This window comes from Fundulus heteroclitus, chromosome 2 (genome assembly GCF_011125445.2).
Source record: "Fundulus heteroclitus isolate FHET01 chromosome 2, MU-UCD_Fhet_4.1, whole genome shotgun sequence".
Taxonomy (NCBI): domain Eukaryota; kingdom Metazoa; phylum Chordata; class Actinopteri; order Cyprinodontiformes; family Fundulidae; genus Fundulus; species Fundulus heteroclitus.
The window spans coordinates 1,686,945-1,819,657 of record NC_046362.1 but is presented as its reverse complement, the minus strand read 5'-3'; the positions used below and the strand labels follow the sequence as shown (position 1 = coordinate 1,819,657).

Here is a 132,713-nt window from a genome sequence, read left to right as displayed (position 1 = left end):
TCAACTTTGCTCTCTGGCCAGTGTGGGTGAAGTTTGTGGATCTGTTCCTTGGACTTTTTGCGGTAAATGTCTTTGGAACCCCAATTCCGTACCCACTGAGGCCTCCAGTTCTCCCAGTCAATGACACCTAGGCCACGAAAATCCTTGTGTGGTATTAGCTTGTCAATGTCTACTCTGGCCTTGTTCAGATGCTTGGAGATGCTCTGGTTTTGTGGCAGGCCACCATTGATAGCAACCCCTGAGCTGGAGTAGTATGGGTAGTATCCTAGATGACTATGGTAGAATATTGTGACATTTGGTCCACTCAATGTCTCATTAAGGTTCGCTACAATATCAAAAACGCTGAGGTCCAAGTCTACTTTAAATCTTAGGCGACATGACTCTGTAGGGGCGTTCCAGACCACAACAAAAGGCCGGTGAGGGATCAAAGGTGCTCCAACTGGTTTTGTTTGGTGGCCTCGAACTTGGAGCTTTTCCTCCATGCCAAGCCACAGCACCAGCAGCAGGAGGTGGAGGCCTATTGGCACCATGGCCGATGATTCTCAATAAAGCAATTAGTGGTCCTACAAAGGGAGTAAAAAGAAACATTTTGTTTAGAAAAAAAACAGATAATATGAGCTTCACTGAACAAAGATAATCAGCCAGGCTTTTGAAACATCACAAGCAATGGTCGCTGAAGTGAGTGTTCCAACAAAACACAAAGCTACCCTGTTCTCAAAAAGAACAAGACTGTTCTGGAAAAATTGTTGGAAATGCTAATGGGCAGAGACTACTCTCCCCGCCTCACTGTTTTACCATCAACTTTCTCTTTTTACCAATGAGTGAAGATTTTTTTTATGAAGAAAAAAAAAACATAAATAAATTGATTAATTTTTAATTAGTTAATTTGACACATAAAGTCCACCAACGATTTCTTACAGGAATTTGACATTTCTAGAAAAATAGTTCCTTTCTGTGCATTTAATTAGATCTCTGAAGTCACTACCAACACAAACTTCACAGACGAACAAAATGTGTACTTCTTTTGTGCCCTTTAGATCTTTGATGTGATTGTGTGATTCAAAGTTAAGAGTGTGGATAAATAAAAATTTAAAAGATTACTAAATGTCCATATGGTGCTGTGATTGGCCAAGGAGAAAAGAATAAGGTTTTCTCCAAGGAAGTCCAGGAAAAACTGAAGAGTGACAACATTAATATTCTAGACCACCATGAACGAAGTGGGTAAAACTGATATTTTTTTTTTTTTTTTTTTTTTTTTTTTTACTATTTACAAACCATGAACTACAGCCAAAGGAAACCAAAGAGAAGCAAAAGGACACTTGGCGAATTTGCCAAGGCTTTCTCTCATTTTAGTTGGTTCAAAAACTTCTTGATGACCGGTGATCAAGCCTCTGTGTGCGGGAGCTCCCCTGCTGTTCTCAGAAAGCTGAGCGCAGCAGAGGAAGCTGCCCGCTCCTCTGCCACAAGAACACTGAATCAGCACAGTGCAGATTTTTAATATCCAACCTATAAAATAATTTCACTACAGTCAAAAGTCGGCTGTTTGGTGCTCTGAAGTCTGATTGTCATTTCCGCCACAGCTGAGGCAAAAATCTCTTCATGAAGCCCTAAATTTGAACTCTGTAAGGCAAACTTTAAAACTTCAGAATATTGGGAAAAAGTTAAATACTGGAAACTTGTGGTGTCACACCCTAGTGTAAACGGGCTCTTACTCTGGGTCAGTAGGCGTCGGCATCATGGGGATGCCGCTTACTGGACATATGTCCAGAAGACGGTCATTGACACCCTTCAAAGGGGGGTGAGCCACAAAAGGCTACTGCTAAAGAAGCAGGTTGTTCACAGGGGGCTGCATGGAAGCATATTTATGGAAAGCGTAGTGGAAGAAAAATGTTTTGTGGGAAAAGGTGTGCCAGCAACAGGGATATTTGCAGCCTTTGAAAGGATTGTCAGGTAAAACCCCTTCAAGACATTGTGGGAGCTTCACAAGTTTTGGACTGAGGCTGGAATCAGCTCATCAAGAGTTACTACACACAAACAAATCCTACACACAGGCTACAAATGTTGCATTGCTCATGTCAAGCTACTCCTTAACCAGAGGCATAATTCGTGTTATATCTGGGCTAAGGAGAAAATAAACTGGACTGTAGCTCCATGTCAGATAATCTGTATATATGTGCATCACATTTTCTTTTCATGGAACAATTGCAGTAAATTGTTTCTATATATTCTCATTAATGGATGCAATTTATCAGCAAACACATGTTTTCCTGAATCCATATTTTCTCTGTCATCTCTGCATTTCTCCAGTGTTTTGTATGGGACCCAACCTCCCACCCACCCCACCATCGCCACCACAAACTTCATCGTCTAATTGGTCCTGGCGCTACCTCATATGCAAGTAATTCATATCTCAGCTTTTCCAAAGATGCAGAGAAAAAAACATTGTGACCTAGCTCTCAAGAAACATAGCCACAGAGGTTCCCTCCAAGAATGTGATGGAAAATCTCCCACCGTTTCTTTTCCAGCACTGTTACCAGAGCAGGGGAGGAGGAAACCACTGGTGGGCTGAGGGTTCTCAGTGTTTCATAGATTTGAGGAAGTACAAGCATGAAGCTGAGGTCATCTAATCAGTTTAATAGGAAAAGATCTTAGGGATCATAGAAAGCTTCAATGTGGATCAGTGAGTAAGTAAACAAAAAAAGATGTTTGAAGGAGAACGTTCAAAGTTTGTTACTAATAATATAATTAAATGTTTCCTTCAAACTCAGTCCTACTGTGACTTTTTCTCAACTTTGTCTTGGTTTCTGACATCAGGCTGGCTGCAGGCTTTGAGTTTCTCACCAGTTTCATAGATCTTCCCAGCTGAATGGTTTTCATGGCAATGCAAATCCAAAACAAGCAGAGTGTGGTGAAGCCACTCTGGCGTTCCACAAAACCACAGAAAAAAAAGGAGCCTCTGGAAATATCATGAGTCCAGACCACAAGACAGACCCCCCAAACGCAAAGTCTCAGCATAGGAGACTTGTTTCAATGATTTGTCTCGCATAAACACAACTGAACAGCATAAAGCAGTCGAAGTGGACTGATTGGAACCAGATGAACCTGAAGTAAAGTGTCGGTCTGAGAAAAAAAAACGTTTTTGACGTAGTGACATCTACCTACAGAGACAAGCCATTGTCCCATAATGGTAATCTCAAGCTTCCATAAACTTTATTTCAGTAAAAAGGCTCAAACAATAGAGCAAGTTCTAAGGACAGTGTAAGATGCCTGAAAAGCCTGTAAAATAGAAAAAGGAGAAACTACAGTGAAAGTATTGAAACTGCAGCCCATTCATCAAACAACAACGATGAACACACCATCACACTTAAGGGCAACATATAATGACAGATTTATTTGCCATCTATGTTTTTGGACTCCAGGAGAGGTTTATAGGAAGGTTCTAGAACAGCATCCAAAGCTTTGAACATCTCCCAGCGCTCTGGACGCCCACCTAAACTGGCAGGCATTGATGAGAGAAGCAGAATTAGACAAGCATCGCTCAACAGATATTAAAATCATGAATGAAATTTCCTCGTTTTGCATTTATATTTTAATGAAAATTAAATCTTTTTTTAACCCATCTAAATAATCAATAGAAATTTTTTTTACTGGCATCACAATTTTGAAACCCCTGTTAGAGGAAGAAAGGCTTGCTTGCCATTATCCTAATCTTTAGCTTCCCTCATAGATTCTGCTTTGGATTCAGTCAGCACTCTGGCAGTAAGTACATTCTAATTTACTTCTAGTCAGAGGAAACCTGTTTGTCAAATCAAAAGGTCACTTAAACCCACAGGTGCTAGGGGTATGAATAATTTAGGGATTAGCTGCACTTATCTTTGTCAGGATTCCCAGGGTGTGATCATTTATAGCTCCCTGGGGATCCTGCAGTCTGCCTTTCACACCCCCTTCCTGTTCATCCCTTGATCCTTATGTTATCAGTTGTTTGGTTTTCTGTTCTACATTTGTTTATCATATATTTGGGTATTTGTTAGTTTCCTGCATAGTTAGTTATGATTTGTTATCTTTAATACTGTATTGACCTCAATATAGGGCAAGTTTTTTTAAATTATAAATAATGTCAAAATGTCGGGTCACTTTATAATCAGTGTTTTACAATTAACACATGCTGATAGCTGTCTGGGGTCGCTACACAACCGTAACAGCAGGGGGCCCAACATTCTGTGAAGCCTGTGACATTTTTTTTGGCGGGGATCTTCTTTTAATCACAGCAAGGAAACATTGACAGGAAATGAAAATGGAGCGAACGTTAACAGAAGACTAAGGCAGAGTTATGATGCTAATTTTAATATGATAGTGGTTAATTTGGGAGAGGTGTCAAACAACTGTCAGGCTGCCAACAAATATGGAGTTACAGAGAGTAATGTGAGGAGATGGTGAGTCCAAATACACCGTCTGAAAAATGTTAACAGTAAAAGAAAAGCTTTTCGCAGTCCTTAAAGCGGCCGCTTTCAAGATATTGATCGAAGAGTTTGGAAGTTTGTTACTGAGAAACGCAATGAGGGCATGCCTATTACCAGAGCAATCATCCGAATGAAAGCCTTGGACGTTGCCAAGGAGTTAAACATACCCGTCACAGAGCTGGTTCAGCTGGTGCAGAAGGATGATGCACCGTTGCATTACGACGCAAAACCAGCCATGCCCAGCACCGAGACTTTGGAGAGAAGCTGCTGTCCTTTCAGAGGCATGTGATTGGTTTGAGGAAAAAAACACTCATAGCCACTTGATCAGATTGGAAATGCTGACCAAATCCCTGTGTTTTTGACATAACTACACCTGTGACCGTGCACAAAAAAGGTGAGTGAGAAGTCTGACATTGTAAAAACATTGTAAAAACAAAGAGGGGGCTCGACTTACAATCAGAGTTGCCCTATAGTCGGGTCAATACGGTCAAGCCTACATTATTGTAAGCTCTTTAATTTAATAAATCATCTTCAACTCATCATGCACCTCCCAAGCTTTTTTTCTGCCCGTCGGTCTAGCTCCTGAAAACCTGACAGTTGTGTGTTTTAAAGACTCTGTATTTGTCTTGTATTTGATGACTGCTATCAATACTATTATAATTGTTGTTTTCATCTCCTTTTCATTTGATTGTATTCCCACCCTATATCAAATAAATTGAACTGGTTTGCAATGTATTATACACTGTTGGACCCTTCAAGGCCATAAATACACTGCAACAACAGATAAATTGTTATTTAACTAGAGACCACAACAACAGAAACAAAGTTCTTTCTGGCCAGGAAATTTTGTTCTTCACAAGAACTCAAGTGCTGAATTCCTTGGGAGTTTTCAAAGGCCTTGCACACTGCAGCGCACAGCCTTCATATTTCTATCACACTAAACAAGAAAAAGGTTCTGACCACAATATCCATCTAGAACCAGCTACAAAAGCAGAATGATGAAATGATGAAAGAAGAATTTCATCCAAATTGGCCTTTACTGTGAAGCTTGGACATTTTAAACTGTAGACTATTGTGGGTCTGTGGTGAGGTTAATAAAAGAAAGGCTGACTGGAACAGATATAAAATGTTGCAATATCCAAACTAAGGTTAAGGATGCAAAAACTTAGACGGATTTTCTTGTCATTCAACTCCACATTCTCAATGCACATTCCAGCAAAGTTTTGTTGCAAGGCTTCATGCAAAAACACTGAAACATTGTAAATGTAAGTATGTGGAATATAAAATAATTAAAAGTATGAAACAGAAACTAATACAAAATATTCTGACATTTGTTAGGAATGTAGCAAACCAAAAAAGATTTTTTTAGATGTACAGAAAAGTTATGTGTAACACAATATGAATAGTGTAAGTTTTTATAGCAGAAGGATGTATTGCAACAAGTAACATATGATAATGCAGCTAGTGCAGTTACTTAGTGCTATAGAGTTCACAGTGACCTTGTAGAGTGACAGAGTGACTAGTTTGTGTGTATGAGAGGGGGCTTTAGTGGGAGTTTAGCAATCTGATGACGTGTGCAATGAAGCTGAATTTTACTCATTTCAAGCTGCTGAACCTTTTGCTAGAGGGCAACAGTGAGAACACTCTATGATGTGGGGGGAGGGGTCTTGTATAACCCCCCCCCCCTCCCCCCACATCATAAAGTAAATGAGAAGTAAATGATAATCTCTTGTTTTGTTGACATTGTCTCAGAGCCGAGCACAGAGCAGGCGGAGAACTGAAAGTAGAGTAGACATGCATTGACTCTTCTCAGCGTTCTCCAGACACTTCAAACCAACTCAAGTATGTATTGAGTGCATTGAGAAAGTTTGTGCTGTCCTCACAGAGTAAATGATCAGCTTTGTAGTCTGTGATGGTCTGGTTGCCATGCCACATGCATCTGCTGTTTGTTGGGTTGTGGAAAAATCCTTGGATTTTCTGACCATTGGCACACTTTGTTGTTCTTATGGCACGTTTCAGGTTGGTTCTGGCCATAGCTCTCAACTCTCACGCATTGACCGTGTGACACACGCATTTCATCAATTGCACACGCTCACACGCATTACTTTGAAAATCTCAATCTTACAATGAAAATCTCACTCTTGAAACGCACGCTTACGGACGCTTCGCGTCATGGCGGAACCAATTTGCGGTACAATGGTTTCCGCACGTCCAGTAGTAGAGGGAACACAGCTGCAAGGACCGCCGCCGCGCAAACAAGTTTCCCTCATCCAAAGTGAAGCACTTGTACGGTCCGTGTTGTGTGCGAATGAAATGGTAAGTCGTCATGTGTTATTACAAACTGTAACATGAAAGCAAAGTCCGTCTAAAATAGTGACCGTCTTGAATCGAACAACAGCACCCCCCCCCCGTTGGACAGTGTTGAATCGAACAAAGTCCCCCCCCACCCCCCCGTTGGACAGTGTTGAATCGAACAACAGCCCCCCCCAACCCCCCCCCCCCCCCCCCCGTTGGACAGTGTTGAAATCGAACAATGTTCTGGCTGATATGAGTGTCTGCCTGTCCCCACACTTGAATGTATTATTTTGTGTCCTCGGCATTGTGACTACCTCAACCAGTGTTTCTGATTTCCCCATATCTGTATGTACCTGTCTCGCCGGAAAGTTGTTAGCCACTCCATGGTAATGACATCATCAGAAATGGTGGTATTTAGCTATGGCTCAGTTAGAGTAATGGCACATCAGTCTCAACATCACAATTTCTTTTTAAATCCGGCTTCAAGTAATCCACTTTGTTCTCCGGGGAGTGTTGGTGTGCAAGACAGATGGAAGCGCCGTTCTGCAAGGGTTAGCCTTTAGCTTAGCTGTTAGCCCTCCCTGGCTGTTCCGCTTCCGTGTCCTATCACACCACTTCATCCAGGAGATGAAAGTGGTGTGATATGGCAAGATTTGGTGGTTTACACTCACCAGCAAGTCAGTGGTCACTCTTTCAGAGATGAAGATGTTCTCATCCTGGATTGGGAGGACCATTGGTTTGAGAGAGGAGTAAAGGTGAGCTTTTTTTTTTTTTTTTTTTTTTTTTTTTTTGTAAATAACATGTTGATGTTTAAAAAACAGTGAACTTCTCTAGAGCTTTAATTGCTACTCAACAAACTAATAATTTGAAGCGGCCCAAGCCTTCTCTTACTGTGTTCTGTTCAGTTCCAGGCTTCTGTCGCGCCTGAGGCGTTATGCAGGCAGCAGTCTGCAGAGGCAGTTTCCACATGTGATTTTACAGATTTATTAATACCAGCTGTCAGACACATCTCAAGCTGGATTTTACACTTTAATATTATCATCTAACTGTCAGTCATTCTTGTTGTTCTTTTCATATGTGAAGCATACTGACTCTCCAATGTGGCTGTTTAGTTGGTGGGATGAAAATGTGTTTGAAAATTTACATTATTATAATAATATTTGCATATTGTCATCTTGGCACAGTTAGTAGTAAGAACAATGTCACATTTTACCTTGATGGGAAGCTCAGTCACTTTGATGCTGGAACTAAAGGTTCATTATACATGTACTGCTGAAGCAGTCATTGTCATTAAAGTAGTCACTGCCATGCCACGGTAAAGTTACAGCTATACAGATTTAATTTGTCTCTAAATCAGCCGTTTCAATCAGCTCCATTTCTAAGGGCCGTCTTTGGTTTCCTTTATTTTATTTTTTGGAAAGAAGAAGTTGTACCGTTAACTATTAACGTTGATTAATGCTGGCTTCCACTACAGTCTACAGTTAATTTAATCGTCTTTAAGAAATGACTGGAAAAATGACTGGCTGCTGTAGACTAGATTGAAAAACCAGCATCATCAGACCACTGAGTTGCTTAGTGTGATTTTTTTTTAAGGAGAAAGTATAAGCTATCAGGATTGATGTGCTTCAACATGCCCACCAAACTAAATTGGATTCACCCTGACACAACACAGCCTCTCAGTTCAAACCTTTCTGCAAAGATTTCCTCTCCAAAACCACAATTACCTTGTGATGGTAAGCAATTATTATTGTGATCAAGTCCTATTAAGAACAAATTAGCCTTTTATTGATTGTATTTAAAATGGTGCTAACTCTTAACTCTTAAATGATGTACCTACAATTCTGTATGTACAGCAGGTTAAAATTATCTGCCCAGTCTCCTCCTGGCCAATGTTAGCTCACTCGCCAACAAACTGGATGACATCCAACTGAGGATCGCCTCTTGTAAGATGCACAGCTGTGTAGCAATCTTCACAGAGACGTTGCTGGACAAGAACATATCCGACACTGCAATGGAGCTAGCAGGCCACTCTTTGTTTTGAGCTGACAGGACGACAGCTGCAGGGAAAAGCAAAGGTGGGGGCTTGCTCTGTACATTCATAACATTGTGATGATGCAGAGCTACAAAATCAAACGGAAACTTCTGCTCCCCCAATCTAGAATATCTGGTAGTCGGGTGTGGACCATTTAAACTACAGAGTTCAGCTCTGTGATTATGAATGTAGTTAACATAAAGCCAAGAGCTAACGGCAAATTAGCTCTGGAGGGGTTCTGTTGTTTCATCAGCAATAAACAGTAATCCAGAGGCAGCTGTGATTGTACCTGGAGACTTTAATTATGTTGAAAAAAAGCTCCGTTCCCCAAATTCCACAATTTATTCATAAAGATTCAAAGAAGGTTCATTAGCATATTAGACCAAGTCTACTGCAACATCCCAGGACTATGTAAGGCTGCAGCAGCTCCTCACCTTGGATTGTCTGATCACATCTCTGGGGACCTGATCCCTGTCTACAAACCCCTGATCTGTAGAACCAGGCCTGTCATCAGATTTTGACTAAAGAGACCTGCACAGCCTTACAGTATTGTTTTGAACACACACTGGAAGTGTTTAAAGAGGATACTGATGTGGAGGACCACACATCTTCTGCGCTGTTCTATATTCACTCATGTGCTGATGCTGCCCTGCCCACAAAGGCAATCAGAATGTTTCCTTACTAGAAACCATGGGTAGACAACACAGTGAGGATCCAGCATTAAGATGAGGAGAAGACTGGCCTGCAGCAGGGCTAGGAATGAGTTGAAAAAGGGCATCTAGAAGGCAAAGAACAGATACAAACGGCACATCAAGGAGCACTTCAACAACAACAATCCATGTGACATGGGGAGAGGCATTGGGACAATCACAGGCTATAAGCACGGTGACCAGCAGTTCAGCAATAACCAAGCTTTTCTCAATACCTTAAAAGCTTCTTTGCACACGTTGACTCTCCAAGCAGCAGAGAGTCTGAACATCTTCATCAGTCAGAGGTGCAGCATCAGCCTTTTGTCAAGCAACTGCACCAAGTGACCCCAGCTTAAGGAAGATCAACACCAACAAGGCAGTAGAGCCAGACATGGTGTCAGGTTAGGTGGTAAAACCAGGTGCTGACCAACTAGCAGGGTTTTTCTGGACATCTTCAACCTCTCCCTGTGGCTCTCCATGGTCCCCACCAGCCTAAAATCCTCCATAATTGTGCCTGTGCCTAAAAAACATCCATCACCTGCATCAATGACTACCGTCCTGTTGCTCTGACCCCCATCATAATGAGGTGCTGTTCCATCCAACAGATACCAGTGTTAGTTTCTTAATGTCCATTAGTCAGCAGGTCGATGTGAGACTTTTAGATGCTCTGAAAACATCTTTCTGATTAAAAGCTGGTAAACATCTATAGCGATTAGTACCTGCAATTCATTTTACCATATAATATTAGCTTTCCATGTTCTATTTGGAAAATAAATCACTATGAAACACATCCTGCCAATAAAGATTCTTGATATTAAAGATGGCATACCTGTTCTCCTCTCCTGGCTGTGTTTCAGATTGTTTCCCGTCTCTTTGGAGATTTAGTTTGATTGATTTGGTATTATAATGTCAAAATGCGTGAACGCTGATGAGCAGCCGAACCATGTCTCTGTCAATGTCCCCTGCTTCTCTGGCCCCCTGAGTGTTTTCAGGGCAGAGATTCTCCACTATTGTTGCACTGGCCCCTCCTCCCTGCAAATCAGTACTCATTTACTGGGCCAAACATGAACAGAAGATGAGAAATTGTGTTCATTGTTAGCTATATTATCCCAGTAAATGTTTCTATTGTGAAAATCAATCTAAACAATAAGCGAATACTTAATAGATGTCTAGGATTTATTTGGTAGATGATGTGTTTGAATGTGAAAGGGGTCAATGAACTCATTGATCTGCATCCTGATAATCTACATCCAGAGCATCTTAAAGGTAACATTTTTGAATAACTGCGCAGGCAAGACCATTTCACCAGCTCTTCTGCTCCTGAGGAGGATCACTTGAAAAAAATCTCCCGAATCCACTCTGGTCTTATCTCTTTCTACTGAGGCCTTTTTCTTCTTCTTCTTCTTCTTCTTCTCATAAACTTGTGCACACTTTGCTTCTTGCGACCATAGACAATATATACATAGACACCCCATTGGACGCTGCCGGCCGCTAGGCCAACGTGCCTACAGGGCGGCCATCTTGGGTCAGACCACAGATCAGACAGCTGCTGTCAGAATGAATAGGAGGCAGCTCAGATCTCATTTTAATTATGAGATGTTCACAGACAGATTACACATATGTATTTAGAAGCAAAACTATTTAAACTGAAGTCAAACCGGATGAAAAATGTAATTGCACTTACATTTTTTGCAGTTACATATTAATCTAATAAACACACAAATTATACACACATAAATCTCTCTCTCTCTCAATATATATAAATATATATATATATATATATATATATATATATATATATATATATATATATATATATATATATATATATATATAGATAAATTACACATACATACATATATGATATAATATATATAACACATACATATATATATATATACACACACATAATTATTATATATATACACACACATATATATAAATATAGATATATATATTATATACATACATATATATTATATATAATATATATATATATATATATATATATATACCACACACCACACACACACCATACATACATCATACATACTCATATTAGTATATATATATATATATTATATATACATACATATATATATTATATATCTATATATAATATATATATATATATCACACAGCACCCACACAAATCCATCATACAATACCTATATCTATATATATATATATATTATATATATATATATATATATATATATATATACACTATATATATACACATACCATCCCTGCTACCCATTAGCACAAATTGTGTTGATGCCGGACAAATTTTAACTGTAAAGCATTAAGGATTATCTATCATGAAATCTTACTTATGGAAGGTAAATCCCCAGGATCTGGTTCGTAGTGTCCTTTTCTTTGCGCACCCATAAGCGGAGTAAGAGTCGGCTTTCCTGGGACGTAGCTCTGGAAGTTTACTAACTTTCAATACAACATCAAAATTATTTAAGATAGGCAATCATTTAATTCAATCAATTGGTCCCATGTAGCCCCAAAAGGGGTGACATTTTCAGTCAGTTGATTTTTCTGGAAATCGGGTGAGAATTCACCGGATTCAGAGTGTCTGAAAACATAATGTTCCACTTTCCTGAACCTAAGATGGCCGCTCTGTCGGCATGCACCTCACCCAACGACGCGGCATCTACGTATACATGTCTGTGCTTGCGACTCTCAGCCATGTTCAAAGTGTACAGTGAGAGCAGCAGAGCTACAATTAACAGCTAACAGCAAATTATTGGCATGTGGGGCAACTAATAAATAAGATAATATCCCCAGATTGAGGCTCAGAGGGGTGTGTGGGAAGGACGAGTCATGAAGGCATCTGATTGGTTCGTTCCATTCGGACCAAATAGCAGGATTGGTCAGAGTTTTTACAGCCTGCAGCTCTCACAGAGATGAAAATTTTTAACCTCCTTTTTCTGAATACATAATGGATTGACTACCGTCAGGATTGAAGGACCATTTCACCCAGTATGACAAAAAATGTTTCTGAACAACATTGCCAACTGTTGCTTTAAATCAGTATCACTGTCAGAGTTTTATTCCTCACTAAAAGAGAAAATCTTTCTACACTTAAGAACACATCAGAAGATGTTGATTGGTTCTCTATGGATCTGCCAACATCTGTGAACAAATGTTCTTAGTAATGAAGTCAAACAAATCCAGACACAGATCCACTCTCAGTGATGATCACTGCTTTGCTGTTCACTGTATATCCACTTCAAACATTCAACCTGACTTCAGTGCAACGTCAAACCAGTGATGCTCCACAATTGCCTGCCTTGATTCTTCCCCCGGGCGGTTAGTGTTTTGGTGATTACTCTCACCTGCTTTTATTGTAGCTGAATCCTCCCCATAGTATTTAAGTTCCTGGTTTCTGTTTCTCCATTCTCCTGTTTGTCACCATGTTGCTTTCTCCCTGTCTCCTGAATTCACTCATGTTTCGTTATTCATTAAAAACATTCTTCATTTTGGCTCTATACGTCGCTCCTGCCCCACATTATATTTTTTATTTTTTTTTATTGAACCATTATTTAAACAGGTAAAAAGCCATTGAGATCAAGACCTCTTTCACAGGGGTGACCTGGCCAGCACATGTCAAGGTCAAGCTTATATTTATTTATAGAGCACATTTTTCTCTGCTCTAGCTGCACAAAGTGCTTTACAAGCAAAACAGCTCAATGTTAAAGAACTGTGTCAGAGTAAAAATGCAGAAGAAGAAAAAGCAAAAAAAAACGAAAAAGAAAACGACTATGTATGTTATCGTGGACAAAAACAAACATACAGAAAAAACATGAAAAACATAAAGCGGGAATCATTTGACAACTTAATATGCAGGAGTTAATACAGTAACATTAAATGTAATAATTTAGGATCTGAAACACAGGCACTGTTTCATAGGAGCAAATAGCATAAGTCTTATTCTGAGACAAAAGTCTTATTTGTCTTGTTTGATGAAAACCCCTAAAACATCATGAATGTCACTTTCCAGAGGAAACTGAACAATGTGATCATGACAAGTTGTTTCCCTGTGGAAGGTTTATTAGGAGGAGCTCCTTAAAACCAAAGATCCTCAAACCGACAGAACATTTGCAGTTTATTTTAGAAAAGACTTCAACACTCAGACTGCAGGTCTGCTGGTGGTTCCTAGAGTCTCTAAAAGTAGAATGGGAGGCAGATCCTTTAGCTATCAGGCTCCTCTCTTGTGGAACCAACTCCCAGTTTTGGTCCGTGAGGCAGACACCCTGTCTACTTTTAAGATTAATCTTAAAACGTTCCTTTTTGACAAAGCTTATAACTAGAGTGGCTCATGTTACTCTGAGCTACCTTTATAGTTTTACTGCTATAGGCTTAGGCTACTGGAGGACATCAGGATCTAATTTTCTCACTCTATAGAGTTCTACTGTTCTTCAATTATGCATTATGTGTTGTCATTTCTGCTTTAACTTTCTGTTCTCTCTCTTTTATCTTCATAGTAGGTACACCTGGTCTGACGTTCTGTTAACTGTGACATCATCCAGAGAAGACGGCTCACCCGCTATTACCAGGACTCTATCCCCCATTCTCTTTATAAGGTCTGGCTTTTAATCTTTTCACATTGTCATGTTAGAACCACAAACTTGTGATTTTTGGCACATAATTTTTGCCACTTTCAGGTGGGACAGCTCTGGCATTTGGGTTCCAAGGTGCAACCCTGTTAAGAAATTAATTACAATAAATAAAATCACTTTGTTACCTTTTTTAGTCATCGTTGACGGAACATCCAAGAATATTTTAATAATACAACTATTTTAGTAATTTATTGTTGTAACATAGATTTCCCTACCAAGCCCATGTCTTTGATGAAGTTCAGCTGCAGATATCACTGTGGCTGATCCTGATGGCCTGTAAACCAGGGCGTAGCCTGGAAGCCCGGGAACAGATGTATTTTCTGCTGTTTCATCATTTGGTGGTGACAGTGTGCAAAGGGTATCCAACACAGCAATCCTCTTCACCATTCATTTTTCAGTACTGACACCATTTTTATGACCAATAACTTAAGTACAACTAAAATATCAAGACTTAGCTTCAAACACCTTCAGGACCTAGTATATGAAATGTACAGAAAATGTACCTACCAAAGTCCTTGATCCTCTGGTTGTATCGCTCAAAGCGGTTGCAGTCACCAATCATAGGGTGGCCCAGGCCAGCATATCAATTTGCTTCCCAATGCGTAGTACGTATAAACTTATAAATGTAATTATGAAATTATCAACTTACGAATGTGCCTCAGTGATAAATTCAGGAAGTTGAACACAGAAATGTAGCAAAATGTGAACTCTGCTAACCTCCAACTGTTGTACTAACTGAAAACAAACCTGAGATTTGAAATGTTAGTAAAAAGTGCCCTTCAAAATAAGAGCTCCTTCAAAACAAAGGTCCATTCAGATTTATGCCTGAAAGGCAACACAACCCATGATGCCCATATTTTCCCTTTTTGCCACCCACATTTTATAATCATAAAACTCCTGTAAAAACAAGATAGCTTGGTCATGCCTTTGAGACAGGCTGCAAAGGGTGTCTTAAGCCATCTTAAGATTTGAATGTTTAAGACAAAAAAAGATGTCTTAAGATATCTAAAGACACTCAATGTCTTCAAGACACAAAATACTGTCTGAGAGCATCCCATTTCCTGCAATCGCATGTCTTAAGACATGGGTGCATGTCTTCAGATTTTTGTCTTAAGATGTCCTAAGAAGTCTTGATGTGCAAAAATGTCTTGAGACGTCTTGATTCTTCTTATTCAGACATCTTGAGACGTCTTGAGACACTGTGATGGCTGGGTATGTAGTGACTGGTCTCGTTATATAGTCAGGGTGCAGGTGGATCAGGTGAAGGCTGATGAGAACGGGCTGGAGCTGCACAGGTGTGTCGATGAGAATCAGATCAGCACTAGTGCCAAGATCATGACATTTATTATTTTTCATATTTTTCATTTGTTCAAAGAAGTTTAGTGTTGCTTTTGTGAAAAACTGCACGTCAAATTATGCTTTGCTACTTTTTGATCACAATACTTAAAATAAATTATTTTTGTAAGGTGATTTCAACATTGCTGTTGCCAATCTATTTTTCGTTTATCGACTCATGACTTTGTTAAAATACCACCTGTAGCCTAGGTGCCTTTTTTACTACTCAATCACATATTGGACTCATGGAGGGGGGCACAACAGGAGAGACTGGAGAGATTTCCATCTTTTTCTTGAGCAAATACTGCTCATGTATAATAACATGCTTTAAACATTTGTATTCTAAGTGTCATAATTATGATTACTATAACTATGGTTTTACTCTGACTGGAATCTGTTTTTTTCTGCCTTGCTTGTAAACTTCCTGGAGCTGACAGCTTTGTTTCACAGCATTTAGAGACTGCGTAAAAGGCAGCGCGGTTTTCCATTGTTTACAACAGACCAACCATGCTGTCCATCATCATGGGGAATGTGCCATGCCTTCACAAAAAAGATTACTGCCCCTCAATATGGTTTTCAGGAATCTCACAGTTTTTTTCCAGTCTTTTCAGACTGAGATGCGTTGCTCTGCTGTCATATTTTAGCCTGTTTCATATTGTCAGAATGTTGTATTTAAGCACTTTTTTGATTCTACAGCTCTGGCAGTAATCAGACCTGAGTATGACAAGTAAAAAAAAAGCTTGAATACAGGTACTTTGTGATTTAAAGGAGCAATAAGCAGAATTTCATCACTAGGTGCGCTGTTGAACACTGTCTGTAGACCAAAACAAGATGTGTGGCAAGCCACGCCTCTCTCTACCAACATCTAAGCAGCCGACCAGTTATCCATTTAAATTTAAAATTTTTTGTCAGACAATAAAATTCCCTGAATGTACGAGAGGATCAGGGTGGGCAGCTCACCAGCCCGCCAGGCTGCATTGAACAATGCTAACTGTGTTAGCTGGGCAATCAGCTACTCGCCTCACACAATAGTAACGTCTGGCCCATTGCTGGTCAAACTCTAACAACTAATCCACATGCCACAACTGTAGCATTACATTGAATCGAATCAACATAGCAACACAAGTCTAACAAGACTGTAACACTAACAAAAAACAGCATTTGAATTCATGTTTTCACTCACCATTCCGATGGAGAAAAGCTAGCGCCGAGTCAAACTGGAGCTGCTTCTGCTCTTGAAATACTCTCCACCTTGGAGACGTGAGACTAAAATTAATTATTATTTTGTTTCCTTACTTATGTGACAACTTCTTTACCAAGGACCATTGTTTTTTTTTGTTTTTTTTTTTGTTTTTTGTGGTAATAACATCACCTGATAGTCTTCAGGTGAACGGCCGGTGACATTTTATGGGTCGTAAGGGGCTAAACCAGGGGTGTCAAACATACGGCCCATGGGGCGGTTCCGGCCCGCCAAACAATTTAGTCCGGCCCGGTGGCTAAATGCATTATCATTATTCATGCGGGGATTATCTCAAATGATATGGACACTACAATGGGAAAGTAGGAGAGGAAAGGAAGAACAAGAAGAAGAAAAGAAAAGAAAAGGTGAAAGCTGTGTTCTAATTAGCAGATGGTAGCACTGAGCTTCAGATGTAGAATATTGATTTTAAATCATTTCTTAATTTTTATCTGTTTGATGTATTTTGTCATCCAGGACAGTGTTTTTAAATTCAAAAAAAATGTGATTAAATGTTTTTCAACATTGTACAATCACTGTGATCAGTTCTTATGCATAATGCACAAGTAAATGTTTAACTGATTAAAAGTATTGTTGAAATTGCACATACTTTTCTTAAAAACGCTGAGGTTATTCATAATATATTGTGTAAAAGGGAAATTGATTTAATATAAAAATCAACAACAAGTTCACTTTTATTAGTTCTATATAATCTTGCAATGAGTTTACTCGTGTGGCCGTCTTGAGATCAGATTAAGCTGTATGCGGCCCCTAAACCAAAATGAGTTTGACACCCCTGGGCTAAACCCTGAGGGGCAGCTGTTCACATGGACATACATGCGTAAACGTGCACGCGTGGCCCGGTCCGGCTATGCTAACAAAAGACTGGTGAGCAACAAAGAGAGATGGTTTGTGACATCAAAACATATTCTAAAAATATACCTTTAGTTCTTCACAAAACTATTTTTTAGTTCTTTCTATCTAAAAAAAAATTATTCAGATTGGTTTGGATTAGGGTTTTTTTTCCCTTAATAAATTACCTTGCCATTTGAAAACTGCTTGTTGTGTTCATGCTTTTTATCTTTGTCTAATATTAACACGTCTTTGATATTCTGAAACTTTTACAGCTAAAAGGGTGAATACTGTTTTGTGATGCTGTAACTACGGTTACATGAGAGGGATCCAAAAACATGTTGGAGGTTTAATAACTCAGCGTTACATCTCATGTAACTGTGCATCAGCGTAATATCTGGTATGTATGTTTACCTGTTGGGACTTTACTCCACATTTAATTACTTTGTTAATATTCAAACAAGATATTTCATTTCTCCAACTTTGCTTGCCTGTCAACCTGTGCTGACTGTTATCTCAAGAGCAATTGGGAGGGTTTGAAGGTGGAAATACTGTGGGGTTGTGGAACTGGATGTGAGGACCGGAAACATCATAGACAGACAGGATGACGCCCTTCATGCTTAAATGTCTAGATTAGATTACACAGAAAATCTGAGTGAAAAGTGCTCAGATCTGAGTTTCACACTCCTTGCTTTATGGTCCATTTCCACTGACGCAGGAGTGAGTTTTGTTTTTATCGCAAATGAAAATGTTTCATGGCATCGTTGCATAACAGGCAGCTGGTGTAGAACCCGTTAATGAGGTTTGCCGTTTTGCTTGACAGCATTTAAATCTCATTTCCTTCTGCTGATTTCTTTCAGGTTGCTCCCAAATATTGACTCTTGTTTCTGTCCATTGGTCTTTCGTTCTTTTTGGTAGCATTGTTGTATTGCTCACATGTGTGTTGCTTCAAGTTGTTGTTTCCATTCTGTTTGAACTGGCTCCACATTTTAGAGCCAGGACAGGAAACCAGGTGAGCCGGGCCCCGGGACAACACTGTCTGTTTGGATTCAGGCTGATTCAACTTTGCTGTGGTTTATAAACGCCAACTCTTTTCTGTTTTATACCAGTTCGACAACTAATAAGAGGCTCACTTTCATCGTGTTTCTAATACAGAACAAAACATTTTACATTTGTAGGCTGTATTTTATGAGATAAAAAACAACTGAATGTTCCAGGTCTATTTGTTTACATGATGCGCCTCCCCCCCTCACTTTCTCTCTCTCTCATCACCTTGGTCATCATCAAGTATTGATATTCAATAATCATGTAGATGAAATAAAAGAAAACCCTGACATGGCACGATCGTCAACACAATCGGTAGTAAAGATTTGCTGCCATCTTGTGGCACCCATATAATGTTGCACGTCAAGTGTTAGAGGTGGCCAGGCGCATTTAAAAAATACATCTGGGGAAATCTCTGTACTTGAGTGAAAATTGCCATTCATCCATCCATTTTCTGACCCGCTTAATCCCTCATGGGTGCTGGTGCCTTTCTCCAGCGTTCACTGGGCGAGAGGCAGGGTTCACCCTGGACAGGTCACCAGTCTGTCACAGGGCAACACAGAGACAGACAGGACAAACAACCATTCTCGCACACGCTCACACCTAAGGAGAATTTAGAGAAGCCAAGGCAACAGCACTACCCACTGCGCCACAGTGCAGCCCTGAGTGCAAATGCATTAACGTGTAATTCTACAGATACAGTTAATAATAATACATTCATAATACATGGCCTCCTCACACATCACAGTGAACACTTAAAATGACCACTAACTCTCCAGTTGCTGAGCCGGACTGACATGTCCTGGGTATGTACTGCACCCGTTTTTTGAGCCTAAGTCCAGTTCAGAAGCGTGACACTGAAGATATCAGTGATGCTGAGGATCAATGATATCCACCGTCCCAAGAAAAACTAAAAACAATTTATATGCCAAAGCAGCTGGTAAGATCAGAAAAACATCTCTTAAAATAAGCTGCAAATCCCTCATTCCAAGACTACAAAGCAAACATTTTATGTAAACTATCATCTCATTCTTTTTATACATTTTTTTTCTAAACATCAAAAACAGAAGTACTTAATAAGACAAAGCTTATAGTTAGAGTGGCTCATGTTACCCTGAGCTATCTCTATAGTTGTGCTGTTATAGGCCTAGGCTGCTGGAGGACATCAGGGTCTAATTTCTCTCACTCTACTGATTTCTACTGTTCTTCAGTCTACTGTTCTCCAGTTTTGCATTGCATTACATTGAAATGACTGTTGTCATTTCAGCTTTTAACTTTTTGTTCTCTCTCTTTTTTCTTCATAGTAGGTACACCTGGTCTGGCGTTCTGTTAACTGTGACATCATCCAGAGAAGACGGTTCACCCGCTACTACCATCTAATGTAGAACAGATTACTAGATCAATGTGTGCTTCTGTGCTTTTTTGTCTCTCTTGTTGTGTCTCTGCTCTGTCTTCTGTAACCCCAGTCAGTCGAGGCAGATGACCGTTCATACTGAGCCTGGTTCTGCTGGAGGTTTTTCCTTCCCGTTAATGGGGAGTTTTCCTTTCCACTGTCACTTCATGCTTGCTCAGTATGAGGGATTGCTGCAAAGCCATGTACAATGCAGACAACTCTCCCTGTGGCTCTACGGTTCCCCAGGAGTGAATGCTGCTTGTCGGGACTTTGATGCAATCAACTGGTTTCCTTATATAGGAAATTTTTGACCAATCTGTATAATCTGACCCAATCTGTATAATATGATTGAATTTGATTTTGTAAAGTGCGTTGAGATGACATATTTAATGAATTGGCACTAAATAAATAAAATTTAATTTAATTGAATTGAATATGTTTTTTTTTTCATCATGAGTTTTCTGTTGTTAAATCAGCAGGTTGGATAATTAATCCAATTTACATTTAAAGTCAACATGATCAGCATTATTTTTAACCAATTATTTTACCAGCCAAACAAAAAGATTCTAAATAAGAAAGAGGAAGAATGGGGGATGGCTGTGAGAGGAGTACACCTGTGGGTGTTTGCACTTTCACAAACACCCACAGGTGCTGCTGGGTTCCAGGTTCTAAGTGTTCACTTATATACAGAAAGCCCGTAATTTATTTATCTATTTATTTTTCACTTTCTTTTCTCAGGTATCACTTTACACATGTCAGCTTAAATAATAATACATAATAAAACATATGATTTATCAAGGTGTTACTCTATTGTATTTGTTACACTATGTCTGTTAGTTGTGCTGTTCTTTTTACATCTCTCTTTTCAGGTGATGAAGCAGACGAAAAATGTTTTATGATTCTTTCCCTTTTATCTCTTCTTTCTTTCACCTCTTCTCTTTCTTTTTTTTCTATTTTTGTTCTTCCTTTACTCTCCTACTTTCCCATTGTAGTGTCCACATAATTTGAAATTCTCCCCGCAGGAATCACAATAAAACTATGAATCAAGCAGAGCACTATGGTGAAAGCTGATTGCTCCACTTGTGAAAGTAAAATCTGTCGAGCTCTATTTGGCATTAAGACATCAATTCTTATTGCCACATTGCTAGACAGGACACTGGGGGGGGGGGGGGGGGGGGGGGGTGATACAACACTGGTATTAATATGACCAATACTAATATTATTAATAGGGCCAATAATAATATTTGCCATGCATGTAGAAGCAAGAGGTGGCACTGAAAGAACATTTTCAGGGCTGAACTAAAGGCTAGTCCATTTCTGCCCAGAGTCCAATGTCCAGAATTTGATTGCACATCAGATGAAATCTATTTTTTGTAAAGATTTAAACTACTGTTATGTGTGAATTAGATTTACTTATAAACAATTAACATTGGATATAAGTTAGAAATAACATAGAAGTAGTAGGCAAGTAGTAGCCTATTGGTTAGAGCAGCGTATCTGCGTTCTGAGAAGGCTACAAGAACCTGGTTCAATCCCTGCAAACTTCCACCCTGGGTCCCTGAGAAAGACCCTTAGCCCCAGGGAGCTCAGTGTGGCATCCCACTGCCCCCTTAAATATACACACTGTAAAACTAAATGCATTACAAGCTTTTGCTTAGACTAATTAGCAAAAGGAAAAGCAATGTAGTAAAATAAATCATGTGATGCCATTTCTTTGCTCTGAAGTGTTGGTTTTACATCAATATTACTTTTGCAATAGAATTCGTCTCAGGCTGGATAAACTCAATGTTTTCTGTTTTACTGCATGGTGTTTCCCAGCGCTGTGTTGCAGGCTGTTTATTTCCCCATTACCATTTTGTTTATGCCCACAACCCACATATGTCTTGGTAGTTGACGCATGTCAAGAAGAGAGTTTATCGCCTCGTGCCTATGTTATTACAACAGCATATCCATTTATTTCCTGCCTTCACCTGAAGTCCTCGTATGCATCAATCAATATCTTGATCTATAGCGTTCCTCCTAGACTGCTCTGGTATTAGCTTGACTGCAAAGGTTGCATGTTGTAAATTCTTAATCTGTAACTTAATCTGTAACTGTCGACTGGGGTCCAGTAGAGCAGGGGTTCCCAAAGTGGGGGTTAGGACCCTCCGGGGGGGTCGTGAGATGATCTAGATGAATTTCTGAGTTTACAATGTCAGAGATATAGTTGTCTTATTGTAGAAAGTTTTTCTATTCAGTCATGGAAAATAGTTTTTTTTTCTCTCAAAGATTTATGATTGTCTGGCATCAGAGAGCCTCCACCTTTTTTCTAGCTAATATGTTACATTCACTTCAGTTTTTTGTTTTTTGTTTTTTTTGGTGAAAATATGCTGATGAGAAGTCATTTATTTTTTTCCTTTTACTTCTTTTCTTCTTGTCTCTTAGAAGTAGACAACGCATAAACCAGTGGTGAAAACTGTGGAAGATGATAGTCCAGCTGAGCTGAAAGGTCCAAGTGAGTGTGCGTACCAGGATATGAGGAGGTGGGTCAAACCATTCTAGATGACAGCAGGACACGGGATGCAGAGCAAGGTCAAGAAGAAGAAAGAGAAGAAGGAAATTTCAGCCATCTCTTCTATTGATTATTATGGGAAATGTGAGATCTTTGGGATACAAAGGAGGAGTATAAATATCCCAGTGTTCACCTGGACAACAGACTGGACTGGAGACGCAACTGTGAAGCTGTCTAAAAGGAGGGACAGAGCAGTCTGTACTTCCTGAGGAAGTTTAGGACCTTCAGGGTTTGCAGCAAGATGCTGCAGATCTTATATAAGTCTGTTGTGGAGAGTGTCATCTCCTCTGTCGTCATATGTTGGGGTAGCAGCATCGGAGCAACTGACTCAAAGAAGCTCAATGAGCCGATAAAGAAGCTTAATCAGACTGTTGTTCAACAACATCATGTCTTCAGTCAGAGACTGGAGATCCTTCCTGGCGCCTTCAGCATCTACAACAACTCAGTGAAGAAACCCCTGTGAGTTACACCAGCATTTAATTTCCCTTTGGAATTAATAAAGTATTTTTGAATTGAATTTCTGTTGAGGTGACTGGTTGATGACTCAAAAAGACAAATAATTCGATCTCAGAGAGACACCACGTGAACACAGTCTTTGAAGGCTTCTGATCCTAAACTTGTCAGGCACATCTGTGTTCAGCTCTAAACCTGACAACTTTGAGGAGGTGGTCAGTGAGATGATGCTGGCAAGCCTACAGTGAATCATGAATAACAACTCTCACACATCCCGAAAGACAACTCACAATCTCAAAAGTAGATGTTTTTGTGAATGATCCTGCTCTCTACCACCATTCTGCTGCTTCAGGAGTCACCACAGCAAGTCATTACAACTTGCACACAGACTTAGTAGAGGTTTACACCAGAGGCAATCACTGGCACAACCAGGATTCAAAGCCAGGTCCCCTGTAGCAAAGGCACAGACTTAGCCCACTGCACTACACATGGACACACTGGGCCACTGTCACCAGGGCTGCTTTAGGCTGCAGCCACTGATCTAAATGAACTGAGCTGTGACATCATAGGTTGTTTTTTTGTGAGGACGTGTGTGCAGACCAAGACCTTCTGCACAAACAATAATAAAAAACCATGGGTCGCTTCACATCTGAGGAAGTTAAAAAGGAACAAGTCTGAGGCCTACGGCAGTGGGGACCGGGCCCCATATAAACAGTTCAGATTAAACTGACAGTGAAATGCTAAATAAACAGAACGTTGCCTAACATAATTTTAGAATGGGCAAAAAAACATTCCCTAGACTCTCATCTTTTGTGAGATTATTAGTATTATTATTTTAGTAATTAGGAACTGTATACATAAAATTGTATGTATGTTTTGCTTTGAGTAAAATCATATCTTTGTTTAATTAGTTTAGTTTATATAATACATACTAGCCTACATGTATTATGCCTTTCTCCTGCGGTCTCTGGGTGAGAGGCAGGGTACACCCTGGACAGATCGTCAGTCTATACCAGGGCAACATAGAGACAGACAGGACAAACAACCACACACACATACTCACACCTATTATAATCACATACATTCATAATTAATCAATCATATATTTATAGAACACTTTAGATACCCAGGAAGTGCTGGACAGGTCTGTAAATGTACTAGAAGACAAACAGACACACAACAGTTGACCAATGACAAAAGCTAAATCCAGTAAGTTAAGGAAGTGAGACTTAAAATAAGTTTAAAATTTTGGCTCAACTGGAATAAAAAGCCTAATTTAAAAATGCAAAAAAAATAAAAATAAATAAAATGGGACCTAAAACCATTGAAGGTGTTAGATTTCCTTATTATCGGTAGAAGATCGTTCCAGAATCTGGTAGTAACAGCAGAAAAGCTCAGTCTCCGTGGGTCACTAAACAATCCAGAGAACATCTAGAAGCAATAGCAATACAGGAGCTGCCCCTCATGTAATGTTCTTGCCCCTCTCTTGCCGGCCCCCTTAAATACTTCTTTTTAGATCCGGCCCTGCTCTTGCAGTCATAAAACGTGAATGTTTGTCTAACTGGTCTGTTTAGGTGCGCTCGGCCCGGCTGTGAGCACATGGCTGGTTGGTGTCTCTGTGTTGCCCTGTGACAGCCCTCTGACCTGGTCAAGGTGAACCCCGCCTCTCGCCCAAAGACCGCAGAAGATAAGCAGACCACAAACTGCGCATCCAAAAAAATGGATGAACGATTTTAATAAAAGGAAATAATCTACGAATTTTGCCCTCTTTTTATTTGTGCAATACAACTGTAAAAGTATGTGGCATAACTGTGCGATTAGCATCAAACTTCTTGACCCCGCTTTGTGTATTGTGTACAAAACGTGAAGCGCGTCACATGCGCCAAGCTATCCTAACCGAACAACGTCACACTCTCCTCTCCTCTCCTCCGCAGAGCCGCATTCCTCCTCCTGCCTCAGCGGACTGTACCATTTGGTGGGAACAAACAGCCTCGCTTAGTTACAGCTAAAAAAAAGAAACATTCGTACGCGAGTTGGTTTTAAGATTTACGTAAAGATTGTCACTGTTCCGATAACATTTCCCCTTAAAGTGTATGAGAACGGAGGCTGAGGGAGGTTGTTGGAAGCAGTACTCCCTCCCCCCGCTCCCTGTTTAAAGTGGTCCCCTCCCTCCCGCTGCCATGTTGGATTCATCCACAGCTCCTCAGGCTGCTGGACTTCCCGAATCAAAGTTGCGTGTTTGTCCAACTCCGGACATTTACGAAGTACGCAGCTCTACATTTTACACCAAGCGGAGTATATAACGACCTTTCTCCAGCTGAAAGCAACCTGGAGCCTAACCCCCGCCTCCCTCCCCCTGCTCGGTCCTCCTGGCCGCAGCGGGACTGAGCGGAGATGGTTGCAGGCCACGGCGACCGGAGCCCGCATGGAAATTCTGTCCCGAGGAGAGAAGGTTAAGGCCAGTCCCAGCAGAAGCTCGCCGCACCCGGGGTATCCAAGCCAGCTCGGAGCCATGAACAGCCACCCTCCGCCCCGCAGGGCCGCGAACGTGGGCTCGCTGCTCCTCACCCCGCAGGAGAACGACTGCCTGTTCGGCTACCTGGGCAGGAAATGCGCGGTGAGTTGACCCCCGTGCAGGCTGCAGCAGGTGCACCCGGCGCCAGGCAGCGCAGGCAGCGAGCCCTGCTCTGTTAGCTAGCATAACGCGGCATATGACGCTGGAGAACAGAAGACTTAGCATTAGTATTAGGGCTGAACTGCACATTACAAAATGACCCTTGTTGCAGCGTCACTGTGCGCAGGATTTCTAAATGGATTATAGTAAATGGCAACTGATTATTTCAGTAATGCGCGTTCATGCAGTGTTAACCAAAACAAAAATAAAACGTGTTGCTGCGTTTTGCTGTAAGGAGCACACGCATGTTTTGGAGCAGAGGGCCCCCCGGAGCCCGGTCCTCGGAGCCACCGTCCTGCAGCCTTTAGAAGCATCCCTGCTCCAGCACACCGGGATCAGATGGCCGAGTTCCCTGAGCAGCAGCAGCAGCAGCAGCCCGCCCAGCTCTGCAGAGGCCATTCCTCTGATCCAGGAGCCATGCGTCTAAAAGCTGCAGGATGGACCGGACTTGGGGGCCCCTCTCTGTTATCAGGAGGTAAAGAACCAACTAACAGCAGATGCTCACGTCGTTCAGTCTGAACTGGTTGTTGGGATGAAAAATAATGCCAGACTTCTTCATTGAGCATCAAGCCACAGCAGAAAGAGATTAACATGACACAAGCTGTGGTTATTCTAGCATCCCTGATTTTCCTAATACCGTTTGATTGAAGGTATTTATTAAACAAATCATCAGTATCAGCCATTTCTTTACATTCAAGTGTTTTTTTTTTGTTTTTGTTTTGTTTTTTGTAAAGCAAATATTTGCACATGAATTTGCGCCATGGTCATCTTCAGCATTAACGCTCAGCTCTCTCTGATTGTGTTGCTTCTCAAATTTTAGCTTTTAATTTTTTTGGTTAGCGAAAAAAATGCAGATTTTTTTCAATAACAGGTTTACATTCAAGTTCCATGTAAACTAATGAGAGCGCATCCGTCATTGCACTTAGCGATGCCAGCAGCTCAAAGGGGTCCACAGTTGGTGGGCTTTACTATTTAAGGTGCCAGCTGCATTGGCTGTCCTTCCACAGAGCTGATGCAGAGCGTTGGAACCAACAACCTAAAGTTCAAGGAGAGAGGTGGGCTCGTTTTGATGAAGGAACCGGAAGAAATATGGATAAACTGCTAAAAAAAAAAAAAAAAATCACCATATTTACTAATAATAATGCTAATGCTCCTGTTTTGGTAGGTGTGCTTTTCATTACAAACTGAATGAACGTGTTGCTATTATGACACCTTTTCCACTCGTGATCGTCTTAAATGTGCTGAAGGTCCAGAATCCGGTCGGACCTCGGTCTCGCGGGCGCCGCAGAACAACTTGAAGGTGGCACGTCCTCCGGCCTGAAGGGCTTCAGGGTTATTTGTTGGGGAAAACGGTGACGGAGCGACAAAAGTTTGCAGTCAGCGGTATTCCCTTTCGCTGCCTTTGAAGGTCATCATCATGTGTTTCCTCCACATGTGGAGGAAGCTGTGTTTCCTGACTCCTAAAGGGCGTCAGGGAAGTGTGAGGCTGTGGACGTAACGCGGCACAAAGTGTGCGTTAGAAGTAGCAGTGGGGTTGTTAGAGAAGACGACAACAGCACGGCTAAAATCAACTCCAGAGTCAGCTCTGCAGCACAGCTTCCGGGCGAAGGAAGTTAGAAAAGCAGGGCTTTTCTAACTTCACTGCACTATTGTTTTAAAACTGAGGCGAAGACACGTGCCAGGTGTGTTTTTATTTTTTCTTCTAGTTATGTTTTAAACGACTAAATAGAGACGGAGCTTTCGGTGACGTGGTCCGAAACGTCCCTTAGGTTTTCAGATCAGGGAGCACGCCCTGCTTGGCGGTGGCAGTGTCATGCTGTGAGGAGGGACTGGAAAGCTGCTCCAATCACAGGAAGCAAAGCTGCTGGAGGCTGCAGCGGACCTGAGACTGGGGTCAAGGTTCACCTTCCAGCAGGACAACCACCCTGAACATGCAGCCAGAGAGGAGGTTCTGCCAGATGGTTCAGATCAGGGCGGATTCATGTGCCAGAAGGGCCTAGTTAAAGTCCAGACCTTAATCCTGTTAAGGATTCTGTATGAAGGTTGAACATCTATGGTCAGAGATGCTCTCTCCATCCAGTCGGACTGAGCCTGGGCTGATTTGGGCAGCAGATCCTGTCTGTAGATATCTATTAGGTAGAGAGCCAGGGGAGCTGAACACCAATGCACATGTGTCCTTTACCCCTCTTCAGTGTTACGAAGCCTCATGTCGGTCCACCAAAGAAAATCTCCCCATAATTCACTGAAGTGGTTGTGATTTAAAGGGAATGGATACTTTTGTAGAAGGCTTTAAGATGATCTGGGGACAATGCATGGCATGCATGGTTGTATTGTTTTCATGAGCTGAAATGAAGTCGCTTCAGAGCCGTCCACGCTCTATGCTGACGCTTCGCTGCTCTTTTCCTACGGAAGCCCAGAGCAGACCAAGCCATCTGAACTGTTTCTGTCGGTGATGTCTCATGTCAAGGCTGCGGTTTGTTTGCGATGAGCCGGTTCAGCCGTTTGAACTGTAGAGGTAAAAATGCTCCAGATCTGCCAGGAAAGGTTGGAGTCGGTTTTGTGTTGACTGCTGCGTGGGTTCCCCCCCCCCCCCCCTCAGCGAGAACCTGCAGATTCTGCTATCGCTCCGTCTGGCGACCTCGCGTGTGTAACGCTGAGCGGTGATTTAACAGTGGAACGGGCTTCCTGGAGTGGCTCTGACCTGAGGAGGAAGTAGTCCTTGGCATTTCCTCCTGCGATGGCCAGAGTGGCTCAGAGCCGCCAGGAGAGAAGGCCTGGCGGGGCAATGAACGCGACGCAAGCTCTGCAGAAACCTCCAGAACCACAAATGAAGACAGCCCATTGGCTCTCCCTCACGCCCAGAACAACATTCTTCAGATGACAAACTTTATTTAGCGCCGTCTCTTCGTTGTTTCCCATCTCGGCGTTCTGCTATAAAGTCAGGAGTGAAATGTTCCTGTAGAGAGATTTGCATGTGACCTGTGGTGTGATTCTCAAAGATACAGCTTCCTGCCGGACCTCACTAGGCCCGCTGTCCCGACCTTTGTCTCGCTCTGGTATCAAGCAGCGTTCTGCTCCCCCCCATGGGGCTGCCTCAATCAGCTGTAGCTCCTTGAAGGCGCGCAGCGGCTCCTGTTCACCACGGGACCTCCCTCTGTGTGTGCAGACCCTGTGTTCGGCGGTGGTGCAGGTGTACAGGGCCGAGCGGAGCGGCGGCTGGGCCAAAAGGTGCTGCGGCGTGGCTTGTTTGGTCAAAGACAATCCTCAGAGGTCCTACTTCATCAGGGTGTTCGACATCAAGGTAAGGCTTGCTTCACTTTCTTCCACAGAACGTTTAGCAGGTGCAACACAGGCAGGTTTTCTGCCACTGTGACTTTATGCAGTAACAGTGGAGAGCACAAGTAGACGGAGATGGAGCATAACGTCCTAAAGCCTAACGGCAGACGTGCTTAGTGGGGACATTAGGCGCTTTCAGCATCAGCTGCTCTGGTCGGTGGCCATTTGGATGGAAACTCTAAATTCTGATCTTTGTCCTTACAGTGAACACACCACGTCTAAGTAGGACTGGAACTACTATCTTAGTAATCGAGTAATCTGTAGAATAATTCCCTGGATGATTGTATAAATGGTAACGATGGAGCACATCATTACAGCTTTTCTTACTGGACTCCCCGGTGGTTCAGGATCCTCCTCCGGCCCGTAGCTCCAGGAACAGATCGATCAGGTCCGCGGGTAAAGCCGTTTCAGAGGCTTCTGGCCTGAATCCATTCATTCCTATCTCTGCTCCGCGCAGCAGTGCAGCACAGCTCCCGCCTCGGGACGGAGGTCCGAGCCGCTCCATGAGCCCAGGCTGCGCTCAGCTCAAAGATAAAATTGGTTGAACTTTGACCCCGGTGTGCTGTGATGGACCAGTAGAGACGAGGTGACGATCAAGGCGTTCAGCCAATCAGAGCTCCTTCAGAAGCCTCACTCTGCTCTCTGAACCATCGGTGAAGTGGTTGACCTTATGCTCTTATGCTAAGCTAACTCAGTCTGCAGTAGAGGAAGTTTGCTTCTTTCTTTTTTTGAATTGGAGACATAAACTTAGGGATCGTCAACTTTAGTCGTAGAGGGCCGGTGTCCTGCTACCTTTATGTGTCACTGGTCCAGCACATCTGGATCAAATAATCAGGTCATTGGCAGGACTCAGGAGAACCTGACTGCATATTGAGGAGGTGATTCAGGCATGTTGGACCAAGAACACGTCTCACCAGACCTTGAGGACTGGGGTTGACGATCCCTGGTTTAGGGTCTTTCCCTAACTGCTAATACGGGAGATCAAAGGATGCTCAAAATCTAACTTCTGCTATAAGTCTGTCTTTGTTTTAGAGATGCAAGATGTTAAAAAGTGACTCCCCTCTCTGACAGAAGCTGTGATGTCACGTCTGCCGGCCGCTCTCTGGAGGAAAGATAGGAGGGGGGCCACGATAAAACTGTTGTTGTTAAAGGGAAATCTGACTCTGCTCCAATCTGGTATCAGCCAAGTTTTACAAAAACCAGAGAACCTAAACCCATCAGAAACTCTGTGCTCCATCTCCACTTTGTATCTTCTGGACAGAAATGACTCATTAGCTGCCTTTAGGTCATCGTCCTGCTATGAACAGGTCACCACCAGCGTGGATCACTCTGTCCGTTCATATCATACCGTTGCAATGGCAGGATGTGCGCGCTTTCAACAGGACCAAAGGGTCATGGTTAGCAGGTGGCAGCATTCACCTGAGTAAGAACATGTTAGGGGGATTCGCCGTGAGGGAAAAGCCCCTGCACAGCTGATCTTCTTTTTAACTAAACCAAAGGATGTGCCGTCCTTTACCGGTTCAGGAAGAATCCTCTCCCCACTGTTTGCTTTGTGGTTTCACAGGAAGGGAAAACCATGTTCGAACAAGAACTCTACCACAACTTCTCCATCAGCAGCCCCAGGCCGTACTTCATCACCTTCGCAGGAGACGTAAGTGTTTCTGGTTGCTGTCGGAGCAGTTTGAGCCCAGACGTGTGTTCTGTGATTTAATGACAGCGGCTCCTCCTCCTCTCAGAGCTGTCAGATCGGTTTGAACTTCGCCAGCGAAGAAGAAGCCAAGCGGTTCAGGGTGGCGGTCAGCGACCTGCTCAACAGGAGGCAACGCAAAACGGGTGAGTGCCGCCGCTCGCCCTGGTCTTGTCCTGCGCTCTCAGCCGCCGTCACCACTCTGCTTCTAACTTCTAAAAGCTGCCCCCTGCGCCCTGCTCTGATGTAACAGAAACCTGGTGCTGGTTGTTGTTGGGCAAACTGTTTTCAGCTAAACAGAACCCGCGGAACGATGTATTCACCCAAAGTAAGGGAGCAGATTCCTGAGCTGTTTGTTTTGTACACTTCCAGAGCATCACATGCAGCTGTAAGCGGTCTGCCAGCTGACCACCTGCCCTGGAGGCGGGAGGGTTTACCTGCTGTGACACTAAGGGCTCCCATGGCAGCTCTTTGATGCTGCTGGCCCGTAAGACTTCTGGTTCTGACTCAGTTCAGGCTAGAAACGGCGTCTGGGCGCCAAGGTTTTCACGCCCTTTGAACATTTTCACATTAAATCTGCAAACTCTAACGTGTTTCACTGAGATTTAAGGTGATGGACCATGGCCAGTTGTGACGTAACCTGGTTACGTAAGCCCCTTTTACCGAATCAAACCCAGCAGAACCGCCTCAGCATGACTGGAACGGTTCTGTTTCTGGCCTCCGATGTTTGCTAGAGAACAATCCGCATTAAGGAACCCAACAGCCGAGTCAGGGAGATGGTTCTGGTTCTGTTTAAAGCACGGTTAGGTTCTAAAACAATCCAAGGCTTGTCCCAGAGCTCTGGTCAACCCATCACCTGGACATGGAGAGTGTGTGTGTGTGTGTGTGTGTGTGTGTGTGTGTGTGTGTGTGTGTGTGTGTGAGTGTGTGTGCCAGCTGCCGGGTTTGGGTCAGGTTTCTTCTCTGCTCCTGGAAGCTTCTGTTCTCATGTTCCTGTTTCTTGTCGTCACGGTTTCCCTCTTTGCATGTGAGCTCTGTGGTGACGTTAACAGAATCTGCAGGAGGTTCTGGACTGAAGTCCAGACACACGGTCCATTCCGCTTTCCTGCTGCTCCTCAGTGACCCATTGGGACCAGAGTTGTTCTGAACCGGCCCGAGCCTGCAGAACACTGAGCTGTTTCTAAAATCTCCAGCAAGCTTTCCGTCTTCCTGCTTTTTAAGCCCTCCCGTTAACACCAGCCGCCCTCTGCCTCAGCCCGGCCCTTCAGTAACCATGATTTTGTTAATTTGTCTCTTGCAGAGAAAAGAGGTGACCTGAAACATGGTATGTCAAACTCTTTTAGTCTCAGTTCTTCCGTCCTCTCAGCATATTGCCTTCTTTCATTTCTGTCTCTCCGCCTCTTAAGGAGTCTACAGCAGGAAGCATTTAGGCCACCTCGGTGGCATTGCTGCAGCTCCGTTGTTACCTGATTTGCATGTTCAGGCATGGCCAAACGATTTCCCCAACGACACGAATGTTTTCTGCAGCCGTTGTCAGTTGCCTCTCAGAAGGCACTGAAATATCGGACCAGTGCTCAAGCAACCGCTTCCTAACCCCGCTGGCTGCCCTTCAGCAGTTTTATGAGACCAGGAGGATGAACAGGAGCTCCAAGCCTCAATTAGATGAGCATGGGGGTCCATTGGGGGGCATCTGGTCCAGAGGTTAATGTTATGCGTGAGGAATTACGGATTTCACCTGTAATTATCAATTCTTCCAATAAATACATTAGATTTGTTTACTAATGCTTATAACATTTTTAGTTGTAAATTTCTTTATGGAAATAAAAAAAAAAAAAATCAGAACAGATATTTGGAAACAGGTGGTATTCAAGTATTTTTAGACGGCATATATTCTGTCACCGGCTTTATTTTAATAATAGGTTTCCTGTTAAATTAGAGCCAGACTGAACCGTGGCAAAGCGCTCTGCAGCATGTGTCTGAACCCATCACTCTCTCTGGTTGGGAGTTTAATGAGCTCCTCCTGAGAGTCCCAGTCCCCCACCTGTAAAACGGGACCCGCTCCGTACGTGTTGAGTCAAGGAACCAGATGGCTTCTGTCTGCGTTTTACTTTCAGTCAGGTTAGAGACTAATGATTGTTGGCCAGAAGGACCCCAGCTGATGGCTGGTCATCAGTTTCACTAGCAGCCCAGAACTTTAGCCTTTCCTCTGAACTTAGCTTTTCCCACAGCGGCCATGTTGTGCTCTGGGTTAATAGATGAGGACTAGAAACTGCCTTTATCCAAGGAGAAGAAACTGGAGAAACACTCCAGAAAGCCTGCACAGCGACAGAACCCTTAGTCTAAAATGGTGGCTGAAGACTTTTGGACTGTACCATATTTACACAAACACAGTGGAGGGAGCAAATGTTCATTTGTGCGTTGATGTGTAACCCGTCCACCCGGGAGCAGAACCTGGGCTCACAGACGCTCGGCTCCAGCACGCCTGTGAGGTGTTTAACGGAGCCGAGCGTCTGGTCAGTCTGACGTGGCCTGTGACGGTGACGGATGGCAGCAGACTGCAGAGCGGTGTTCTTCCACACCGACTCCCGGTGGAGTCCGCCCTGCTGCAGGTTTATCTGGTCAGCAGGAACCCCGACCGGGCCATATGTACAGCACCCGCTCGCTGCTGTTGTCCACTTTAAGCCCTCGTGTGATACACTTTAGGCCTAATCTGTAATCCCCCTCAGCCACTGCAACTTGCTGCTGGTTTAAACTTCATGCCATCGTTTATCAACCGTTTTCTTTCCTTCAAATAAAAGTAAAGACCACTCGTCTTTAGATTCGACGTCTCAGCGATGAGGCATATTAAGAGTTTGATCCAGTGACAGAGTATTTGTGTTTTAGAGAGCATAGGTTTGGCTTTTTAGAGGGTTGGATTCAAAGATGCACCGCTCAGAGGTTTAAGGGCAGCTTCTGGTTTTTCTATTGTTTGTTCTTTTTTCTTTTGTGGAGCTTTGAAATGTTTGACGCTGTGTTAGCCAGGTCTGATTTCTCTTTTGAACCTACAACGTTCAAAGATAGAAGACCAACAGGAAAAGTATTTATTTCTTTTCTAGCCTTCCTACTTTGCCAGTCATTGATTATTTATATTGTGTGTGTATATTGCTGTGAAACATGGTTTTAGATATATTTTAGAACAAAGACAAAATTATTATGGAGTCGGCGTTTTAAACTGTCCTTTGCATCCTTGACCTTGACACCTAGTTAAAAGTATGAGTTTATTACCGTTGTCATTAATAGGAGCTGACCTTTGCAGCTGTTCAGGATGAATAAATGTGAACGTGCCCACCCCACAGTGTCCGTGGGCAGACCGTGTAGACCTGGTACCCCAGTGCCTGCTGGGAAAAGAAAGAAAACCTAATGATTTTTAGCTTTCTGTCAGGTCTGGATGCTTGTGTCCGTCTCATTCCCACCAGTCCAGTGTTGAGTTTGAGTCCAGCCAGAACTGCATAGCAGCTGTAACCAAAGTTTCCATGTCATAATCTCCCCCAAATAGCGCCGACTTGGCAGAAAAAGAGGTTGGTCAGGGTTTCCTCTGACTGACCTGCAGTTATCTCTTGCACATCTTTTTCACTGGAAACCGGACACGTTTACCAGCACAGCAGGAACTATTCCATTGCTTCTGAACTTAGTGTGTTAACATCTTGGATCAAAGAAGGGTGCAGTGTATCCCCCTCTCTTTAATCTACAGCAGGGGTCACCAGGTAGCCCTCCAGGACCACATGTGGTGCCATCAAGCCTGTTAAAAAATAGCACAACCCTCCAGTGAGCTGCATCTAAGATGTTATTTAATTTAGATGCTCTTCCTTTTTAATCATACTTGTACTTACATAGTTAAGATGATAAATGCATTAAAAACATGCTTATATTCCATAAAGTTAAGGTGAGCTCTGACTCGTCTAGTTGAAAGGTTAGTACAGGTAGGCCTTCGTATGACAGTAACAATGAAGTAGCTCTCAAATTCTAAAAGGTTGGTGACTCCTGATCTACAGAGACCCCTGTTATTATGTTTGGGAACAGTCATTCCTCTGTGGTCCTGCTCTCATTCTCTTTGAACAAAAAAAATATCGCCATGTTGTTGATAAAAGATTCTAATGTACTTCTGGAAACATATTTCTTCCTAGCACTGACTCAAACATTGGAACATGACAAACTGATCTCATTTATATTTGTGTCTATACCATCTATTCACTCCCAGTCCTTACATTTCTGTCCAGCTCAGTCTAGTACAGTTGGGTTCAGATTTAACCTGCCTGAACCCTTCAATAGGAGTGTTTAGAATAGGTTAACAACATGTAGACCTGTTGGAGATCTCTGTAGGTGGCAGACTGAAGCAAAGCCTCTTGGTCTAGTAGTAGACCCCTGGCATTCTTGGGGGGGAAGGGGGTGACCAAGGATTTAGACTGGGATTAGTCATGGATTAGTGTTTATGTCAGATGTTGCTGTGTTTTATTCAGATTATAAGGAATTCAAGGACTGAACAGCTCCCACTAACTGCAGGGCCGGAAGGAATGGTCGGCATTTGCTCCGGACTTTCCACAGATGGATAAAATGTGCTGTAGCAGGAATAAATCGCCTAGGGAATCATTAATGGCCTGTAGGGCACACTCAGTCAGTCTTTAATGTTCTAGATCCTGCTAGTATGTATTCTAACCAAGTAAATAAACTAAATTAACCACTACAAAGGTTAGTGCACTTTAGTCTCTTTTTTTCCCCTCCACATCTACCTGTAAACAAACTATTCAGAACCCTTATGGCCTCCTAAAAACCATTACTTATTTATCTTAATAGTTTACCCCGAACCATAAAGTTGTCATAAAAATACTAAAATCCTCTAAACCTGAAAATTATTGCACACATTTTCTATGTATTTGGACCTGATCTCTGATCTTGTCCTGATATTTGGAAGAGACTTCCTGTTGATGTGCATACCTTCTTTTGTTCATAGAGCTGTTTCCTCCACTGAAATTACTTGAACTCCTTAGTTGTCAAAAAGAATCCGTACAAGACGTCTGTCTGTTGGGTATGAAATGACCAGAAGTACAGCTGGGGATAGGCAAGTGCCGACAACACAAAGGAAATGCTTCAACTGCTTTCTACTCAAATCAAGGCCGTAAGCGTCAGTGTCTGACTCTGATAAACCACCTTTCCAATCCTGACAGCTTTTCACAAGTGGTCTGAAAATGTAAACCACGCTGTATTAACAATGGTTTGAAAATCTGTCCGTCCATTCTCATTAATATCTTCTCTTAAACATGTCAGGTCCAGCTCTGCCCATGGCCACAGTGGACATCAAGAACCCAGAGATCAACAACCTGCGGTTCCACAACTCCCACAGCCACCATCAGCCTTACCACCTCAACAACATGCTGAGCCACAGCGGCCTGGTCCGCAGGGACAAGAAGAGCAAAAGCAAAAAGAAGAAGCTGACCAAGGCTGACATCGGCACGCCCAGCAACTTCCAGTGAGTCTCACCGTCACACAGTAGCAGCGTTGAGAGCTGCTTTTGTAGTGTGTCCTGTGTGCGCCCGTCACTCAGCGTGTAGACAGAGCCTTTACCTTCTGTCATATCTGAGTAGTTCAACCTGGACCTGTCTACAAGGTTCTAAAGGTTGGTTAACCTCCAGGAAAAATGTCCCTTCATCAACACAAGTATTTAAAAACGATCTGAAAAAAAATGCATTTCATCCTAAAGAGCATGACAGCAATAAAATTATTTGTTATATTGATTTAAAGACACTCCCTGTGTTTTGGGGTCTTTTTTATATCACTGTCTGTACCTAAGACCCCTTTGAGACCAAACATGTTCTTTATGCCCCAACTGGACGGTCCACAATGGGAGATATTAGCTGACCCACCAATATCCTTGCTGGGAGGTTGTCAGAAACCTGGATCCACTGTGACGTGTAAGGATGGTAGAAGGTCGTAGAACGGCCGTGACGGACTGAAGTGACACCAAACATCAAGGCGGTCGCAGGGGGAGTCCATGGGTGCAGAGAGAGCAGAGACTCTAGATGACTTCACTGGTCTTCTGATTTAAAAAAATGCATTTCCATCAACATCTTAGTTTGGAGCTAAAGCACCGAACGCCACCCTGCACGAGGATCACGGAGTTCATGGGAAACATGGGGCAATCCTGCAGTTAAACCTGTGAAGGCAAACGCTCACGCCCCCTTTTGGGTCCACCTTCTCAACTTAAGAACACACACAGCCCTTGATCTCAGTGCATCGACTTGTATGATTCGAGCACCCACAGTTACCCATAACGAGGCTGCTTGTGGTTGCGTGTTTAATGCGGAGGTTTAGTTTGAAAGGGGGTTTTTGTTTTTGACAATCGCAGATTTATACAAACCGCTACAGGGGTTTGTCTCGGAAGCTTGGGAAGAGTTAAGTAGTCTTAACTTTTAATCAAAAGGCTGAATTGGTTCCTCAGAGTCCTACCAACGACCTGATTTTGGACTCAGGTGTTTCGGACCAGGACGCATATAAAAGCTGCAGGACACCGGCCATTGAGGACCAAAGTTAGGCGCCCCTGTGCTCCAGCGTTTCCAGGTCATGGTACTGCAGAGCAACCTGTTCAGCACCAGGACTTGCACTGGTTTGTCATCTTTTATTTTACCTGAACCAGAGTCACATTGCCCCACATATTGAACTAAAAATGTCTTTCAACAGTCCAAGGCCCATACCAAACACAACTTATTGATGTTCTAGGTGTTTTAAAGGGCTTCTTGCTATTCAATTCAATTTTATGTATATAGCGCCAAATCATGAAACATGTCATCTCAAGGCACTTTACAAAGTCAAGTTTAATCATATTATACAGATTAGGTCAGATAATACAGATTGGTCAAAAATGTCCTATATAAGGATCATCCTAAAGGAATTCTCTGTCATCTAATTGCTACATCTTTACTTTGAAGACTCACATAAGCCTTTCTAGAGATGAAGCTCCTGGATAGGGGTGGGTAAAAGCATGTATTCAAACGCACTGCAATTAATTACTTTTTATTTTCCCCAATTCAATATCTATTGAGAAAATCCTCTGGACCGATTAGTTCCCCTGACCACTGGGTTCATGAGCGACAGCTTCAAGTGATTCATGTGGTCTGGCTTCAGGTGTTATTGTTCAAAAATGATGACTTATCCCAGTTTCTAGGAGGAAAGAAGAATAATTTAGGTTTACATGCACTTTACTTAAATGTTAGTACATTACTGCCATGTTTTCACTGTTGTACTCTATATTGACTTTTAATAATATATGCACTGGTATGGACAAAAATCAATATCTAAAATGTATTGACATGTGCCCTAAAATCTAACATCTACCTATTACACAATACATCAATACTGAACTGAATTCTGACCCAAAGAATGAAAATGGAATCGCATTGTGAGGATCTTAACACCCAGCCCTACTCCCAGACTGGCAGCCCATGTTGTCACCTCTTATTATGCTGATGGGACGAAGCAGTTTAGGAGTTCAAAATCCTGTTGTATTTTTCTACAGTAGAGGCCTTGACGGCAGCAGTAAACATATTACGTTGCAGACCGGCCGCTGCCAGTGAGCACGCAGTCAGATTGGATCTCTTTGTCGCGTATGCTAAACCACTGACTTGAATTTGCATGTGAACACGTCTGCGATCTCACCACATATCTCTTCCATCTTCCTCAGGCACATCGGCCACGTGGGCTGGGATCCAAATACAGGTTTTGATGTGAGTACCACCCTTTCCACAGTGGCACAATAGTGACCTGTCTGATGGCTGCATGATGTAATCACACAATAGCTTCTTGTCCTGGCTGTTTTCCTCTGCAAAGGCTCCGAATGTCCCAGACAGCAGCAGTGCCTGGTGAGGTCACTGTTACCATGTTTCAGGCAACAAGAAGTCCGCCTCTTGCACCGTCTGACATGCCAGACAGAAATGACACAAACGTATAAGAGCCCGCGTTTTTTTTTTTGTAGGCCAACATATTTCCCACGTCAGGCATTCCAACATGCATTCAGTCAGGTGGATGAACTCTCACTGCCTCTAATGGTCACGCCTGATGTGATGCAGAGCTTGGTGACCAAGATGCAAACGCTCAGGTGGAGTGATGTAGACGTTCTGGTCATGGCGTGAAGAACATGCAGGTCAATCCCAGTCTATACCATGATTGCAAAATTGTTTTGATCCGCTATCCTGCAGCCATAGTTTAAGATGGAATGGCATAATCCAGATACAGCAGTCGGTGGTGGTCCCTCCAGCCAAACATTATCCTAAAGTTTTGATCGATTTAAGGGGTTTAATAAAAAGCTCAGTTTAGACTTGGAGCTAGGATCTATCGTGGGCACCAGTGTTGTCTTCAGGTGTGTGTGTGTGTGTGTGTGTACATGCAGCCTATTGATGACATATTTTTCATATTTTACCACTTTGATGTAAAGTGAGGACATTTTTTTTGGGTCCTCACTTTTTTCTGGCTCAGTGGTTAGGTTTAGGATTAAAGTTTTAGCTTTGGGTTAGGGTTAGGTATGTACCGGTAAAGGTTAGGGTTTAGGGTCAGGGTTAGGCCTTAGAAAGTAGAGCTGTACAATTACACAAAAATCAAAATTGCTATTTCATTTTGACTTTTCTCTGGATTAACCACAAGCTACAAAAATGGCCTGTAGATAAAGATGTTTGTAAACGAGGACTATTTAAAACTAGACATTTGACTGTTTTTATCAGTCAGAATGTTATCTTTCAAGAGAACAGCTTTGTGAGTTGGACATCAATCCTTGTTGAACATGAAATGAAACCAATAAACAAGTCTATGTATTAAACAGTTTGACCAGTTCTTAATGCTATGGTGAGATTCTTAAAAGTTTCTGATAAAATCAGTACGATTATATAGCAAATAATAAAATGACATTATCTGACTGCTGCAACTTTCTTCCCCTCCATGTGGACCAAACCCACTATAAGCATATTAGCGACACCTAAAGGACGCATCTTATCCATTAATTCTTACATAGCCAAAAATTGCAGAACTCGAGATTTGGAAATTGCTTTTTTTACAATTGCGACTATATTGCAAATGCGATTAATTGTGTGGGCCTAATAGAAAGGGCTGAAAACAAATGTAAGTCAAGGCTCAGTCCTCGGTAAGTATTAAAAACAAGGGTGTGTGCATGCATGCATGCAGTCAAAGTAGACTGAGCTTAGTTATTGTTCGTTTTGTTTTCAGCTTCAACTTTTCCTGGAACTCCATGAATTATTACCAGATGCCCAGATGTGTGCAAACACACTTAGCTGTGCGCTGGACGTGTTGACCCTGTTGTTTAGCAGCTGCTTCTACCGGCTGTGGTCAACATGTTGCTGTGCTCCATGGCATCTGGAGAATCAGTAATTGTGACGGTGGTGCTAATTAGGAGCACATTTCTCAGACTTTTATCGATGTTGCCACCGCTCTCAGAGAGCACTCATATGTTAGACGCTGCAAAAATACATTAGATTGTGGAATTCAGAGCATTTACAATCCATCCAATTGATATGCACCGTGAATACTGCATGACCCTTGAAATACAATTGCCTACTAAACATTATGTCTAAAGTGTCTTTTGTGACTGGGATAATTTACACACCGGTATTTTGTTTACACTAATTTGCAGCTCCGTCATGCTGTGCTACGTTCCATGTCCGTCTGAAAAGGTCCATTTGATTTTATTCCAGCTTCTCAACATGTCTCATCACAATATAGACATGTAATCACACGGGGCAGCTTGGTTTCAGTATTTGGGAAGATATTTTTACGTTACCTGAAGAGAAATGGGGGATGCAGGGAGGAATAATGTAGAGAAAATAAACATGCCTGTGCACATTCTCAGTTATCCAGGTCATCGCAACAGCAAACGGCTCTAAAATGAGTTCTCCTTTATTTACCGCAGTTGCCTCTATAGGCTGGATCAGTCAGTTCATGAGTGATTCGGGTCGAATCCTATGGGCGTGGTTGTGGGGTGGACACGCTGCGTGCTCTCGTTCCCCTGACTACTTTGAGTCATTAGAGAGTCTAACTTCAATATTTATAACTATCTTACTTCAGAAGACATTAGGCCCGTTTACACTACACTTTTTTAACCGAGCTGAGACCAGTCCGAGCTTTGTAACCGAGATAACTCTTGTGTGTAAACGGTCAGCAGACTGAACCAGACCGCGCTAACGATAACCGGACTGCGCTAACTGCAGACCAGTTCATCAGCAGGTCTCGGACTGGTTTTTTTTGGCCCGGTTCCCTGATAACGAGGAGCGCATGAGCAGACCGTGTCATGCCCTTACAGTCAGCTGACTGTCAGCGATTCACACTCCATTCAGACAAATTTCAGACATTCATAATAATACTAGCTTCCTTACCGTGCCACACGGTTTCCAGTGATGACTCTGCTTATGAACCTCAGCGTCTGTTGTTGTTTCCTGCGTCTGTAAACCCTTATTAGACGTTCATTTGTCTTATCCACGTCCCAAAAGCCGACTCTGTCTAACAATAACATCCTGAATATTACGGGTGCCGCCATTTTGATTTGCTCGGTCCCGCTGTAGGTACCAGATTGACTCGGGCTGCCAGATTGGCTCGGGTGCTACCCGATGACGTCTATATATGGCAACTCAACTCAAACAAACTAGATTATGCGCCTGCGGTCTCCATTTGTTACAAATCAATTTGATTTTGTTAATTTACGGTTATTTTCCTGTAAATTAGTCGAGGCATGAAAACTTTTAACATCATTTTGGAATACTTGTGTGGTAGTCTGACAATTCAATCGGTAATTTTGCAGGATCAAAGAAGTTACAACCTTAGAGAAATTTAATTCCTCCAATTTTTTTTTAAGTTGTGAAGGGAAACTAAACCATAAACTCATTTCATTTTTAATAAAAGTCAGCAGCCACATTTAATTTTATCACGGCATTCATCACTGTAAAATCAATAACGTTCATTCCTCCTTTTTGTACTGATGTTGTTCTTTCTGATCACATGTTTTTTTATTATTCCAGATGAAATTGTGATGAATTTGATTATTTTTTTATTGTGGTATTTGGTACATTTAAGATATATGCTGGATAAATTAGTCTGGCTAGCCCTTCCATTTTTGTTAACAATATTCTTCCAAACATTGAGCCAATTGTCAAATATTTGTTTGTTTTTTTTATTTATTTGTAAAATGGTTTGAATATTTGTTCAAGCTTTTGAGAAAAAAGAAACCGCTAAATTAACTTAATAAAATTGATTCGTTACAAATGCAGACCGCGGGCTCTATGTAGTTTGTTTGAGTGGTGTTGCCATAAGGTGACGTCATCGGGAGGCGCAAGGCCCACGGAGAATCTGGTGACGTCATCGGGAGGCGCAGGGACCATGGCCATTGTCTTCGTAAAATTGTCCGTTTACAAGCCGCAATCCCGCTCTTGAATAAAACCTACACCCCGCTATAATTACTTTAGTAAGTTGTCCAGACCAATTACAATATTTTGCGCAATTGAGCAAACGTTAAACCAACAATGTATAGTGACGTCATCAGAAGACGCAGGACCCGAGTCAATCTGGTACCTACACCGCCTTCAACCCCAGAGAGCGGTAGTACCGCAGATCGCCACTAGGAGGCGAGGAGCAACCAAGGAACCGGGATAACCGAGATAACTCTTGTGTGTAAACGGCTGCATTTATCTCAGTTAACTGGACCAAGCTCGGACCGGTCTCGGCATGGCTTGGTTTTTAGGTGTAGTGTAAACGGGCCTATTGTGTCAAACAAAAAACCTGTGCAGTGCACCACACTGGTGTCATTTCAACTTGTTGCCAGTGGGGGCAAAGTTCTGCAAAAACTCTTTATGCGCTACGCCGCATTACAGTTTAAAGCTGGGAAAAAGAATAAAGCTACTTCAAAACTTAATGCACAAGGTATTAAATAACAAATCAGAATCAAATGACAACCCTCCTTATAAATAGAGTAACATGTAAATCTGAAAAAGAAATGGGATATTTTCAAACATTTCAATATTTTATCACTAATTTCATAAAGTGAAACACATTACATTATCATTACACATTGCGTGAAATATGTTAAAACTTTATTGTAATGTTGGCTTACAGAAGGTGAAAACATAAAGTGTCATAAAATTCAAATATTCATAAGATCAATAAAAAGAATATAGTTTAACCATCAATTCTTCTGAAAAGTATGTTCCGTTCTATACCCCCAATGCCCAGTTGGGGCTCCTTTTGCATGAATTGCTGCAGTCTGAAAAGTCCAATTCTGATCTTTTCACCCCCCAAAAAAATCAGATTTTTGCCATTTCCATATATGGTACTAATTCGGATACGTATCAGATTCTTTTTTCAAAGTCTCCACTGTCTGAATGGCGATGTCATATTTTATCTGCCTTTTACGTCACTCTCCTGGTTCCAACTACACACCAACACAGCAGTAGCAGTTAGCGCTCCATAAAGTCCGTTGTTAATAGCTGTGATGCTTTCTTCCTGCCTTACTTCATCTTGCTATGATGTGGTCTTAATATTGTCGGCTCCCATTGCTCAACAGCTTTCTAATAATAGCAAGGAGAGATGCTATCTGTGTTTTTTTTTTATTTATTTTTTTTAAGCAAAACTTTATTCAGTACTTCTAGAAAGGGCGCTGCTCTGTGACGTCTCCTCCTGTTATCTGCACACGCAGGTCGCTTTGAACTGTTCAGACAGCAATATGATGCCGGCTGCATTCTTTAGTAGTACATAGGGGCACCTAAAAAAATAAAAATAAATTAAAAAAATCTGATTTCAGCACAAAATCTGAATTGAGCATCAAGACGTGCAGTGTGAACGTCGCCATCTTTCTCTTAACACTCCAGATGTTCGCTACGCCTGGGGCAAGCAAACTTTGAGGTGTTGTTTGCCTGTTGTTTTAATTAATGACTCAAATTCGGCATAACCTTCCATTAAAAGCTCGTGGGAGAAAAACTGTGCGTGATCTTTGGCCATGCTGAACAGCCAATAGCAGCGTTGCTGATCATTGTTTCTACTATCAACACATTTCCCCTTTTAAAGCGACGCATGAACGCGCAGTTATCTCAGATAACTCAATCCAGCCATACTAATCATAAACAACAGGTGTGTCGAAGAACCCAATTAGCCGAATCATAATGAGCCAGATGATATTATCATGGATGTGTCATTTGATCTTGCATGTTTTAAGCAACATACGAAGAACGGGCCCCTGGTCAAAGGGGAAAGACAGCTTTATGTTTGCTTTCTCTGCTCTGTGTTGAGTGTGGCACAACAAAACACCAAATCACCCAGCTGCCTGTTTGTTCCTCCAAGTGAGCTGAATGGCTGGTCAGAGAACTTCAGGCCTCTGATACTAGTCAAAGCTAAACGCGTCATTGAGTCAAAATCGGTTGAATAGCTCTGCATCTTGTGGTTGATGTGATGATTGATCTCTGATTGATCCCCATCTTGGCCGGTCTGTGAGTTGTGGTGGACGGTCTTCTCTGGGCAGGTGTTTTCATGCATTTTAAAAAAGTTTTTTGTGTTTAACCAGCTGAACAACCTGGACCCTGAGCTGAAGAACCTGTTTGACATGTGCGGGATCTCAGAGGCTCAGCTGAAGGACAGAGAGACGTCTAAAGTCATCTACGATTTCATCGAGAAGAAGGGCGGAGTGGAGGCAGTCAAGAACGAGCTGAGGAGGCAGGGTGAGCACAAACACACGCCTTCCTCATGTATCAAATCAGTCAGAAATAAGTCATCTAAAATGGGCCTTTGGAGGATTCTACATTTATGTACCAAATGCATATGTCATTCATTTCATTTAAATGGTGCCTGTTAGGGTCGTCAAAATAATCCCTATTAAAAAAGGAATTATTCAAAGATACTAATTTATTATGGTTAGGAGGAACAAAATGTAATAAATACATCACATTATGAATAAATGTAATATCAGATACATGTACCATTAAATGGTATCCCATTGAATCATTAAAAGTACTATTTATTAATTTAATTCATCATTAAAGAATTAAATTATCAATAAATTATGAAATGGACTATTAAATACTTAAATATACCTTTTAGAATTTTGGTATTAATTAAATTTCATTTTTTAGGCTAATGTGGTAAATAATAACACGGGTTATTGAAGCTGACAATGAAAACAGAAAAAAAGAGGAACTCATAGCGACCTGCAGCTGTAGTTGGATAAATAAAATATAATGCAAAATTACCTGAAAGAAAGAAAATGCGCAGGGCTGCTGCTGAGTATATTTGCATGGACCAGATCCTGGTTTACACTGCAAACATGGTTTGGAGGCACTGGGTCCATTTTTGTTTTGAAAAAAAAGATTTTTTGTTTAGAATGATTCTTTGTGTGGCGTCATAGTAACATTTATTTGTTTCAACAGCAAATTGACAGATAAATGGAAGCACACAGTAGCACGCAAAGGACAACCAATTATGACAGAAAATGATTGCATAACTAAAGCAAAGGTGCACACTTCTGTAGAGGATATTAATACTTATAGTCGGCCTGTCACAATAACAAATTTTACTGGACCATAATTTTGTCTAAAACTTGCTGCGATAAATCATATTATTGTCATTTTTGAGACATTTTTCAACTAATATGATAGCGGCATAATAATGCAAGTAAATCTGCTCGACCTACCGGCTCAGACATTAAACAGGAGACGTCATTTGGTTTGAATAAAAAGAAAGTCATGTGTGGCTGTGACAACATCTTAATTTATTTTCAAACAAGTGTTTTGCTGGCTCTCCCTCACCAAGCTCTCCTTTTAACTCTGAGCGTGTGCCTACCTGACACCAGCTGGGTTTCCCTGGCAAGATGTAACCCCTCCTACGCTGAGGAAACGAGAGGGGAGGGGTGAGCAGACGAACATTTTGCTGTCCTGCCGTCTCAGAGAGGAGACGGAAACACAAGGGGAGATAAGCAAGTCTACGCAAATTATCTCGCTTATTTTAATCAATATGATTAAAATTTGATTTATTGATTATCGATCCAGGCCTACTTATACTTAGCGTTATCTTGTCTGCTGTTTTGCCAACCAGAGAAATTATTAAATTGTGTTTTCTAAATCAGGGCTGAATTTTCCCCTGCTTATATGGTCTTGCTCTAATTAAGATTATTTTTGTCATATTGAATTGATCAAACTTGTTGCTCTTAACTCGAAAGAACTGTGTGTCTTCAAAACTGTCGCTGCGGTATTGAAAATGGTATTGAGCGTTTTGTCGGTATGGAGTTTGAAATTGTAGTATGATGCCTGTTTAGTGTGAGAACCTCTGGAAAAAAAAAAGAAAGTAAGCATGGTCATGGTTTATTTACATGACCAGTCTAACGTTTAGGCTCACCTTTCTCATTCAATGGCTTATACTTATTTTCATGACTTTCTACATCGCAGACACATAGCGAAGGCATCAACACTATGACCCAGACATATGTAGAATTATGTATCAAACATGAATTATTGACGTAACCCAAAATATCTCGCAGTCACCTGGAAGGGTTTTCCAGCTGTCAAGGAGTAGCTCCCAGAGGTAGTAATAAAATAGAGACAAACTAGAAGGTTTGATTGGTAGTGTAGTTTATTATAATCAAACATATTTCTGTTCGATCAAAATCATCCAGTCTTTATATATTTTAATTAAAACCCATACAATCAGTCAGTCTTTTTTAATCAATCAATCAATCAGTCTGAGTTGAATTACACCACATTTAGTAGAATTGTTACAGATGCAGTGCTGATTCTTAAAAATGAGGCTAACAACGAGGCAGCAGGGGACAGAAGAACCGTGCAGAACCAGACTCAGATAGTAGGATTTGCTTCCCTTCCCAGTCCAGTCTTTAACAGCACACATGCTTCTCATTCTTTAACGTTGCTTCTGTGGTGGAAATGTAACATATGCTTATAGAGCCATGGCAGCGGGATGCCACAACCCCCTGCTCCACCCTGGGACCCCCTCCGGGTGGCAGAAGAGCCACACTGCTGTTTTAAAGCGAAGCGTGGAACCTCTAGAACAGTGGATGTACACAGGTCGATGGAGGAAGCAGGGGTTCATTCTTTGCCACTGAAGAATAAAAAGATAACAGGGAGATCTTGGACTTCCCAAATTGTGGGAGCCTTCAGATTATTTTTCTAACTTCTGAATTAACCCTCTGTTATCCTACTAGTGTCACTGGCTCCCATCACGTAACGTCTGCAGGTGCTGATCTGGAGCTCACTGCCTCCTGTCTGCCCACCCTGGCTGCCCAGACAACGCGGCTAGTGTTATTCTCTCTGTGCACCAGCTACATCTCTAGGGCTCTCATCACTTCATATGTTGCTCTAATACTCCAGCCAACCACTTGGGGTCAGTGTTGTGCTCAAAACGAAAGTCTGGTAGCCAGTTGTCACATGGTTGAGACAGGGGTGGGTGTACGCACTGCCACATGTAACAGCTGTTTTTATAATGATACTCCTGACGCCTTTTAACTGGTCTAGTGTGCTTAGGGCCAGTCTGTACTGATTTGTTACAAATGGTACAAAAGTGGCCTAAATCATCAGCCAGTGGGTCCGTTGAATGACTTCCTGTTGAAGGTATGTCAAGTGAGCCAAGCCTGCAGGCAGCTATTCATTTCACAGTCCTTTCTGACCAGTTATGGATTCTACAAAAAAATCATTCTTATAGTTGTTTCAGCCAAATGAAAGATTTTCTTTATTTATTTAAAAGCTTCATAACAATGTTACGTTAAACAACTCTTAATGGTTTTAGTGGTTAGGCTTGCACGAGCGCTCATGCTCCTACATGCATGCCAGTGCCTGGTCAGCTGTTGATCTGTCGGTGGAGTCCCCACCTCTGGCTCGCTCAGCTGGAATGGACAGATGTTCCCACCTGTGCATCATGACACAGCTGTGAACTACAGACAGTTAACAGCAAATGATTCATAGCCCAGCCAGATTTAGTTTAAATGATCATTCAACCATTCATTTATGTTCTGAATGAAAATGTGACCAATACCTTTTAAAAAGATTCAGTGGACAGGGAGGATCAGTTTTGAACAAAAAAGTGTAAAAACGGATACCCTTCTCAATAATGGACAAATCCTCATTAGGCTTAAAGAAATCAAACCCTGATGTAATGGCTGAGCAGCTTTTTGCTTGTTTTTACCGTTTCTCTTTGTTGTTGAGCTCCAGGTCTTTGGAGTTAGAAGGCCTTGTCTCCAGCACCCTCGTCTTTAGCTTCCTGCAAAGATTCTTATCAGATTCTGGGTGGGACTTTGGCTGGACCACTCTAAAACGTTCATATTTCTTCCAGTCAGAAGAAACATTTCAGTTAGCCAGAAGTATGTCTGGTGTTAGAGCGTATTAGCAGCTGAAGCGGTCCATCCTGTTTGTTCTGCTGTCTAGCTGATGCTGGGAGCTGACCACAGCCACCTTAGACCTCAGCAGCTCCTTCATTCTGGGTCAGACAGGAACTCTGACTCTGTTCTGATCTTAGTCTTTTCTCCTCCCACTGCAGCACCACCTCCGCCTCCTTCCCGGAGCAGCGCCCCTCCTCCCCCACCCCCACCACCACACAGCACAGCCCCACCCCCACCCCCACCTCCACCGTCAAGAGGGAGCAGAGGAGCCCCCCCTCCACCTCCTCCGTCCAGAGCCCCCGTTTCAGCTCCTCCTCCCCCTCCTCCCTCCAGACCGGGGGCTCTCGGTGCCCCGCCTCCTCCTCCTCCGTCTAGGGGAGGCCACCAGCCTCCTCCCCCTCCTCACCATCACCAGCAGCAGCCGCCTCCTCCTCCTCCGCCTCCATCATCCTCCACCGCCCCTCAAGCTCCTCCCCCACCACCTCCCGTTCTCACCCAGCCATCTCCCGCAAGCCTTGCACCGCCCCCTCCTCCTCCTCCCCCTCCTCCTCCTGGCCCCCCTCCTCCCCCAGAGCTGGATGGTGTCAGCGGCGGCGAAGACTCTCCCCACTCTCCAAATGCCGGCGGGAAGTCGGCGCTGCTGGAGCAGATTAGAGGGGGCACCCAGCTGAAGAAGGTGGAGCAGAACAACACCAAAGCTCCGGCTTCCAGCACAGGACGCGACGCCCTGCTGGACCAGATCCGACAGGGGATCCAGCTCAAGAATGTGAGCACCTTGCTCTTATTCCCACGTTACTCAGGCAGGCAGGACCGAACGGTGTCCATTAAGCACCTTGGTTTGGTCAGAGCTCTGTTTGACTTGTAGCAGGAAGGGCTCTGGTACATGTTCTGTTAAAGATGCATGTGGGTCAAAGATCTGTGGGCAGTTTCCATTTAAAGTCTAACTCTTGGACTGAATGTATTTTTTGCCAGATGCATTCAAATAGTCACCAGAGTAAAGAAATGTATATTATATGTGAATTATGTGCGCCGTTTGGAAGTAATTTCGATAAAACTTGCTGTATAAGCGAAAAAGCCCAAACATTCTTCACTCGGGCTGTTTCGGAATGTGACGTCACAAACAGAACGAGTACCGTGCATCCAGCTGCTAACAATACGACTTTCGCTACCGATTTATTAAATTTAATTAATAACTCTTACTCTACGTACAAAAAAATAAGAAAAAATGTCTGATACATCTACAAACTCCACCTCAAGCATCGGCGACTCTGATACCGAATATATACACGAAGAAACAGAGTTTGAACAAGGTGAACCTGAGCAGACTAACGCTGCCCAAGACATAGAGCCCATGCTCCATTGTAAGTACCCCTCAAAATCCTCGCTCGTGAAGTGTGAATTGCATAAAACACTTTTGTCACTGTCGGCAATCCAGTCCTTTCACGTTTCTTTAACGAATTTATCCCATTTCTTTCGGACCTTTTGGTCCTTCGGCCAAGTATGCGCTACTTTCTGGCCGGCACTAGACCGCGGTGAAGTTGGCTTGACATTAGACATTCAAGCTCCGCGGAGTCAGCGGAGCACTCTGGATAAACAAAAATCAAATCAGATTTGTTGATGGTCCCACCGTGTATGGGAGAAGGGAGCAGCTGAGAGACGCTGGCCGAAATCGGAGTCCTTCAACCGGATCAACCGTGAGCTAAATCCCGCTGACTCCGCGGAGCTTGAATGTCCAATGTCAAACCAACTTCACCGCGGTCTGCACTACAGCCACCAACTACGCCGATTTTTTTTTTTTAATATACGTACATGTACAATGTATGCAAACCCTCTGGCATGAGTCTGTGAAAAGGATTAATAGGACAAAAACACCGAAATAATCCTCTGTGAACAATGTTTGTTTTAACCTACCGGGCGGGTCGTCCTCTCTGCTGAAGCGCTGTGGCCGCTGTGTCTCCGCTATCTGATGTTACACAAACATGTCTGAACGTCCATCCATCCATTTTCTGACCTGCTTAATCCCTCATGGGGTCGCGGGGGTTGCTGGTGTCCCGATATAAAATAATTGTAGCCGTCCAGTGGTTTCATGCTTCCATGCTCTCTCGTGTGTACTGCCTGGCGTGTTTATATGGTAGCTGTATATGTCGCCGTACGGAACCCTTGGCCAGCATTTCACAGACTCGCTCCGTCCCTTCAGGCTTTTGCTGTATAAATCTGGCAATCTGATACCATCAACCATCAACTTACTCTTAAAACGATCTTGTGATACGTTATCCAAAGAAGAAAAATACGTGGAGAACTCGTCAGGTTCCTTCCAGTCCGGCGCGCATGCGCGAAAAACCCGGATGAAAACAATAGCAGTGAACTGGTCTATAAGTGACACTAGAAGGCATTTTATTGTGGACTTCGGCGATTTTTTTAAATGCGCTTGCTTAAAGTAGACGTGGATCAGCAGATTTGGTGTGTGAAAGAAGATACTGGAAAACATCCATATAGCCTTGTTCGCCATACCGGTTGTACAACGTAAACAATGTGTGTTTCTGTTTGCTGCGCGCATTCTCTGTGTTCTTGAACTGACGTCACACGTCGGAAATGGCCGATCGTAAACGAGTGCAGCACTCAAACGCGGAATACCAAAATCGGTGTATAAAATATGCAATATTTCATATTTAAACTTAATTTGAACACTTTTGATACATGAATATTCAAAGTTTACTTTGTTCTGGAAGTTATTCAACGGTTTTCAGGATTTTTTTTTCAGTCCAAGAGTTAGACTTTAAGCATTTCTGCTAAGCTCAGTGACGATGAACGCATGCTTTGAGATATGACTATTGACACAGCTTTGTGCTTTCAGGTATCAGATCATCCAGAATCTGCTCCCCAGACACCGGCTCCAGCTGCAGGGATTGTTGGAGCCCTCATGGAGGTTATGCAAAAGAGGAGCAAAGCTATCCATTCCTCGGGTAAATTTTCTGCCTCACTGGATACACAAAGAGTTCTCTGACCAAAACACCCAAGCCTTTTGGCTAAACTGACACCTCTGGAAAGAACAGGCTGTAAAATGCTCCTGAATGTTCTGGTTCTGATGGGTGGACTGAAACGGTTCTCAGTAGCCATGATAGATGAACACCAGCCAAGCAGTTTCCCTAAAATGGTGAAGAACTGGACTTTTTGGGGATTAGAATCCGTCTGTTTGGGTCATGATGGGTAGATGTTGTGGACATGTTACTTTTTGATGTGAGTTACAAAATTAAGACGGCTCCAGTTTGAAAGACTTAAAGTGATTATTTAAGTTTTGAAAAGTCTGTCTATCTCTAGAAACAAGTTTAAGAAATCCCAAGTTGTCAGAAGGGGGAGTTGGACTATAACAGCTGAAGTCTAAGGCAGGTTCACTGAGGCAGAGCACATGTCTCCTCCCACTGAGTGGAAGCCAGAGTTTCTAATTTATGGAGAGTCCACGGAACAATGTTTCTGAAACCAACTTTAAAATGAATTTGCCTACCCAGTCTTCAGTTGTCGATGTCTTCTGAGGCAAGCAGCGGTTAGAGTTAAAATCCGGTGTTCTATCCATAAATGGATGACGTCCCAGCGTTTACACTGTGAAACTGCGTTATAATCACGTCAAAGTCAGAGGATGTTTATGGCAATAAAACCTGAGACGTGTGACAACACCGACCTCACAGCAGCAGTGCCTTGTTTCCTAGGAGCCTGTTAAGGATCCTCAGGGGACGTGCTTGTTTTTATTTGGACATGAACTGTTTAATGCCTTTAAATATTCCTCTGTGAGTTACTACTGTTTCCCCACAAATGTCTGCAAACAGATTTTAAATCCATTTTTTTAAAACTAGTATGAAATACTAGTTTTGTGCATGTTAAAATGAGCACACACCACGAGGTTCCAGACAGGAGAAGGGCCTCATGGGGCCAATAAAGGTTGCATAGACTACGTCCATTAGCAAAATCACTGCTTACCAGTTTGCCTTTAAACCAGTGGTTCTCAAACCTTTCATGGCCAGGGACCCCTTAGCAGCGGTAAAAGTTTTCCAAGGACCCCTTTAAATGCTGATTGTATTTTTAAACTGCCTTTTCCACTGTTAGAGAGAGAGAGAGATTTTTAGTGGAGATTAGATCGTTATTTTTATTTTTCTGATTTGGCTTTTACCTCACTTGATGAAGTGGGCGGACTTAAATATTTGTCCATTGTGTTTTTTGGCTCAATTGTGAAGCATCGGCTGCAGTGCCTCATCAGCCCCGACAGCATTCATTTCACGGAACCCCAACCCGTGGTTCGCGGACCCCCGGGGGTCCGGAGACCCCGGTTTGTCGGCTGCTGCTTTAAATAACACATCCCTCCAGCTTGTTGTGCAGAGAGGCCAATGCTTAGCTGCTGACGGCCTTTTTAAACCTCCACGCTTCTTTTCACAGACGACGATGAAGATGAAGACGAGGATGATGACTTTGAGGACGACGAAGAGTGGGACGACTAGTGAAGATGTCCGCCCTCAGCTCCCCCCACCCCAGTCCTCCAGCCTTGCACCTACCTACCAACTTTCCGACACTAAAAATCTTCCAGAACCCGACTACACTAAGTAATGTAAATGTTGTTTGAGTTGTATATTTATTTTTGCTTTTTTTGTTTTTTTGTTCAAAAGCCCAATTATTTCAATTATTCTGTGCAATACCTCATCTGTTAAACTGTCGCATTCATCCCACACCCTTGTGGTAAACTCTCTCGTTCTGGTGTCGTTATGGAGCACTTAAATGCATCATCAGCGCAGTGCAGAGACTCAGCCAGCTGTTTCTCTCTTTCACCAAGTGACAGAAGGAAAAGCTCCTGCAGCGAGGGCCTGGAGTTGGTTTGGGATTCATGGGAAGGCATTCTGTTACATTTCATTGCCTGTTTGAGAAACGTCAAAGGGACAATTTTCCAAGCAAAAAGGCAGGAAAATCTTTGTTTGAAATGCAAATGAACTCTATTTTCTTATCACATGCGTTCCCCTCCTTTTCTTTGCCACTCTGCTGTCTTTCACGTCCTACTGAAGGTGTAGTGCAGAGCTCTTGTCGTGTTGTAATTCTAATGGATGACCAAACTGGGGCTGCTCGCTCGCCTCGTGTTGATCTGTGTTTCATTTTTCATGTGATTTAATGGTTTTGTTGTTGTTTTTTTGCACAGTTTCTATAATAGTTTTGTTTGTTTTTTTTTTAGTGTATTTGTCTGTAATGGTAGCATACATACAGTAGGGTAGACTGACATCAACTGTTACATGATAATGTTTGAGTTGCAGACTTTTTTTTGTTTCATTTGCCCATTTGTGCATCACATTTCAGTAAAGCTGATATAATGGAATACTTGTTTAGCTTTCTTTGTTTTCTGCAACATTCCGTTGTTCTGCGAGAGATATTTCACATTTCGTTTAAAGAAAACAGGTAAAAAAATAGCATTTTTCATCTATTTTAAGAAACTATGATTTTATGCAATGCAACTGTAAATGCCCTTCTATTGCAAATACTAGACAAAGCAAATAATAATGAACCAAATGTGGCATTTTCAAGCAGCTTGTGGCTTTGGCGATGCCTGTGATCTTCTGTCTGCAAACAGTGTAAAGAAATAAGCAACGCTTGTTGACCTGTGTGTCCTTGTGAGTTTTTACTGTCCTCCAGTGAGGCCTAATGCTGCATCAAGAAGCCAAGATACTGACATAAAGCCTGTGAAAAAAGGTCAGGAGGGGATGAGATGGGAGTGTTCAGTGAGAATATTAAATTGTATACCTGAATAAATGTTATTATTTACAGAAATGAGCTGGACTGCTGTTTTTTTCCCTTTATTGGATTCTCCTTAGTCATTTTTGGGGGTTTTGAGTTCATTTTGTTGCCGTCTATTCTTAGTGGACCAGGAAAGGACATCCCTAAGTACCTAAGTAAAAGACAACTAGGCTTCTCTTGTTTCCTTAAGACAGTTCACCATTGATGCAAAAATATTTCTTTACCCTGAATGTCAGTTTGAAGCAACAGGTTTCTAAGTCGTATTCAGTTCAATCACTAACAGCACTGCTAAGGTCCTCAATTGGGCCGTTAAGGACACAAGTCACTGATCCTACCCTCTATTTGGTTCTTTGTATGCTCCCTATTTACTTGATTTGAGGTCATGTAAATATCACTTGAAATGTACAATACATATTGTAATGTTAATTCAAGCTCCACCCTTGCCGCTTCTGTAGAAATGAAAGGTTAAGCAGCCATAAACTGCTAATCTACAGCACTTGATGAATTGTTCATGTTATTAGCTTTTAGACTATTTCCAAAGCCTTTATAATCTAATTATTCCGTAACAAGAAACAAGTAGAAAAGTTGTGAAATAAGTTCGGAATGGTTGCTAAGCTCCCTGGGATCCAAAACAATGTTAGCCTCACTCCTTAGCTGGGATGTGCAACAATTAGAGAACCTTGAGAAGGGCTACAGTGAAAGTCAACAGTGACAGGTTCGTGTAATGTAAAATCATGCCATAATAATCTTCAAATCTATAAACTGGTACAATTCAGCTGAGATCAAATTTATGCAATAACAAGGATGGATAAGTGTTTACCCCCTTTATTCTATTACTTTGTTCTAGCACCTGTTCCTGCCTGTACAGGAGTCCCTTCTCTTGCAAAGGCTCCCAGATTGTGGGGACATGTCTGTTCTACCGTCCTCTTTAGGGGACCTATAGATTTAGTTCTGGATTTTGGTTAGGCCACTCTAAAATTTTCATGTTCTTCTGATAAAGTAATTATTTGCTGTATTCACAATTCATAATTTTGCTCCAGTTCCATCTGAAAAAAGGCTCAGAGATTGATGTTGCTGAGGCTGGCTGTTTTCTTTGAACATAAGGCTCAGTTCTTGCAAACCCACTCCTTAGATCAGACACATGAAATAATCTGACTGTCCCATGTAAGACATAAGCAGTGCTGAATAGAATTCCTGCAGCCGGTTCTGTTTTTATATACAATATATGTGCACACGTGCACACCCGCAGCGTGGTTAATGCGCAGAATTCTCCATGCAGCAGAGAGGACTCTCAGCCCACTGAAGTCTGTGTTTAGGGGAACATTAAGATTTCTCATTCAGCTACAGTGATGATGGAGAAGGAGAGATGGACCAAAGCAAAGTTTTATGTCAGCATTTCAACAGCAATAAGCAATGACTTGTACTTAATTCCTCACCTGGAACAACAACAAGCACATCTAAGCATCACTGATCCACAGAAAAATAGGTTAAAGTGCAAACCCAGCTGCCTCCAGCAGTCACACGGCTTTAAGCGTCTTTGCAACAGCAGACAGACAATCTAGTGGAGCCAGTCTGAAGATGACAAAGTGAATTTATGTCCACATTTAGGTTGTTTTTATATCCAAGAACCTCAAAAATTATTTATTTAATTTTTTTAAACATACATTAGCCCACTCTTAGAAATTCTTAAACATCAACTATTTTTTGTTGTTTTATTGGGATCTTTGGACATTATCAGAAAATATTAGAACTTTTGTTCCTTAAGATTTTATTTTGCTTCTCTCAAATGAGAATATATTGTTAATATATATATATATATATATATATATATATATATATATATAATATATATATATATATATATATATATATATATATATATATATATATATATATATATATATATATATACAGCCCTGCGACAGACTGGCGACCTGTCCAGGGTGTACCCCGCCTCTCGCCCAGTGAATGCTGGAGATAGGCACCAGCAACCCCCGCGACCCCATGAGGGATTAAGCGGTTTGGAAAATGGATGGATGGATGGATGGATGGATGGATATATATATATATATATATATATATATATATATATATATATATATATATATATATATATATATATATATTTACAGACGCTTACGTTTGCTCACGTGACCTTTCAGGTTGCTATGGCAACATGTAAACGTCTTACCCAGCTGGCTTTCGAACGCTTTTTCGTCCTTGCAAGCAGAGCACTATAAGGTAAATAATAATAATAATCAAATAGTAACGGCCTGAAGCGAAAATGTAGACAATGACGGGTTTTCGTGTTGTTTTTATTTTTGTGCCGCTCGTGAACTTTTTTGTGGTCGGACGTTTTTATTGCACATTTGTTGATTTAAATTCAACGTCATAGTCCTTTAACAGTTTATCCTCCTGCTGTCAGTTAAAACCGCAATGTTGGAGCCAGGAGAAACCACAGAGGACGGGGAGAGAGAGCAAGAAGGCGAGCTGGCTAAAGGAAGCCCTTATGCAGTAGGTAGTAGTGCAACAGAACCGCCAGGTGGCAGCAGAGATTCGGGAAGGCTCGGAGAGGAGCGTGCAGACATGTCCCGTTCAGGTAAGACCAGTGCGGCGGTTCGGTTCAGGTGAGTCCAGTATCAGTAAGGCATACGACCAAATAAAGCTTCCTTCCTTCATGTACTTATTGTACAGGGTTCCCACGGGTCCTTGAAATCCTTGAAAGTTTGTGAATCTGAAAAAATAAATTCAAGGCCCTTGAAAGTTCTTGAAAACAGCCAAAAAAACACCTTGTCCTTGAAAGTCCTTGAATTTTTTTGTGGGGTTGAAAGTTCACACTGATGACACCTCGTGTTATTATTTTACTACCACACGATCTTTTAAAATTATGTTGATTCCGCAGACTTTTAATTTGCAAAAGTATGTTCGCTCTTCTTCGTTAGTTGGTGGGCTACGTTTTAGGCCTACGTGCGTCCAATAGGTTACATTCACGCAGTGTTGCCAACTCAGCGACTTTGTCACTATATTTAGCGACTTTTCAGAGTCAAAGTCAAAAACTAGCTTAATCACAGATGAAAGTAAGTGAAACAAATTGATATAAATCTGAACATCTCAATGCTGCACTTTTTTTCCATAAAATTCCATGAAACGGTAGGCTAATGTACATCTTATATGTAATGTAGTATGGCATGGCCATGTACTGTGGATATAAATGTAGGCTATGAATATGATCGATATAAATGTAGGCTATAAATAAAGTCCACTTTCTTGCATTGCTTCTGACCCAACAACTTCTATGCCGTTAAGTCTTTTATTGAATTTGCATTGTATTAAAATATGATAACCTATTCAGCGGTCACAGTAGGTAAATGCCGCCACGTGTGGTCCTTGAATTTGAGGAAATTGGTCCTGGAAAGTCCTTGAAAGGTCCTTGAATTTGATGTTCACCAAGGTGTGGGAACCCTGATTGTAGTTTTGTTTTTCCTTTTTTTTTATCTACCCCTCACATTGTGACACTGCTGTAGATATGCTGCAAATCTGCATATTTACACACATGGACAAAATTGTTGGTACCCTTCGTTAAATGAAAGAAAGACCCACAATCGTCACAGAAATAACTTAAATTTGACAAAAAGTGATAATGAACAATAATTAATAATAAATAAAATTTTAATGAAAACGAACAAATGAAAGTCAGGATTGCTTTTTAACCGTGCTTCAACCGGATAATGTAGAAAAAAATAAACTCATGAAAATGATGGTACGCCTAGAAAAGAGTGAAAATAACGTGACCAAAGAGACATGTTAGCCAAGGTGTGTCCACTAATTAGCATCACAGGTGTCTGCAATCTTGTAGTCAGTCAGAGGGCGTATGTATGGGGCTACAGGTAGTCACGTGCTGTTTGTTGGTGACATGGTGTGTACCACACTCAACATGGACCAGAGGAAGTGAAAGAAAGCGCTGTCTCAGGAGATTAGAAAGAAAAGTATAGACAAATGTATTAAAGGTAAGGGCTATAAGACCATCTCCATGCAGCTTGATGTTCCTGGGTCTATATTATTCAGAAATTTAAGATCCACTGGACTTCTAAAGAGATTAAAGGTGAACTTCAAGCTCAAGTAACATCAGTGTCAGATTGCACCACCCGTCGTTTGACTTAATGGGAGACGACCAAGGAGGAGACCATTGTTCAAAACAAATAAAAAAGCCTGACTGCAGTTTGCCAAACTCCATGTTGACAACCCACAAAGCTTCTCACTCAAGACTGTCAAGGGATTCTAGAGAGAAATGCGCTGCACAGTGTCAGAAATCTTGGTCTCAGTTGCAGGTCATAAGTCTTGCAACAAGATAATGACCCAAACCATGCAGCCAAAAACACCCAAGAATAGCTAAGAGGGAACCTTCTCTGAGCCCTGACCTAAATCCCACTGAGCATAGGTAGGAGCTGAAACATGCTGTCTGGAAAAGACACCTGAGATAACTGGAACAGTTTGCTCACGAGGAGTGGGCCAAAATACCTGCTGAGAGGTGTAGAAGTCTCATAGACTTTTGACAGGAATCATGTCTCAAGAGGTTGTGAAAAAAAATATTTAGTTAAGGGAACCATCTTTGGAAAGCAATGTTTGACTTTCAATTTTCATATACTTTTTATTTAATATTATTTTGTGAGATTCAAGTTATTTCTGCGATGTGTGTGTGTTTTTTTCCATTAAATGAGAGGTACCAACACTTTTGTCCATGTGTGTATTTTCTAAAACTGGGCCAAAGGTAAACTGAGAGCTGTGCCAAAGTTTAGATAAGTACATTCTGTTACATCATAGTCCCTCCACCCAAGAAGTATAAAAATATTACAGGCTGCCTCTAGCCGGTGATTGCTTGTATGGCGTATACAAACACTTTCGACACAGGGGACTCGTGGCACCTGGGGGCATGTTGAGTTCTTGAAGCAGTATTCCATTTTTCTGTGTACGCTGATCACTAGAATCATGTCAAGGAATGGAGGAAGCATAACACTAGTAAATTAGATTTGAGGTTTACAAAAGTAAACAGAAGCATTAATATTATCAGAAGACTGTAAGATAGTTTTTTGTAAGAGAACAATAGAGCACAAGATTTCATATTTTTGGGGGGATTGCAACAACCCCCCCTTTTTTTTCTTTTTTCTTTTTTTTTTGTCTTTGCAGATGTCCAGCAGGATGTAACCGACACAGGAACTCAAGCTGAAGGTAATCTATGTGATGTTTTCAAAAATCTGCAGGATTTGTTAAAACCTTCAAAGGAACTGGTCTTATTCTAGCTCAAACTCTCCCAATCCTCTTATATCTGATATCCAAATTAATTGGGTTGTTTGGACCTCTTCTGTCCTGCAGGTTCTTCTTGTAAAAGCCCAATCACAAACTCCCTTATATTACTGTTTATTTTTACAAACCAGAAACGGGTCCTTTCCGTGACATTCTTGGCTTTTCTGTGTAATCTAGCTGTGCTTGAGACTGCGGAAGAGGCTCAGTACAATACGCCTATAGATGCTGAGGAGCATGATGAGAAATCAAATGTTAAAAACTCAACAGCTACTGGTAAGTGTAACCATCAGCAGACATGAAACTCGTGGATTCAGTTGGTTTGATATGATGTCACAAATGAGTTTTTCCCTTTCCTCTACCACACTTAGAGGATTTTTGTACATGTTGCCATGGCATATTGAGCATCTGAATACATAACCCAAGATTTAAAGGCTTTTATTAACAAATACAGTTTTGTTCCAAATGATAACAGTAAGTTTAAAAATTACCAAAGCTCACAATATTTACAGCAACTTTTATTTCTGCAATGATTTGAAATGTTGTTCTATTCTGAAGCAAAAAAAAAAAGATCATATTAATTATTACTTTACAGAAAGGGAGGGAAAGGGAACTGTAGGCTATTAGAACAGAGTAGTGTCAGCAATATTCTTTTTAAGGTCCAAAATTTATTGTGTAAACTCAGGGATGCTTGAAGATTTATCACTGTGCTGGTGCGTTGGTGGTTCCCGGTTTCCGGGGCTGGGTTCTCAGGTGTGTGCTGACTCACTCCTGGCTGCAGCTTCGCAGGGTCTGAGCTCTCTGACTCTGTCGGGGCCCTGCTGGGGGGCAATGTGCCACTGGGTCTCTGGTCTCTAGGCCCAGAGCCAGATCTGCTCTGGTGCCGTTGGCTGCCGGCGGTGCCCGTGGTCTCATTGCTGCAGCCCCCGAGGGATTCTGCGCTGATTCTGTACTGGGGCTGCTTGGGATTTCCTGAGGCAGCTATTCCTGTCTTAGGCCTAGTCCACATGTAGCAGTCTCCCCTACAACGTTGTAAAAAATAATATCATACACATGGGAGGTTTTTTAGAAATGTTTTCATCCACACCACCCATGGAGATTGCATGTTCTCCCTGTGCATGCGTGGGTTCTCTCCTGGTACTCCAGCTTCCTCCCACAGTCCAAAAACATGACTGTTAGGTTAATTGGTCTCTCTAAATTCTCCTTAAGTGTGAGTGTGTGCATGAATGGTCGTTTGTCCTGTCTGTCTCTGTGTTGCCCTGCGACAGACTGGCGACCTGTCCAGGGTGTACCCCGCCTCTCGCCCAGTGAACGCTGGAGATAGGCATCAGCACCCCGTGACCCCATGAGGGATAAAGCGGATCAGAAAATGGATGGATATATATATTATGAAAAATATTAAGACATGATGCTTTGTAGATATTCTTGCACTGAGTAAGAGTAGTAAGAATTTAGGATTAAATGTATCCAGTTAATTACTGCTCATGTCAGCATTCCTTTTCGGGGCTTTTTTTTTAACCTAAATCCAACAAACTATAAAAAAACAAATTTCCAACAGTAAGTAATCTGTCAATATTAGACAAACTATTTTGAAAAAATCTTTTACTCTCTCACCAAAATGATTGAAATCAGATATTTCAGTCACTTCCTTGGCCACAAGTGCATAAAAACCAACAACTCATGGTGCACTCACAGGGCATTTTAATTTAATCCCTAGATGGTCAGTTTTCCCCCTAGAATAATAATAATAATAATCCATCCATCCGTTCATCCATTTTCTGACCCGCTTAATTCCTCATGGGGTTGCTGGTGCCTATCTCCAGGGTTCACTGGGCGAGAGGCAGGGTACACCCTGGACAGGTCGCCAGTCTGTCGCAGGGCAACAAATAATAATAATAATAATAATAATAATAATAATAATAATAATAATAAAACAGGACACTGACAACACACAACAGCACACAGTGAACTTCACCCACTTGTTCTCTGTATACATGCATTATGCTGAACGGCAGGACAAATAATGCAAAATAAATACAAAGAAATCACAAGACTTGATGTACAATACAATGTTAGTAGCTTCATATATGCATGACATGTTTTTCAAAAGGCCTACATATATGGGGTGTCGGTAATAAACTCAACATAGTTACCATGTCACTGTATGTTCCAGTGAAAATATTGCTGGTGCCAGGGGGTCATGTGATGACCATGGCTTTTGCCATTGGACTCAGCGTTGAAGAGGTAAAGCACCACCTTGCCTCAGAGCTAAAAGTCCCCCTGGAGGTGCTGCAGCTCTCTCTGAATGGTGAGTGTTTTTCTTTAGCCTCCAGACCTGCATTCATTAAATTTATGTGTCTCCCAGTCTTAGTCTTTAAACAGCTTCATGACCCAATCTAGCCTGATTTAACATACATTTCTTTCATCAACTCAGCTGATTAATTTTATATCAATCATTTTGATTTATCCACTTGTAGTTTGGGCATCCTTGAACTTGGACTACAGAATGGTCTTGAGAAATAAAAATGGTGTATTCACAAAATTGGTTCACTGGAAATGCATGAGCTTGTTTCTCAGTTCCATAGAAAATACTGTGACGTTACTGTTAAAAAAATGTAATGGAAAATAGAGAAAACTGAACGGATTGAACAATATGATATAAACAAAATATAAACATACCCCTGCAGTACACTCCTGAAGGTTCTAAGTAGAGCTTCAAAATGCAAAAAAGACAAAATGGGAACAAGAGACCAAACGTTGTGAGCAGGCATTTTATTGAAAACAACAATTTAACTCAAATGGGCTGTTCATCAGCTGATCAAAGGTTTCAGACCAAAGCCTTTAAAAGCCAAAATCTGAACAAACATTTGGAGCTGACAGAGACTGCGTGGACCTTCGGTCAAGGCCTTTCCCCCCAGACCACATGCTGCTGCTGCTGCTGCTAAGTCACTAGCCACTACTGAACAGACCAACAATTTTCCCCCTTCACGGCCTTCCTTGGATGACCAAAGTGGACTGAACTCACACGAGGCATCAACAGGTTGGACAGAGAGACCCAAAAAGGGAAAGGTTACCTTATCATTTGGAAATGTTGTGTGATGCGTTGCATGGGTTTTAAACAATGAAAGAGCTAACAGAGATAGCTCATTGCTAGCATTCGGTAACATGTCATTGTCGAGTGTGTTTTTATGGTTATAACAAATGTTAGACTGCAGCCCAATAACCATCAGGTGGCATCTGCAAAAGAAGGGCTTCAAAAACAAAACCATGTCTTCAAAGGCCACAAAATTGCCTGTTTGAACTTTGCAAGGGAACATCAGACATGGGAGATTCGAAGGTGTTAAAAAGTTTTATTCTCTGACGAGAAAAAAATGTAACCTTGATGGTGCTGATGGCTTCCAAGGTCACTGGCATGACAAGGAGATGCCACCTGAGATGTTTTCAACGTGGCACAGTGGAGGGGCCGCCATCATGATCTGGGTGGCTTTTTCCTTCTGTGCAGGGGCATCCAACAGCAGCTGGCAATGTGGCGATGTTGCAGGGGGCATCCCTCATGACTGAGGGCCCTCGCCTGTGTGGTAAAGAGTGGGTTTTCTGTAGGACAACGTTACACTACACGATGCCCGTCTGACCAAGACTTTTTTCCAGGAGAATAGCATCACACTTTTGGACCATCCTGCGTGTTGCCCTGATCTTTATACAATGGATAACATTTAATGGAGCCTACTTGAGTTAAAATTGTTGTTTTCAATAAAGTGCCTGTTCGCAACCTTTGGTCTCTTATTCCCATTTCTTCTTTTTGCATTTTGAAGCTCTACTAAGAACCTTCTTAGGTTCCAACAGTGCAAAAATGTGAACAATATTTTTTTTTAACTGGTCTTAAGGTTTCAATCTTAGAGACTTAATTCAACTTTGCTGCACTCCTAGAGACTTTAAGTGCATAGCAAAATGTATTTAAGGGCTAAAAAGTGGATGAAATGCATGATCTGTCACATTCCAAATCATTTTAATAGTAACTAGCAGTTTTAAAAGCCTAACCAGAGACTGTGGCAGGAAAGTGTTTTTATTTTTATTAATGGTAGATTGTTCCATGTCTCATCCCTGATTACATAAATTTGAATTAAAATAAAACAATGCTTCCATAAGTACATCATTTAATTCAGTTTAATTAAAAAATACTTTATTTATCTCAAAGATAAATTTAATTACTTCTTACAGATTTCTGTAATGTTCTACTTAGTTTTAGTGTGTATTCTTACATGAATCTCAGATGAAATAACATGTATTCCAGAACATTTTGGTTCAGCTCCTGTTCAAGAGAAGACAGAATCTAAAAACGTCTGTTTGGCAGGTCGAGTGGTGGAGGAGCAGCAGAGCCTGATGGAGCTCGGCATTCGGCCTCACAGCTCCACGCAGATGGAGATGACCTCTTCTGACCCAAGTTCATACCCTCTCCGCCTTCTCCGTCTCCCAGAACATGACAGCATGCCAGATGTCATTACTGTACGAGTTCAAAAAGGTATGACCGTGGGATCCCCTCTAACATACTCTGCATAGGAACATAGGTTGCCTTACTGTAATAAGAAGGATTCAAAGTTGATAGTCACTAGTACTTTACTGAAAACATCTGGATTTAGTTCCAACATTCAGTCATGTTTGTAAAACAGATTGGCATTTATAACTGCTTATAACTTCATTCCCCTCAACATAAAGCTAGAGTTTAGGAGTTATGGTAGAAAGTAGGGGTATATCCTCTAACACTTTTTCTGGAGAAAGGTAAGGCAAGAGCATAATGCTGCCACCATCATAATTTACTGTAGGTATAGCATTTTTTTTGATGCACAGTGTTGTTTGTGTGTCAAACACCCGAAAGTTCATGTGTTTTGATCAACCAGACCCTTTTCTCACATCTGGATGTTTTCTTTGGAAGATAATGTTCCGTCATGCAACCCTACTTCTAAAAACAATTTCAGGTCACAAACCAAACTCCTAGACTGTAGGAGCTTTACAGCCCATCCACATAAACTACTTGGAGGTAAACTCTGATAAGACGGAAACGCTAAATATTTCCCCCTGAGAACACAATAATGGAAATTAAGCAATTTCTGGGGGTATTGGCAAACCAAGCCTCAGAGACCTTGCCATCATTTTGATTCTGTATGTCACTAAATTGTGATTTTCGCAGATCAACCAGAAACTGCTTTTTTTTCCAGTTTTTAAATATTTCTAAACTTTGAACTTTGGTGTTAAAAGCTGAATTAGAGGTGATTAGTCATGCTTTTATTTAATCTCGTCTTGAATATTGTAACAGCCTTTTTTTATGTGTTTGAATAAGAAAGATCTTGGCCATCTGCAGTTAGGACAGGATGCTGCTGCAAGACTTTTAACCAATATAAGAAAAAGAGTTTGAGATCCTCCAGCCAAAGGCTGTAAATGGTTCCGCAAACTAATTTCTGGACCAGAGGGGATCGGTGTTGTAGAGCTGTGGCCCCAAGACTGTGTAATGGATTGCCATCATCTTTACTCTGTCTTGACTCATTCTCTTAGGAAGCAGTTGAACACCCATGTTGCTCCAAAGTGACAACACTGGCACGGCTTCCTTCAAAACGGGCTCTTTAATAAATGCCGTGAAAACTACAAAAATAAAGACAAGCTTTAGAAATGGATACATTTACAGACAGTCAGGTGACACATACTGTAACAAAGTTACCTCGTGACCGCCTGCCACTTCGGAGGTCTTTAATAGACTAATTCTTCTTTGTCCACTCTAAATTAAATATCAAGTAATTAAAACACCATAACCAATAAATTTACAAAATATTACAAACATAAATACAATACCTTTACAGCTACAGCAAATACGAGACTGCTACTCTTTCCCAGATTTCTGCTCCTTCTCTCATGCAAATCTCGCTACCTTTCTTATATACGCAAATCTCGCGATAACTTTTCAACAAATAGTTTCAAAAGAAATAAAATACAATCATTTTACATAAACCTCAAAATTTCAACTAAACAACTTAAAATACATAATCTGAAATAAACATACATTTTTCCAAGAAATAAATCATTTCACTGTCACTTACACTCCCACCAAAATCACTAATTTGTTTCAATGTGATTTTTCAATGAATGTCAGAATTAAAGTCTGTTTTACTCTGTATTAGTCTCAAGTAACGTCACTACCCTATGAATAGGTCTTTCTAAATATATCAACCTTGTCAGTGGTTTTCCTTTTTAAAATGTCGTTTCACTTGTCTTTAGTTTCACCTTTCGAACCTTGCCGTCTGGGCTCTCTAGAGTCTCTACTACTAGAGCTAGCTTCCATTTACATCTTGGAGCATTATCATCTTGTAGGATCACAATGTCATTAATGTGGAGGTTCCGTGAAACTTTCTGCCATTTCTGTCGCTGTTGGAGATTTAGCAGATATTCTCGTTTCCATCTTTGCCAAAACTCGTTTGCTAGAAATTGTACTCTTCTCCATCTTTTGTTCAAGTACAAATCCTCTCTGCAAAACTGTCCTGGAGGGGGAAGAATAACTGAAGACTTCATCGTTAATAGGTGATTGGGAGTTAAAGGCTCTGGACCCAAGGGATCATTAAGATACTCCACACTTAAGGGTCTGCTGTTAATGATGGCCATTGTCTCGTAAAAGAGCGTTCTTAGACTAGTTGTATCAAGTCTGTTTGAGAATTTATCTAACATTGCTGTTAGTATGCTTCGTACTGTTCGAATTTGCCGTTCCCAGACGCCTCCCATGTGGCTAGCTGATGGAACGTTCATCACAAACTCACAACCAATAGCTCTTTGTGGTTCTTGGTCCATATCCTTCATTAGCTCCAAAAACTCCCTTCTGGCTCCCATAAAATTTGTCCCTTGGTCACATCTTAGTTGTCGAACAGGACCTCGTATGGCAATCAGAACCCGAAGAGCGTTCATGAAAGCATCAGTTGATAAGTCATCAAGTGTTTCAATATGCACAGCTCGTGAACATAAGCAGGTGAACAATAATCCATATCTTTTGACTTCCTTTCTTCCTTCCTTTACCATGAATGGGCCAAAACAGTCAACACCGCAATATGTAAAAGGAGGTGCTGTTTTTGTTCTTACTTCTGGTAACTCTGCCATCTGTTGGACATTTGTGGTCTTTCTATATCGCCTACATTTAACACAGTGGTAAATGTGCGAAGAAACCATACTTCCACATCCTAAAATCCATATGCCATTTGCACGTAATTCATTTATGGTCATGCCTCTTCCTTGATGATGTACACGTTCATGGTAGTGTTTAACGAGGAGAGCTGATACATGGGACTCCTTGGTAAGAATTGCGGGATGTTTGACATGATGATGCAAGGCTGATTGGGACAATCTTCCTCCCACCCTGAGAACATCGGACTTGTCCAAGAAAGCATTTAGTTGCTTTAGTCTGTCATGCTTGTGCAGAGAATTTTCCTTCTGAGATCTGATTTTCTGTATTTCCTCAGTAAAAGCTTCCTTTTGCACTAGCTTGATAATGAAAACTTCTGTGTCTCTTCTCTCTTCAAGATCTGTTGTTTTGTTTGTTCTTTCTTGAACACCTTTAAACTCTTTTATGCATCGTTTGAGTCTGGCAATAGCCTTTACAGCTCTCGACCAATCAGAGAACTTCTTTAGACGCTCTAGAACAGGGCTCACTTGTTTTGACTGCACGGTGTGTGCATGACCTGTACGGAGTTCAGGATCTGTCCCTTCAACTTCTCCCACCATTTCCTTTTTTATTGGAAGATCTTTTTTCCAAAGGAAATCTGGACCCTTCAACCAGTTTGATTCTTTCAGTTGTGCAGCATTTAAAACCCTTGAGTCGTGATCAGCCGGATTTTCCGCTGAGCTGACATGCTGCCATTTTTCATCCCTTCTTAGTCGACGTTCCAATGAAGACAATCTGTGTTCAGCACTTTGCTTGTTGTTTGGGAGATTCGGATTGTCTGTTTTGAATGGTAACGGGAGTTCGTAATGACCATCGTTCTTCTGTTTTATACCTTTGGTCACCTTTGACATGAACAAAATGTCTTCCTGTGAAACTGGATTGTCATCTGTTGCATGTTCAGAAAAATCGGATTCCAAAGCCTTAATCACATCAGTTGGACTGGCTTCCTTTACTTGAGTTCTGCATACAAAATGTACTTGTTTCTTGAGTTCAACTGCTGGTTGTGAAACAGGGAATACTTCACGAACAATTATTCTGTGACTTGTACCGATGACATTGTTGTGATTTTGAGATTGAGATGAGCAACCAACTATGCTCCAGCCAAGATCAGTTAACTGTGCGTAAGGTTGGTTCTCTTTGCCTGCAAGAACTTTGCGTGGTAGGAGGGCTTGTTGACAATTATAGCCAATAAGTAGACCAACTTCGCATTCGAGCAGTGGAGGTAGCTTATCTGCCAGCTTTTCCAGATGAGGCCACTTTAAGGCGGTTTCAGACGTTGGGATATGTGATCTGTTGACAGGGATAAACTCTCTTGTATATACTGGTGGCAGTGTAATTCTTTTTTCATCTTTATATCCTCTAACTTGAAGGTTTACCAGCTTGTCACATGGTATAACTGTTGACTTGGTGGACATAGTTGACAAGCACAGATTGACTTTACTTTTATTTGTGTCAAGACCTTGGGCTACTTCATCCAAGATGAAGGATGTATCACTTTGTGAATCAAGTAGTGCATAAACTAAAACCTCTCTGTCTGGGTCGTTCTTTGATGAAACCCATACAGGTAGAATAGAGGATGTCAACGTGCTTGAAGTTGCTTGAGTTACCCTGTTAGAGATCGCCACTGATGGTTTGTCTCCTTCTTCAGCGTCAGCTTCGTCGTTGTCTGGAGACTTTTCACTCACTGCAGGTATTACCCTGTTACGTTCAATGAACGCGTCATTGTGCAGACATGTTGGATGTCTCCTTTGACATTTTTCGCATGTGCTCTTTTTGTCACACTTCTTGGAATGATGTCCTCTCTCTAAACATCCAAAACACAGCCTTTCTGCTTGTGCAAACTTGATACGGTCTTGGAGTGGGGTTTCTGTGAATTTGAAACATTTATCAAGGATGTGACCATTTCTTTTGCAGAAAGGACAGGTCACAGTATTTGTGTTGTTTGAGTTTGTTGTTAGCGTTTTTGCTTGGAGGACTTGGTTGCGTAATTGTTTGGGTTTACTTATTTCCAAACTTCTAAGAGCTTGCACTGATGCTATAGGATCGCATGCTAAGTCTGCTTCAGTGGATACAAAATCAGCAAACACATGAAAAGATGGATATTCTCCATCACTAGCCCTTCTTATTTTCATGGCTGTCCGGTTCCATCTTGTGGTCAACCAATCTGGAAGTTTTAGCAAGAGTTTCTGGATTTCCATACAATCATTGAGAATCTCCAGTGACCTTATGTGTAACATTGCAGCTTCACAATTCTTCAGGAAGTCAGCAAAATCTCTCAACTCACTTCCATCCTTGGAGTTTATTTTAGGCCAACTGTGAAGCTTGTCTCTGAAGCATTTTCCTATGGTGAATAGATCTCCAAAACGTTTTTCCAGCACTTTCCAAGCTGAGTCATATGCTTCATCTGTCCCCACTAGAAGAAAACCTTCAACTGCTTTCTTCGCGGGTCCACCAAGATACTTTCTGAGATAATAGAGTCTCTCATTCTTTGGAATGTTTTTCCTTTCTATCAGGGTTTCAAAGGACAACTGCCAATCTTTGAACTTTAAGGGGTCACCAGTGAACAATGCAGGTTCTGGAGTTGGAAGACGATTAGCGCTTATTGCTTCTGCTAGTATGCCAACTAGCTCATAATTTGACTGTTGTTGAGCTGCAGCAGAGGAAACCTGTGTGGCTTGAGGGATGAATGGTGGACTTGATGCATTAAGTGTTTGGCTTATGGTGGCCTTAGGTTGTTCAGCAGGACTTTGTTGGGCTTGGTTTATTACTGTAGGATTATGTGGCATAGATTCAACAATTTTAGCATTATGGAAATGGGTAATATTTAGAGCTGGAGAAGAACTGTGCGCTGTGACAGGGATTGCTTGGATTTCACTTTCTGCTTTAATGCTCTGTGATGAACTCTGACTTTCAGAAATACTTTCAGCTTCATCATAAACCTTTACTCGTGCCTTTGCGGCATTCAATTTTTTAACTTCTTCCAAGCGTTTAATCTTTCTTCGCTGCTCTTCCATTGCTTGCTGCCTTTCCAAATTCTCGCGTTCTAATTTTTGTAACTCAATCGTTTCCTTTTCTTGCTCTTCCATAACTGCTAATATTTCTTGAGATGCAGCTGCCTCCGCCTCTGCTTCCAATCTCTTGGTTGTTTGTGAACTACCTGAACTACCTTTAGAGCTTCTGGATTTTGACCTTGATGTCATACTTTCAGATCCTAAGCATGACCCAAAATCTGGCCATGGCTCTTCGTCGTCTTCTGCAGAGTCTCCTTGCAGTTGTTTCTCAGCTCTTCTGACAATAAATGCAGAAAGTGATGTACATGCATCTACTTTGCGCCTTGCGTCTGCACCAGGAGTGTGTATTTGCCGTATTTCTTCATAAATAGTTTGCATATATATGCAGGTGACGTTTACATTGTTAATCAGCTCCTTTAATTCACTGTCTGAAGCTTCCTTTCTTAATATGACTTTGCTCAGTCTTGCTTCATATCTCCATTTTTCAAAACCGACTGCATATCTGTGTTGAAGCATTTTAAGTTTCTCCTCTTGAAGCTCTTTACCCTTTTCGGTTAACGTTCTAACTCTTTCACTTCTTCGAACAGTCTGTGGTTCTGAGATTTGCTCAGTATCATTTTCCTCCACTTCAGTACTTGATAGAGCATAGAGTTCTTTATGATCTTTGTCAGTCATTTTATAAGTCTGGTTAAACGTCACTAAATGCTCTTTTTAAATTGCAAAATACTCCTTTAAATTTCTAACTTATGTGACTTGAATATTACTTTATACTGTAGCTGTAATGAGATTCATTCTTAATACAGATGTATTTCAACTTAAAGAAATTTGTTAACTTCCCACTTAGTTTGACCTCAAGATACATACACAACACTCTTTCCTTAACAACAACACATCACTTTGAAGTTCAGTAGAGAATAAGTAACCTTTTGACAAATGTGTTGTAGAAACTTATGTGGCTTTAAACTTCACCTAATCCACTCTTATTCTACTTTTAACACTGTCCTTAATTCATTTCCACCGAACTTCTGATGTACGTTGCTGCTGCGCTTGGTTTCTTGAAAACGGTGAGCTTGACAAATGGCGCCCTCTTGTGTTACACCACGGCACCGTCACTCACTGCAGCGGCAGTCCTCTTTAACGGTCCTAACCGGCGTTGGTGCGCCTGCCGTTTTCTTAACGGTTTGTAACCGGCGCTGGCTGGAGAGTTGCACTGTCACTCACTGCGGTTGCTGTCGTCTTAACGGTTTGTAACCGGCGCTGGCTGGAGGAGTTTTCACTGTTGCTCCAAAGTGACAACACTGGCACGGCTTCCTTCAAAACGGGCTCTTTAATAAATGCCGTGAAAACTACAAAAATAAAGACAAGCTTTAGAAATGGATACATTTACAGACAGTCAGGTGACACATACTGTAACAAAGTTACCTCGTGACCGCCTGCCACTTCGGAGGTCTTTAATAGACTAATTCTTCTTTGTCCACTCTAAATTAAATATCAAGTAATTAAAACACCATAACCAATAAATTTACAAAATATTACAAACATAAATACAATACCTTTACAGCTACAGCAAATACGAGACTGCTACTCTTTCCCAGATTTCTGCTCCTTCTCTCATGCAAATCTCGCTACCTTTCTTATATACGCAAATCTCGCGATAACTTTTCAACAAATAGTTTCAAAAGAAATAAAATACAATAATTTTACATAAACCTCAAAATTTCAACTAAACAACTTAAAATACATAATCTGAAATAAACATACATTTTTCCAAGAAATAAATCATTTCACTGTCACTTACAACCCACTTGTTCCAATTGGCTTTTAAATAGTTTTTAACTATATTGATGCTATGATGTTTCATTTTTGCTGGTTTATCTTTTTATTTGAGGTTATTTTATGGTTGTTTTTATTGTGGTTTTAATCCTGTGAAAGGTACTTAATTACTTACTCACCAATACCACGTGATCCCAAGCTACACCCATCCACCACAGCTGGGGAAGGAACCACAACCACATCCTGTGTGGTACCAGTGCCAAAGATCCCACATCCAAAGAACCTCAGCAACAACAGGCCAGTAGCACTGACCTCTACTCTGATGAAGGCCCTTGAGAGGTTCACTGCAAAAAGGGAACTAAAACTAAGTACAATATTCTTGAAATTAGTGTTTTTGTCCTTGATTTGAGCAGGTAGACAATGGAAAGAGTATTTGGAACCCTAAAATCAAATAATTATATATACTGCACTTCAAATAAGATGATTGAGATGAGCTGTTCCTATTTTAAGTGCAAAAATATTATTTCATTGTCAGATCATTTCAACTTGCCTGCTCAAATCACGGAAAAATACACCAATTTTAAGAACATTGTATTTACTTTTAGTTCCTTTTTTGCAGTGTTGATCCTCAACCATCTTTGCCCTGCTGGGGTCTTAACTGGATCCGCTGCAGTTCCCCTATCAGCTTGGCATCAGGTTGCCATCATCTACCTCCTGCATCAAGCTGTGACTCACCTGGAGAACCCTGAAAGCACTGGGAGGATCATGTTCTTGGATTTCCAGCTGTCAGCCGAGCCGCCTCCTGGTCTGCAGCCGTCGGCCGGGCGGCTTGCTGAGTTCTCCAGCGCTCCCCAGTCGTCTCCTGAGTTCTCCAGCGGTCCTGGGCCGCCTCCTGGTCTGCAGCCGTCAGCCGGGCGGCCTCCTGGTCTGCAGCCGTCGGCCGGGCGGCTTGCTGAGTTCTCCAGCGCTCCCCAGTCGTCTCCTGAGTTCTCCAGCGCTCCCGGGCCACATCCTGGTCTGCAGCCGTCGGCCGGGCCGCCTCCTTAGTTCTCCAGCGCTCCCCAGTCATCTCCTCTGCTCTCCAGCACTTTCCGGTGTGCCTCAGAGGAGGCCCCATGGTTCCGCCGGCCTGACTCTGCCATGTCGGGGTCGCCATCCGCGATGCCCCCCACAAGCTTTGCTTGGACTATTTTCACTCTGTGTTGTTCTGCGTTCCTCTGTGTAGTATGTCCCGTGTTGCCGCTGCCCTGAGTTCTGTTCCCGAGCCTGATATTCTTGTAAGTTTCTTTTGATTAAAGTCTCCATTGCACCATGCGCTGTCCTTCGCCTCATTGCTGCCTAGGTCCTCGCCACCCAACCATGACAACCCTGATGTTTCGTTTCACCACTTGAAGCTAGGGGTCTGTGTTTGTCTCTATCTTCTGTGATAAAGCAGGAGCATGTCGCAAGAGCAACGTTTTGATGTCTCATTGGTGGTGCATGACTGTAGTCTTCTGGAAAGAGTATCAGCTATAACCAGTGTCCTAGGTGGTGCATACACAACTTAAGCAATAAAAATACATATAATATCATAGCCGGTCATTGGCATTTCCCTGGAATATTATCTAAATCTTTACTGGTAATTAAAGATAAAATTGGTTTTTGGTCTGTGATTAGTTTAAATCTGTCAAGTTTTGGGTGTAACTTGTTTCTGCATCTTGGAGCCACTTAGAAAAATATGCCACAGGTTTCCTGTCATCATGTTCTTGTAGCTATATGCCACCCAAGCCATAACTGCTGCCATCAGCAGTCACCACAGCCAGCATGATGACCCAATAGATGGACAGTACAGGCATGAACATCGGGACACTTTAACTTTTTAACAGCAGTCAGTTGAGATAGTCCCCAAATCAATACCACCTTCCTCTTTAGCAGCTTGTATAGGGGTTGGCCCACTGTAAACAGATCTGGGATCAATCTTGTTGTATAGCTCCAAGAAAGCTCTGACATATTTTGTGGCTATGCAATTTATTCCATTTCAGGGCACATGCTAGTCTTATCAAAGTGTCCCAGGAACCAAATATTCTTGTTTTATTCATTTAGCATTGTTCATCTTCTGGCCCGCAGCTTGGATCACTCTGAGTACTTTCTATGGTTGCTAATAATAGATTGCCTGTTTGTTTTTTTCTCATGAGGAAGGATGTTATCCATATTGACCTCAGTTCCAACAAGCCTTTTAAGTGTTTCAGTCTTCTTTCTTTGGGAAATTTCTGCTGCCCAGATGGGAGTCTTCACATCTTCCAAAGGCCGTGGAGAACATGGTTAATCTGCAGCTTCCCTCATGAAGAGGAATCTGGTTGAATCCACTGGCCGCATTAAGTGATGTAAACACTTTGGATCCTGAGAGTCTTGGCATTTTTGGGAGCATATGCAGCAATTCTCGCTGTTTACTGTTCAATTCAGTCATCTCAAATCAACACAGCAGCTAACTTTCTTTGGGTTTGGCTTTATAACTGTTAACATTTCAACGTACCACTTTGTTGGCTGGTACATTTTCTGTTATTCCATCATTCTTGGGCCTATGCAGCTCCTTTTTCATGAGAGACATGAGAGGTTGAGGTACTCATCTGGCTTTGTGAACTGCGCATGAGTGTACATCTTGTTTGAGGATGATTTAGTTAAGTTTTTAATAATCCACTGGTGTTTTCCACTCCTTTCTTTACACACATGTTTATAGCCTCATGTCTACTGAGTAAACTGCTACTATTCCCTTTGAATAAATATATTTTGTCCTTTGTAGACTGTAGTGGGCCTAAACCTCCCCATACCTTTAACTTTTCCTACTTGGCCTACAAAACATGTCTCTAGAGGGCCGAGCTTGTAGATTTTAGGGAGTCTCTTGAAGGTTGCTTCACTTAATTAAAAAAAGCTTTGTCTCACAAGCATCCTGTTGTCCCACAATTGGTTAGTTGAGATCTGGTCACCCTACCTCCTCCTTCTCATGGGAGTTAGGGTCTGTGAATAGGAATTCTTTTGCTGCAAGTGTGCTTCTGGCAGAGATGTTTGTGACCTTTTCACTCTGAACTTGTTAGATAACCTGAGGGTGCGTAGCAGTCAACTGGAACCTCTCTGATAGTTTTCCTTTAATGCCCATGACCATTATATCACAATTGTGCTCCTTTCTTTTAATTGTTAACTCAGTTCTCAGCTCAGTCAAACAGAGCCCATATGCTTCAGCTTTCTCATCGGGAACTTCTTCTTCTCATAAAGGCATACCCGCTCGTGAATCGGGTATGAAATACAGGGGTTGGACAATGAAACTGAAACACCTCTCATTTTAGTGTTGGAGGTTTCATGGCTAAATTGGACCAGCCTGGTGGCCAATCTTCATTAATTGCACATTGAACCAATAAGAGCAGAGTGTGAAGGTCCAATTAGCAGGGTAAGAGCACAGTTTTGCTCAAAACATTGCAATGCACACAACATTATGGGTGACATAGTTCAAAACAGGACAAATTGTTGGTGCACATCTTGCTGGCGCATTTGTGACCAAGACAGCAAATCTTTGTGATGTATCAAGAGCCACGGTACCAGGGTAATGTCAGCATACCACCAAGAAGGATTAACCACATCCAACAGGATTAACTGTGGACGCAAGAGGAAGCTGTCTGAAAGGGATGTCCGGGTGCTAACCCGGATTGTATCCAAAAAACATAAAACCACGTCTCCCCAAATCACGGCAGAATTAAATGTGCACCTTAACTCTCCTGTTTCCACCAAAACTGTCCGTCGGGAGCTCCACAGGGTCATTATCCACGGCCGGGCTGCTATAGCCAAACCTTTGGTCACTGGTGCCAATGCCAAACGTCGGTTTCAATGGTGCAAGGAGCGCAAATCTTGGACTGTGGACAATTTGAAACATGTATTGTTCTCTGATGAGTCCACCTTTACTGTTTTCCCCACATCCGGGAGAGTTACGGTGTGGAGAAGCCCCAAAGAAGCGTACCACCCATACTATTGCATGCCCAGAGTGAAGCATGGGGGTGGATCAGTGATGGTTTGGGCTGCCATATCATGGCATTCCCTTGGCCCCATACTTGTGCTAGATGGGCGCGTCACTGCCAAGGACTACCGAACCATTCTGGAGGACCATGTGCATCCAATGGTTCAAACATTGTATCCTGAAGGAGGTGCCGTGTATCAGGATGACAATGCACCAATACACACAGCAAGACTGGTCAAAGATTGGTTTGATGAACATGAAAGTGAAGTCACTAGATCTAAATATTATTGAGCCACTTTGGGGTGTTTTGGAGGAGCGAGTCAGGAAACATTTTCCTCCACCAGGATCACGTCGTGACCTGGTCACTATCCTGCAAGAAGAATGGCTTAAAATCCCTCTGACCACTGTGCAGGACTTGTATATGTCATTCCCAAGACGAATTGACGCTGTATTGGACGCCAAAGGAGGCCCTACACCATACTAATAAGTTATTGTGGTCTAAAACCAGGTGTTTCAGTTTCATTGTCCAACCCCTGTAGTTGTCATACTTCTTGAACTTCTGTTTTCTTATTGAGCTTCCTCTTCAAACTCAAATGGGCTGAAAATCTTTTCTGCTTTGCTACTCATTATGTAAATTAGCAAACAGTCCCAAACTCCTCTGTCCTCATTTAGTTTCGTCACCATTCTGAAGCTCTGCTTTTCACTCTGGCCAATTACTCAGGCTGGTGAACTCCTGTGACAGATTAAATTTGGATATGGTCATCTGTTCTCCTCGTCAGGGCCACTTTTGACACCATGAAATGTTTTCCGACATCTAACAAAACAAGGACTAACCCGGAGCTCTTGCAGAACATTTACTGAACATGCCACTAGAGCAGCAACTACTTTTTCCTCAGGAGTCTTAGTGCCTACCTCCCATGTTGCATTTGCTGACAGGCACAACAAAGGAAATTCCATATTTTACGTATTTTGCCACTACTATTTGGAAGGCTGAATACTAGTACCAGCTAAAACAATCTGATCTACTTTCTGATGAATTTGTCTGATAATTATTCAACCACTCGGGGGGCCGCTCACATAGGCTACCGTGTTTAGAATATTAAACTTTTGATTGCAAATATGTTCTTATCTTTTTGGCTTCCAGAGGAAGGGGTGTTCAAGGAGATGGTGGTGGAGATTGAGAGATCTCAACTGCCGAAGCCCTTCCTGGGTGGCTACAGGCACCGGTTGACAGGGGTGGAGTACCACCATGCCGCTAACCAGACCCTGCTCAAAAAGAGACCTGACAAAGGTGTTCTGGTTTACAGTCGGAGCACACAGGTAACACCCAGCTCTCCGTGTTACAACATATTTAAATAGTTATTATAATTATAAAATTGTCAAACTACAAAAAGACCAGAAGAATATTATGGATATCCAGAGCTGCTATTTAAATGTAGCTCTAAAAATACAATATCTAATTTTTTTTTTCAAGTAGACAATTCTCTGGAGTCCTCACTTTGTATAAATCTGTTTTTCAGGCTAATTTACTTGAATTGCTGTATCATATGGTGTAACATGTTTCTAACTTATTGTAAAGTCCTGACTTATACATGAAACCCTGTTTTTAAAATTTAGACAAGAAAATGTTAAAGAAAAACCTTGTTAGAACATTTATATTTTTATTTTTGTGACACTAGTGGCCTTTATTTGAAAGTTGACAGACAGGAAACAGAGTTGAGAGAGAGGAGTAAGCCCTGGAAAGGTCCATAGGGCTGGGAATTGAACCCGGAACAACCACTACATGGATCCCGGCACTATCCCTACACCACCATCACATCCTGACAAAACACATTTTTGACAAAATTATACCTTTCATCTGCGAAAAATCCTTTAGTTTCAGTTCCTTTGGAAAGTTATTCAATAGTGTTTGTTTATGTTCTGTATAATTTTGTTTGTTTAACTTAATAATTATTCAAATACATCAAAGTGAATAGGTGTTTTTTAATTTATTAGTGACTCTGATATAACTATCCAATTTCAGTTGAAGAGTCAATATTGGTATTTCTAAAAATAAATAAATTTGATAGCAAAACATATCTAATTTACATTATCTCTTATAGTAAATTGGAACGTGAATTAGGAAAAAGAATTTACCATTGAGACAGATCTGAGACTGATGAGATTTTAATACATTGATACAGTTAAATCACCCTAACAATTGCTTCATAGTCCACCCGTTACCTTAACATGCATTTTTTACACTTTTCATTGAAGAAATGGTTCACCCTCTCTCTATTGCTCACATTTTCACTTGTTCCATTGTTTTTGGGTAATGTTTTGGTATTTCAGTGGCTGTCATACAGCCAATATTCTTTCTATGATCTATACAGGAGAGGAGATCTATCCACTTTGAAGCTTTCAGAAATTCCTCTCCAACAAAATATTATAACAATAGAACATATGACATTATATGAGGATGGAATGAAATCAAAACTCTAGTTTAATGCTTCCATTGATATGTTACGCATGGAACATCTTCTTAAAGCGGTAATAATGTTAATGCCAGTGGCAAGCTGACAATACTCATCATTTAATAAAACAAAGAATTTGCCAAAACCATTTTATTTATAAAGCACATTTTAAAAACAATTTATTTACACAAAATTTGTTACAGTGTTCAAACCGATCAAACCAACACACAAATGATAATAAAAACCAAGAACTAAATTCAATGAAAGCAGAATAAAACATACAAAGACTGCAGTAAAATAAAAGAAACAAAAACAAACCAACTCAAAGCCATTGAAAATAAGTGTTTTTTTTTTTAGAGAGACTTGAAAACAGCAAGAAAAGAAGCTTACTGATATTTGATAGCAACTTGTTCCATAACTCTGGAGCCATGACTGAAAAGGCCCAATATCCTCTTAACTTCAGTCTAGTTTTTGGTTCAACCAACAGAAGCTGATTTAAGGGTCCATGGAGGCTGAAGCAAGTCAGAGAGGTACGGAGAAACAAGACCATTAAAGCTTTTAAAGGCAAGAGAAGGATTTTAGAAACCTGTTTTTGGTAAACTGGCACCAAAGTTGAACAGTACTATGTCCAAAACCTTAGGGTGCTGCTATTAAATGCTTCTGATAGTTGCATCCCCCGCTCTGACCATCTCAGTCATTGTGTACTTGGGCAAGACACTTCACCTGCATTGCATGCTGGCGGTGGTCAGAGGGTCCGGTGGCGCTGACGTCTGGCAGTCTCGCTTCTGTCAGTCTGCCCCAGGGCAGCTGTGGCTACAAACATAGCTCACCATCGTCAGGGTGTGAATATGTGTGTGAATGGGAGAATGACTAACTAGTGTAAAGCACTTTGGAGTAATCAGACTTAATAAAGCACTGTACAAGCTATTTGCCGTTAGTGTTTGATATATTTCTGATTTCCCTAAAATTGTTAGGGGTTTTTTTTGTGCTTACTCAGGTGGATCAATAAACATCTCTCCAGAACTTTCAAGATGTCTGATCTTAGGGCAGTAGTTATATAGTTGTCAAGGACAGATGGATGAGATTTCTGAGATACTGGAACAAGGCAAGGTGGCTTTCCAAAGTACCGGAACCTGTATTGGGTCGAATAAATATTAATGAGTTGCTGCATAATCCCACATAGCTCATGGTCTACCTCCACAAATATGTTATGCAGGGGGGCTGTATCTATCTTTAACATTGGCATAAAACAAATTCAACATTCTATTTTCTCTGGTGGTTCAGTTAACAAACTCTTAAAACATTACTAGGGTCACAGACAGAGGGTGTGGCTAAAATCTTCTGATATATCCACAAAGGCATAATTGTGTTGAGTCTGTAACTTAGCAACAAGGACATCACAATGAAAATCAGCACCATGTGATAACAAAATACATACTAACACTAAGATAACACAGATAAACTCTAATTTAAACTTAGGGAACGTTTATTAGAACGGTTTGGAGTTAGAGGTTCTCTCTCTCTCTCTCTCTCTCTCTCTCTCTCTCTCTCTCTCTCTCTCTCTCTCTCTCTCTCTCTCTCTCTCTCTCTCTCTCTCTCTCTCTCTCTCTCTCTCCCCCTCCACACACACTCTTAATGCCAGATGTCTCCTCTTTAACTCACTGGGGATTTGGGTCATATTTTAAATAATATTCTAGATTTTAAATGCCCCTGGTAAAGTTCGTCCGTCCGTCCGTCCGTTCTCTTCCGCTTATCCGGGGTCGGGTCGCGGGGGTAGCAGCTTCAGTAGGGAGGCCCAGACGTCCCTCTCCCCAGCCACTTGGGCCAGCTCCTCAGGAGGAATCCCAAGGCGTTCCCAGGCCATCCGGGAGACATAGTCCCTCCAGCGTGTCCTGGGTCTTCCCCTGGGCCTCCTCCCGGTGGGACATGCCCGGAACACCTCTCCAGGGAGGCGTCCAGGAGGCATCCTGACCAGATGCCCGAGCCACCTCAACTGGCTCCTCTCGACGTGGAGGAGCAGCGGCTCTACTCTGAGTCCTCCCCGGATGACTGAGCTCCTCACCCTATCTCTAAGGGAGAGCCCAGACACACTACGGAGAAAACTCATTTCAGCCGCTTGTATCCGGGATCTCGTTCTTTCGGTCACGACCCATAGCTCGTGACCATAGATGAGGGTAGGAACGTAGATCGACCGGTAAATCGAGAGCTTCGCCTTTTGGCTCAGCTCTCTCTTCACCACAACGGATCGGTACAGCGCCCGCTTCACAGCAGACGCTGCACCAATCCGCCTGTCGATCTCCCGCTCCATCCTCCCCTCATTCGTGAACAAGACCCCAAGATACTTGAACTCCTCCACTAGGGGCAGCACATCCTCCCCAACCCGGAGAAGGCACTCTACCCTTTTCCGGTTCAAGACCATGGTCTCGGATTTGGAGGCACTGATTTTCATCCCGGCCGCTTCGCACTCGGCTGCGAACCGCTCCAGTGAGAGCTGTAGATCACGCCCTGATGAAGCCAATAGGACCACGTCATCCGCGAATAGCAGAGACGCAATCCTAAGGCCACCAAAGCGGATCCCCTCAACACCTTGGCTGCGCCTAGAAATTCTGTCCATAAAAGTTATGAACAGAATCGGTGACAAAGGGCAGCCTTGGCGGAGTCCAACTCTCACCGGAAACGAGTCCGACTTACTGCCGGCAATGCGGACCAGACTCTGACACCGGTCGTACAGAGACCTGACAGCCCTTATTAAAGGGTCCGGTACTCCATACTCCCGGAGTACCCCCCACAGGATCCCCCGGGGGACACGGTCAAATGCCTTCTCCAGATCCACAAAACACATGTAGACTGGTTGAGCAAACTCCCATGCCCCCTCAAGAATCCTGCTGAGGGTATAGAGCTGGTCCAGTGTTCCACGGCCAGGACGAAAACCACACTGCTCTTCCTGAATCCGAGATTCGACTATCCGACGGACCCTCCTTTCCAGAACCCCTGAATAGACCTTACCAGGGAGGCTTAAGAGTGTGATTCCTCTGTAGTTGGAACACACCCTCCGGTCCCCCTTTTTAAATAGGGGGACCACCACCCCAGTCTGCCAATCCAGGGGAACTGCCCCCGATGTCCACGCAATGTTGCAGAGCCGCGTTAACCAACACAGCCCCACAACATCCAGAGCTTTAAGGTACTCAGGGCGAATCTCATCCACCCCCGGAGCCTTGCCGCCGAGGAGCTTTTTAACAACCTCGGCAACCTCAGCACCAGAGATGGGAGAACCCGACCCAGAGTCCTCAGGCTCTGCTTCCTCAATGGAAGACGTGTTGGTGGGATTAAGGAGGTCTTCGAAGTATTCCGCCCACCGACTCACGACGTCCCGTGTCGAGGTCAGCAGCACACCACCCCCACTATAAACAGTGTTGGTACTGCACTGCTTCCCCCTCCTGAGACGCCGGATGGTGGACCAGAATCGCTTCGAAGCCGTACGGAAGTCTTTCTCCATGGCCTCTCCAAACTCTTCCCACGCCCGAGTTTTTGCCTCGGCGACCAGCCGAGCCGCCTGCCGCTTCGACTGCCGGTACACATCAGCTGCTTCCGGAGTCCCACAGGCCAAAAAAGCCCGATAGGACTCCTTCTTCAGCTTGACGGCTTCCCTCACCGCTGGTGTCCACCAGCGGGTTCGAGGGTTGCCGCCACGACATGCACCGACAACCTTGCGGCCACAGCTCCGACTAGCCGCCTCAGCAATAGAGGCGTGGAACATGGTCCATTCAGACTCAATGTCCCCCGCCTCCCTCGGGACGTGTTTAAAGTTCTCCCGGAGGTGGGAGTTAAAGCTCCGCCTCACAGGGGACTCCGCCAGACGTTCCCAGCAAACCCTCACAGTGCGTTTGGGCCTGCCCGGTCGGACCGGCTTCCTCCCCCGCCATCGGAGCCAACTCACCACCAGGTAGTGGTCGGTGGAGAGCTCCGCCCCTCTCTTCACCCGAGTGTCCAAGACATGCGGCCGCAGGTCAGATGAAACGACAACAAAGTCGATCATTGAACTGCGACCTAGGGTGTCCTGGTGCCAAGAGCACATATGGACACCCTTATGCTTGAACATGGTGTTTGTGATGGACAATCCATGACGAGCACAGAAGTCCAACAACAAAACACCACTCGAGTTCAGATCAGGTGGGCCATTCCTCCCAACCACGCCCCTCCAGGTCCCACTGTCATTGCCCACGTGAGCGTTGAAGTCCCCCAGCAAAACGAGGGAGTCCCCAGGAGGGGCACTCTCCAGTACCCCTTCCAAGGACTCCAAAAAGGGTGGGTAATCTGAACTGCTGTTTGGCGCATAAGCGCAAACAACAGTCAGAGCCCGTCCCCCCACACGAATGCGGAGGGAGGCCACCCTCTCGTTCACCGGGGAAAACCCCAACGTGCAGGCACCGAGATGGGGGGCAACAAGTATGCCAACCCCAGCTCGGCGCCTCTCACCATGGGCAACTCCAGAGTGGAAGAATGTCCAGCCCCTCTCAAGGAGACTGGTTCCGGAGCCAGAGCGGTGCGTCGAGGTGAGTCCGACTATCTCTAGTCGGAACCTCTCAACCTCGCGCACAAGCTCAGGCTCCTTCCCCACCAGAGAGGTGACATTCCACGTCCCAAGAGCCAGCTTCTGCAGCCGAGGATCGGAACGCCAAGGTCCCCGCCCTCCACTGCTACCCGTTACACATTGCACCCGACCCCTTTGGCCCCTCCAACAGGTGGTGAGCCCATCGGAAGGGGGACCCATGTCGCCTCTTCGGGCTGAGCCCGGCCGGGCTCCATGGGCAAAAGCCCGGCCACCAGACGCTCGCCAACGTGCCCCACCTCCAGGCCTGGCTCCAGAGTGGGGCCCCGGTGACCCGCGTCCGGGCGAGGGAACACGAGGTCCAATAATTGTATTCATCATAAGGGGCATTTTGGGCTGCACTTTGTCTGGTCCCTCACCTAGGACCTGTCTGCCTTGGGTGACCCTACTAGGGGCTTAAAGCCCCTGACAGCATAGCTCCTAGGATCATTGGGACACTCAAACCCCTCCACCACGGTAAGGTGGCAGCCCAAGTTACTCCATTTTTTATAAGCACATTGCCATTATTGTCATTATTTTTTACAATTTACCACCTATAGTATATAAACCATTTTGCATCTGTTTCTGTTTTTTAGAGAAACAACTAATGGAGATGAGCATACCTAAAAATCTTCACACCTAATATTATAGTTTTGACCAGACAGCTCTTATCAAGTCTGTTAAGACAGATAAGGAACCCTGAACATCCTAGAATCATATCTGTGAGACTATCTGTAACATCGGGAGAGTTCTAACATAATTTTATGATGAGATAAGAAGTGTTTCAGTGTTTACCTACTTTCTCCTCAAGCTGACAATTCTGGAACCAGATGGATGGAGATTCTTTTTTTTAACTATAAAAAGAAAGTTGGAGACAGAAAATTTGTCAACTTTGTTACTTATACTATAGTATATTAGATCACATGACTTACTTTAAATCCAAGTTTGCATGGCAAGACATAAAGCATTTTCTCCTTTTATTCCAAAACAAAATGTTAAAAAGTTAGCTAAACAATTTGTGGGGTGGGTTGTAACATATATTATAAAAGTGTTACAGACTTGATCTAACATAAAACTAAGAATAACTGCTTAGATATATAAACTTTAAAAAATCCTACAACATCGATGAAACAGAGGTTAAATTAAAGAGTTTTCTAAAAGAATAGCATATGATGAGGTCTGAAAGAAGGGAAAGTCAGTTAGATCAGTAGCAAAAGATCATGGGATCTGCCACGTAAAACAGTTATAAATGAAATGCAAGGTTTCTAGGAAAGTTTGCACACACATTTTAGGAAAACTTTAAAACTCTAACCTTCCTGGAAGCAATTATTTCAAGTTACAAGATAACTGTAACTGTATAACCTTATCAATCTTGGAAATTAACATTTTATGTCACAACATGTTTAGGTGATGATTAGATCATTTCAGGATGTTCCAGCCTTTCTCTGTAATGTTATTTAGATAGCTTAGTGAAAGTTATTCCTGGAAGAGATATCCGGTCTCCGCAGGATTTCTCTTTGAGGTTCTAATGGCTACACCTACTACGGTTTTAGCCTTTCAGGCTCTGTCAAGTGCACTTCTCATTAGAAGGCTAAAACTCTGTCACGAGCTGATAACAAATTATTATTAAATCAACAAAAAAGGGGATCTACCCATTTGATGTTATGTGCTTTATGGCATGTGTTATTCTGTGGGTCTCTTGCGCTGTCTAAAGGCTCCCACATACTCGGACGTACTGTGCGCATACTGTGAGCTGCGCGGACTTTGCGCTGACTCTACTCGGCCTTTTACCTTTCATAGTCGAATATACCTTTTGCTTACATTTCTTGTGACAAATTCCCACATTTGCTGCCAGCAGGACGAAGCAAGGGAGGGATGGTGAAACATTTGATTAGCCAGTTTAGCACCTAGAGCCATTTCTTTTCCAGCACCCACCGCACATCTTTCAGTGCGAACAGAAAGGGACTGTGATGCCGGTCTTCCTTGTAACCGCCTGCTTGGAGCAGGTCGGTGTATCAATCTTGGTGTCACATATAAAACAGTTTGATGTGAAGACTTCTTGCTGCCGAGCTGTTTATATCCTATGCATACATGGTCGTAAAAACTGAGCTCTGCACATACACGTCTTTACGGAGTCTGCCTTGAGTATGCAGGGACTCCGTGCGGACGTCCACGGACTCATGTCCATGGAAGTATGTGGGGGCATTACATGTAAGTACACATCTAAATAACAACGAGAGTTATTTCAGTAAGAATGCCACACAGCCTATGTCTAATTAGACTAGCTTTAACTTTTAGCAAAATGCTACCCAATTTAAACTAACCATAATAAGTACCCCTGTTGACAGGGAATTACTTTGTGATTTGTTCTTTCTGAACTCATATTGGTATTATTGTCTGTTCAATCTGTTCCTGCTTTTCCTCCCTTTCTGCTCTGTCTGTTACTCGCCCTGTCTGTCAGACATCTGTCTTCATTGCTTTCACCTGTTTCCTATGATTATCTTCTGATTAACTCCACCTTGTCCTCATGCTTTCTCTTTCCCTCTTCTCCCCAGCTGTCTGGTTTTATGTTCTTGTTACTGGCTCCTACTCTTTCTCTATGCTAGTTAGCAGAGGTGGGTAGTAACTAGTTAAATTTTTTCAGTTACATTCACTCCTGTAACTTTTTAAGCAAAATGTACTTTTAGGAGTAGCATTACTGCAATGTACTTTTTATTTTTACTTAAGTAATATTTTTACTCAAGTATTGCTACTCTTACTTACTCTTCCTACTGCCAGTAACTTCATAAATAAAGAACAGTATTGTTTCAACCAAAAATGCACCAGAGAGACAAAAACCTAGAGTTTATGTTAAAGTGAGACTTCTTGTTTGTACACAAGCTTTGTTATTTTATTGTTATTTTCTATCTGGTGAGCTAACCCTAAGCATTGAAACGCGCTTTGCGGAAACACCCCTTCCATTATTCGACACGCTTCCAAGCTTCGGCTCATCTCCTCACATCCCTATCTTTCTGATATACGGCAGAATTCATGGTGGGTTCTGTGATGATGGGCTGGCCAGCAAACCATCCCTAAACCATAGCACTTCTGACACCATGCTTCTCTGTTGGTATGAGGTTCTTTACCTGGCCTGCTGTATTTGGTTTATGCTAAATATGTCCTCTGTTCTGCAGTTCTGAGGATTAAATGTTATACTTATCTGTCCAAAGAACATTATTCCAGATGTTCTGGCCTTTGTCCATGTTCTCTTTCTGTTTCAGCATGTTTTTTTTTTCTTAGAGAAGAAAATGTTCCTCCTTTTTCACATCATGTGACAGTAAACCTTTGCTTGAGCCTGTTTCTGATTGTAGAGGTATTCTATTTCACATCAACAGCAGATTTCTTTTAGCATCTAGCAGTCTGGTCTCAGGTTGAATTTGCTTGGACAACCTGCAGATCTGGGTGTTTGCAGTTATTCTGAATGTTCTCCTCTTGTCGACTTTTTTCTGCATGGTGGAACGGCTGATTTCTTATTATTTTGAGAGCTCTTTAAAACTCTTACCAGACCCATAAACTGCTAAAATGTTTTCTGAAGGCCTACGACAGATATTTGGATCTCACCCTGGTCTGAACAAAACAAACCTCCACTTGATGTGATACCCCTGTGTCAGATTTTAACCATTTTGTTTGATCAAATCTGGGGATTTCCTTATTTAGTCCTCACCAGAAACTGGATAAATTTCATTACATTTTCCAGAAAATTTTCAAAGGTCTTTTGTTTAGTCTTTGTTTATTTTTATTACTTGAATTATTCAGTGTTGTAAAATTGCTAAAGTACATATCCACACACACTGTTTAGGGTGCTTGGATTTTTAATGACTGTATTTGCAAAATCGACATTGTTTATAGTAAGGAATCCAGTCCTCAGAGCTACCACCCTTTTTAGATGTATTTCTTCTCCTACACGCCCAAATCAAACAAATGACTTGTTACCAGGCTTCTGCAGAGCTGAAAGACAGAACGCTGATGAGGGATGTTGAAGCAGGGATGCAGGACGGTAGCTCTGAGAACTGGAGTCGGCACGGTAACATTTTTCTTAACTAAAATTCATTAGTGCTTTGTTTCCTCCCAAACAGACAGTTGAGCTGAAGTCTAAGCTTCAGCAGTGCTCTGTCAACATGTCCACTCAGATGACTGGCATTGGTTGCTACACGTCCTGTATGAATGACAAGTTGGTAACTCCTGGGAAATACATTACTGCTGAAGAGTATCACAGCAAGAGGCTAAAAGCTGTGAGTAAAAACCGATGTCCTTGTTTGATGCACTCTTTTTTAAACTTCATCAATAATGTGGTATATTACAATAGCTGACATTGTAGGTTTCTAACGATCCATTTAGAACCCAAAATTTCCACACAATACTGGAATACTGCATTACTTTGATACCCCTGAAAGAGATCCACTGCTCATCTGTCAGCATGTCAGCATGACAACTATTTGTTTGCAGGTCTGGCCATTTTAGAAGAGCGGCAAAAAGCCATAAATGGTCCTGTTTAAAGTTTGCCACAAGTTATATTGGTGACAGCAAACATGTACTTATGAACATGTACAAGCAAAAAGTTATTTCTGGTGAAAAACTGCCCATGACCTTGAATACACAATTCCACCATGAAACATGGTGGGGCTGCTGGTTAGAGTTCATGGGAAGATGGATCGAGCTGAAAACTGGAAAATCCAAGGAGAAACTCTGTTGGAGGCTGCAAAAGAATTGGGTGGAGGTTCCCCTACCAGCAGGTTGATGACCCTAAGCATACAGTCAGAGCTGCAATGGAACAGTTTAGATCAAAAGCATATTCATATTTTAGAGGGCTCTAGTCAAAATCCCTAGCTAAATCCAACCACAACAAGACTTGAAAACTAGTGTTCAAAGACGCTCTCCATCCAATCTTACTGCGACTGAGCTGTTTATTAAAAATGAGCAAAACCACATTTTTTATTATTTTGTTGTGAAAAGTTGGCAGAAATGTGTCTCAAAAGAACTCAGTTGGAACTGCAGAAAAAAAGGAGCTTCTACAAAATGTAGAAGGTATGGTCAAAGTGGCAGATTCAAAGATCCCTGACCTCAACCTGGTAGACCACCTCTGGGATGAATTAGAACTGTGAGCCAGGCCTTTCCTTCCACAACAGTGTCTAACCTCAGAAATGATCTCCTGGAAGAATAATCAGACACCTCCATAAACACACTTTAAAACCTTATGGATAAGCTTGCCAGAAGAGTTGAAGCTGTATCTGCAAAGGGGGGTGGGGGTGGGGGGACCACCATATTAAAAATGGGATGTCATTAAGTTTCATTAATGTCTAAAGTGTAAGTGAGCCAAATACTTTCTAAAATGTGTGTATGTTGGATATTCTTTGTTACCCAGGTCATCTGCCTGCAGTCATATGCTCGCCGATGGCTAGCCCAGGAGGCAGTGGAGCAGCTGAGAAAAGAGCGAACCCGGCGTCTGGCCTGGTTTGAGATGCAAGACAGAAAGTGTAAAGAGGAAAAAGAGGAGCAGCTGAGACACCGGCGCAAACGCTGGCTAAACCCACAGAGCAGAGAGGATTTCAATTTATTGTACCACGCCCTAGAAAGTAAGCCCAAAAGCAATGGGTGGGGTTAAAGGAATCATGTCTGTCTGTAAATTGTCTTGATGTGTAAAGTCTCTTTTTTTTCCTTGTGTGTGTTTCAGAGTGGAGGATTGAAGAGGAGCAGCAGATTAACTCAACGCTGCGAGGGGCTGAAAGAAAGGCCGCTCTGTGCTCGCTGCTGGATCAGGAGACACAGCTCATTGCTGCCATTGGCCGTCATCACATCAACGTAGAAGCTAACAACTATGACAAAATCATTAGGAACTTCCTGAACAAGGTCAGAGGTCACATTTCTACTCATACTTTTACACTCATGTCATTAAAGTTGGAGAATAAAATTTGTCATGTTCATGAGCTGCAAGCTGATTAACTTTAGCAATTTTAGAACAATCAAGATCTATTTCAGCTTCACAATGCAGCTTATTGGAAGGAACAGGTCATGTGACCCTTTAGACAGATCAGTTTCATTGGTGAGCGCCACTAACCTCCTGGAGCCACAGGGAAATGAGAATGCTTTTTATTTTCCAATTGTTGGACATTAAAAGGCATTAAACTGTCATAAAGGACATAAGGTAGGTATGCAAGGATTTCATTTTGACTTCCTCGTTCTTCCTCAGTATGGATGGTGACATAGATGTTAAAGAAAGGGGAAAAAATTAGCAAAATCTAAGGAAATTTGTGTTTATTGAAGTATCAGCGTTGAAGACAGAGATGACTCCCTAACAGTCCAGATGTAGGATTGTCATTGGTGGTAGCATTTTATCTTGTTTCTCTGTATTAAGACTGTGTTCAGTGATGATGCCTGGCTTTACCAGTGCAGGAGCTGCCTCCACACCGTCACACTGACCCAACCACAAACTGTTTATCATTGGCAGAGAGAATTTTACAAGTTTTTCATGGGTACAACCTATAGACTTTGTTCTGCTGCCAAACCCACAGATGTATTTTCCTAACAAATGTGGCACTTTTTAAAGGAAAATCAACAGGCAGTGATATTGAATATTTTTATAGTTGTATTGCGTATCAATTTTATGTAATCTGTTAAGGGACCATAAATGCAAATTAGTTTATGCTATAATCTGGTGAATAGCATCAAATGGTGACGTTTATGTTTGAGCTGTATACTGTCCTCTTTAAATAACGTTATTATTATTATTAGATATTGCCAAGAAGCACTGTTACAACAAAGCAATATTCACCAAACTAATTTGTAATTTTTGTGCAAAGTTAAAATTTTACCACGTTAAGTTTCAGAAATGTAGAATAGGTAGACTGGCAATTAAAAAAGCAAGTGGAACCTTGGGACAATGAAAAGCTGCGGAGCAGGATTAAAGGTACTTATAGTTTGTCATTTGCAGAAATAGTAACAGAATTGTGTACCTGGTCCAGTGCGCTGCTCCTCATCAGTGGCGAACATCCAGTGGTCGTCTTCTTGAGATGGACACGGTGCATGACGTCAGAGCCAGGGAGCTGAAGGAGCTCTACAATGAAATCAGCGTGTACACTGTTGACAAGCAGCAGAGACTCAGCTACCTAAAGAAGCTTAAAAAAACAGTTGAGGTAATCTGTAGCAAGATCATTGAAGATGCCACTTCTGTTTTGGCTGCTGACACATTTTCTTTTTGTTTTTTTTCTTTATTGGACAGGAGCATGAGTGCCAGCTGGTGTGGGATATCATTGATCTGATTGACAGGGAGATGGACTTGATGAGTCGAGAAGTAAAGGAACATAATCTAGAGGGGCTAAGGAAGAGGATCTGTACCCTGTTCCTTCAGTACATCAAAACACCAGCGTTTAACCCCAAAGTTGTCAAATTGCTGAAGGTACGCACTATGTTTGAAATCCTACATTCATTTACTTTAGATCAAAGCATGATTCGTTCTGAGATTTATTTTTAGCCAACACCCTTATGTTGTTTTGCTTAGGGCCAGGTTGGTTTGGATCGCTTTTTTCCCTTCATGAATGAAATCCCCATTTGTAATTTGTATTTTCTCAGGCTGTCTTTGTCTGCAAATAAAATGAGTGAGATGATCTGAAAGATGTCTGACAGAAAAGCAAAACCAAGTTAAATCTGTAGGGGAAATATATATATCTTTAAATTTTGTGTTTTGTGATGTTGGGTATTGGTCATAGTAGCCATGTAGGAGGCGAAACGCATACACTACGCTTGATTTATGTAATAATGCTACAATATGCTGGATAAGTCTATTCTAAACACAAGAGCCAAATTAATAATCAGTGGAATTTAGGTAATAAAAAGATGTCAATGGACATGTTGGTTTTGATATTGTACAATATGTGAGACTGAGATCATGGTGTAACTGAAAGTCTGTTGCAGGTTCACAAGAAGCCGTCACAGCTAAAGCACAACATGTTCTTCTGCCACGGCTGTCAACGTTACCTTTGCTCTGCCAACTTTGACTCAAGCGCCAATGGCTGCCGGAGTCGTTGGTGCCGATACTGTACCAGACTGGACAACATAGCAAGATCTCGTGATGAAGACTCGCTGTACAAAAGCATCCTGAGGAGGTTGAGAACCGAAGAGCACAGACTAAAAACAGAAGCTACCATCCCCTTCCTGCTACAGGTAAACACTGCTTCCACGCTCTGCATTTCGGGAATTCCCTCCTCTATGTGAGGGTTGTTAAACTTACTACATCAAGATTTCTTCAAGAGAAGACAAGGCAGTTCATGTTTAGAGATGTCTTTTGTCAAATTATTTGCATGAAAATATAAATTTATCAGTAGACATTGTACAGTATATAGAAAGCAACATAGACATTACTGGCATTCTGTCCAGGGGTGATGCTAAAAAACTAGTCCATGCATTTGTTACTTCAAGGCTGGACTATTGTAATTCTTTACTATCAGGAAGTCCACAAAATGCAGTTCAAAGCCTTTAGCTGTTCCAAAATGCTGCAGCAAGAGTTCTAATTAAAATTGATAAGATGGATCCTATTTCTCCCATTTTTTTTAGCTTCCCTTCATTGGCTTCCTGTTAAGTGAAGTGTAGAATTTAAAATTCTCCTTCTCACAAAAAAATCCCGAAAAGGATCTGGAATTTACCGGGACACATTAAATAGAGAAGCCAGGGACCGGTATGTTGATAAAATCAGCAATATTAATAATTTGGATCCATATGAAGTTGCAAACAATGAGTGGAGCACCGACGACGACTTGCTGCCACCGTTTTGCATATCGGACGTCTTCGGCTACCTTGTTTGTGGTGTGAACGCCTATACTTCTGAACAGTTCCGAAGCTACAAGTCCTTGGACTCTCATGTGCAGTTCACAAATGGATGGGTTCAGGAGCTGCAGATCATAAACCATTAAATTTGACAAACTGGAGGTTGTTAACGTTCTTTTTCATGTTTGCTTTGATTGACACGATGCCAACTGTAAGATTGCTCCACTCACGCGGAACTGTGCGCCAGGCGGCTCTAACCCTCAACAAAGACGTTGTAATCACAGTGATAGTGAAGCTCATAGCGTTAAATGAGCCATTTTAACTTATCTAGAAATATTAAAGGAAAAAAAATAAACTAAAAAACTAGGGGAAAAATTCCAAACGAGTTCTGAATCATGTTAATGAGGTTATCATAAGGTGACCACAGACAAATCGATGTTAAAGCCCAAGTTGAAATAGCAAACTTATATGTAATATAATTTAAAATGCTTACTAACCATGACAAGAATGTACAGTGAAATTCTGTATTAGGAATAAAAATTTAACTTTACATATTGAATGCTTTGCGCTCATTCGCCATTTCAACTTTTAACTTTATTTTCTCTCAGTTTTTTTCTTTTCATAGGAGGTACACCTGGTCTACCGTTAAAAGTATTTTTGTGACAAATTAAGAATTTGAAATCGATACATTTGTACACTCACTTCCTTGCTGCTCCTTACTCCTCCTGGTGGTGGAGTGTCTTTCTATGCTGCACACAACCCACAGGCTTGTTAAAAGATTCTTAGACAAGGACCTTTTTGCCATAAAACTAAAACCCCAGGAATCTGAAATTCCGCATGTAAATTTGTATTGAAATGTGTGCTGGACTTTCAAAAGTCCCAGGCTTTTCAAAAGACTGGGACTTTTCACATGTAATGAAAAAAGAACTGAAAAGCATGATATATCCCATTTAACAGCCAAATTAGTCAGTCTTGTAAATGAGGGACATGTAAATCAGCAGGGGAGGGGCAGCACTGTGTTGCTCCACAGCCAAAAGAGGGTCTAGTCACTCTGACCCTTTCACCAGGTCACTCATTTAATAGGCCATAAGCTGCATATAATGATGGTCCATTTCAGTGGTTCTGAGACGTGTCTGAATGTGTGAATAGTTACAGAACCACCAGTCACTCCTCTCTCAAAGGATTAAATCAAGTGTTCATAACTGAAGAATCCTCTTCGATAAATAAGAGAAGTCCTGTTGTTGTTTAAACACAGTTTTTAATGTGCTGAATAACACAATCTACACTGACATGGTGATCATAAAACATCTTTTGAAAGACTACATTTCCAGAGCCCCTTTTATTAGATAAACTAAATCTGACCTAAACTCAAAGACAATACCAGCAGAGTGGCTGGAGCTGGCAAACCTTGACTAACATTACAGTATGTTCATTGTTTCACAGCATTGTGAGATTTGTAGTGTCAGTTGTGAATGTTATGCTTCCCACATTTAGTTGGACATTCGTCATCTGTAAACATCTCTTTCTCCTTTAGTTTGATGCATTATCAGTTTGAAATGTGCCTATACGCTAACCTTTGCATCTGTTCAGGTGGAAGATATTCGCTACCTGATAGAAAAGGTTTGGGCTTCCTGCTCAGCTCTCAATGGCAGCAGAGACCTCTACAACATGGTATTTACTCGCTGGGAGCGTCAGAAGGACTGGAGCCCCTGGAACTGCATACTGTTGTCCAAAGAGGAGACCTCAGCTCACACACAAGTCGAAGACATCCATGAGGTCTGTTCATGTGACTGATTGTGACTGAAGTTTAAGATGGAGTTAAGATGGAACACTGTTTTTTGCTTAACATATTTTCTCAGGGTTTTAGAGCCAGGTCACTTCATGACCTCATCCAGATGTTCCACTGAATCTTTCTAATCTCTGTTTCCAGGCATATGAAACCACATTTATCCAATGGGTTGAACAGAAACACTCGATGGCACGACAACACTTCAGCAAGAACCCAATTATGGCCAAGCACCTGAGCTTCTAGTCAGCTGCTGCCTTAGACAACCAGTTTGTCATCTAGTCTGTTAACATGCTCACTAATAAAAGCCTCAGAAAATTGACTAACTGTGTGCACTTTTATTATACTATGCTCACTGTTTCTTTCAGGGGGTTTTATTGGGTTGAGTTTTAAATATACAAAAAGTTCATGATTTTTATTTTATCTCTGACACAAATGTATTACTGACACTAGCATGAATGGTTAAGGTACATACCACGAACTGCAGCAAAGGTAAGAGTTACGTTGTTTTTTTTTTATGAACACTGAGGCAACAGTAGTAATTTACATGCAACAGTTCTTTCAGTGCCAGCTGAGAGTTTAGCTACAGTCATACTTTTTATACCATACTACATTGTGGATGGTGACAATCGCACATACATATGAAGTGTATCATATGACTCCATAGTGAATCTTTTGTTTTAGTAACATGTTGTCAAATCACATTTGCAGGACAGAATTTAGTTTCCAAAAGTCTAACAAGTGGTCACCCCATTTCAAAATGGAAAGCAGTAAAGCAGAAATAATTTAATACATGTTTTTTTTTTTGTTATTTTCTCATGTTAAAAAGAATTTATCAATTTGGAAATCAGTATAGTATTGTTTAAACGCCTATACTCATATTCACAGCACCCTTCGGAATCAACACCCGTGGTAAATCTTAGAGTGGGTTTCCAGAGAACTCTTAGATTTTAGCATCTGTTTGGGATATATAAGTATGCTAACACATCCATCCATTATCTATATATCTATATGTTTAACCACGCAGGGTGGGAGCTGGTGCTTATCTCCAGCAGTCAGTGGGCAAGAGGCAGGGTACACTCTGATCATCTCACCAGTCTATCAAAGGGCAATACAGAGACCAGCCAACCATGCACACCTAAGGGCAATATGTGTCAGGGTTTAGTTTTGACTTGGCTTTGGATGCTGTGGATGCTGTGGATTCTCTGCCGTGCTGGGAATCCTGCTGCTGTGCCCTGGCTCTCTCTCTGCTGTGCTGTGGATCCTGCTCTGGTCTCCAAGAACTCTGGTCCGGGCCATCAGCTCCTGCTCTCATCTGCTGCCCTGTTTCTGTGCAGTTCTGCCTCTCTGGTTTCATCATCCACCATCCCATCTACCTTTCTATAAAAACTCTCAATTTTAGTCCAGTGTGTGTGGTTCTGGGTTCATCGAAGACAAATCTTGACAATATGGAGATACCAGTGACATGTCTTCTCAGAGGAAACTGGACTACCCACAGGTCATCCATGCTTACACAGGGAGAAGATTTGAACCCAGGCCTTGCTGCAAGGCAATAGCGCTACCTACTGTGCTAATTATGTTCATTTATCCAAAATATATACCGGTAATCTTTCTTATCAATCTCAAATCTGTCAAACAATTTGAATCTCTTTCTCACGGAAATGTATATTTGTGTTCAGGATCATTATGTTATTTCCATTGGCATTGATTGTTTATCAATCAATGACCAATGTTTATTGATTATTGTCTGTACAACATTTTGTCGCAGCTATGGTTGTTTTAAAGTGCTTTATAAATATAGTAGTAGTAGTAGTAGTAGTAGTGGAACTAGTCACTTCCAGAATCAGTAATTATCCCACAGAAACACACTGTTCCAAATCACACTTTTTCCACAACCCTTTGGTCACCAGCAATTATTATCAGTAATGTTTATACAATGCTATAAAAAAAGTATTCGCCCCCATATAAATGACTTATGTAAGGTGGACATTCAAACTTTAATACGCTCCTTATCAAAAGCATAAGACTGGTTAAAATATGTCAAGAATTTGCATTTTGCACGGATAGTTCTAAGTAGAGCTTCAAAATGCCAAATGAAGAAATGGGAGCAAGAGACAAAAAACTTGACCAGGCAATTTGTTGAAAACATCTCTTTAGCTGAAATAGGCCGTTCATTACCATGATCCTACTGTTCTCCAATAAAATAGTAGTAGTAGTAATGGAACTAGTCACTTCCAGAACCACTAATTATCCCTTTAACATGAACAAACACATGAGACTAACTAGCAACTATTTAAAGATATATTTTAAAGAGAATTAACTTTTAGTCTTATAAGCTGATTAAAAGTATAAACCTATCAAAATTCAGTTAACCTATCTCTCTCTCTCTGACAATTCAACATAAATCATTCTCCGCACAATTTGAAGTTTAAAAACATGCCAAAATGTTAAAGAAAAGGATTAAAGAAGAAAATAATGAAGACTTTGAGATCTGTCATTTTATATGAGGTTCCAATGTCTTATATAAACTGATGTGACATACCTTACGTTTAGCGTGGGTCTTATTGTGTAACTTCTCTATGAACCTGACTGGGTCACTGGATGTGTGGTTCTTAATGCAGTTCAGTGGAAAGGGAACTCTTGGTACAGCAAAGTTGAACCCCGCCTCACGGTTCCCTGTCCAGGGAGGCACCATCTCTTTTCATCTGGGACAGATGTTGAATGTTCTAGATGTCGTCTTTTTTTTTTTTTTTTGTAGATATGTTTATTGATTTTTTTGTTTATTTAACAACAACAACAAAAAAAAAACACAAACCAAAAGCTCAGCAGTGCAGTCCAGAGATGAAAGGAAATACAAGATGGGGGGCATACATACTTCCATCATTGTATAGTACACATCTAAACATTCATGAATGCTCGAGACAGGATGGTAGACACGTGTCCTTCAGCATAGTCCAGGAAGGGCTTCCATATGCGTCTAAAAATGTCAGTCTTAGAGTGGACGAGGCATGTTAGAAAGTCTAGAGGGATATATTCCAAAACGAGCTTCTTCCACCCAAAAATTGTAGGAGATTTATTAGAAATCCATTGTAATAAAATATTCTTTCGGGCACAGAAAATTAGAACATTGTACAACTTACTCTTATTTTGGTTTTGGATATGTTTATTTGGTAGACCAAGGAGAAGAGACATTGGATCGAGATCAATGTTAGTTTTGAAAATGTTCCTAATCTCAACCAGAATAGATTTCCAGTATATCTGGATCTTGGGACATGACCAAAGACAGTGTGTAAGGCTGCCTTCATCTATTTTGCATTTTGGGCACAATGAAGAGGACCCCGGTTTAAATTTAGACACCCTGTTTGGGGCCAAGTGAGCTCTATGTATTAATTTAAGTTGCAATGCCCAGGAGCGATTACAAATAGTAATTTTTTTGGCAGAATTCCAAATACTGCTCCACATTTCATCAGTGATCTCAATATTCAGCTCTTCTCCCCAGGCCTGGGCCAGAGTTGGTATGTGACATTTATAGCATTTTAATGTTTTGTAGCACATGCTGAGTGACACTTCACGAGTTCCGAAGAACAATTTTTCGATGCCCACAATCTCAGTGTCCCTGATTAGAGTTGTTTCTTTTTTAATAAAGTCTCTCAGCTGGAAGAAACGGAAGAGGTTATTTTTCCCTACTCCAAAGGCTTCCATAACTTGATCAAAAGACATGAGGATCCCCTCCTTAAAAAGACAGCCCAGAGAGGAAACACCCTTAGCCACCCATTCCCCAAAACCTGCATCTAACATACCCGGAAGAAAGTCAGGGTTCTGGACAAAGGGTGTAAATGGGGATGTCTTCCCAGTTCTTCCCTCGATGTGTTGAACCGCCCTCCAGGCCTTGACTGTATTCACAGTGATTGGATTGTAACAGTATTTGTTTATTGTTTTTATATTTTTCAAAAAAAGCAGGCTTTTAAGAGGACAATCACATAACGAGGCTTCTATATCCAGCCACACTGTGGATGAGTTTCCAGATACCCACTCTCGGGCATATAAAATAAGAGAACTCAATTGGTATTTTCTGAGGTCTGGAAGATCTAAGCCGCCCATGTTTCTTGGTAGCTGTAGTGTTGACATTTTTATGAATGCCCTTCTTTTGGCCCAGATAAAGGAACCAAACCAACTCTTTAATTTTTGGATCCATCTCTGAGTAAACAGAATAGGAATCATCCTAATTGGGTACAACAAGCGAGGGAGAATGTTCATCTTAAGAAGCGAGATTCTGCCCAACCAAGATATGGGAAGATAATTCCAGCGTTCAAGGTCTAGCTTAATTTTTTCAAATAATGGGACAAAGTTTGTTTTGAACATCTGATCGAAAAGAGGTGTGACGAATATGCCGAGATATTTAAATCCTGCCGGGGACCACTTAAAGGGGGAATTAGGGATATAGAGTTGTTTACCCAAGGGCATGGCCTCGGATTTGGAGAAGTTTATTTTGTATCCCGAGAATGACCCGAACTGATTAATGACTGCAATGACTCTTTCGACTGAAGTGGTAGGTCTAGAGAGAAACAACAGAACATCATCGGCATATAAAGATATTTTATGGGTCCCCCGATCAGTGCTGATACCGAATACAGTGGGGTCACTACGGATTGCTTCAGCCAGCGGTTCGATTGCAAGAGTAAATAAAAGAGGTGAAAGGGGGCAGCCCTGCCTGTTTCCCCTTCCCACCTCAAAATTTCTAGACCTAACCCCATTTGTAATAACTGCAGCTAAGGGACGACTGTAGAGGACTTTAATCCAGCTGATAAAGTTGGGGCCCAGTCCAAATTGATGCAGAGTATGAAAGAGATATGACCATTCCACGCGGTCAAACGCTTTCTCTGCGTCTAAGGACACTACAAGACCATCCACTGCCCGCCGATGACACAGCTGAATCACATTCAAAAGACGTCTGAGGTTATTGCTGGAATTACGACCCTTGATAAAACCCGTTTGATCTATCCCTATCAAAAGGGGTAGAATGTTTTCCAAGCGTATTGCTAGAATTTTGGACAGTATTTTCGAATCTACATTAAGTAATGAAATCGGTCTGTAAGAGCCACAGTTTTCTGGAGGTTTTGATTTCTTAAGAATTAAGGATATATTTGCTTCCCGGAGGGAAGGGGGAAGGACACCGTTACCAAATGAGTCATTCAGCATGGATAGATAGGGCTTTATCAGCAGGTCCATAAATGTTTTGTAGAATTCCGAAGTGAGGCCATCCGGGCCCGGTGCCTTCCCTCCCTGTAGGGATCTGATGGCTCTTTCCACCTCCGCCTCCGATATTTCTGCATTTAGATCTTTTTTTCTGTCCTCTGGCAAATTGGACAGCTTAATTTTTGAGAAAAATGTTTCCATTAAAGATTGAGAATTGTCACATTGTTCAGATTGGTACAAATTTTTGTAAAATTCACAGAAAGCTGCGTTTATTTTCTCTGGGTCTGTAGAACATAAACCCCTCTGGTCAGAAATTGAAGCAATTGTTTGGGAAGTCTTCCGTGTTTTCGCAAGATAGGAAAGGTATCTTCCTGGTTTATCCCCGTATTCAAACAATTTTTGTTAAGCAAATTTGAATTTGTCTGTAGCGTTCTGCGTCAGTAATGTATTCAGTGAGCACCGGATAGCATTGAGTTCCCCCAACTTAGACCGCGAAGGTTTTTTTATATATTCTTCTTCCGCGAGTCTAAGCTTTCTTTCTAAAATGTTTTGTTGTTCTGCAATTCTTCGTTTTTTGCTACATGTATATGATATTATTAATCCTCTACTAAATGCCTTAGCTGTGTCCCAGAGCAAGGAGGGGCTGCTAGCGGAAGGAGAATTGACAGCGAGGAATTGTTTGAATTCTGTTCTAAAATACTCCACAAATTTTTCATCTTTTAAAATTAAAGGATTTATTCTCCAATGATTTGATTGAACCCTAGCATTTTTAAAGGTATAATTTAGATACACTGCAGCATGGTCAGATATAACAATGTGCCCTATTTCGCAGGAAGCAACTTGTCTTAAAATAGTTTTAGGGAGAAAAAAATAATCAATACGTGTGTGGCATTTGTGGGGGTTGGAGTAGAAAGTATATTCCTTTCCAGCAGGGTGGAGTTTTCTCCATACATCAACAAACCCCGCCTCCTCAAAAAGATCAAAAATCTGTTTTGATTTCCCTGAAATGGGAAGGGGGCTAATGGGGAGCCTATCAATCAGTGAATTCTTAAGACAATTAAAATCACCTCCCACAATAACATTTTCAAGAGAGAGCCCTGCAAGTTTTGCCATTATTCCCGTTAAGAAGTTAATAGGGTGGCCCGGTGGAAAATAAACATTCAATATGGCAAATTCTTCCCCATTTATCATTGCTCTGATAAGTACGTACCTCCCACTTGTGTCTTTAATACATTCTATGACTTTAAAGGGCACTGATTTTTTAATAAGAATTGCAACTCCTCTACTTCGGCTCGTAAAGGAGGAGAAAAAAACATGTTCAAAACCGCATTGTTGCAATTTTAAATGTTCGGAGTCATTTAAATGTGTCTCCTGCAGCAGCGCTATATCTACGTTTTCCTTCTTAAGGGCTAAAAGGACCTTCTTTCTTTTAATTGGTGAGTGACTTCCCTTAATGTTCCATGTACATATTCTTAGCATTTATAATCCAGAGTCATAATGCAATGCCACCCAAATAATGATTACATACAAGGACTGCAATCTGCTGAGCTGAACAGGAACCAACCAAAACCAACAAATTAGAACCAAAATAAAACAGAAAAATGAGCATTCCGGGCGCGCTTTCCCCCTAAACCTGCAGGGGGCCATCCCTTCCTTAACCAAGTACGTGTGTTTCATCTCCCTGGTGAAAACACATATAAGTACACAAACCCAACAGAGAAAGTCCATCACATATCAATCGTTGCCGCGCACCACTAAACATCTCAAGAAAATACAACTGAGCAGATCAGATTGAAATGAGTCATAATCACAATTACTCACATCACTTATCCGTATGCGTGAAGAGGGGAACAAAAAGAATCGTAACATACGGTACTTAGAAATCAGAGCTCCGACACCGTCCGGTCCAGAGCGTTTGCCTCCATGATCTTCCGCTGGCGTTATTTCAGCCTAAGCTGTCCACAAACTCCATTGCTTTTTCCGGCAAGACAAAAATCTTTGCTTCCCCATCGCGTACGATCGTCAATCTGGCCGGGTAAAGAAGGGAGTACTGGATGCCTGCCTCCCGCAACCGTCGCTTTACCGCATCAAATCCTTTCCGCCTGCGCATGGTGTCTGCCGAGAAATCCTGGAAGAACATGATCTTAGAGTTCTGATACATCAGGGGCTGGTCTCCGCTCCCCGCACGCCGCGCGGCTTCGAGAACCTGCTGTTGATCTCGGTGGTTATGAAATCTGATCAGCACCGGTCTTGGTCTCTGTGTAGGTCCGGGCTGTGGAGCCAGTGTGCGGTGCGCCCTCTCGAGCTTGATCCGGCCGTTCTTGGTTTCGATTTGTAGAAATTCGGGCAGCCATTTTTCAAAAAATTTTAGGGCTCCAGGGCCAGCTTCTATGCCCTCTTTTAAACCAAGCACCCGAATGTTCTTTCTCCTGCCTCTGTTTTCAATATCATCAATTCGTTGTGCCATAGTGAGGGCCTCTTTCTCCAACTTTTTTATGCGGGCCGTAGCCTGATCCAGGGCGTCCTCCTGAGCTGCAATCCTGTCCTCCGCATCTGTAGTGCGTCGGGCCAGCTCCTTTATCTCCGTGGCCTGGCTCTTAAGCATTTCAGTCAAAGTGTCTACTTTCTGGGAAATAACTAATGAAATGTTCCCAGTGATTTCCTCAATAACTTGGCGGAGAGCAGGATCGAGTGTGGTGGCCCCACCAGCCGCTGGCAGCTTAGCAGCTAGCTCCGTGTTAGCCATGTTACCTGTATCAGCCAGTTGAGACTCTACTTCGCAGGTTTTGTTAGTTTTCTTTAGGATTTTGGGCGGCATTGTGCTGGAGTGAGTCGGAAGAGCGTTTATCAGCGTTGTATTACCACGTTTAGTTGGATAGTCGTAGTAAGAGGGTGGTATTCTGCTCAGATATAGAATATATGGTGCGCAGCTCAACGAAGTCGACCGCTTGCTACGCCGCCATCTTCCGGCCCTCCTAGATGTCGTCTTTACTGCAGGAGAACAAAGGCAAAACAAACCAAAGCTTGCTGGAGTTTTAAAGTTGAATCTGGCAAACGTCACACTAAAGAGAAACAATTTTTACTCACCCAAATTGTAAATCAACATAACATGCTTGCGTTTGATTCCATTTGGACTTCTACTCGGTTCTATGTCTCATTATTGAGAACTCGGCTCAGAGAAGCTAAGTTACATTATCAGGTGCCGATCAATCGCACAAGAGGAATTTCAGATCTCACAAGATAGCTGCTCCCAAACAACCTAGAAGAATATTTTTGTTGTTGGAAACAACAGCATAAGTCAAGGTGATCCAACATGGAAACCCATTGCAACCCAATCTCATTGCATCCAGTCACTGAATATGCAGCAATCCCTCCTCCTGAATGACTAGGTAGAAACATTGGAAGGTGGATTGCATTAAGCTGTTAACATTGCATACTCATACCAAGCATGCATGTAGTGACTGGAGAGGAAACCTCCATCAGAACCAGGCTCAGTGTGAACAGCCATCTGCGTCGACTGACTGGTGGGTTTCAAAGGCCGAGAATACACACGAAAAGAACACAGAAGTACTGACCCAGGAGTACTTAAAATGTTGATGGGAGCCCTAGATCCATTGGTGGCTTCATCTAGGAGATAAACACAGCAGCATTTGCTCTTTCACTTACTTTACCCAGGAGGCTTAAACAAAGGAAGAGAGAGACAAATGTGTGACTTATAGAAACAAAACATGAAGTTATAGCTCAACCGATGGCCCTTCCAGAACAGAGTTGCAGGTGAAGAGAAACACCAGGCCAAGTCTCACTTCAATGAACAGAAAAACAAGAGAGAACACAAAGGTTAACACTTTAAAGGTTAACAACTCCAGTCAGGATAGACAATGGCTGGATATGTGCTAAAGGTTATAACTGTTCATAAATATTTTTTTCATTTCAAACACTGAGTTCTGAACTAGCAGAAAAGATTGTTCACTTTAAGAAATACGTGGCCGATTGTGGCTTGATGGGCTGAGTAGTTGTTTGCAATATTTTTCCATATAACATATAAATGATTCTTGGATCAATGTGTGCGTCTGTGTCTCTGCTCTGTCTTCTCTAACCCCCAGTTGGTCGAGGCAGATGACCGTTCAGTCTGGTACTGCTGGAGGTTTTTCTTCCTGTTAACGGGGAGTTTTCCTCTCCACTGCCACTTCATCCATGTTCAGTATGAGGGATTGCTGCAAAGCCATTGACAATGCAGACAACCGTCCACTGTGGCTCTACGCTCTTTCATGAGGAGTGAATGCTGCTTGTCAAGAATTGACGCAATATGCTGGGTTTTCCTAGATAGGAAACTTTTTAACCAATCTGGATGATTTGATTAAATTTGACTTTGTAAAGTGTCTTGAGATGACATGTGTTGTGAATTGGTGCTATATAAATAAAATTTAATTGAACTGATCAAAGGTTTAAGACCATTTTGATTGTGCCGGAGTTAGATAATCTGAGTAAATACAAAAGGGCGTAATAGGACTTTTGGTTTGGTAGATGTAATGGTGGTGTGAGTTACATGCCATGAGAGCACTGTTAAAATTCTTGTTAAATCTGAATAATGAAACTGAGACTTAGACTTAGACAGACTTTGTTGTCATTCAACTACACATTCACAACGTACATTTGAGCTGAATTGTATTGCAAAACTCCAAGTAATGACAGAAGACAAAAGAGAAAGATTAGAAATGTGTATTTGAAATATGAAAAGATTAAAAGTATAAAATATAACAGAAACTAATAAAAAATAATGAGTTATTTGTCATATGTGCAGAAACATTATATGTAAGACAATATAAAAGGTGCAAGTATTTGGAGCAGCTTGATGTATTGCAACAATGATGGTGCAAAGAGTACAGTTAGTCAGTGCAATAGAGTTAATGAGAATGGGTGTATGATTTAGCTGATTTTCTCTAAAGTCAACAACAATCACTTTTAAATGTCCAATGTTCTCAGGAGCTATTGCAGTCGCAGCTGAGCAGGGTGCTGCTGATACCTTAAAGACAGGTATGTCATATTGTCCCACAAGACCAACAACAGCAATGGCTTATGACAATAATTTTTTTTCTGCTCATCTTCCTAAGAAAGTCTCAGAAGTTATTTTCCAAATTGCTGGAAGAACATTGATGCAGCAATACAGATGATCACAACAGGAGCCTCATGATTCTCCAGTTCTAACTCACTATTTTACTGAATGTCTAGATGAGGGGTCACCAACATGAAGATTTAAAGATGACAATATATATAACATAACATGAAAATGTGTTCATTTTACATAAAGTCAAGGTGAACTCTGACTCTTCTAGTTCAAAGGTCAGTGGTGGTACAGCTACAATGAAGCAGCTCTCATTTTCAAAAAGGTTGGTGACCACTGGTCTAGATCATCCAAAGCTTTTGGCCACAAACCTGTTGGCGTACAATACAACTTGTCTTTTTTAGTAATATCTACTTTCTCTGATTTTTATCACTCACACCCTTCCATAGAGATCTTGGTCTGTTGTTTCTTTTATTCTGTTTTTAAATATTTCCTTAAAGGTGCATAGTGCAAGTTTCAAAGCTAAATATTATTTACGTTCTTTCCCATGCCTGCCCTTACAATTGCTTGCCACGTAAAATGAGTTATCCTTTATGAACCACAGTTTCCTCCATAGGCTGGATCAGTCATTTCATGAGAGAGTGATAAGGGCCGAATTCTCTGGCCGTGTCTGTTGGTGTGAGACGCTGTTTGCTCTCCTTCACCTGACTACTTTGTTGAATCTCCACCATAATCGATACATTGGAGAAAGAATACCAGCTAACTTCATTATTTATAACTTTCTTATCTCAGAAGACATTGCGCCTCTACACAAAAGACCTATGCAGTCACAGCCACACTTTTTTTCCTCTTCTCCCATGCGCGTGCACAACACTTGGCGTCATTTCAACTTGTCGCCAGAGAGGGCAGACATCAGCAACAATCCTGGAACTTACATTATGTTCCTTCAAGTTTGACTTTAGCCTTTAGGTTTTGGCTTAGTTAGATTCTCTGGTGTTCTCTTGGATTCCTCTGAGTTCATTTCCGTTTGGCATTTTCCCTCAGTTCATGTATTCAGGTCTTCAACCTGTAGTGCTGCATTCTCCTGATTAGCCTCACCTAGTTCTCCTGTCACTAATCAAAAGTCAACAACCAGTCTCCTTAACCTCCTTCATTGCTTCACTGTTATCCATCCTGTTGGTGGATTAGTTCAACCCTCTATGCATTTGGGTCCAACTCCACGAAAACCCCTGACAGGTTTTGTCAGAAAACACGGTTGTTAGTTTCCAGGTTGTCATTTCCAGGAATACATCCTCACGTTGCTTTTCGGTTTTGATGTATCTTCGATTTGTCTCTTGGGTTTGTAGCATCTTCTGTTTTAGTATGTTAAATACCTCTGCAGAGCCAGTCTTCCTCCAACTGCAATTCTTCCCATTCAATAACCCTTTCTGTAATTTGATAAGATGCCCATTCCATTGGTTCAAATCATACTATTGGCCATTACATCTTCTCATGTGTCACCTGGTTTTGGTGATCAGTGGTATTAGCCACGGGTCAAAGGTCACATATTAAATTTGGCAACTGTTTAACTACCTCTACATGACTTCAAGATAAGAAGTTAAAGATTATCTGGATGTCCTAGAACTCCAAGAATGAAGTAATTTTTCCTTTTCTGTGAAGACAAATCACTCCATTTTTTTTCTGTTTTCTTTCAGTTTATATTTTAAGCCGAGAACTAAAAGTATGATGCGGGGGCTTTCACACTCACACAGACTCCTGGGTGTCAACAAGGCAGTAAGGTAAGGCTCGTTATTCTTGTTATCAGGAGATTATGCCCACATTTGACTGACCTTCATTAACACAGACATCAGGACTTATGTCTCGCTCATGCATGAACATTATTCTATGATAAGCACGTGTTGCATAATTGATTGATTTATTTGTCAATGCACAAATGCTTTGTCATAGTTTGGATGTTCTGAAACTCCACTCATGGTTTTATTTGACCAATTGAAAAATGTCATGTTTTATGACTGGAATAGTGTGCAGTAGATGGAACAAGTTTACAGACCCAAACACATTTCAGTGGTAATGAACTTTTGATTAAATGGTAAAAAGAAAAAAAGTGTGATGGAGCCTAGATTTTTCTGTAGAACATGTAGCTTCAATGCCACCTCCAGTTAAATGAGTATATTTACTGTGTATATTTCAAGGTTGGATTTATAGTTCTGCTTTTGAGCTCTCCTGGCTATACATAGCCCTTTCTGTTTAATGAGATGCATTATCTTGTAGTTACATAATTTTAAAGTACCTTTGTTCTCTATCACAATTTATTACCTGTTTTTTCTGTTTATTATTTCCTATTAGGCACTCTCCTTTAGCTGCTGTAAGAGAGTGAATCTCTGTTACTCGGGAACAGAAAAGGTTCAATATTAATATAAATCCAGTGAGCCAGACTCTTTATTGTATTGTTTCTATTTTCTAACAGATAGAAATAAAGATGTAAATAAAGCTAAGGGCTGGCCAACCTTAGCCATTAAAATGACTTCCTCCCCACAAAGAGCCCCTTACTTTCTTTACACCACAAACTACTGAAGCCAAATTCTCTCTACAAATCTTGCTCAGTGATTGCTGGGCTTCTTTAAAGTCACTGAACAGTTGACAATAATATTGTCCACTGCTGTAACTGTTTTTTTTTCTTTTACAGTCATGTTTCCAAAATGTTTCTAAGACACAGGAGATGTGTAATAACTTTAGGTACCAACCTCACAGCTCAGTCATCAAAGGACATGCTGTTGTGTCTGGACCCAACCCTTCACGTTGAGCTTTAGTTCTTTCCATATGATGTTTAGCTCTTATTGAGAGCGATACATTCAGAGACTCCTTCATGCTCACAGCCACTCCTTACTGTGAGAAAGCAGTTGGTTGGACTGGTTTTATTTAGTTATATTTATGGTTTTATTCCTTATTGATATGAGGTCATGTATTGATTTAAATAAATTATAATGTATCATTTATACCACTACCACCACTACCTGTGAATGTGTGGATCCATAGATGACTGTATTCTAAATTTTGCCCCTTATTTAATTCTGTTCATCCAAAATTTATATTTGCTTGAATCAGTTTATGTGTAACCATTTAGGAAGTATGGAGTCTTTATTTTGGTCTGCATCATTTGCCTTATGTATAAATCTGATATTTGACAATTTATTTTCTTAAGGGCAGTCAAAAGACCTCTGAAATTCTGACTGACTGGCGTCCATGTTATTGTTTTTGGCTAATGCTGCCCTTGTTTTTTGAATACATTGTAATGTTTTAGTAAAGTTTAACATGAGGTAAAAGCTACATTTTGTCATGAGCCAGATGTCTTTGTCCCGTGTCATTTGTGCAGATCTATGTTGCATAGAGAGGATTTCACCAGGAAATATGGCAGCACTTTACCAGCCCACGTAGTTAGTCTGTTTGGAGGTTCTATGATGGAACCAGTTTAAATGTCAATGCACCTATACCTCTCTCTCACCTGTGGTAGAAGAGTCATTTGAAATCGATCTTAGTTTGCCATTAAGCGTCAGCAGCTGTGGGGGTTCTCGTGCATGGTTGGTATAATTTCCCACCCAGGCCACCATAGCCTGAGGAGCGCTACAAGAGCTCAGCAAGAAAAGCAACAGGTTCTTTGTGCTGGGAGCGGGTTTTCTATCAGAGGCATGTCAGCAAGTAAATAAAACTAAAAAGCTCAATTTTTTGCACAAATGTTAAAAGTTTAGATTTATCCATTTATTAATCCCAATGTTTAGTATATCCCAACAGTATACACCATTAGTTGAATTACTTCAATAAAAGATCAAGTGTCTCCAGATAGCAATGTCCATATGTTTTTTTTCCGATCAGGTTTTATGGTGGTTTACGAGAGCAAGACTGCTGTCTCAAGCAACGTGTTAATGATTACTAAAACAAGCTGAGAATAGCTGTTAAAAAGTACTGTAAAGATAAAAGTAGGGCACATATTAATTTGTGAAATGGAGGGCTACCGTTCATTTCATCTGCATCAAGTTCTCTGATGCACAGGGGACATTAGCTACAGCATGAGGACCGCACAAGGTGAGAATATCTGGGATCAGGATAACAGTAACTGTGAAATCTTCAATTATTCAATATATTTGTCCTAAAAATATTTTAATAAAAAAAATATGTAGTAGTAGCCAGTATTAGTTATGATTTAGCATTTTAAACCAGGATGTTATTCCTTTTACCAGAAGTGAGAGTAAATGATAAATGATGATTATTTAGTGGTTATTAAGTGATTATTATCTAAATGAAAGGTATTGATTATTAACTATAAGCAAGTATCTGATTAATAAACCTGATTAATAAACCTAATAAAGTATAATCTTTTTTTAAAAAAATACACGAACAATGAAAAATACTGCAAAGAGTTAAATGAGTGAAAATGAAAGTTGTAAATAATGTAGGAAATGAGTTTACTGTTGATTTTTAGTAAAGGTTCAGACTGCTACCTCGCAGCTTTTCTGTGACTTATAAAAAAGTAAAACCATCATAAAATTTGAGTTTGGTTGTAGGCAAACTACCCTGACAAATTCTATCTAATCATTTTAAAGGGGACCAACAGCATGTAACAGTATGCTAGGATGCCAGTTAGAGGAGATAAACCCATTCTTATTTTATTGTGCCTTTCCAACATGCAGTAAATATAACTCTGCATCCTTCCTCTAACTCTACACAGTGCCATAAATTAAATGCTTTGTCATTATGATATCTCACTTTATGTTGCTTTCGAGATAACAACCAATAACTGAGGTTTAAAAGTGTTGCTCAAGAATAATAATTCAGCAGATATGGCCACAGAACCTGGTCCCCTCAGCATTTGCAGGTCAGCCTGACTTTGTGTTTCAGCTTGTCCAATAATGTGATCATGCTTTGTGAAGTTTCACAGGGGAGCAGCATTACAAGTGGAAGCACAAAGACAAAGAGAATGCTGAGGAGCCTGAGCAGAGGGCTGTGGAATTACCGCACCGTTATCTTCATCATCCTCACACCACTGCTGCTGCTTCCTCTTCCACTGGTCGTCAGGACAAAGGTGAGTTTCAGGAGCCCATCGTCTGCTCTTCCACCGCTGGATCAGAACCTGACAGACTCCATTCAAATGAGGAGCTTTTCCAGTGGAATACAACAACAAAAAAATCTACAGCTGAGGCTCAAAGTATTCAAACCCATGGGAGATTCTGATTTAAAAGAGTTTTTATCTGATCAAGTATGTTTCTGAGAAGATATGAGACATGCATCTCTCAAAAGACAATAAAAGAATATAAAAGCAGTAAGTTCATACCCTTCTCAGTAATCAAGAGAGAAAATCTTTATTGGCATCACATCTGTAAAAGCCTTCTTCTAATTGCCGCTTGGCACCTTTTCATCTTTGGTGATGAGCTCTAAGCGTTAGGGGTAGGAAGACCTGCTTGCGCTCACCCAAATCTTTTAGCTCCCTGGAGTCTGTCAGAGGGAAGTCAGGACTCTGGCTGGGCAGATTATTACTGACTTCCAGTCAGAAGAAGCATGCAGGTTAAATTAAAGGATTGCTTTAAACATAAATCTGCCAAGGTTAATAGTTGGAATTGAAAGAACACGCATCTAATCTGATGAGCATGGAGAAATGCAGACTCGGGTCATTTATTTTATGACTTTAGATTTGACTTGAAAAAGTGTTCAGAGACTTGTGACTTGACTTGGACTTTAACACCAATGACTGGAGACTTGAATTGGACTTGAACCTGTTTGAAAAGACTTGATATTTACCCTAAATCTAAAGTTTAAGACGTCTATCATTTAAAAAGTGTGCACCATTAATTCATTTCACTCAGTCAGTATCTCTCTCTCTCTCTTTCCCCACTCTGGACGTACGTGTGTGAGCTGCAGCTCAGCCAATCAAATTAACCAGATTTTAAAAACAGGAAAATTACAAAAATGCTCCCAAGAGTACTTTTGTTTGGGTCTCAATATGAAGTTCTGCATTTTTCACTGAATATTCTGGAAAAATTTAGTTCAAAGGAGGACTATTCTCGAAGCTTAATTTTACAGTTTTGAAACGTCAGTTGCACTGGCTTCATCACATTTTGAAATAAATACTGATTTAAGAACACATGCTCTATTTTTTACATTTAACATGTATTTCAATATTGTTAAACACTTGAGACCTGGGACTTGACTTCAGAATTCAGAGGTTTTGCTTTAGTAATGCCTATGACTATACACAGGCTCTCCCTGTGGCAATAAAAGGGGTATTAAAAAACACAGTTTTGTTGGTCTTTTTGCCTTCTAGGAAGCAGAATGTGCTTTTGTGCTGCTTCTGATGGCGATGTACTGGGTGACGGAGGTGATTCCTTTGTCCATGACGGCCATGCTCCCTGCTGTCCTCTTCCCCGCATTTGGCATTATGAAGTCGTCTAACGTAAGTCAGTCTTAGAACAGTGAAGGTTTGAGTTGCAATCCCGTCTATTGAGCTGGTACAAAAACACACAACTGATCCCACACTATTATTATCTATTACCTCTTATTATGTCCCCCACAGTGTTGAGGCGTCATTTGAAGCCCTCTTCCATCCAACACTGATTCGTTTAATTTAGGATTGCAGATATTTGTTTCTGAGCTGCTCTTTCATGGTATCAGAATAGCATTTAAATCAAATTGAGGTTCGGTCTCTAACTCAGCCATTCCAACACCTCCCCTCAGTTCTTCTTAGGTCATTCAGTGGTAGAGTTACTGCTGCGTTTGGGATCTCGCTCCTGTTGATTTCTCAGTTATGCCCAAGCTTTAACTGTCAGCCAATTGGCCTCACTTTTGGCACCAAAACACCTTTTTATACACAGAACTTTATCCTTAACTCAGTAACTGTAATGTGAACATGTTCCGTTGCTGCACAACAAGCCCAGACCATCACCCTTTTACCACCAGTTGCACAAAGGGTTTTCTTCTAAAATATAGTTTTTTGGTTTTCACCAAATATGGTGCAGTGAATTTTGGAAAAATATCTTTATTCTGGTCTTAAATGTCCAATTTAAATGACATTAAATGTCCTAAATGTCCAAACAATATTGCTTTGGAACTGTTTTGGTTAATTTAAATGCAACTTTGTAAATGCGGGTCATGCTACGTTATTCTTTTTAAAGAGAAGAGGGTTTCCCCTGGCAACCATCCCAAGCAAACCAAGTCTCTAGTCTTTCTTTGTTGCTACAGAATCAGTTTGAATGTCCAATCTGGGAAGACTGGCAGCTCGTCCAAATATTTTCCGGTTGGGAATGAACTTTCTCTCATAGAATGATAGACGTAGTTCAGAAATGGCCTCATTGCCCTTTAAAGATTCCTGGGCAGCGACTGTTGCTTCTCTAAAGTCTTTCTTTCTTGGTATTGTTAAGAAATAAACACATACACATCTGCATGTACCAGACCAAAAAGAAAAATGACCAAACTGCTGCTATTATAGAAGTGATCAGTCTTTCAGCTGATCAGACGCTGATTGGAAAGTCACCCACCCAGCAGCTGGGTGGGTGACTTTCCACTTTGGCTGTTTGTCTTTAGCAAATAATAATTGAGTTGAATCTATCCTGTTTTTTTAAAAACTTGAGGTTGGATATAGAGCCTGACAAAGATTACATTCTGTGTATGATGCCTTAATACATGAAACCACTGAATTAAAAGCATTGTTGTTAATATCATGACTAGATGTGTGCATCAATTCTAAGTCTGATGTTATGATTTGTTTTTTGTTACATTTGTCACTGAGTATTATTAAAACTATCCACATTGCTTTAAGGTGGCAAAGGAGTACTTCAAAGACTTTCACTTCTTGTTAGTGGGGGTCATCTGCCTGGCTACATCCATTGAGAAGTGGGGCCTACATCGCAGAATAGCACTGAGGCTCGTCACTATGGTGGGAGTAAACCCTGCATGGTGAGTACCCCTTACTGTGCTGCTAGATTCTGGTAACTTTACTATTTAGGATTTTTCAGTCATTAGTAGAAAACCAAATCCAAATAAAGTTTTAATAAGCAAAGGTTAATCTGTGTCTTGCAACATTGAACTCCAGTCCATTCATAGGATTCATATTTCACTCAGATCTTAATCAACAATTCTTCTTAAAGATTTAAGAGGCTTTCAAAAAAAGGAGACTTTATTAATATATTTCATATATGAAATAGGAGTACAGTTAGTCGACTAAAATGCATTACATCTAATACTAAAATTAATTAAAGTGACTTAACTGCATCTACCTATAGATCACATACAGTAAAAGACTAACAAAAATGACATTGGAAAATGAAGGATTATTGACTGCAGACTGACATTGACTGGAAGTTGTCTTTTCACCTTAAGGAAAACTTCTTGGTATTTGTAGGGGACATTTTTTGACAGTGCTGACCATCTGATACCTTCATGTTCGGGTACTGATTTACCGCTTCCCTCTCTGTAATGTGTGCTTTCACACAGATCTCTCAATCCTCCAGTCTTTGTTTCTTGAAAATCTTTTTAAAAGGACACATATTTCACCATTTCTGAGCTAGCTGATCAGAAGCTACAGCAATAGTAAAGATTGGTTTGAGCTCGTACTCTGCAGCTGTTTCCATTTTCTTTCATTTTACCAACAAGTCTGAACTGACTCTCCAGCGAAGGCTTTGAAAGGACTTTGAATAGGAAAAACTCTGATTAATAAATTAGATTAATAAAATAGATTGATCAGACCATGACACAGTTGGTAGAGCCAGGCCAAACCAGATTCTTGTTTCCCGCCATACTGTATATGGTATTAATATAGAAAGATGTATGTGTTTTATTTATGCGGCTATTAATTAGCTCTTTTACCTAAAACAATGTGTAATGTGCTGAGGGATAAAAAGTACGTAACAACAGTCCTTGTACAGAGCATTCAAAATTTCTGTGATTGAACTGGGCTTTGATCCCTGCAGGAGCACGGTGAAAAACCTCTCTGGAAAAACAAACCTGCTAACTTTTTGTTAAAGTAAACTCAAAGTAAAGAGGAGAACATGGACATTTTGTTTTGATTTTTTAGCATGAAGAAACCTAGTGACAGGTTGCTTTCAGACAGTAGTTACAGTGTAGTTCCCATATATGATCTCCAGTGGTGGGGTCTGGTGAAGCCCAAAGGTCCATCCATGATTTATACCTGAGAGGTACGCACAATGTCCAAGCGCTAAGGCAGAAACATGAAATACAGAAAAACTGTAGTTCCTCAAATGGCCACAAGAGGTGCGTTCAAAGTCAAACCTCCCCCATTAATCATTATTTTAAAATGATAAACTACAACTTTATGACACAGAGATAAAAGTAGGTACATAACCATATATATTATTACGTAAACCTGATTAATACAATTTGTTTGTTAATTTATTGTTTCCAGTATTTTTAAAACACTATTTTTCCTGAGAAAGTAGTAAATGTGGTTATTGTATGAAAGACAACTGGCATTTATGTGCTTTATGCTTTTCTCATACCATCTTGTTTCCTCTAGGCTGATGTTGGGCTTCATGTCTGGCTGTGCCCTCCTTTCCATGTGGGTTCAAAATACCTCTGCAGTTGCCATGGTGATGCCCATTGTAGAAGCTGTGCTCCAGCAGATCCTGAAGGCCAAAGAGTCAGGATGTGTCGGCAAAGTCAACCCTAACCTGCAGCTGGATGGTAACAGTTTAGCCAAACAGACTAACACACCTTTGGTCTCGTGTGCCACATCCACATTTTATTCTAGAGATGGTGTTTCAAAGGTGATGTACTGTACAGTGTTGGTTTCACAGAACAGCTGAGTGACTCAGGTTCATTGTTTATTAATCTGGACAGCAATGCTTTTAAATGTGGTCTCACCGCATTTTGACCCACCATTCTCTCAAATAGGCCATCTAAGGTTTGGTGATTTACAATCTGTCTTAATATCCCCATAATTAACTGTGGATGTTAGAATAAGAACTCACAAAACTGCACACTGACAAAAGAGTGTACTGCACTGAATTATGAGACAACTGGAACACAGCTCTGATATTTTCTCCTTCTATCACTGTAACCTGTCACCTTGGAGACCAAGTAAAGAACTAGAGAAGCTTGCTGCAGAACGAAAAATCTGCCTTCTAACAGGTGATCAATATCACCTAAGAGTGTGTTTTAACCTCAAACATGACCAAAAATGAATAAAAAATACAGTCATAATGATCCTATTGCTTAGACAAAGAAGATATGTCATTCTCCACCATCCACCAGCACTCTGTATAAAATCAATAAAGTAAAATGTTACAAATCATAATATAAAGAAAGGATCTTTCAACAATATCGAGTCATAAATGCTGCAGTTCGTATCACAATGATGGCCTACCCTTTCTATTTTTCTCAGTTTTGGACATTTTTGAGGCAGTGAAATTATGTTCTTTTTGCAGAAACTGATAGCAGCACTGAAAGCATGAAGGAAGATGTAAGGTATGTGGAGCTTTGTGATTTCTGTAATGTTTCTTGCCTATCGCCTGAATCATCAGGGGCCCTGAAATTCCTCCCTGGCGGATTATGTCCTCCAGTAGTTTCTTGCCATTGCATTGGTGCATTTTCATTAAAATCTAATACAACACTGTTCTGTTCCTCAGCGAGGAGAAGAAAGCTGATGGTCCAACAGACGACTTCACATGTGTTGAGATTCAAACACAGCTCCAGCCTGATGTGGCTCAGGTAGAAACACTACAAACAGAAGTACTGCTTCTACAGCTTTTGATTCTGATTTGCAATTGTTGCCGTTTCAAATATTTAAAATGTTTATGAATGCATCTTCATGATGTTACAGCTGATGCAGTTGCAGGCTCACCACTCTGCTTCTTCCACGTCCTTCTCCTGTTTTTTTCTGATAGTGTTACTGTCTCCAAGCAGTAACACTACATCACAGCAGTTTTTACCACCATTTTTCAACAAACCTTTTAAAAACGCGTAACTCTGTGTCCGTCTGAATATCGGGTTCACCAACAGTAATCAACATTACAGAGTGCGCAAGGAGGGAATTGCTTTTTCATGTAGGAGAGGGTCAGTTTTAATGGCTTTTTCCATTAAATAATGAAATAATCAATTTTAAACTATTTCAGGTTATCTTTGTGTGATATTAAAATTGGTAAGATTGGAAATATTTAAGTGTGATAGAAATGTAAAAGAGGAAAATATCTGTAAAAGGATATAATTTTTCTAATAGAAATCTGGCTTCAGCTTCTTCTTTTCATGGGTAATTTCCTTCTCTGTGTTGTCTTGAAGACTGGAACATGTGATCCTGCTGCTGACAGCAGGAGTAAACAGGACCTAATGATGTGCAAAGCAATGTGCATCGGCATCGCCTACTCATCCAACATTGGTGGCATCAGCACGCTGCCAGGAACCTCTCCCAACCTCATCTTCTCTGAATATCTCAATCAGTGAGTGACTTTATTACATATATTATACATGATTTGGATATGTATAAGAAGAAAGAAATATAGCATGTAACAAGCTGCAGCATATGAGTGTTAGTGTTAGTTGGACATTTGGGCAAGCACCAACACTACAATGGTCTGATGTCTGTAAATACTGCTTACTTTCAAACCATCCACTTTGAAAACTGTCTTCCCCTTAAGGATTTACCCAGACTGCAACTGTATCAACTTTGGGAACTGGCTCCTGATGTGCCTTCCCATCAGTGTTATCATGCTCTTCCTCACATGGATATGGCTGTACTGGCTGTTCCTCGGCTCAGAGTGAGTGGCAACACACCACCATTATATTAACTCACATATAGTTTTAAATCATTTATTCCATGTTTGTCTACTTTGTATTACAATCCTGACTTCTTTCTATAGATTAATAAGTATCACTAAGTCTGCAAGTAATATTCCCATTAAATTTATTGACGTATGGTTTTACACACTGTGGCTAACCTCAAGCTGACTATTATGATATGTGTAATTATTAAATTGGCGACCTATTTGGTTGTCTAACACATTTTAAGACAAACATTCAGTAAAAAAACAAAAGCACAATTCAAGCTAGAGAAAAACACTAAAAGGGAAACGTGAGGAACGTTTGTCAGTTTGTGCTCATATTAAGTAATAATTTTAGCTAAAAAAGATAAAATAAAAACATTTTGAGTTGATTATTTCTGTGCTGTAACAATACTTATAGTCAATGCATTAGAAAAGCCTGTTAATTTCCCTTTAAATGACAAAACTTTTCATCTTTGAGTCAAGCAGCAGAGTACAGTATTTTGGTTGTGCCCATGGAAACTTTGGTGCAGCTCCCCGTGGGATGGGCTATGGAGGCATCCACCTCACTGGAAAAAAACAAGGTCATCACTGGAGGCAGTTTTAATGGAAAGAGATATCAGATGAGATTCTGCAAACTGTGGTGATCACTCCCACTCTGGGCCGAACTCTATCCTCCAAGGCGTCCACTCTCGACCCCGTGGAGCAGGGTTCATCAGAGACCGCCTCCAGACATTTGGGAATGGAGAGGATGGAATAATCTTCCCAGGAAACACTCAGATCAGCTTGGATGTACTCTTTGTGCCAGAGTGACCAACACAGTCTGACTTGTGATAAATACTGGTTGGAGAGTAGGGTGCCCATCCTGCAGCAATGTTTTACCAAGCTGGTGAGAAGGAGGTGCCAAGATGTTGAGCAGTTAGCTCATGCGCTAATGATGTGCATGCTTGTTGAAGAATGAAATTGTTAAATTCCCAATATGTCCCGCTTCCTCTAAATTTTAATTATCCAATTCAACAAACACCAAACACGAGTCAGTAGCGGAATGAACTGTTTGACGGTGGCGGAGAGAACACTGCAAGTTTCTCATGGCCACGGCTCACATGCTGACATTGCCCTTACAGATGTGGCAACATTTAAGTGTGATAAACAGGCTTTTTAATGGTATTGCATTATCTGCCAAGAGCCACTGTTTTTGTGTGCTAAGTGTATATCATTTATACGCAGGTCAAATGCGTATAAATGATATATGCAATTGTGTTCTGACTCATTCACTTCCAAACCATTTATGACAGAAAATAAAAATAAAATAAAAGGTCATGTGATCCATCATGGCAAATATTATTTCTTAGAATTGGCTGTCTTTAACAGCCAGTAATGACTAGTGACTGTCATATGTCAGCAGTACAAGGAAATCTGCACATATGAACAGTGACGCTTGGGAATTATTTCTATTTTCTCTTTCTTTTTTCTTTTTGCCGTGCTTTAAGAGTTTATACTAATGGTCACTCATTACCTAAACACAGAAAGCCAGTTAACTGGGAACATTTCCAGGGTAGCTGTGATAGCATACTGACTGGAAGGAATGTGCTAAACTTTAATTACCTTTAGTTTTATTCTAAGCCAGAGGAAAAATAAATCAATCTTGGACAAAGTTCTGAACTTTCTCTTCATCTGAGCAGACTGAGTGTACAAACTTAAACATTTTGCATGGAGAATGTATTTTAGAGACGGGGAGAAGCACCCTTATTTCATATACTTCCTGATTCCCAGCTGACACCTACACACTGTCTCCACAGCTTCAAATTCCTGTGGCAGTGTAAAGGAGAGCAGTCTGAGAAAGAGAAGGCGGCAAGGAAGGTTATAGAGGATGAATGCAAATCATTGGGAGCTATGAGGTGATTACTTGGCATTTCATTCATACTTAGATCCATTCAGTAAGTGGATCAAATTTACTTTGCATTTGTTCATGCATGCTACATAAACAATCCTTGCAGTTAGTTACATATTCATTTATCCATTGGTCATAATTCTGTCATTTTTTCTCTCCAGCGCCCAGGAGATCTTCACTGGCACGGTGTTCCTGCTGATGGTGTTGTTGTGGTTGACCAGATCTCCAGGTTTCATGCCGGGCTGGGCTTCTTTCTTTCCCCAGTGAGTCACACTTCTTTATCAAAGCTCTACCATAATATGTCAAGGTACATTTCTTTCCTAGGTGCTTCAATAGCAAGCTACCATACTTCTTTTTTTGAAGATGTGTCACCCCTCATCTATGGGGCATCTTCAGCTCTGACCATTGTTGGAAGTACCAGGGTAATAACTTGTAGTCAAAACAATCACACTACAAGGACTGTTAAAGTCACTAATTGGGCAATTAGACATGCGAGTCTCTGGCCCTACCCTCTATTGGTCGTATACCCAAACACTGAGCTAAATGGAAGGTGGGGTCAGTGACCCACGTTTCCTAATTTGCCTCATTAGTGACTTTAATTGCACTATCAAAGTGCTTGTTCTGATTACAACTTTTAATCCTGTTACTTCCTACAATGCTCAGAACTGAAGAAACCTTTTGGACAAGAGGTCAGACATCTTCAATAAACAAAAAAAAAGTCCAGTTGCCTTCTACTTAGACACGTAGAATTATTGTGTCCTGTATGACTGATTAACACTAGCTTTCTTCTTCACTTTGAAAGTCACTCAGGCTACATCACTGATGCTACTGTGGCCCTGTTGCTGGGCCTCGTCTTTTTTATCGTACCTGCCTATGGACCTGACAGGAAATATGGTAACAGCATTTAATGTTTAAAACAAATAGGTTGTTCAAATTTGACAGTCTTTATCTTATCTTTACTGAAAAAGATGACTTAATCCCACGCGGGGAGACGGTTCACTGAGGCAGCACGGCCTCAGTGAACCGTCTCCCCCCTGAAATGTTTGTAATGTTTATGTAATGGTGATGGTACTGAAACAGCAATTTCCCTCTGGGATTATTAAAGTATCTCTGATTCTGATTCTGATTCAAATTTGACAGTCTCTATCTTATCTTTCCTGAAAAAGATGACTTAATCCCACGCGGAAACCGTACCTAAAGGATCTAGAAAAGAAAAGTCACAGCTAATGTTGTTTAGTACAATGTTCTTTTATGAAACTCTACAATAAATAAAATGAAAAGTAACTAATATACAAAATACTTAACTTTTCAAACACTAGAAGATTGAGAGCAAAAAGAGTCATCAGACTGGTTGTGCTGAATTTAATGCAGTACTTTATGGAGTTACAAGTTTCCAGATCACATAATTCAGTGTTTAAATTGAACAAACATGGTACAGGGTTAGATTTTAACCAAGAAATATCTGTACCAACTTACACATGTCTGATTTGGCTATGTCTCCAATTTATATTTCTAAGTAGAAATTATATAGATCTACCTGCTATAAAACACTTTAATAAACTAGTCAAATTCTTGCCCAAAAATGTAAATGTATCTGCTCATTGAAATTAATTTATAGCTAAGCTTAAAGCTCACTTTGCTCTTTAATGACTGCAAGAGGCTTCAGCAACTATTTTAATGGTCAGTGGAAGAAACTTTGACCAAAGTTAGATCGGTATTTGTCAGAAGGGAATACTCACTGTTTGATCAGATATGTGACAGAGAATCGGTGGGGGGGGGGGGGGGGGTGGGGGGGGGTGGGGGGGGGGGTCTGCTTCTAGTGATGGCATTTGGTGATGCAGCTTTTTTTTCTGACTGGAACCATGTCCCAGGACACATGTTCATAAAGCACATGTGGATGGGAAAGGCAAACCTCCATGACCCCCTTGAAGATTCTACAAGGCTAAAGTTCTGGTCCACTGACCTTCCTCCATGCAACAAGAGGCATGTCAACCATGACAGCCCCACAATCACCAGAGCTAAATGAATTCACGCCTGGCATGATGGTGCAGGTTTTTTTTACTACCTCAGTCACCTCTGGAATGGTAATAGACTCTAGCTCCTCCACAGAGTACACGGAGCCAGGATTAAGGAAGTCCTCTATCCTGTAGCCGGGCAAGCAGTCCCGCCTTCGCCCAAAGCAAATACAGTTAGGGGTGGTCGCCACTTTCTTGCGCTAAGTTTGTAGGTAGTTTTCTAAAACTTTCTCAAACTCAACAGAAGGTCTTTTTTGCATAGCCTCTCCAAATGTCCTGTGTGGCAACATAATCACAGGAGTATTCCAAGCCTTCCACCATGTAAAGGTGATAATTATACATAGGGGGTATATTGGTTTATAATACAGGTTGTAATAATACAACATCTTAAATTGAATTCTGTGAAGAGTAATAATTAACAAAGACATATTTAATGGTAAAACCTATTTGTTGCTAATATATTTCTTATAATATAAGAAAAAACTGACTATGTTGTGCATATCAGATAAATAAAAATTCCCTTTCTTTCTGTTGATACAGAGGCCATGATCTCCTGGGAGGAATTTCAAGCCTCCATGCCATGGAAGGTTGCCCTGCTGGTTGGTGGGGGATTTGCACTCGCTGAAGGAGCAAAGGTTGTGTTTAACTTTTTCAGTAAAACAAATGCTCCTTATACAAACATGAACAGCCTTCTCCAGGTCACAAGAGTTTTTAAAAAAAACCTTAACCTTAGTAAAAAGGCACATATGATGAAGCTAGACCAAACTACAAAGGTTTGGTTGTCAAATATCCCAGTATGATATAGTCAAGTACAGTATAGCATACAGTATATCAAATATAATGCAGTTGCTGAAATTACGAGAACTCCAAAGTCAGTGGCAGCTTTGTCGCCAAATAAAACCAATTCTGATTTTTGTTCATTCAGAGAGAAAAAAAAGAGACAATGTCGATGGTTAGTGGATGGTGCCTTTAACGATAAATAAATCTGCAAATCCTCTGCAAAGAAAATAAATTTGACATTAAGCTGAGGTATGATAGATCCAAGTGACAATAAGGAAAAAAAAGCAGAGGGCCTGAAGTGAAACTGTGTGGCACTCCACACGAAAAGGGAGCATTAGAGGAGAAGAACCATTGGGCAGTACAGAACAAATGAGCCAGCCAGGTAAGAGGTGAAGCGCTTCAAAGCTGTGCCATGGATACCAACGCAGGCCTAGTCCACATGTAGCAGGGTTAAAAAAAAAAAAAGGAAAAATGAAAATCGTGAGTTTTTTTTCCAAAATGTTTTCATCCACACCAACCTGCAGAAATACGCCACTGAGTTGTTGTTGTTGTTGTTGTTTTTTAAATACACCAGACACATAGGGGGCAGTGTGCCACAAAACTAAAGCTTATGTCAGCCAATCAGAATTCTTCAAAACATCCACAACTTCCGGTTAGGAATGAATCATGTCGCCGGGAGGTTCGATCATAATAGACATCATATACGTAGACGCGTCACTGGGCGGGTTCTGCCTATGCTGCGATGCGTCAGAGCGTCCGGCATCATAAATGTGGCAAATCTGCAGTTACTCAGTCACTTAAACAGTATCAGAGGGACTTTAATCTCAGAATATACTTTGTATTCGTAATATTTTTATTTTTGTAATATTACAAGTTTATTTTCATATCGCTTTAGCTTCATTCTCCTACTATTCTATATATATATATATATATATATATATATATATATATATATATATATATATATATATATATATATATATATATATATATATATATATATATATATATATGTAAATATCACACAGCTATTTATTTGGCTTATTTATAATACTTGTCTAAATACAATAGTCTGTACTGTAAGCAAGCTAAAAACCTTTAAAAATAATGGTCTTGCACAGCTTTTTCCTAATGTTGCCACTCTGCAGCTTTAGTGTGTCCAGTTTTGCAACATGGTGCTGCCTTAGTTTATAGAAGGCAGATACAAGTAGTGAAATCAGCCCGAATACATTTCCATGCAGCACAGGAGTGAGGCATCTTCTCTGATCCACATTCACTACAACAGAACTTAACTTTTTTTCTGCCACATACAATATGGTGGTGACGTTAACGTGCGAACCTGCGCCCAACAACTCGTCTACGTATGTGATGTCGATGGGTTCAATCTTGTGGACAGATAAAGAAGTTCAGCTTCTTTTAAACACCATATTAGAATATAAAGTTTATTAAACTCAAGACAATGTCAATTAGGAATTGTTTTTAACTCCACCATATGGCCAAGTGTATAAACAGTGGTCGCACGTGTGATGCAGCGCAGCAATATTGGTTGCAGACTGTGATGCGCCGGACATTAATGTCCGTCTTTTCATGAACACACAAAGGCTCAAAACCGGAGCGTTTATAAATCTCCACTTTGGCCGGAGTTTTTAGGATCATTCGTTTTAAGAGATGTATAACGGCGTTTATGTGTGGCTGATGGCATAACCGAATAAAAATGTATTGTTTTCTCCAGATATCCTGCTACGTGTGGACTGGGCCATAGTCATGTAGGTGAGACAGGTGTGTCATTAAAGACCGCCAGTGCCGGCCCGAGCCTCTTGGGGGCCCTAAGCTGAATTTGACCTGGGGGCCCCCCTCCCACCACGCAGAATCACCTATGTTAGAAGATTATTGATACAAATGTCATGCTATAATAGCGAATATTATAAATAAATACAGTGAGGTTATGTATTAATACAAAATAAATAAATAAATGATACTTAAAATACTTCACTCTTTTATTAAAACTTCTGAATACAAACTGTTGCAAAACATATTAAATAAATTTATATCACTTGTTTAAGTTATTCAATTGTAAAAAAAAAAAAAAAAAAACTGCAACTGGGAGGCCCCCTGGCCAAGCAGCCGCTTAGTTCGCATTGCGGCAGTATTTCTTTCTAAAGATTGTTGAATTAGGTTGAAATGGACTAAAATCAAAGTAACAAGGTGTGTGTGTGTGTGTGTGTGTGTGTGTGTGTGTGTGTGTGTGTGTGTGTGTGTGTGTGTGTGTGTGTGTGTGTGTGTGTGTGTGTGTGTGTGTTTAACAAGGGGACACACCACTGCACGTTTAAAGGCAGAAGGCACAGTTCCCTAAACTAAGACATGAGTTAATAAAAGAGGAGATGAGGACCAACAGTACCCAAAACCTCTTGCAACAATTTCCCATATCAATTGTTGGAAGAGGGTAAAGAGGGCAGTTTGTAGGTTTCAACGCATGAAGCCCTCTTGGGGAACCCTGCTTGCTATTTGAAAACTTACTTGTGCAGGATATCACTGGCTTGATCAAGAAGCAGCTTAGAGAAGGGCTCATCTTTACAACGTTTATGAACGAAACCTTTTTGTAAAACCGGCTACTGTGTGTTTCTGCAGGAGTCAGGCCTGTCCCTGTGGGTGGCTGAACTGCTGAAACCTCTGGGTGACCTGCCAGTCTTGGCCACTGTTGCAGTTGCCTGCATCATTGTCACCACACTGACCGAAGTGGCCAGCAACGCTGCAACCATCACCATCTTCCTCCCCATTCTCTCTCCTCTGGTAAATTACAGATGCAGTAAAATCTGCTTCTTTTGAAGTACAGTATGTTTGTATGGGCAGTGCCTTTAAAGTTTAATCATAATTTGTAATTAGATTTTTTTTTCCATGGGTGTTTTATGCAGTTAGGTAAAAAAAAAATACATTTATCCATAAGAACAAGAGCGACACTGACATCCAAGCACAACTCATCCCTCAATTTGGACAGTTCAAATTATGTTTAATTGGAAAAAAAAAAACTACACTCATGTTAATATTAATATCATATGACTTTTTTCTAGGGGGACTGATAATAAAGCTAATAACTTCAAGGGCATAAAAGGAGAATTGGTGGACCGATGTATGCATTTTACGTCCAGTTCATACATATGTGTGTGCAGGATCATTGCCCTGCGAGAACACCTTACTGTGTCAAGTTCTCAACTACCCAAAGAAGAATTCGATGTCAATTCTTTTTCATTATACCACTGGCAGCAAAACAGCCCTGTAGAATGATACTACTGTAAGCCTAGTTGGCACGTGGCACATTGTTTTGGGGTTCAAAAGATTTACTAGACTCCTCACAACAACCGTCTTTTCACTGTGGCCAAATAATTTCATCTTTTGTTTCATCTGATCATTAAGCCTGTCTCCAGATGGAATTTGGCTTGTCCTTGCAGCTGTAAATTTCAGTCAAAGTTGAAGATGTTGACTAGTGTGGCTTGGTTGTTCCTGATCATTCTAACCAAATGTTAGATGGTGGAAACCTGGACACGACTGGATGCTCAACCAGGACAATGATCTTAAATGCACACCATAACTGGTTCTGAAAGGTATGAATTATAGAACTAGGTCTGCAGACCTGGCCTGTTACCATAAAGAATCAGGGCAACCCATCGACACAAGGATAAAATGATAATCTAGTAACTGAACACAATAAAACTTGAATGTGTTATGAGCTCTGAGAAGGACTGGGAACATCACAAGGGTTTAAGCTTAGCTGTCTCAACATTCCTTTTCTAATGATGTTTTGTGCCGATCTAATAAATCTAATCCAAATTGTCTGATGAATAACATACAAAAGATAACCATCCCAGTTCTCTCATAGCCTTGACTTCTGATTGGTCTTGTTTCAGGCTGAAGCCATCCATGTCAACCCGTTATATGTTCTCATCCCCACAACACTGTGCACATCCTTCTCCTTTCTGCTGCCAGTGTCCAATCCACCCAATGCTGTTGTTTTCTCATATGGACACATTACCATCATGGACATGGTGAGTCCTGCAGAAACAAGCATGGAAACAGCCTCTAATGTCTTTGCATTCTACACACCGTAAAGACTACGAAGCACAAAGATGACATTATTCTGTGGTGCAAGTTCCTTGCCTTACTCTGGTTTCTGTTGCAGGTGAAGGCAGGTATTGGTGTCAATGTGATTGGACTTCTAGCGGTTCTACTGGCTGTGGCAACATGGGGAATTCCTCTCTTTTCTCTTGACACATACCCTGACTGGGCACCAGTTCTCCCAGGCTTTAACTCCACATTGCCTTAACATCTCAACTGTCTCAGGGACATCGGTGTCCTCACGGAACGTATTTTTTACTTCTAAGTGTTATAGTTTGTACTATAACGCTTAGAAGCTACAAGCTAAATTCTGACGCATTCAGCTTGTAGCCAATGACACTGCCGTCACGTGGATGTATCATTTCTGGGGGTGGAAATTTAAGTCCCCACAGCGGCTACATGCAAAGCAAATCAGTTTTCTGCACCCCCAGTGCGTCTTTCTGCGTAAAAGACGTTTTTCTGTGTCAGAGGTTTATTCTTGCCCTACTGTATTTCAATCATGTTGACAGTGAATTTGTGGGGACAGGATTCCTCAGGAATTACCTTTCAATAGAGTCGTCCCTGATGTGTCTGTGTATCAGTAAACCGGGGTTACAGACTTCTGAAGTTGGCATGTCCAGGCGTTCTCTATTTTGGCAGTTTGGACACATTTGGATAAATCTGGAGAACATATCCACAAAAAAACAGGGCTGACTTCAGATTTGAACCTGACATAGAAAAGACTTGTCTCCTTTGGCTCGTTTATTTTTACAACTAGTACCTCCTTGCATCAGTCTGTAGCTGCATGACAGACATTTAAAAAAAAAAAAAGAGAACAAAACCTTTTTATATTGTGTGTGTTCCAACTTACTAAAAGTTGGTTATTAGTACAACAAACTGGACTGTTCTGTTATTTAAAGTGTTATCTTTTGCCAAGCTTTTGCATCTACACCAAAGGGTTCAAGAACAGCATGTCATTGAATTTGGGTATGCTTTTTAGGTGTTGGCATTTTGGAGGTGAGTGTTAAGATGAATGAAATGTCCAGCACAGTTGGTTTGTGCGGGTCTAGCTGCTTCAAGCTAAATGAAAGGGAAGCTCTGAAATGATCCTTTTATTATTCATACAGTGCCCTGAAAAACTGTTTTCTTGGCTTACAGATTTCTTCTGTTTTTGTTTTCTGTCACACTTAACTCTTTCAGATTATCAAAGGTAATTATAATACCAGACCAAGACAGCCTGAGCAAATACAAAAAGAAGAATTCAAATTATGTTTTTATTTATCATGGGAAAAACTGTCCAAACCAACCAGGCCCTGTGTTAAAAAACGTTCCCCTAAACAACTAGCTGTTCCATGTTTGGTTCCAATGGCCGTAATCAAAAGTTTAGCGTAGATCAAAAAGGCAGTTCCACACAGAACTGCCACTCTCACAGAACTGGTCAAGAGAATGCCCACTGTTAGGTCATGAGGTTCTTTACTTTCTCTGAACCAACTTTTGCTCTGAGTTCCATCAGCTCTCACTACCTCTTACTGGGAAAAGGAAAAGCACTTGTTAAAAAGTTGAAATAATCAGTAAAGCTGAAGTTGAGGGACCCACAGACTGAGGCTAGGAGATGGAGAGAGCAGACGGCTAAAACCATTAGACACACGATCGCTTTGTGAATCATCTAGATAAACAGACTTTTCACTGCTCCTTAGAAAGCACCAGAAAGTGTGTTGAAATGCTTCTGTTTTTTAACAGAAACCTGTCTGGTTGGATCATTTGAACCCACACGAATGACTATTTCATTATTAACATTTTGGACAGAGTGGAGCAGACCTGGAAGGTTTGGGAACCGGTGAGTTGGCAGATTATAACGTTTTGGGGTCCTTCTCTCTCCCTCCTGACTACGAGCCAGTGTAGGTGGAGTTGGCAGGGGAGAAGAAATGAATCAGCGCAACAGGTCTGGCACAACAGGTGAAAGAAGATGTGGTCTGAGAGAAAAGACAGTGATGGCATTGATGGCATTTTGTGGGGCTGCAGGCTTCAGCTGGGTGGCATCACAGCTCTGTGGTGGCCATACAGGAGGAACAGGTTGTAAATCAGTCGGCTGCACTCCCATTTCATTATCAAGCACGAAGATGTGGTTTGAAAGATTCAGGATAAGTGGAGGAGGGAGGGGGTTTAACAACGGGTTTTCTCATCTGATCAAGAGCCAGCACTTCTCTCCCAGATAAGAAGGCATTGGGAGTTGAAGCTGAAGTCAGTAGTTGTGATGAGGGTTCCCACAGAACTGCAGCGGAGCCATCTGTGTGGATGACTGTATCTCCTGTTGGATAAAAAAGGAACTGTGCAGTCAGTGGAAAGTGCATTTAAAACTAGCCTACATTGGGCCTGTTTTTCAGATTTCTTAAAATAATTACGTTTGCCTGAAAAACATGTACTTGTGAGAAAGGAGTAGAGACAGCCATTCTGAGCAGATTCAAGGTCAAGGTCTTCAAAAAATGTCAAAACAACCAAATGTCCTCTTAAATCCAACTATCGGAAAATATTTTTTAAAGGAATGAAGCATATCATTTAAGTATGAAAGGAATTAGCTGTAGATAGCTGAGCAGACAAGTCAGCTTCCTCTGTTATCCAAAATTGTGTTTTTCTTTGTCTAAGAATCTGATTGGGCTCTCTTCTTTTGCCTCTATTCTGAGTCAGCCTTAAGTGCTCTGTCAGAGGAGCTGCCCCATTTTCCACATGCAATTCAATAACTGTTGAGGAAAATAGGTCTTAGTATTTTTTATCCTATTTGTTAGGTTTTCAAGAAGAGAGAGTTCCAAAACACACTAGAAGAACTACATTGGCTGGAAGCAGAAGCCTAGTACAAGGTCTCAGACATGCAGTTAAATATTTTAGTAGGGAAAGAACAAGAATGCAGTTGGGGGAGTGGTGTCCTATGGGTTAGAGCAGGATACTTGCATCCTGGGAGAGCTGCACGTTCCCCAGTTGGAATCCCACAGATTGCAACCCTGGGTTCCTGAGGAAGAACCTTAACCCCACAATGCTCTCTGGATGCTGCATAATGGCAGCCCACTGCTCCCTAAGGGATGGGTTAAATGTGGAGGATGAATTTCATTGCAAAGTACAACGTTTCAAAGACAAATACAGATGATGATTATTATAAGATCAGATATTCCTTTATTGTCCCACAATGGGGAAATTCTGGCAAACTCGACATCGCTGTACACAGTTTATAGTAGTGAAAAAAAGAAGCTAATTGAATCTAAAGTTAGTTCTAAAGCATTTTTCATTCTCAGCCAGTCTCCACCCCACCAGAAATGTCATTCTGGTAACATAATGACAATAAAAGCAGCAGAAGATGAACTTTATCAGAAAGACCAAAAACAAAAGTTCAAAAATAAATGGCAAGTAAATATTCCACAATTATTGAACATATGGAATACTAAGGTAAAAAAAATAATAATATTCAAGTTAAACAGTACAAGAACCGTGACCAAAAATAATACCAGCATATTTACAGAACAATATGAGATAATATGAAATGTGCATGATGGTACAGCGACCTGCAGAAAATGTTCCTTAGAGCATGTGGGATGCAGCAGTCTGTCACTGATAGAGCTCTCCAGCTCTGCAGCAGCTCCATGCATGGGGTGGGAGACATTGTCCCTCAGGGATGGGATTTTCCGTACAGTCCTTTCATCTCACACCACCTGCACTGAGTCCAGGGAGCATCCCAGGACAGAGCTGGCTCTTCTAATGAGCTTATCCAGCCTCTTCCTCCCAGCTACAGATAGACTGCTGCTCCAACAGACCACACCATAGTAGATGGCTGATGCCACCACAGAGTTAAAGAAGATGTTTAGGAGCCCCCCCTGCACTCAAAAAGACCTCAGTCACTTCAGGAGGTAAAGTCTGCTCTGTCCTTTCTTGTAAAGAGCATCAGTATTATGACTCCAGTCCAGTTTATTGTTCAGGTAAACACCCAGTTACAAGAGTCCACTATTTCCACATCAGTTCCCTAGATTCTGTTGAAAGGACTGGAGAAATCCTGATGGCACCCCCAGGATTCTCCAGGTGGCCAGAACTCGGTGCAGCAGGTAGATGATGGCCATATATTTGTATTACAAAAACTAGATTTTTAAGCTGGCATAAAAAAATACATCCAGTTAAAGAACATTATTTAAACATGACAACATAGCAAGGCCATAAAAAACTGTGGAACAGCATCTGCAGGATAAAGATTAATTCAGCTCAATCTGCTGTCATAATAACAAGCGTTTTGGTAAGATTAAAAGGTCTCCAAATGTGCACATCTAGTTACAAATGTGTATGTGAAAGCTGAATTTCTAAAATTGTATATTATCCCACACTTTTGTGTAAGTGAGGCCTGCAGAGCGTTAGATGCTCTTCGATGAGAGTGTTTCTCGCAGGTCGGCCCCTCCTGGGAATGTTCCCCACTCTTTCTTCCAGTTGTAGATAATGCCTCTCACTCTGGGTCATTAGATTCCCAAAGTCTTACAAATGACTGATAGATGTCTATGACTTTGTTAAATCAAAACCAAAAAGTGGTTAATCAGTCATGGATAACATTTTCAAATCTTTTTCCTCTAATAAATGAAACCATTTATAAACTGCTTTTTTATTTGCTCAGGTTAAATTTGTCAGATAAAGCAAGCATTGGATGATCTATTTCTCGTAAGATGAAAAAAAAGCTAAACCAGAGGAAATCTGTAAGAGGATAAATATGTTTACACAGCACTATAACCTCGGCCATCCCAGCTATGCTTGAAAGAAAATCTGACTCTGTATTCTGTTGGTGACAATTATCAACAGAAGTCCAACATGTGTCCATCACATTGAGACTCAGACACATTTATAATGTTCTACAGGTTCACATTTTAAAGCACTTCGGAGCCAAGATGTGCTTGACGACTGCTAAAACACATTTGACTGAGTTTTATTCTGAAGTTATTACATTTCTCCAACCATGGACAACAGGTTTCTGTCACAATCTTGTATTTTGGTGGCAGAGGTTGGTAAAACGTTGCACTTCACGGCCAATGATGTTGTGATCCATTCGTCAGATACCAGCTGCTAGAGCCCTGGGCTTCACTGTTGCTCCATTCCTCTGTGTTCTGCCATTTCTTACAGGATTATTAGCTGATTTGTGTCTGAAGCTGCATGAAATAACTGTTTCAACTTTAACTGTTTCACCTTTCCTCCAGTGCACTTCCGTGTATTCTATGAGACAGACCAACACAAAGTAGTGTATAAATGTGCTGTACATTTGGCAGGTGGATCTTATTAAGGGACATTAAGGTAAAGAGGCTGTACACAAATGTATGCCACATTTTTCAGATATTATAACAAAAACATTTTTCTTTTACTTACCAGTTGTGCACTACTTTTTGTTATTCTTTCACATAAACTTAAAATAAAATACATTGGAGTTTGTAATTGTAACATGACAAAACAAGGAAAAGTTCAAGGGGTGTGAATACTTAAGCAAGCCCTTTGTATTTGCCTTTTGGAGCCACACAGGTGGAAACGTTACTTTCCAAAGTAATGTTCTGAACCTATCATATTTCTGATCATTTTAAACAGTGGATGTTTTTGTGTCATTTTGTCTTGAAGCAAATGCACATAAATATCAGTAACTGCTAAACCTGCATGTTTTTGGTTTGTTTTGGTGCCACCAAGTGGCTAAATGCTTAGAAATAAGGCTTAATACAAGTACTGGAAGAGAAAAAGAGCAATATGAGCCACATCATTTTGTTATTGTTTATAGTTTTGTATTAGTACTGTAAAATGTAAGATTTTCATCTTGTGTCAAACAATAAAAGCAAACAAATGTACATAAATGGCAAACAAAGTAATTCCAGTTTTGTGGGGCAGTAGAATAAGGGGTTTACCTTCAAACAAGCAGCTTTTACTGACCTGCATGTCTTTAGAGTGAATGAAAGTGAAGCCAAATCCTTGTTTTTGATGCCAGTATAGGACTGTTTAAAGCAATGACCTCGAGCACTGAAGGAACGCATGCTATGAATGCTTTTATTTTGCTTTGCAGAGGAGAGAAGAAGAACATGCCTTCCAATGGTTCTATAAAACAATACTTTTTGTTTAACAGCAATTGAGGTTAAACATGAACAAACCCAAGCTTGTGTTGACTGGCTGGCTTTGTTTTCTCTTTGAATTATATTTCTAGGCTAAAACTGTTTAATAACATGTTGGAGGTGTGAAATACATGAACAAGTGTAAGTTAAATCCAAAGAATGAAATCAGACTGAGTTTGCACGCTCTGCAATGAATAAAATGTACAAGTGAAGCAAAGAACAGTGCAGGACTATACAACATGTAGTGGTGCCCTCATGCACCCATGGTATGATGGCCATATGCCAGGCAGTACAACCGCCTGACTTCATGCAAACCCAAACTGTGACTCCAATCAAACACCAACTGATGTTATACACGTTCAAGAGCCCCTAAAACACATCCACGAAACATTTAACCCTTAATCAGAGGTTTGGTTGCACAACACATTAGGGGCTATTTCATGTAACTAAATATACCAACATTTCTTAATATCTAAAAGGATTTACTGCAAAGCAAGTTCAACACAAAAGGCCAAATCACATAACCAAGTTAATACAGAAACATTTGTAAATACATAGATATAGGAATTCAAGCTCTCGTTGTCCCAGCCAGTCTTAATAAGATGCAGTATGCTCTGAAAGTCAAAGGAGACATAAACTGTATGATTAACCACAGCAATGAATAATCACAGCAAGCCTAACATGCAACACACGTCAGCTAACACAGCAAATGACTTCATACCAACAGAGTCTGGCCTCCTAGACATGAGGGCCACGGACTATTAATTCAGGCTAGTGTCAAACATGGAGGCAGCCACACAAGACAAGCAATACATAAAATAAGCAGCTAGTCTGCCCTTATAAGACACACTTCCTAGTCTTCTGGACTCATGAAAAAAAGTTAAATAATATTCTTTCAAATCAACTCAAAAAGGACAGCAGGACACAGTATGTCTGACATTACTCTACTAAAACAAATTAAGGAAAACTTTGCCTGTGCAAGTTCTCAGTTATCCGGGTCATCGCAACAGCAAACAGGCTTAAATCGAAGGCAACCGGACTTTCGTATAGTTCTTTCTGAGCCTCTGGGCCCAGAAAGAGTACTGACAATCTGATGACAGGATGTGGGAGTACTTTGCAATAAGCCATCACGGTCAAAATATCGGAGACTTATGTGCATCACAAAGGAAAAATGGAGACATAAACAGAAGCTTAACTAAGGAACATTTCTTTAGAAAAAAGCTAAATGGAGAAACCCTGTCAAGAAACTGGTTAGTGTACTCACCCTCTACTGGCAATGTATTCTGTTACTGCTGCAAGTTGTTCAGTAAGAGACAATCAATTTGTCACTGGATTTAATGACTGGAAAAACTGTGCTAACCGCTTGCATGAACATAAGAATAGATCATCGAACTGCTGTGCCGAGTCTATTATCACTTGGAAATACAAATGCATGCATAAATTCAAACATAGTACAGCAACAGGAGTCTGAGAGAGCATACTGGCTCAACATTTTGAAACTTATAGTGGCAACTACTGGGTTTCTTTTTTCACGTGGACTGCCCTTCCATGTGGACGATGAGTTAGTAGGATCACAATGGGAACTTTCTGGGCTGCTTGGAGTTAATTAGTTGCTTTGATCTATAACTGTCAGAAGATCTAGCCAGATACGGAAACAAGGGCAGGGGAAATACCAGTTACCTATCCTCTACAGTTTGTGATGAGTTTATTCAGCTGATGGCTGAGGAGGTTCTCCATGCTTACACACTGTTTAAAGTTATTTAATGTTTAATAGATAACTCTCTGTCTGTTAGGTATTGTCTGGTGAATATCAGCCCAAGAGCTGATATCAGGACAATAGTTTAAAGGGATGATTCGAGCACTGGCGATCTTTTAACAGCAAACTCTTAACGTAGCCCAGAAAAATGCTCTATTTTAGAAACAGTCACATGAAAGACTTATCTGTTTAGTTTACCCAAAAATCTGTCAGTAGTGTTTGCTTATTGTCACAGAGTTTCTGCTACTTGATCTGAGGGAAGAAGTATTATGAAATTACTAAACCAATAGTGGTCCAAAAACTAGTAAGAGGCAACTATACATTTGAGTAAACTATTCCATATTCCTGGGTCCATGCATGGACTCTTTTGTAAGCTGTATTGCTGACTAGCAACAGTTACCGTAGGACACAGTGTGTCACTGTTATGAAATTAACATGACTTAAAGGCATACTATGCAACATTTTTCAGTTAAGTAATGTGTTCCATACCGTTTTGGATGATTAAATGAGTCATTTCAGGTCGAACAAAGGTTTTCTCGGCCGCCCTGGTGGTCTGTCGGGAAATACCGTACTAGCAATTGCAAGAGCCCTCGGCCCGCATCCACAGGCTCAGAAGTCTCGTGCAAGACCGCGAGAGTCGGTCTTGCTTTACGGCGAGAACTCCATGTGTTTTTGCCCTGCCATTCACTATATGCACGCGCGAAAGCAACAACAAAGAACCGCATGTTAACGTCAAATAAACATGCAAGTATCGATCCATCCATCCATTTTCTGATCCACTTTATCCCTCATGGGGCCGCGGGGTGCTGGTGCCTATCTCCAGCGTTCACTGGCCGAGAGGCGGGGTACACCCTGGACAGGTCGCCAGTCTGTACATGCAAGTGTATCAAGCAGTACCGCGGCAGCCGCGGCCGCCTCGCCAAGATAGCGCTGCAGGAAACCCTGATGTTCATACTTTCACTGTGTTAGTCATTGTTTGTACTGCTGTTTTTTCTACTTTTCGTTGCGTTCGCCTGTCTGCTAAACTCAAAACAACCGCGCCTGGCTTGACGGAGAAACCAGAACAGCTGAGCATCTTTATGACAGTGCAGTTTTACTTTCGCCCTCTGGGGGGAGCCTTGCTGGAAAATCAACCCCGGTTGCATAGTATACCTTTAATCAGGAGCAGTTTGTAGGTAGTACTGATCACACAGGCAGCCTAATTGAAAGTAAAAGTACAAATAAGGCAAACATGGTGTTGCAGTTATTTTTTGAACATTTATTTAAATAAAACACTTCAAATATGAATTCGACATCCTTGTTCATATTTCAGCTTAAATTAATAGAATCAAACACATTCAAACCAATCAGATAAACTGGAAAAATTG

General features: G+C 41.3%; 3 protein-coding genes across 5 annotated transcripts; all 3 read left to right on the top strand.

Annotated features, from left to right (window-relative positions):
• The first annotated feature begins 25,128 nt into the window (after nt 1-25,128).
• On the top strand, nt 25,129-53,857 carry wasla (WASP like actin nucleation promoting factor a). Of its 2 annotated transcripts, XM_036145569.1 has the most exons (11): nt 25,129-25,589; nt 28,813-28,947; nt 30,547-30,633; nt 30,719-30,815; nt 31,970-31,993; nt 35,971-36,172; nt 38,381-38,423; nt 44,246-44,399; nt 48,217-48,824; nt 50,913-51,021; nt 52,484-53,857. In XM_036145569.1, exons 1-11 carry the CDS (start codon nt 25,398-25,400, stop codon nt 52,543-52,545), a joined length of 1,713 nt encoding a protein of 570 aa, XP_036001462.1. In that variant the 5' UTR covers nt 25,129-25,397; the 3' UTR covers nt 52,546-53,857. The 2 variants fall into 2 exon arrangements, with proteins under 2 accessions (XP_036001462.1, XP_036001464.1); XM_036145571.1 differs by lacking the exon at nt 31,970-31,993 and having other exon boundaries at nt 25,130-25,589.
• A 2,120-nt stretch (nt 53,858-55,977) lies between these two features.
• On the top strand, nt 55,978-93,007 carry iqub (IQ motif and ubiquitin domain containing). Of its 2 annotated transcripts, XM_012874953.3 has the most exons (15): nt 55,978-56,062; nt 56,247-56,420; nt 59,006-59,047; nt 59,300-59,395; nt 61,293-61,427; nt 63,471-63,638; nt 76,222-76,397; nt 86,234-86,389; nt 87,520-87,730; nt 87,829-88,004; nt 89,117-89,287; nt 89,374-89,550; nt 90,066-90,314; nt 92,505-92,690; nt 92,845-93,007. In XM_012874953.3, exons 2-15 carry the CDS (start codon nt 56,258-56,260, stop codon nt 92,944-92,946), a joined length of 2,208 nt encoding a protein of 735 aa, XP_012730407.2. In that variant the 5' UTR covers nt 55,978-56,062; nt 56,247-56,257; the 3' UTR covers nt 92,947-93,007. The 2 variants fall into 2 exon arrangements, with proteins under 2 accessions (XP_012730407.2, XP_021178421.2); XM_021322746.2 differs by lacking the exons at nt 55,978-56,062; nt 56,247-56,420 and adding an exon at nt 57,287-57,828.
• Nucleotides 93,008-104,658: 11,651 nt separating this feature from the next.
• Nucleotides 104,659-124,320, top strand: slc13a1 (solute carrier family 13 member 1). Its single transcript, XM_012874954.3, has 16 exons — nt 104,659-104,736; nt 107,884-108,035; nt 109,272-109,400; nt 110,763-110,899; nt 112,476-112,642; nt 113,386-113,425; nt 113,587-113,668; nt 114,236-114,393; nt 114,592-114,711; nt 116,514-116,612; nt 116,767-116,868; nt 117,408-117,499; nt 119,161-119,255; nt 122,029-122,190; nt 123,303-123,440; nt 123,575-124,320. Exons 2-16 carry the CDS (start codon nt 107,931-107,933, stop codon nt 123,716-123,718), a joined length of 1,770 nt encoding a protein of 589 aa, XP_012730408.2. The 5' UTR covers nt 104,659-104,736; nt 107,884-107,930; the 3' UTR covers nt 123,719-124,320.
• The last annotated feature ends 8,393 nt before the right edge of the window (nt 124,321-132,713 follow it).

What these genes read in the sequence shown, in the direction of transcription:
- iqub (XM_012874953.3), top strand. Translation starts at nt 56,258, where the DNA reads ATGTTGGAGCCAGGAGAAACCACAGAGGACGGGGAGAGAGAGCAAGAA. An exon ending in GCTGCAGCTCTCTCTGAATG is followed by an intron (nt 61,428 to 63,470) that starts GTGAGTGTTTTT and finishes TCTGTTTGGCAG; the next exon opens with GTCGAGTGGTGGAGGAGCAG. An exon ending in ATTGTACCACGCCCTAGAAA is followed by an intron (nt 87,731 to 87,828) that starts GTAAGCCCAAAA and finishes TGTGTGTTTCAG; the next exon opens with AGTGGAGGATTGAAGAGGAG.
- slc13a1 (XM_012874954.3), top strand. Translation starts at nt 107,931, where the DNA reads ATGCTGAGGAGCCTGAGCAGAGGGCTGTGGAATTACCGCACCGTTATC. An exon ending in AAATCATTGGGAGCTATGAG is followed by an intron (nt 116,613 to 116,766) that starts GTGATTACTTGG and finishes TTTTCTCTCCAG; the next exon opens with CGCCCAGGAGATCTTCACTG. An exon ending in TGGGCTTCTTTCTTTCCCCA is followed by an intron (nt 116,869 to 117,407) that starts GTGAGTCACACT and finishes TCACTTTGAAAG; the next exon opens with TCACTCAGGCTACATCACTG.
- wasla (XM_036145569.1), top strand. Translation starts at nt 25,398, where the DNA reads ATGGAAATTCTGTCCCGAGGAGAGAAGGTTAAGGCCAGTCCCAGCAGA. An exon ending in TCAGGGTGTTCGACATCAAG is followed by an intron (nt 28,948 to 30,546) that starts GTAAGGCTTGCT and finishes GTGGTTTCACAG; the next exon opens with GAAGGGAAAACCATGTTCGA. An exon ending in CAGGAGGCAACGCAAAACGG is followed by an intron (nt 30,816 to 31,969) that starts GTGAGTGCCGCC and finishes TGTCTCTTGCAG; the next exon opens with AGAAAAGAGGTGACCTGAAA.